Genomic DNA, 144,179 nt, shown 5'->3' on the forward strand with positions numbered 1-144,179 from the left:
TTGACCATGTCCATATAAAAGGGATAATTAATACCGTCACGGGGGAATGGACTGGGGCTGCCAACTTTCTCTGTCCATCCTGCTAAGTTATCCACCCAAGGGTTAACTAAATAATAATCTGTGGTGGAGTTACGGGCAACATACTCTTTACATGTCTCCCCTGGTAAAGGTGGAGGATAAATGACTGTTTTACTCTGACCCCCTCCCATAGTAAACAATACAATCTACACCAGCTTTCTACGCAATTTCCACAACAACTTACAACAACTGTCTATGCAATATCACAACAAAAATGCAGTTTAAAAAAAAACCTTCTATACAATTTCACAACAAAAAGACTTTCTATGCAATTTCACAACAAAAAAAAATGCAATTTACAAAAACTTTCTATGCATGCATTAGCTAACACCAGTTAATTAGTCATTGACAATATCACAATATTATCTGTATAATGAGAACATGAAATCTTTTGACGGGTACGCTTACCTTCGTACAAGATGTCAGAAAAATACAGCGTTTTAAACAGGAAGCAAGAAAAGAGTTTTGAGTAAAGATATCTGGCAGACGAAAACTTACCAGCCGTCTGAACCAAATATAAGAACTTATCTCACTACAACATACAAGAATATATATATAGACGATCAGATCGAGGTATAGTCTACGTTATGTATAGACCCCAGGTCTATATATTTTTTTTTTAAGTATCCCAGATACTAACGTCTTTGGAGAATTGCGCTTGGACTCCTGGTCCTTTCTCAGACGTATCTTTAAGTCCCAGACATTAAAGATTCTATGGTATCCCTGATACCTGTTTTATGTTTTTACATAAAACTTCGTAATATTAAGTCCCGGACTTAAATATTACCTTGTCACGTGTTCCCGGAACACTGACACGGATTCAGCTTCAGTGTATGACCGCAATCCTGTATGGCAAAGATAGACAATAAATTCTCTATTTTTACCATTCAGGGACGATCACTGAATCCCGGACATAGAGCTCCCAGCTGAAAGGATCCCTACCTCTCTTTGATTACCTCGATGTGATGGCCACTGACGTCAGTGAGAGCAATCCTTAACGTTACAGATAATACACGACACCATGTAGTTAAGAATCACTCTGCGTTTATTGTTCATAACAATGGTATATAAGGCATCATTGTCTAGGGAGGGATTGGAATGTCCAGGGAGGGGTAGGCAAAAGTAAATACTTTATTGGTTTAACTTTACTGCATAGGAGGGATAAAACAGGCTACATGGGGGGGATGTAGGCTACAGCCTAGTACTTCATCTAGGGGTGGTGATTTCACACAGTTCCCAACAAACTATGGGTGGAGCTATATTTATTTTATGCAATGCAAGCTAAATCCAAGGCAAAAGAAAAAGAAACAATATTTACACAATGCACAATGACAGAGGAGATTTAACCCTTCACTCACAACAATAATAACCCGATTTTTGTAACAATAACTATGTACAAGTATTGCAGACAATCCGCACTTGGGATGGGCGCCCAGCATCCACTACGGACTACGAGAAATAGAATTATCGGTAAGTAAATTCTTATTTTCTCTGACGTCCTAAGTGGATGCTGGGGACTCCGTTAGGACCATGGGGATTATACCAAAGCTCCCAAACGGGCGGGAGAGTGCGGATGACTCTGCAGCACCGAATGAGAGAACTCCAGGTCCTCCTCAGCCAGGGTATCAAATTTGTAGAATTTTGCAAACGTGTTTGCCCCTGACCAAGTAGCAGCTCGGCAAAGTTGTAAAGCCGAGACCCCTCGGGCAGCCGCCCAAGATGAGCCCACCTTCCTTGTGGAATGGGCATTTACAGATTTTGGCTGTGGCAGGCCTGCCACAGAATGTGCAAGCTGAATTGTACTACAAATCCAACGAGCAATCGTCTGCTTAGAAGCAGGAGCACCCAGCTTGTTGGGTGCATACAGGATAAACAGCGAGTCAGTTTTCCTGACTCCAGCCGTCCTGGAAATATATATTTTCAGGGCCCTGACAACGTCTAGCAACTTGGAGTCCTCCAAGTCCCTAGTAGCCGCAGGCACCACAATAGGTTGGTTCAGGTGAAACGCTGACACCACCTTAGGGAGAAACTGGGGACGAGTCCGCAGTTCTGCCCTGTCCGAATGGAAAATCAGATATGGGCTTTTGTGAGACAAAGCCGCCAATTCTGACACTCGCCTGGCCGAGGCCAGGGCCAACAGCATGGTCACTTTCCATGTGAGATATTTCAAATCCACAGATTTGAGCGGTTCAAACCAATGTGATTTGAGGAATCCCAGAACTACTTTGAGATCCCACGGTGCCACTGGAGGCACAAAAGGGGGTTGTATATGCAGTACTCCCTTGACGAATGTCTGGACTTCAGGAACTGAAGCCAATTCTTTCTGGAAGAAAATCGACAGGGCCGAAATTTGAACCTTAATGGACCCCAATTTGAGGCCCATAGACACTCCTGTTTGCAGGAAATGCAGGAATCGACCGAGTTGAAATTCCTCCGTGGGGGCCTTCCTGGCCTCACACCACGCAACATATTTTCGCCAAATGCGGTGATAATGTTGTGCGGTCACCTCCTTCCTGGCTTTGACCAGGGTAGGTATGACCTCTTCCGGAATGCCTTTTTCCCTTAGGATCCGGCGTTCAACCGCCATGCCGTCAAACGCAGCCGCGGTAAGTCTTGGAACAGACAGGGTCCTTGCTGAAGCAAGTCCCTTCTTAACGGCAGAGGCCATGGGTCCTCTGTGAGCATCTCTTGAAGTTCCGGGTACCAAGTCTTCCTTGGCCAATCCGGAGCCACGAGTATAGTTCTTACTCCTCTCCGTCTTATAATTCTCAGTACCTTGGGTATGAGAGGAAGAGGAGGGAACACATACACTGACTGGTACACCCACGGTGTTACCAGAGCGTCCACAGCTATTGCCTGAGGGTCCCTTGACCTGGCGCAATACCTGTCCAGTTTTTTGTTGAGGCGGGACGCCATCATGTCCACCTTTGGTTTTTCCCAATGGTTCACAATCATGTGGAAAACTTCCGTGTGAAGTCCCCACTCTCCCGGGTGGAGGTCGTGCCTGCTGAGGAAGTCTGCTTCCCAGTTGTCCACTCCCGGAATGAACACTGCTGACAGTGCTATCACATGATTTTCCGCCCAGCGAAGAATCCTTGCAGCTTCTGCCATTGCCCTCCTGCTTCTTGTGCCGCCCTGTCTGTTTACGTGGGCGACTGCCGTGATGTTGTCCGACTGGATCAGCACCGGCTGACCTTGAAGCAGAGGTCTTGCTAGGCATAGAGCATTGTAAATTGCCCTTAGCTCCAGTATATTTATGTGGAGAGAAGTCTCTAGACTTGACCACGTTCCCTGGAAATTTCTTCCCTGTGTGACTGCTCCCCAGCCTCTCAGGCTGGCATCCGTGGTCACCAGGATCCAATCCTGAATGCCGAATCTGCGGCCCTCTAGTAGATGAGCACTCTGCAGCCACCACAGAAGAGACACCCTTGTCCTCGGAGACAGGGTTATCCGCTGATGCATCTGAAGATGCGATCCGGACCATTTGTCCAGCAGATCCCACTGAAAAGTTCTTGCGTGAAATCTGCCGAATGGAATCGCTTCGTAAGAAGCCACCATTTTTCCCAGGACCCTTGTGCAATGATGCACTGACACTTTTCCTGGTTTTAGGAGGTTCCTGACTAGCTCGGATAACTCCCTGGCTTTCTCCTCCGGGAGAAACACCTTTTTCTGGACTGTGTCCAGAATCATCCCTAGGAACAGCAGATGTGTCGCCGGGATCAGCTGCGATTTTGGAATATTTTGAATCCACCCGTGCTGTTGTAGCAGTACCCGAGATAGTGCTACTCCGACCTCCAACTGTTCCCTGGACTTTGCCCTTATCAGGAGATCGTCCAAGTAAGGGATAATTAAGACGCCTTTTCTTCGAAGAAGAATCATCATTTCGGCCATTACCTTGGTAAAGACCCGGGGTGCCGTGGACAATCCAAACGGCAGCGTCTGAAACTGATAATGACAGTTCTGTACTACGAACCTGAGGTACCCTTGGTGAGAAGGGCAAATTTGGACATGAAGGTAAGCATCCTTGATGTCCAGGGACACCATATAGTCCCCTTCCTCCAGGTTCGCTATCACTGCTCTGAGTGACTCCATCTTGAATTTGAACCTTTGTATGTAAGTGTTCAAAGATTTCAGATTTAGAATAGGTCTCACCGAGCCGTCTGGCTTCGGTACCACAAATAGTGTGGAATAATACCCCTTTCCCTGTTGTAGGAGGGGTACTTTGATTATCACCTGCTGGGAATACAGCTTGTGAATTGCTTCCAAGCCTGCCTCCCTGTCGGAGGGAGACGTTGGTAAAGCAGACTTCAGGAACCTGCGAGGGGGAGACGTCTCGAATTCCAATCTGTACCCCTGGGATACTACCTGTAGGATCCAGGGGTCCACTTGCGAGTGAGCCCACTGCGCGCTGAAACTCTTGAGACGACCCCCCACCGCACCTGAGTCCGCTTGTAAGGCCCCAGCGTCATGCTGAGGACTTGGCAGAAGCGGTGGAGGGCTTCTGTTCCTGGGAAGAGGCTGTCTGCTGCAGTCTTTTTCCCTTTCCTCTACCCCGGGGCAGATATGACTGGCCTTTTGCCCGCTTGCCCTTATGGGGACGAAAGGACTGAGGCTGAAAAGACGGTGTCTTTTTCTGCTGAGAGGTGAGTTGGGGTAAAAAGGTGGATTTTCCAGCTGTTGCCGTGGCCACCAGGTCCGAAAGACCGACCCCAAATAACTCCTCCCCTTTATACGGCAATACTTCCATATGCCGTTTGGAATCCGCATCACCTGACCACTGTCGTGTCCATAAACATCTTCTGGCAGAAATGGACATCGCACTTACTCTTGATGCCAGGGTGCAAATATCCCTCTGTGCATCACGCATATATAGAAACGCATCTTTTAAACGCTCTATAGTCAATAAAATACTGTCCCTGTTCAGGGTATCAATATTTTCAGTCAGGGACTCCGACCACGCCACCCCAGCGCTGCACATCCAGGCTGAGGCAATCGCTGGTCGCAGTATAACACCAGTATGTGTGTATATACTTTTTAGGACATTTTCCAGCTTCCTATCAACTGGCTCCTTGAGGGCGGTCGTATCAGGAGACGGTAACGCCACTTGTTTTGATAAGCGTGTGAGTGCCTTATCCACCCTAGGGGGTGTTTCCCAACGCGCCCTAACTTCTGGCGGGAAAGGGTATAATGCCAATAATTTCTTAGATATAAGCAATTTTTTATCGGGGGAGACCCACGCATCATCACACACTTCATTTAATTCTTCTGATTCAGGAAAAACTACGGGTAGTTTTTTCACACCCCACATAATACCCTTTTTTGTGGTACTTGTAGTATCAGAAATATGCAAAGCCTCCTTCATTGCCGTGATCATGTAACGTGTGGCCCTACTGGAAAATACGTTTGTTTCTTCACCGTCGACACTGGAGTCAGTGTCCGTGTCTGTGTCTGTGTCGACCGACTGAGGTAATGGGCGCTTTAGAGCCCCTGACGGTGTTTGAGACGCCTGGACAGGCACTAACTAACTTGCCGGCTGTCTCATGTCGTCAACAGTTTTTTGTAAAGTGCTGACACTATCACGTAATTCCTTAAATAAGACCATCCAGTCAGGTGTCGACTCCCTAGGGGGTGACATCACTAATACAGGCAATTGCTCCGCCTCCACACCATTTTCCTCCTCATACATGTCGACACACGCGTACCGACACACGGCACACATACAGGGAATGCTCTGATAGAGGACAGGACCCCACTAGCCCTTTGGGGAGACAGAGGGAGAGTTTGCCAGCACACACCAGAGCGCTATATATGTATAGGGACAACCTTATAAATAAGTGTTTCTCCCTTATAGCTGCTATATATGTTTTTATATGCCAAATTAGTGCCCCCCCCTCTCTTTTTTACCCTGTTTCTGTAGTGCAGGACTGCAGGGGAGAGTCAGGGAGACGTCCTTCCAGCGGAGCTGTGAGGGAAAATGGCGCTTGTGTGCTGAGGAGATAGGCTCCGCCCCCTTCACGGCGGCCTTTCTCCCGCTTTTTATGAGGTAAAATGGCAGGGGTTAAATACATCCATATAGCCCAGGAGCTATATGTGATGTATTTTTTACCATAAATAGTGTTTTCATTGCGTCTCAGGGCGCCCCCCCCCAGCGCCCTGCACCCTCAGTGACCGGAGTGTGAAGTGTGCTGAGAGCAATGGCGCACAGCTGCAGTGCTGTGCGCTACCTTTCTTGAAGACAAGATGCCTTCTGCCGCCGATTTCTGGACCTCTTCACTCTTCTGGCTCTGTAAGGGGGCCGGCGGCGCGGCTCCGGGACCCATCCATGGCTGGGCCTGTGATCGTCCCTCTGGAGCTAATGTCCAGTAGCCAAGAAGCCCAATCCACTCTGTACGCAGGTGAGTTCGCTTCTTCTCCCCTTAGTCCCTCGATGCAGTGAGCCTGTTGCCAGCAGGACTCACTGAAAATAAAAAAACCTAAGTCTATACTTTTATTCTAAGCAGCTCAGGAGAGCTACCTAGATTGCACCCTTCTCGGCCGGGCACAAAAACCTAACTGAGGCTTGGAGGAGGGTCATGGGGGGAGGAGCCAGTGCACACCACCTAGTCCTAAAGCTTTTACTTTTGTGCCCTGTCTCCTGCGGAGCCGCTAATCCCCATGGTCCTGACGGAGTCCCCAGCATCCACTTAGGACGTCAGAGAAAGTTATAATAATAACAATAAGACCGAGTAGTCCCGTGGTCCGTAAATATAATTGGTATCAGACAATTTGACAGGTTCTAGTATGAAGGAAGAGGATTGGTGATTCTGCTGTCAGTGGGCCTAATTCAGACCTGATCACTAGCAGGCGATTTTTGCACTGCTGCGAACAGATAGTCACCGCCTACAGGGGGAGTGTATTTTAGCTGTGCAAGTGTGCGAATGCATGTGTAGCAGAGCTGTACAAACAGATCTTGTGCAGTCTCTGCGCATCTCATGATTTACTCAGCCGCTGCAATCACTTCAGCCTGTACGGGACCGGAATTGACGTCAGGAACCCTCCCTGCAAGCGCATGGACACGCTTACGGTTTTCCAAACACTCCCATAAAACGGTCAGTTGCCACCCACAAACTCCTTCTTCCTGTCAATCTCCTTGCGAACGCCCATGCGAATGGATCCTTCGCACAAATCCATTGCTGAGCGGCGATCCGCTTTGTACCCGTGCAACGCACCTGCGCATTGCAGTGCATACGCATGCACAGTTTAGACCTGATCGCCCGCTGTACGAAAAGGCAGCCTAGCGATCAGGTCTGTATTACCCCCGTGTTAGGCGCAGAGTAATCTGAGTCCCCAAAAATTTCTACAACACTTTGTATTCCCAGGAGGTCTCCAATCCCAGTACTAACCAAGCCCACCACTGCTTAGCTTCCAAGATCTGACGGTATTGAGCATTTACAGTGTGGTGTGGTAGTAGATTACAATCGTTAATTCCTCTGGGATCACTGATGAGAGTTCATCTAGCAGATCGTATTGGAATAAAGTGGAAAAGGACAAGAGAAGAAAAAAGGGAAGGAAATATGAGAATTGATGTCAGTGACAATGTTGCAAATACAGAGAAAATGCATGTTAGTGTGACCCTCAATTCCAGAGTTGATCTTATACATTAATCCTAGATTAAAGAAAGTTACAAAACAGGATTTCTAAACAAGTAATCACCACTATATTATGCCTTACCTATAGACTGTATTGATAGCAATATATTGTCACATGAAAAACGTGTCATTTTCGTATATATTTTACCTCGTAAGTAGTGCAAATAAAATTGAAGGTAAAAATACCTGGACAAGTACTACTCGCTTGCAGGTTTGCCTTAAAATAAGAACAACAAACACTGGAGAAAGTTCTCAGTATAACACTATTTTGTATAGGTTTGCCTATATAGATCCCGCTAGTGATAGTATGATTGACCGGGACCTGTGGAGCAAGAATGCCTTACATGACCCACGGCGGCTGCAGATGGCTGGAAAAGATGGAATGCCAGCGACTTTTGTTCTGCTGGAGATCCTCCGATTGTCCGGGACCTGTAAGGCCCCTTTCACACTAGCCAGCACGGCAAACGCCCAGACGGCTTTTTGCCGTGCTAGGATTGCAATGAATACATAAGCCCATCAGGTCCTTCCACACAGCATGGACACGGCCCTGTCGCCGTGTCCCAGCCAAATATATCTACTGAATAGGACAGCTGCCGGGCCGTGGCCGTGCAGTCCATGAAGGCAGTGGAGTGTGTGTCTGAATGGCCTCTTTCACACACACCAGAATTTTTTGACCTGCTGCTGCAGCAGCGCGTGCGCACAGCACTAAACACGGCTCATAGCCATAGTGTGAGAAAGGCACTGCCGGCAGGCAAAAAAACAACTTTTGTACGTCTTTTTGCCGTCCGGTCAAATCCGGCGTGTGTGAAACAGGCCTAAGGCACGGGGGGGGGGGGGGGGGGGAGGAGGAGGAGGGGGGGAAGACGTGTTTCACCCACTGTACGGGCTTGGTCACTTCCGGGTGTGCCGCAGTTTGTCACCCAGGTTTAAATTACCAGCTGGGTCTTAGATAGTCCAATCCCCTCGCAATGGACGGGGATTCATTAGTCCGTTTGTGTGTGGTAATTGCTAGGTAACCTAGTATTGCTACTAATGTTTGTCTGAAGGCCAACTATTAATGCAAACTTATTTTAGAAAAAGTAACAATTGTAGATAGAATAAGCATGTCTGTATTATAATACTGCAGACATGATGAGGTTGTAAAGGCTTGAAATGGGTTCAGTATGAGTTACCGATGGACAGGATGGCAGCGCTCAGTATACCGACAGCGGCATCCCGTTCCATCATAATCCCAACAGCCCCCCATTTACACCCATAACCCTCACCTTTGCCTACCCTAACCCTCCCCGTGGTGCCTAACCCTAACCCTCCCTTCCCCACTGCCTGCACCTAACCCTCCCTGTTTGGTGCCTAACCCTAACCTCCCTTACTGTGTGCCTAACCCTAACCCTCCCTCCCCGGTTCCTAACCCTAACGTTCCCACGTCTGCACCCTAAACCTAACTCCCCTTCTGCTGCTTAAACATAACGTTCCATCCCACCGCGGCAGGACACCAGTGCGTCCCACTGTCAGGACAATCGGGGTGCCGTCTGTCGGTATTTTGACGCCGGCATCCAGTTTGGCGTTGGATTTCGACGCTGGGATTGTGTCCTCCCTCGGCTTCCCCTTGAAACAGATTAGATATTTTACCATATGCTGCACTCAATTATGAGAGTGGGCTGATTAACAGTAATATGGAAAAGGGGATAAAATAAAGGGTGCTAATAGTATTGTCTGCAACCGCCGGGGGTCACATAAGGCATTGCATTGTTGCTCCACAGGTCACGGTCAATCATACTATCACTAGCGGGACCTATATAGGCAAACCTATACAAAATAGTGTTATTCTGAGTACTTTCTCTGGTGTTTGTACTTATTTTCAGGCTAACCTGCATGTGAGTACAGTATACTGAGCACTTGTCCTTGTATTTTTACCCTTAACATTATTTGCACTACCTATGAGGTAAAACCTGTCTGAAACATTAAGGTATAAATACATAATGTGTATATTATAGATAAGTGGTCGCCAACCCGTCGCTCGCGAGCGGCGGGTAGCTCGGCACCGCTTCTTAGGAAGCTCGCGGCGGCGGTGAGTGCATATTAATATGGTGCCAGCCGCCAGCCAACCAGAGCTCACGCGCCGGCTCCTGATTGGTTTGCAGTCCGCACCATATTTCAAGTGGCCTTGCGGCGTGGTCGGAGATGTCAGCACCGCTGGTACTTCAGACCGAGGAGACACGCTGTAACTGCTAGTGGGCTCTCCTCTCCTCATCTCATTCCCTCAAACACAGCGACGGATGCGTGCGGGGACAACAATTGTGAGCACTGCTGTTGTATCTGGCACTGCTGGGGGGCATCACGTCCAAGCCTTAAACGAGAGCTTATTGCACTTTTGTTCTTGTCATAGACAGGCTTAATAAAAGTGGGAACTTATTGGTCTCCCTGATATGCAGAAAATATGAAGGCCCAAATGTAAGAGCCTGCAATTTGTGGGCACTGGCAGTGTCGGACTGGAGCATGAAGGGCCCACCGGAGGTATGCAGTGTTAGGGGCCCATGATTAGAGGTGTGGCCAGCCTCCAAAGGGGGTGGGGCCAGCCACCACAGAGGTTTGGGTAACCATTACAGAGTACCTGGTCTGGACTCCTTGATAATTTATATAGTAATTAATGCTAGTGCATGCATGATAATGTGCCAGATTAATGACAGCAATGTACTGTAGGGAATACATCATAATCCTGTGCAGTATAAGGTAACATATGTATAATATATAATTCAAGTGCATAGTCTAGAACCTGATCCCTAGAGGAGGAGGGCCCCCCAGGCAGTGGGGCTTACCGGTGGTTTCCCCTGCACCCCTGTGGGCCAGTCCGAGCCTGGGCACTGGTGCAATTTTGGTGATACAGCTGCTAGATTTTATGCAGAAATTAGTTTTAAGGCAACATAAAAACATTTTTTCACAATTTTTCAGGTTTTATTTAATGAATAAAACATCTAGAAAATACAAATAGAAACATGAGTATACAAGAGAGACTGGATGATTCGATTCAAAGACATCTTATGCAGTAGTCACAATCTTCATAAGTAATTGAAGTTAATAGAATACATATAAAGAGCCATATAGTGGTTTCGATAAATCGCTCTAGTCAGATAGTGTTAGAAGAAGTAGGGGTATTGCATAAAATGTGTGGAGATCAATGTCCACAGTTTAACCCAAGCCTAATCAAAACAGACAATGATGTCAAGGAATCTCACATTTCACAAAATAAAGCAGTAAAGGTAAGTCAACACACAGCTAATGAATAATAAGCAGCAATAGTGCAGAAATTGTGCTAGCATATATAAATTGCAGGCTATTACATTCAGGATAAAGAGTCATAAAATACCAGCAAAATATGCAGACATGAATCACCATTTTGTAAAAATACATCTATGTGACTGCATTGTGCATGCTTGGCTGCATGAACACTTTTGGGAAGTGTAAAGAGTTTGTGTGTTGTTAGTGAGACTTATGATTATACGTCACATCAACCATTTCATTCAAGACCACTGCCTTAGTTAACTACAACTTTCCCTTTTGTTCCTCCTAAAATAGTTTTGGAGCCTCAGCGTTTCTTAATAAACCCATAAATGTGAAGAGATATTTTATGTAACCTGCTATTACGTTTTGATATTTTTAATTGCATTGGTAGAATATTGTACCTAGTTGATGGGGAAAGGTTAGATATACTGGTAAATGCCTAATGTCTGCAGTCATCGCGGGTGTGTAAAACTTTTGCTCTTAAATCACCCACTAACTAGGAACACTCCCTCCACCCCTCGAAGATTATTTATCCAGCAATACCCATTCCCATCTTTTCATGTGGCTACAATATGAAACATATTCCTGGCCCTAGACTGCAGGGAGCTAGGATCAATCTGATACAACAAGTTATAATAAACAGCAAAATTGTGTAACCCCACATTAAAAGTCATTTTTATACTGTAAGCCATACACATGCTCATATACTGTAAATGGCTGCAATAGCTCAAAACAGATGTAAAAATATATGTATTTCATGGTGGAGCTGAAATTTTGTAGCTTTGGGAATTACCTTTATCGGACCATTTCAATAACCTCACAGAAATATATTAACAACTACACCCCAAGTACTAATAGACATTCATAATGCATCTGAATTCATCAATCTTTCGTGTATCTGTTGTTATAACTCTTAGCACCCATGAAATATTGACTTTGACAGCCAGGAACTGGGATTCTTGGTAGTAACATTGATTCTGGAAATGATATGTTTTCTACTAACTTCCTGCGGAATATGTGATCACCACATATAGTAATAAGGGAAGGCTATTTCAATGCACAGGATGGCTAGTTTCTGGACACAGCTGAAGGAGTCATTTTCCTGAAGCCAGTGCTTTGTAAATGGTGATGCTAGGCCTTCTGCATTCACATCACTTCTCCATTCCTTGCAGTTCCTGCTTCGAATAGAGGTTCCCCTTTGGCTAGAACCATGCCAAAATGCTTTCTGGGGCCTGGAAGTAAGGATCAAAATGTGATTTTTTAATGTAGACTAATATGAAATTGAAATGGAGGAAGTACATAGGATGTTAGAAAACTATACTGTACATAAAAAACTACATTGTAACATAAATATACCATTAGACTAGTTTGCATGGAAAGGAGCTGCAGCACCAACTGATGGTAGTAGTACTATATTTTTTGCACTGTGTGCAGTCCCATACTGGGGGCAGGCAAGAATTTCTCATGGGACCATCCAAAGTTGTGGGACCCAGGACTGAAAAAATAGACACCCCCAACCACCCCAGAGGCATAATAGACTGATCCTGCCCCCGATGTAGGTAGGACCTGTGCTGCTGCCTCATGGAGGAAGGGGCATCCAGTGGGCACAGCCAGTGGGGTGGTACTGGCAAGAGGGGGAGGGCTGGAAGAGTGGGAGTGGGCCCACCTGTCTTAAGTGCCACAAGCTCCCCAAAATCTGGCCCTGCAGCGAAGTGCTGGAGGACAATCAGAACACACACCTCACTGTCACTAACATTGCACATTTTGCCTTGCATCACATAGAGGTTAGAAACAAAATGTGCAATGTTGCTCGATGAGGTGTACAGCCGCAGATTGCACAGAATAATGCAGAATAATGCAGAGAATTGAGTTGCTTCCTAAGAGGGGGGAACAATACATAAAGTAGCGGAAATTCCATTTGGGGAAAGTGCATGTGTCTGTTGTAAAGAAGAAGCATTATCAACAACCAATATTAAAGCACCTATTGGTAACTGGCATTTCTGTTGAGCTTCCAGTGGTGTGGCACCGTTGGCATTGGTAGAGAAAAGATAAAGGTGGATAAATTAATGAATCATTGTTGAAATGTGAACACACAACCATATCAGTTCAAAAGACATTTATATACTGTACCAAGCGCTATGAAATGGGCAAATAAAAAAACCTTTGTTATTTGTCAATCACTAAGCGCAACGCAGCAGCAGCTAGAAAAAGGAGTGTTTTCTAACTCCAGAAATATACAGCAGAAAATACCAATCTACCTGTGCTATAAAGGAACTATAAGAAAGTCTGTCCCGACTGACGAATCTTTAAAAAAATAAAATATGTAATATATTGCATAACAATAAAAACACACACACATTTAGCACATTTATCATTCAGAAGCCACTAGCATATAAAGTGGTTATCTTTTAAATATTGCAGCATATAAAATATATCTGTTATAAGATTAGAATCAGCATAATATACCAGAACTAGCTGGAATTATTGTATTATCCAGGGAAAATTTGTCCACCGTATGGTTAAGGATTAAACTATACCATGTATAATGCTCAATCATTACGAGGGGTATTGATCATTAGGTTGTTGATCAATAGGCTAACCCCATATGGTCAACATGGAAAAAGCCAGCATTGTCAAAAGGTCGACAGGGTCATTAGGTTGACATGTTAAAGGTAGACAATGGAAAAGGTCAACAGGTACAAAAGGTTGACACATCACTCAGCTCTGCTTCTGGGGTAAGGCTTTATTTATTACTGGTGACAAAATGCATAAGCCGGTTTAGCATACTAAAAAAGCTGCTAATACCGTTCACAGCAAAGTTCATCAAGCGGCTTGTCAGCTGTCGAGAACATGAATTGCTGACGCGTTTCGTCTATTCGACTTTCTTAAATCTATGATTAATACATTTTTTATCATCTATCATCGGATCGAACAGTCTTTCTTACAGTGTCTTGACTGGTGTTTTCTTAAACCATGACCATTTTTCTTAATTGAATCTCCTTCCCGTTCTGGTAAAGGCTTTTACTGCATGGGCACTCTTGTGATTATCTACCAACTTGGAATAGTTCTGTGGGCCTTATTCAGCAGCTGCAATGCAATAGCTTTTCCCTGGACCCTGGCACAGTGCACACATGCAGGGGTCACTCTGCACATGCAGGGGTCGGGGAGATGCGATCTCAGCAATGTGAACGCCTCTTGCTGATTGACAGACAGAGGCATTCATACAGCAGCCAGGCTGTGCAGGCGGGGGATAGCCCTAATTCAGCAATGTGATCGCAATTGAATTGCGATCGCATTGCTGGTGGCCATTTGCATGCTGGGTGGCCCTGCCCTGGGCAGCCCCCAGCATGCGATAACAAGCAGTTGCAGTTTTGCTAATTTAGCAAAACTGCAACTGATGCTGAATAGGGTCTTGTGTCTAGTATTTTCCTCTGGCATGCTGGGACACTTCTTCCCCATGTTTGCAGAATATGTCAGACAAAACAAAATGGTGTAGTTTGATCTGCGCTAAAATGTATATAGTGGCAACCTATGTGGTACAAATGAGCCTTCACCAAGACCCCAAACAAGAACCAAACACACAATGTAGTGACCACACCCGGCGCTACTAATTTCACCCAATAAGACAATAAAACAAATCTCCTTAATAGCTTACTTTTTCGATAGTAATGATTACAATTGTTGTCGTGTACTTATTTCACAGAAGATACATGTCTGAAAAATTAAGACACACAAAACATAGTGCAACCAATTTTGGTAATAGATAAAAGGAGTGTTTATTTGTTCAACTCACATAGATATGAGTAAATATAGCATGTCGTCCACCAGATGGCATTGGTCCTTAGTTCTCACAGGGACTTCAGTGCAATATGGGGAAACCTCCACTAGATGGCGTGGGACATCAAACTCCGCAGATATACTGGGGACTCAGAATGATAGATATATGGTGCAATACGGCTTAACCATAAAAAAGTTTTATTTTGACAAAAACACACTTACATAAAACGAATAATTAAAAGCATATATCACCCATCGGTGATCAATACCGGAGACCAGGGTCCAAACAGAGCCAGCTGAAACTGTGTCTTGGACGGGATTCCGGATCGTCAGAACCTTGTGCTTGAGCGCGCTTTCGGTCTCGAAGACCTTCCTCAGAAGCATAAGGTTCAACACACCAGGAGCCATTAAATACCCTCTTAATTGCCCACCCTCCTGTAGACAATCGTGATCCTGACGCGCATCGGCTTCCTATGCGGAAGTGCGTCACCGGAAGTGACGTTTGCGTTCCACCGGCGTCATCGTTCTTCCTGTTTGCGTTCCACATAGCGGCGTTTTTCAATTCCAGCACGGGTCCGCATAATAAGAGAGTGTTCAATGGTCCATATATACATCGATGAAGTCATAATCATTTTAGAAGAGACGTGGATCCCAAAAAACAAGATAAAATACAATCCATGTAAAAAACAATAAAAATACATACATTTAAAATTATGCAAGGATAAGACAGGGGTTCAGAGATCAGGATTCTAAAAACCATTTAAGTTCGAAGTCGGAGTTGAGGCCGTTAGGAATTAGGGAGCCAAGTTTGTAGATCCAGCGCATCTCAGCTTTGGCTAAGGGGACATCAATATCTTTATCCCGCCATGTTGGATTAATTAATTGGATACCCCAAAAGGATTTGATTCCGCCTACCTTGCCCCCATGTACATTTTTAAAATGGGAAGACAAAGCATGTGTCTCCAACCCTCTTTTTATGTTATACAAGTGTTCCCCTAACCTTGTTTTTAAACATCTTGTTGTTTTTCCTATATATAACAGGGAACATTGACAGTCTATGGCATATATGACGTTTTTGGAATTGCACGTAATAAATTCCTTTATGTCATATTTTATCCCCTTTACCGAAAATTCTTTCAATTTTTTTTTAATTCAATAATTTTTTATTGAAATTTTGTATTTTACAAAACAAAACCACACAAAAAAACAAACAGTTGAAAAAACAAACAAAACCCAACATGGATACTTTGAATGCAGGTATCAGAGGCATATTATAGAGTGCACAGCATTATATATAGAACAGGAAGTTACAGAATATACGGATAATCATAACAACATATCTCCCGGTACCATAATACATAGAGGCCCACTGTACCGATAGAACTGTCAGAGTAAATACACACTGCAGTAAAATATAAGCCACTAAAATACAAGACAGCTGTCAAAGCATCCAAATATAATAAAACAAAACCCTCAAACACAAACCACCCCAATAACCCCCCACCCTGTATAACCTAACCCAAATCTAGGAATACCTGGATCCCCAATTCCCACTTCCCCTAAACTAAAACCTAACTACCCATCTTCCCTTCCCAGTCCAGATAGGATAATATCAAACCAGCCAGTTCGTCCGCCCCCCCCTCCTCCCATATATAAAAAATAAACATCAATAAAAAGGTGAGGTGCAGGGGCAATATACTAATGGCCAAATACAGAGCTTCTCATTATAAAAATATATCAATATCACAAAATATGTGTCTAACTAGCCAACCCCTCCCCCACCGATGGATATTAAGGTTCAAGGACAGCAGACGGAGGGCAATATACCACCCCCCAAATCCCCCCACCCTGTAGAACCGAATCCCCAAACTATGGCCTACCTGGAGCCCCAAACATCCCATCCCAACTACACTATGAAAACTTGGGGGCAATCAATCCCATGAACCCCTCGGGCATGGCGTATAGAGCTCAGGATCGAAAGGGACAATTAATAGAATATTAATTACACAAGATACGGATATTATATCTGACTAAACAGAACTTATAAACAGAGAAAAAAACAAAAATAAAAAATACATACCAGCATTTAAGGAGGGTCATCCCATCCAAAGGCCCAGAAAACAGCCAAATGTCCCAAATCCCCCCACCCTGTAGAACCAACCCCCCAACTTATGGCCTACCTGGATCCCAAAATACCCCACCCACCTATTCTACTAAAACTTGGGGGCATTCAACCCCATGAACCCCTCGGGCATGGTGTATAGAGCCCAGGATAGATAGAAGGAAACAACCAACAAATGCTCAAAGCACACAATATACCGTTAGTATATACGGATAATCAGGATATCTAAACAGATTAAAACACAAATATTTAAGGAGGGTCATCCCACCCTAAAGCCCATAAAGCAGCCAGATAAATCTTAAGTCCCCCAGTCCCGGCAAGGTGTACAGAAATAAAATCCATAGATTTGAGAAGCTGTATAATAGAAGATCCCAAATAATCGCCCAGCGGATGAGAATATGGAGACATGCAACTGGTTCGGTCACTGGCAAACTGAAGACGTAGTGAACAAGAAACAAATCTGCAGAGAAGGATGGCTAAGTTATCCGGAAAAATCTTCCAGCAGAACTCCGAGGGAAGCAGCTGATCCACAGCAGAAATATTACAGTCCTCCAGGGTAGAACAAAATATACACAGGGCACTTTCGCCAACGGAGAAAGGAGAACAGATGGTATCAAAGCCTCCAGCAATATTAGCAAATGGACTTGAATAAAGCGTCTTCCAGGATTGAAAGGAAGCCAACTGTCCCACATCACGAGCATCAGAGCCTTGCGGAGTATTTTCAGGAGATTCAGCCTGCAACAATGGCAAGTCATTGCAGGAGAGAGACAATTCAGCATGCAGGTTTACCAGTTGGGCCACAAGCCTCTCACCGGATACAGCAATAGCTTGAAGAATTTGCTCCATAGTATACTCAAACTGGAAGTTCAAAGAAAGCTGGATATCACAGGATAAAGTCAGCAGGCACAATGTATAGAGGCAGCAAAGTATACCGCTGTAAGACAGAGCCCCCACTCCGCAACACACAGTCTCTCTGAAACATCAGCTATAAAGCAGAAGGAAGTGAACGGAGAGTGACGCAGGAGCCCACAGATGAAGGTCACCAGCACGTCAGCACAGGCTGGACTGCAAGACAGGCTTTCTCCACTCTGGTTATCCCTCAGGTGAAAATGCGGCAGCCGGAGTCAACAGTCACGATGAGCCTGCTACTCAGGGAGCCCGCGGGAGCCAGCATCACCCTCCACCGCTGCACCAGACAGAGACTGCAACGAGGAGCACCAGGAGCACAGCGCTGGAGCAAGGAGCCGCCACCGACGATATCCAAGATGGCGCCCGCGGTCCGGAGACGCTACAGAGGAGAACAAACAACTTCACCCAAACCAGCAGCCAAAAAGCACAGGCAGGTCGCGGGGCTTCTGGGACGTGGAGAGGTAAGTAGGAAAACCACCACTGCATCCAGGGACCGGGCAGGAGAAACAGGATAGTAAAACGGAGTTATGTGCCTGGGAGCTGAGAAATCAGGCTCCTACACCATGCCCGTCCAGGCCACGCCCCTCTTTCAATTTATTAATACCTTTTGTTGCCCTGCACATATTGCAGGTGGCACAACGGTGAAAACCCAGGGTACGAATACTGCTCCTTTTATTACTTTCAATAGAGCTGTGTACCAATTTATCTTTTAAGGATTTTGATTTCCTATAAATGAAGGCGGGTTTTATAGGTAAACAGGAGCCTATAACAGGATCTTTTTTGATCACATTCCAATGTCTTTCAAAGACCTTTTCAATTTCTTTGTGTTGGCAATTAAAATTACATATGAATGACCACTGATAGGTATCGTCTTTATTGGCTAACTTTGGTTTGCCAATCAGATCTTTCCGGTCAAAGATATTAACTTTTGTCTGTGCTTTCATAAGATGTTCTAGACTATAACCTTTTTGTAAAAAACGATTAGTCATATCAGTAGATATGGTATTGCACACTTCAGGGTCAGTGCAGTTTCGCTTTACTCGCATATATTGGCTATATGGTATGCTATCTAGCCAACTGTTGTGATGTTGACTATCAATACTGATATAGCTGTTAGAGTCAGTAGGCTTTCTGTATAACCTGGTCTGTATTGATTGATTTTTTTATATAAATACAGAGGTTCAGGAAAACTAACTCTACACTACTAAATTATTTGTAGTTAGATTGATATTAAATTCATTCATGTTTAATGAAGCACAGAAAGAATCAAGCTTTCGTTTTGGAATGGCAGTAGAGAGGAGCTTGATTCTTTCTGTGCTTCATTAAACATGAATGAATTTAATATCACTCTAACTACAAATATTAGTAGTGTAGAGAGTTAGTTTTCCTGGACCTCTGTATTTATATAAAAAAATCAATCAATACAGACCAGGTTATACAGAAAGCCTACTGACTCTAACAGCTATATCAGTATTGATAGTCAACATCACAACAGTTGGCTAGATAGCATACCATATAGCCAATATATGCGAGTAAAGCGAAACTGCACTGACCCTGAAGTGTGCAATACCATATCTACTGATATGACTAATCGTTTTTTACAAAAAGGATATAGTCTAGAACATCTTATGAAAGCACAGACAAAAGTTAATATCTTTGACCGGAAAGATCTGATTGGCAAACCAAAGTTAGCCAATAAAGACGATACCTATCAGTGGTCATTCATATGTAATTTTAATTGCCAACACAAAGAAATTGAAAAGGTCTTTGAAAGACATTGGAATGTGATCAAAAAAGATCCTGTTATAGGCTCCTGTTTACCTATAAAACCCGCCTTCATTTATAGGAAATCAAAATCCTTAAAAGATAAATTGGTACACAGCTCTATTGAAAGTAATAAAAGGAGCAGTATTCGTACCCTGGGTTTTCACCGTTGTGCCACCTGCAATATGTGCAGGGCAACAAAAGGTATTAATAAATTGAAAGAATTTTCGGTAAAGGGGATAAAATATGACATAAAGGAATTTATTACGTGCAATTCCAAAAACGTCATATATGCCATAGAATGTCAATGTTCCCTGTTATATATAGGAAAAACAACAAGATGTTTAAAAACGAGGTTAGGGGAACACTTGTATAACATAAAAAGAGGGTTGGAGACACATGCTTTGTCTTCCCATTTTAAAAATGTACATGGGGGCAAGGTAGGCGGAATCAAATCCTTTTGGGGTATCCAATTAATTAATCCAACATGGCGGGATAAAGATATTGATGTCCCCTTAGCCAAAGCTGAGATGCGCTGGATCTACAAACTTGGCTCCCTAATTCCTAACGGCCTCAACTCCGACTTCGAACTTAAATGGTTTTTAGAATCCTGATCTCTGAACCCCTGTCTTATCCTTGCATAATTTTAAATGTATGTATTTTTATTGTTTTTTACATGGATTGTATTTTATCTTGTTTTTTGGGATCCACGTCTCTTCTAAAATGATTATGACTTCATCAATGTATATATGGACCATTGAACACTCTCTTATTATGCGGACCCGTGCTGGAATTGAAAAACGCCGCTATGTGGAACGCAAACAGGAAGAACGATGACGCCGGTGGAACGCAAACGTCACTTCCGGTGACGCACTTCCGCATAGGAAGCCGATGCGCGTCAGGATAACGATTGTCTACAGGAGGGTGGGCAATTAAGAGGGTATTTAATGGCTCCTGGTGTGTTGAACCTTATGCTTCTGAGGAAGGTCTTCGAGACCGAAAGCGCGCTCAAGCACAAGGTTCTGACGATCCGGAATCCCGTCCAAGACACAGTTTCAGCTGGCTCTGTTTGGACCCTGGTCTCCGGTATTGATCACCGATGGGTGATATATGCTTTTAATTATTCGTTTTATGTAAGTGTGTTTTTGTCAAAATAAAACTTTTTTATGGTTAAGCCGTATTGCACCATATATCTATCATTCTGAGTCCCCAGTATATCTGCGGAGTTTGATGTCCCACGCCATCTAGTGGAGGTTTCCCCATATTGCACTGAAGTCCCTGTGAGAACTAAGGACCAATGCCATCTGGTGGACGACATGCTATATTTACTCATATCTATGTGAGTTGAACAAATAAACACTCCTTTTATCTATTACCAAAATTGGTTGCACTATGTTTTGTGTGTCTTAATTTTTCAGACATGTATCTTCTGTGAAATAAGTACACGACAACAATTGTAATCATTACTATCGAAAAAGTAAGCTATTAAGGAGATTTGTTTTATTGTCTTATTGGGTGAAATTAGTAGCGCCGGGTGTGGTCACTACATTGTGTGTTTGCAGAATATGTGGTGAATGTTGCTTCCACCAAGGATGCTTTGGAGAACACCATAAGAGGAACAGAGATGCCACCAGCACTGACAGCTTCTAAATTGCGCTAGTATGGAAGCAGATCTTAGAAACAGCCATCTGCTTAGCTGTGCTGGATTCAGTAGGATTTTCCGACAGCCGGGATTCTGGTGGTCGAAATACCGACGCCAGAATCCCGACAGTCAAAATCCTGACATCGAGCACAGCGTGTCCCCTCATGGGCTCGCTTTGCTCGCCCTGTGCTTCAGGCTCGGTGGCGAGCTTATAGTCCCCCTCAGGTGGTAGCGTAGACCAACACCCTAGTGGGAATACTGGGCGGTGGGCGGTATTTCGACCGCCGGAATTTTGACTGTTGTCGGGAATCTGGCGTTGGTATTTCGACCGCCGGGATCCCGACTGTCGGAAAATTAACTGCATCCCGCCATACCATATAATTCCTTGGTGCCTTCACAAATGTTTAACACATTTATATTTCTGACAAGATAATTGGGAAGGTAGAGCACAAAGTTGAAGTGCCTTTCTAACTTATGTCTGCAATTATGAAACTATTAACCATTTTACTATTTGCTTTATACACTCTCTAGTAGAGTCTATCGCTTACTTCTGCTCTCTGAGTTTGTGGTGCTGCCTGGACATATGTAGCTCTCTTTCTTCGCTAAGGTACCAGCTCTGTTTTATTTGGCCAATGTCAATAGTTTAAACAAGTGACGTCATGATTATAAGGCACCAGCAGTGGCCAAGTGTAGACAGAGGAATGCATACACCTTACACTCTGAAGAAGCATATGTAACAACTGGTAAAAAAACCGTGAGATGGGTGTGGCCAGTAGTATGGCAACATATTGGCCTGAAATTACCAAATCAGAGTCTAGTGAAGATAAAAGAGAAAGTGGTATGATGAATCATTCTGGACTCACCAGAGAGGGTCTTTGAGAATATTCCTTCCATTGAAAGAGTAAATTGAGACGCTAGATCTGTGAAGTGAGAGTTTATTATCCAAGAGGGAATTCCAGTTCCTAACAAGCAATTCGCCCTGGAGAAAAAAAAGTACAGTGTTTAATTTATGTTAGTTTAACTGCAACTCTCTTTTGACATTAACAACAAGTTCTTACTTTTATGTTCACTATAGGGAGCCCTCTATCAGTCTTCTTCACTATGGAGGACAGTGATTGGCTGGAGGAGGAGAGCAGGGCTCTGAATGTCCCATAGAGGAACATTTCCTGGGCCTGGCGATGACATTGTAGGTCAGCTCCTCGGATACCGTTCATATCACCAGAGAGAGGAACATTTAGAGCTATCAGACGGAGCTGGGAAAGTAAAGTCATTAAATAAAAAGAGTGAATGAACAAAACAATTTCTACAAAAATCCAGTTTACCAACTCATTAGGTATCAATGATATCCATGTTTCAAGCCACATGGTATCGTCTACTGAATGTTGATGACTCATGGCTAGTTTTGTAACAGGTTCCAATTACAGAACCGCCAGAATTTTAGTGAGATTGGTGCTAAATTTACCAGCCTTCTAACTGATTACTGCTTTAAATTTAGCGACAATCTACTGAAATCCTGTCGGTTACGTAAAACTGAAACATATTACATAACACCCATGGACTTTAAAAAGTACTTTTAAAAAATGGCTGTTTACACTATAGCTTCAAAAAGCCTTTCTATAGCATAAACATGTTTCAGATCTGTATAATTTATACTAAATAACATGTGTTTTATAACATATGGAACATTTGCCGCAGTTGTAACATATGCTGCCAAAGCAGCACACTGATTTATAATACTGCAACACACATGTAAAAACACACAAGAGAACAAGTTCAATTATTCAAACATAATGTCTGATTCAGATCCCATGGGATCTGTGGCACATAATGCAAAGTACCAACGTGCGGTACTTTGCGCTTGCTCTGGACCCGTACTGCGCATATGTAGCACAGGTCCTGAGTCGTTGGATGCACTACAGCTGCAGATTATCAGTGATTGACAGTCTGTTGCTATTTGGGTGAGGGGACGCCGATGGCTTCTGTTTCCCAAAACAGACGAGTGTGACCTCCGTTTTGGGGGAGTGACGAGGCCAGGATCTCCCGGAATACAGAGATTTCCTGGCTTCTTTGTAGGAGCTGTGGTGGCTGGCTTGCGGCTGGCCGAAGGTGTCTCAGGTGATCCGATGCTGCATCCTAGGAGACAGTACGAATCATTAATGCAATCAGGAGGCGTCTACTTATATCAGACACCACCTGCTGCATTACCATTTCCAAGTAAGCAGTAGCAATGCACTTTCCAACCACATCTGCATTAAGGACCCTATTCAGTAAGAGTAGCAGATTCTGCTAAAAAGCCGAATCTGATCCTGTTTCCAGCACAGGGCAAGGCCGCTCAGCATTCTGACCGTCTTGCCCATCAGCTATGACCACAATTTAATTGCGGTTGCAGCAAGTGTAGATGACCCCTTGTGAAGGCAGGCGCACTGCCGCCATATATTCCATTGAAGCAGCTGCGTGTGACATCAGGCAGCCGCCCTGAAAACAGCACCGATCCACCCCTGCTTTTAGCGCTCTGCCCCTGCTACGCCACGTCGCTGCCCCGCAAATGCCTCTGCCTGTCAATAAGGCAGAGGCGTTCACAGCCAATGTGATGTGATCACATTGGCTGGGCCACGCACGCACAGGACGGCACCTGCGCGTGCGCACTATCACTGGATAAGGTAGATTGCTGTTGCATCGCGATTGTGATGGACCTGAATGAAGCCTAAGCTCACAGTTAGAAGCAGGGTCGGACTGGCCCACAGGGGAACAGGGGAAATCACCGGTGGGCCCTACTGCCTGTGGGCCCTCCTCTTCCTCCTCTAGGGATCAAGTTCCAGACTATCCTAGTGCACTGGATTTATGCATTATACATATGTTACATTATTATACTTCACAATAATTTGGTTTATTATATATTTACCAAGGGGCACAGAACATGTAATGGTTAGCCAAACCTTTATGGTGGCTGGCCACGCTCCTACTGGAACCTGGCTACACCTTTAAGCATGGGCCCCTACAGCAGCATCCCCCCGGTGGGCTCTTCATGTCCCACTCCGACAATGGTTAGAAGTTATGGACAGCAGAGATGCACTATAGCAGCAGAGTTAACTTACTGAGGGAATTCTTGGGCTGATACTGGGCAGCACAGACATATTGTCACCAAGGTCTTCATAGTCTCCATCCTGAAAGCAGAACAAAGTGACAGAGAATGGCACGCAATCAGGTACACCGCCACATATGTGAATGAATATACGTAGAACAAAATTATTTTAGCATACCTCCCAACATGACCCTCTCCAGGAGGGACACAATGCTCTGCTTCTGGACTTTTCTCTTTCTCTATGATTGCTGGCACCTGTGTTGAACAGGTTAATGGATAAGAAAGGTGTTTCAGCACAGGTGATGGCAATCACAAATTAAGAGGGAAGTCCAGGAGCAGAGCATTCTGTCCCTCCTGGAGAGGGTCATGTTGGGAGGTATGTTTTACAGATGGTCTGTGTATGTCTTATATACAGTTGTCAATCTAATATTTTTAAAATTATAATTTTTCATCTCCTAATGACTTAGAACTATAAGTTATGATTGCCCATGGTTTGTGACCCTCTCAGGCTTTTTGAGTAAGAGAGCCTCTGCTATTGTGTTCTCTGGAAGTCCTGGGAATTATCTGTATATTTATGCTATTTGTGAAATCCTGTCATAGTGGGTCTTACTGGCATATACTGTAAATATGTACATGTGAGCATATCTTTCAACTCACTGTTAATTCCTCTGGCACGGAGGGATCATCAGCTGAGAAAATGGGGTCAGACTGCTCCAGCTAGAAGATAAGTTCAGTTATTTGAATGTGATGATGCATGGGGTTTGGAAACATTAACAGGGGTTCAAAGATATTTTAGAAAATACAAAACATTACAGACAACAATGGCCCTCATTCCGAGTTGTTCGCTCGCAAGCTGCTTTTAGCAGCTTTGCACACGCTAAGCCGCCGCCTACTGGGAGTGAATCTTAGCTTCTTAAAATTGCGAACGAAAGATTCTCAAAATTGCGATTAAACACCTCTTAGCAGTTTGAGTAGCTCCAGACTTACTCGGCATCTGCGATCAGTTCAGTGCTTGTCGTTCCTGGTTTGACGTCACAAACACACCCAGCGTTCGCCCAGACACTCCTCCGTTTCTCCAGCCACTCCCGCGTTTTTCCCAGAAACCGCAGCGTTTTTTCGCACACACCCATAAAACGGCCTGTTTCCGCCCAGAAACACCCACTTCCTGTCAATCACATTACGATCGCCAGAACGAAGAAAAAACCGTGAGTAAAATACCTAACTGCATAGCAAATTTACTTGGCGCAGCCGCAGTGCGAACATTGCGCATGCGCACTAAGCGGAAAATCGCTGCGATGCGAAGAAATTTACCGAGCGAACAACTCGGAATGACCACCAATATTCTAAGCAGAAGAAGTGAAAGAGAGTGTGCAGAAGTTTTTCTACAGTATATTACCGACTAAATGGAACTTACCACAATTTTACTCCACCCAACATTGGTCCTGAAGAATGCACTACTCGGCTCCTTCACATATACAAAGCTGCCCTCTGCAACCTCTTCCCATGTCTGAAACATCTCGTCTTTGGTTTCAAACACCCAACTTTGCACCTGTAACACCACGGCAAACAATTTCAAGACTGATGTCACTGTGGACATTTATTAAAGTTTTGCAGCATCTGTGTTGTATCACCCAAATGCATCTGAGTCTTAGAAGTAAAGGCATAAATTATTTACTAGTTCACTCAGAGCTAGATTAAGAAATGGATGGATACAGACTTTTGTTTAGACTGAGGTTTAAACTTATTAAGAACAAAACAGCATATGAGTGTATTGTTCTTACAGAATTGTTTATGCTTTCATGGGCAGTACGGATGGTGTAATGGTTAGCATTACTGCCTCACAGCACCGAGGTCATGGGTTTAATTCTCACCATGGTCCTAACTGTGTGGAGTTTGGGGGTAATTCTGAGTTGATCGCAGCAGGATCTTTGTTAGCAGTTGGGCAAAACCATGTGCACTGCAGGGGAGGCAGATATAACATGTGCAGAGAGAGTTAGATTTGGGTGTGGTGTGTTCAATCTGCAATCTAAATTGCAGTGTAAAATAAAGCAGCCAGTATTTACCCTGCACAGAAACAAAATAACCCACCCAAATCTAACTCTCTCTGCACATGTTATATCTGCCTCCCCTGCAGTGCACATGGTTTTGCCCAACTGCTAACAAAAATCCTGCTGCGATCAACTCAGAATTACCCCCTTTGTACAGTACCAGTCAAAAGTTTGGACACATCTTCTCATTCAATTGAATAAGAAAGTGTGTCCAAACTTTTTACTGGTACTGTATATTCTCCCCGTACTTGTGTGGGTTTCCTCCGGGTACTCCAATTTCCTCCCACAATCCAAAAATATACAGGTAGGTTAATTGGAACCCAACAAAATTAACCCTAACGTGTATGTGTGTGTGTACATGTGGTAGGGAAAATAGGGGGTCATTCCGAGTTGATCATAGCTGTGCTAAATTTAGCACAGCTACGATCTTCTTCCCTGACATGCGGGGGGACGCCGAGCACAGGGCTAGCCCGCCCCGCATGTCTGTCCGGCTCCCCCTCGCAGAAGTGCAAAGGCATCGAACAGCGGCGATGCCTTTGCACTTGAAGAGTAGCTCCCGGCCAGTGCAGCTTTAGCATGCTGGCTGGGAGCTACTCATCGCTCCCCGACCCGCAGCGGCTGCATGTGACGTCACGCAGCCGCTGCGGCCCGCCCTTCGTTCGGTCCGGCCAAACACCACCGTTCCGCCCCCTCCCGCCCAGCGATCGCCTCTGCCTGTCAATCAGGCAGAGGCAATCGCATCCCTGCTACGGCCTTCGGCTATCTGGCTTGCGCCGGCGCACTACAGCGCCAGTGCATGTGCAGCAGGGACCCGTTCGATCTGCTGCGTTAAAATGCAGCGAGCGAACAGGTCAGAATGACCCCCATAGATTGTAAGCTCCACTGGGGCAGGGACTGATGTGAATGGCCAAATAGTCTCTGTAAAGCGCTGCGGAAAATTTGTGCGCTATATAAATAAATAATAAATAAGTGATTAGGTACAGTATTGTCATTGTATTAATATGTGCCCAGGACATAGTCGTGCGCAGCTCATTTTATTAGGGGGCTCACTGCCGAAGGGGCGTGTCAAGCGCCGTCTTTTGGACGTTTCTAGCACCACCTTTTGGGTGTGTCTAACACTGCCCAGGGACATGTCTAGCACTTGTTTACATTCTCTCAATAAAATCACATGGCTTAATCTAATTTCTCAGTAGTTCCTAATAATACAGTAGATATAATACACCCCAGAGAAATAAAATGAAACATAATGGAGCGACCACCGACTGGTACCAAGTATGAGCCGAAATTCAAATTACGACACACATTATGAACCAAATTCACATTTCGCCACACAGTATAAGCCGAACTTCACATTACACCACATAGTATAAGCCGAACTTCACATTACGCCACACAGTATGAGCCAAATTCACATTACGCCACACAGTATGAGCCAAAATTCACATTACCCCACACAGTATGAGCCGAAATTCACATTACCCCATACAGTATGAGCCGAAATTCACATTACGCCACACAGTATGAGCCAAAATTCCCATTACCCCACACAGTATGAGCCGAAATTCACATAACCCCATACAGTATGAGCCGAAATTCACATTACGTCACACAGTATGAGCCGAAATTCACATTACCCCACACAGTATGAGCCAAAATTCACATTACCCCACACAGTATGAGCCAAATTCACATTATGCCACACTGTATGAGCCAAATTTACATTACGCCACACAGTATGAGCCAAATTCACATTATGCCACACTGTATGAGCCAAATTTACATTACGCCACACAGTATGAGCCAAATTCACATTATGCCACACTGTATGAGCCAAATTTACATTACGCCGCACAGTATGAGCCAAATTCACATTATGCCACACTGTATGAGCCAAATTTACATTACGCCGCACAGTATGAGCCAAATTCACATTATGCCACACTGTATGAGCCAAATTTACATTATGCCACACAGTATGAGCCAAATTCACATTATGCCACACTGTATGAGCCAAATTTACATTACGCCACACAGTATGAGACAAATTTACATTACGCCACACAGTATGAGCCAAATTTACATTACGCCACACAGTATGAGCCATATTCACATTATGCTACACTGTATGAGCCGAAATTAACATTACACCACACAGCTGACATTTTTTGGTAACTTCACGTATATACTGTATACACGCAGAGTCGCAGACAGTATATTCCCCATTGCTGGCTCCCTCTCTTTCCCCTGCAGGAGAAGGGCAGGCTCCTCAGCTGCAGCACTGCAGTTTACTTATTCACTGACTGAGTGGTGAGATACTTACTGTCTCAGCCTCTGCTGAACTGTCACTGTCTGCTGAATTCATCCTCTGAGTCCTCCTGAGAGGAACGCTATGGTGGTGGCGTGGTGGCACACAAGGAGAGAGAGAGAGTGGGTGGGAGAGAGAGAGTGCGGGCAGGAGAGAGAGCATGGGTGGCCGGGAGGGAGGACACACGGCGTGACACCATCACGTCACATCGTGAGGCGGAGCCGGGAGGATGTATGCACCCAGTGCGGCCACTGGCCAGTAAAGTTGATAGTACACTCATACATATGGCATATCAGTCCATCCTGATCGGGCGGTGGGCACAGCTGGGGGGGGTCACAGGAATGAGCCGGAGCGCTCAGTGATCACTGTGTTGCATGCGTGACGTGTGTGGGGTGCCTACCATCAGGGGGTGCCTATGGTCCAGGATGCTTCTGGTCCCAGGCTTTATATGTTCGTCATCAGGAGACTGGCAACAGGAGTGCCCACTCTAGCACCTATTGCCGGAGTTGCTGGTGCAATAATATGCAAATGTTAGTTTCAGCCTCCTTCTTGTGCACTAGCATTTGCCTCAATGTGCAAGCCCTGAGATGCCCACTTTTTGCACCCATGCACACTGAACCACCCCTGGAGGTTCTGGACAATCCACCAGCGGTGCACCATCCCATGCTCCGTCGACACTTGCACCTGTCTGTAGCAGGTGTAGTGTCTCCATCTGAACATGGCTATATGGAAGTGACCATATGTCTGAGGTAGCAGTCTGCTAGCACCTGTCAGCAGTGAATCCAAATTATGCTAATCAAGTGAATAACTAGTGCTACAAAAGTCAGCACCTGATTCATTCACCACAAATGTATTTGGCTTTGACAGACATGAAAGCATCTCTGTGCCATTCTGCATAAGTTTGCAATATTGAGAGCAAGTCCGTGCATGCACAACCCCTTTCTTCAGTCGCAGTGCCAGATTGGCCCAAAACTGCCTAACCGCACTTGTGTGTGAACTGTTTTTTAGTATGCATTGAACCAATTTGTGTAGGACCCACTTGCATCAACCGCTCCATAGTCTCAATATTAGAAAGAAATCATCCTTCCAATGCTTCAATCATTTGCCTGTTATACCCAATCCAAACAAACCAATCTGTCCTGATCACTTAATATGTTGCACATACTGTATGTTGCACATTTAAGTGAGACACTACACCTTTCCCTGTAGACCATACCCCTTTTGGATGGTTATGGCTGGCCCATAAAAATCAGAACAGTTGGCAACTGCAAATACATGCTTGCTACTATTTTGCCTATATACTGAAGATTAACTCTTAAGACAACAGTTCTCTCTCTCTATGTTTTCATATCAAATGTATTGTGGCAGTGAGTATGACATTACCTTCGAATAATGATTCCTTTCATCTGGACCAGAGTCTGGAGGAGAAAAAAGCTCAGGAGTAATATGGCAAATAAATACTGAAGTTCAAATCATTTTAAGAAAATGAATTAGAGAGCAACTGAAGAGCATTAAAATAGGAAAATGAACATCTGTAAAAGAAAGCTATTTTTTATTTAACATTTACTTATCAGAATAAGCCATACTTGCCTACCTGACCCTCTCCATGAGGGAGAAAATGCTCTGTTCCTGGACTTTCCTGGTAATGTATGATTGCCATTACCTGTGGTGAGCTAGTTAATTGATAAGAAAGGTGTTTCACCACAGGTGATGGCAATCATACATTACCAGGAAAGTCCAGGAACAGAGCATTTTCTCCCTCATGGAGAGGGTCAGGTAGGCAAGTATGGAATAAGCCCTTGCTCTTTAAGAGAGAAAACATACATTAACATATTGCAACAGGTGAATAATGTGTTTGTAGTAAGTAGGACATACCTGTGTCTTTGTGTTCTTCTTTAGGGGCCTGCTGAAAGGAAACAGTGTGTGAGGGCTTATGTTGCTGCCTACTATGCAGGTTTAGTATGAAGTACAGTCGTAGGGGGGCTATTTTTAGAGGATTGCTGCATTTTTAAGGGACATTTACCAAAGGGGTACTGCAGCAGATACTAATGTAGTTCCCATAGGATGTCTATGAGTACTGCAAAAATGCAGTGTTTGCCATGCTCCCAGAACCTTATCTTGCCCCTGTAGCTAATGCCATCTTTGCATTAGCTTAGCTCATGGGCTAGATTTGCACGTTTGTTTCCGGAGAGAGATCCTTCAGGTAACTCTATGATAACAACTGAAAGGGTACGCACAGCCCAGTGGTTGCACAAAGATCACTTTACTTATTAGCCTTTAGCCTGGCAACAAACGTATTTCTTATTGCCAGCAGTAAGAAATTAAAGTTATTAGTGTAAACTTCAGAACTTTTTTAATTGCCCCCCTAGAGTTATTAGGTGTGTAAGTCTTATCCAGATATCAGAGCTCTAACTTATCAATGTATTTATTAACTGTTACTTATATAGCGCAGCAAGTTCCGTTGCACTTTACAATTGGAAACAACCGTGATACAACAAAACTGGGTAATAAAAAACAGTCATAGAGATAGGAAGGCCCTGCTCACAAGCCTACAATCTATAGGGATCTATTTTAAACCGAACATCATGAAAACCCTCTCCCAATCCTAACAGTATGTACTTGTAAATCCTTGCGTGTGCTCCTAGACAGGGAGGTCTGAATTTATTATTACCCAGATAAGTGTTTCAGTCATACAAGTCCATGTCAGCAGTTCCACCTTACCGTCTGCTTGCAGTGTGGCCGAGAGGGGACAGGGAACACTCTCTGCAGAGAGACACAGACCCCAAGTAAGCATCACTCCCTATTTTAACCCCTTCTTTTCCTTAATGATCTGTAATGCACAACAGAACAATGCTTTACAGTCCCCAAAACAGAAAAGTAAAATGTATTATTATGTATGACAAAACAAAACTTACATTGACATACACTACTCCTGGGGGGCCAGGAGGACCAGGTGGCCCAGGCAGCCCAGGACTTCCAGGAAGACCCTGTGAAAAAAGTACATTTTAAAGTGAGAAATATAGGAATGCAGAGATGGAAAGTTTAAATACAAGAATGCAGCGATAAGCAGTGTCCATACAGGGAAGCAGAGCTAGGCAAAGCTTATACAAGGGTTCCGACTTGCGGTAGTAGAAACCAACCATTCAGAATGCAGAAATTTATGAAATAGTCTCATAACTCCTCTTTTACCTATACTCCATAGCACTTCTAGTGATTTGCATTGGTACCAATGTTAATTTGGCAATGTTTGTTCCGATGGTGATTTGCCACCATTTGGTATGCGAAGTCAAGTTTGACATGCGACTTACATGAAAATTGGCCCTTAGTAAATTCTCAATTAGAAAAATTGCGGCATTATCACAAAAAATAGCAAAATTGTGCCAAAACAATTGTTCGTGAATTTCCCCCCAGGGCTTAAGGTTCCTCAAAACCCTTCCCACACACATCTCTGAATCTAGGGTTACACTCAGGTCGAGTTATGGCTAGAGATGAGCGGATTCGGTTTTACTCAGTTCTCAAAACGGCATCTTATTGGCTCACGGATGTCACGTGTTTTGGATAGCCAATAAGATGCCGTTTTGAGAACCGAGTAAAACCGAATCCGCTCATCTCTAGTTATGGCCTCAATTTAATGTAATTTGCGCAGTTGCAGATGGTCCTCTTGGGAACATCAGCTGATTATCTGCACAAAAAAACAGCTATTCTATCTTCCTATCTCTGTACAGTCTCTACCTGCAATTGAACCCAAGTAGTTTCTCATTCTGTACAATACCACATTTTCAGTTCATCACCCTGCTAGTAGTTGTCCCAATTTTCTTTTCTTATCTGTGGTGTTGACCTGCTATTTCTCACTGTGCTTTCATTACAATTCCTCCATTGTTCCTCTACTAATTCACCACTGGGCTTAGATACATCTTTTTCTGTTAACCAACGTCCTAACAACAAGACCTCCCCCAACTCAACACCGACTCATCATTGTATACAAGGAGAAATGCAACAAATCTGTTGACATTATTTAAATATACACAAGCACCCGGGTCACAGAGTTAACTCACAGAATAGACCAGAGATCCATACACTTGAGATCTGCCATTCTAGAACAAGGGAAAATAACATCTGTTATGATACATTATTGTGTTTTATATTTAATATTTTTTTAAATAAATGGCAGCAATGAAGAATATTAGTAAACTTCTTAAAACCAAGATTAGATACATGACACTTCCTAACATTGAATGCCAGTAAAATGATCCAGCCAGATATGTTATGTGCAACTCTCCTGCTGGTAGCTTGAACACAAATGACAGAAGTTTAGGCATACTGTGGGCTATGTGCAGTGCCGTAACTAGGCAATTTAGCGCTGTGTGCAAGAAACGACAGTGGCGCCCCCCCATGTAAGACAGGGGCAGTGTGCACCGTAGGCGCGCAAAAAATTTAGAGGGGCGTGGCTTCATGGGGAAGGGGCGTGGCCACAAAATAATAGCAATTCATACTACGGTGCACAGTAGTCTACATTATTCAAATTACGCTGCACAGTAGCGCCACTACACCAGGTAGAGCCGGTTTTATACATTACAGCAGACAGCGGCCCCCTTTTGACACATTACAGCAGACAGTCCCCCTTTTTACACATTACAGCAGACAGCGTCCCCGTTTATACACATTACGGCAGACGGTGTCCCCCTTTATACACATTGCGGCAGCCAGGCCCCCTTTTTACACATTACGGGAGCCAGTCCCCCTTTTTACACATTGCGGCAGCCAGGCCCCCTTTTTACACATTACGGCAGCCAGTCCCCCTTTTTACACATTACGGCAGCCAGTCCCCCTTTTTACACATTGCGGCAGCCAGTCCCCCTTTTTACACATTGCAGCAGCCAGTCCCCCTTTTTACACATTGCGGCAGACAGTCCCCCTTTTTACACAATGCGGCAGCCAGTCCCCCTTTTTACACATTGCGGCAGCCAGTCCCCCTTTTTACACAATGCGGCAGCCAGGACCCCTTTTTACACAATGCGGCAGCCAGGACCCCTTTTTACACATTGCGGCAGCCAGTCCCCCTTTTTACACAATGCGGCAGCCAGGACCCCTTTTTACACAATGCAGACGGTGTCCCCCTAAAAGAGAGAGAGAGAGAGAGATACTTACCTGACAGGCTCCTCGTGCTGGCAGCTCCCTCGGTGCAGGCAGTGAGATGAGAAGGAAGAGGAGGGAGGGGGAGCAGGGAGCCGCAGCAGCGCTATTTAATTGGTAGTAAGCGCCGCTGCAGCATCCCCCTCTTCTTCTGTATTGGCTGCCTGGCGCTGCTGTGGATGCTGGGATGAAGGAACCGCATCCCAGCATCCATAGCAGCGCCGGGCAGCCAATACAGAAGGAGAGGGGGATGCTGCAGCGGCGCTTACTACCAATCAAATAGCGCTGCTGCGGCTCCCTGCTCCCCCTCCCTCCTCCTCCTTCTCTCCGCTGCTCGGCGCTTCTGTCTTCCCCTCCACAGCGCGGCGGCGGCGCACACAGCAGAGGCGGCATGTAATGAGTCAATTTGACTCATTACATGCCGCTGGCCGTTGCGCCCTCAGGGCAACTGCGCTGTGTGCCAAGTCCCCTTGGCACACACGTAGTTACGGCCCTGGCTATATGCAATTGCGGTCGAATTGCCGCAAATGTCGAATTTTCGACAAAAAAAACTGATTCGACAATGCAATACAGTACTTTTCGACAAAAAAACGCCGTTTCAGATTCAACTTTTTGCAATTCGACATTTGTCAAATTCGACATGTCTGCAATGGTAAAAATGCGGCTTTTCGACAAAAGTATATTCAATTCGACAACAGTGCTTTTCGACAGTCATTTCGTCAATTTCAGTCCGCCTCATTTTGCTGGCGTGATCTAATAAAAAAAATGTAAAAACATTTTTTGTTGTGTGTTTTTTTATTTCTAATAGCATATCTATTTATATTAGAAGGGATTATCTACTTGGTTTGTCTATTTAGGAGCCAGAAGTATTATTTAATATATTTTTGAAAATATATATATTTTTTTTTACTGACTAAAATAATATGGAGAGATCAGAGCATGTTTTTCAGTGGAAAGACGTGGGAATAGGTTAAAAATCCTGAAAAAAATTGTGTGGGGTCCCCCCTCCTAAGCATAACCAGCCTCGGCTCTTTGAGCCGGTCCTGTTGTAAAAATACGGGGGGGGAAATGACAGGGGATCCCCCGTATTTTAACAACCAGCACCGGGCTCTGCGTCCGGTCCTGGTGCCAAAAATACGGGTGACAAAACACGTAGGGGTCCCCCGTATTTTTCACACCAGCACCGGGCACCACTAGCTACAGAGATAATGCCACAGCCGGGGTACACTTTTATACTGGTCCCTGCGGCCGTGGCATTAAATCCCCAACTAGTCACCCCTGGCCGGGGTACCCTGGAGGAGTGGGGACCCCTTAAATCAAGGGGTCCCCCCCTCCAGCCACCCAAGGGCCAGGGGTGAAGCCCGAGGCTGTCCCCCCCATCCAAGGGTGGCGGATGGGAGGCTGATAGCCAAGTGTAAAAAAAAAGAATATTGTTTTATGTAGCAGAACTACAAGTCCCAGCAAGTCTCCCCTGTAGGAGAACCACAAGTACCAGCATGCGGGGGGAAACGGGCCCGCTGGTACCTGTAGTTCTACTACAAAAAAAATACCCAAATAAAAACTGCTCAGACGCGCACAGCCAATCAGGAGAGTGCCACGACGTGGCGCTCCCTGATTGGCTGAAGGGACCCTCTTTGACAGCAATCATGGCGGGTCCCGGCAGTCGGGGAAAGGGGTCCCATGTGTAAACATGGGACCCCTTTCAGTGCGTGGATCGGGTTTTGCGTTTTATTATTTTGCCAAGTATGTGGATTACAAACTAAGAAGTGGACCGATCTACACTGGATTGTTTGTGAGTATAATTTTATTTACAGGTAACCCGTGGATTCTACTGGTGAAGAGGACCGACTCTTCGTGTCAACATAGGTAAGTCATGCTTGCCTACCTGACCCTCTCCATGAGGGAGAAAATGCTCTGTTCCTGGACTTTCCTGGTAATGTATGATTGCCATCACATGTGGTGAGCTAGTTAATTGATAAGAAAGGTGTTTCACCACAGGTGATGGCAATCATATATTACCAGAAAAGTCCAGGAACAGAGCATTTTCTCCCTCATGGAGAGGGTCAGGTAGGCAAGTATGAGGTAAGTATGTGTGTGTCGGTGTGCATGTATGTAATAAAGTTATACTATCACGGTGTGTGTGTACTGTTTTTATTTGGGTATTTGTTTTGCAGTAGAACTACAGGTACCAGCGGGCTCGTTTCCCCCCACATGCTGGTACTTGTGGTTCTCCAAGTACCAGCTTGCGGGGAAGGCTGGCTGGGACTTGTAGTTCTGCTACAAAAAAACAATATATTTTTTTTGACACTTGGCTATCAGCCTCCCATCCGCCGCCCTTGGATGTGGGTGACAGCCTCGGGCTTCATCCCTGGCCCTTGGGTGGCTGGAGGGGGGATCCCCCTTGATTTAAGGGGTCCCCACTCCTCCAGGGTACCCCGGCCAGGGGTCACTAGTTGGGGATTTAATGCCACGGCCGCAGGGACCAGTATAAAAGTGTCCCCCGGCTGTGGCATTATCTTTGTAGCTAGTGGAGCCCGGTGCTGGTGTGAAAAATACGGGGGACCCCTACGTGTTTTGTCCCCTGTATTTTTTGCACCAGGACCGGACGCAGAGCCCGCAGCTGGTTGTTAAAATACGGGGGATCCCCTGTCATTTCCTCCCCGTATTTTTACAACCAGGACCGGCTCAAAGAGCCCGAGGCTCGTTATGCTTAGGAGGGGGGACACCACGCAATTTTTTTCAGGGTTTTTTAAACACTTTTGTGCCGTCCATGAAGTCGAATCCAGGACGCACACTATCGTCAATTGGTCCATTTTTCGACAGCGGGACTGTCGAATCCATTTTTTATTAAATATGTCGAATTCGGGTCCCGGCGGGAGGGTGTCTGACTGTCGAATTGTGTTGAATTAATAAACGGTCGAATTCCAGCCAGAATTCGATCGCAATTGCATATACCCCTGTATGTGCAGAAGAGCTGCTCTGTGTGTGGCTTGGAACTCCTCAAAAGAATATACAGGTTGAGTATCCCATATCCAAATATTCCGAAATACGGAATATTCCGAAATACGGAATATTCCGAAATACGGACTTTTTTGAGTGAGAGTGAGATAGTGAAACCTTTGTTTTTTGATGGCTCAATGTACACAAACTTTGTTTAATACACAAAGTTATTAAAAATATTGTATTAAATGTCCTTCAGGCTGTGTGTATAAGGTGTATATGAAACATAAATGAATTGTGTGAATGTAGACACACTTTGTTTAATGCACAAAGTTATAAAAAATATTGGCTAAAATGACCTTCAGGCTGTGTGTATAAGGTGTATATGTAACATAAATGCATTCTGTGCTTAGATTTAGGTCCCATCACCATGATATCTCATTATGGTATGCAATTATTCCAAAATACGGAAAAATCCCATATCCAAAATACCTCTGGTCCCAAGCATTTTGGATAAGGGAGACTCAACCTGTATATCTGTGTGTAATCTTTACTGGCATAAATATATTTTTCCTATATTGGGTTATTTGCATTTAAGCATATAGGGTTAACTATTTGTACTGTTTAAACATACTGAATCTATGTATAAACTGCTAGAAGTAGATTATAAGCATTGTCCCACCTTCAGGATACCTATAATAGTATTTATCTGAATAATATAAGTTTAACACAGAATTCTTTTAGGACAGAAAATGTATTGTATTTCTTGGTAAAGTTGAAACCACCTTTGTGGTTAATGAATTAAATTAGTTACTACAGGTTGAGTATCCCATATCCAAATATTCCGAAATACGGAATATTCCGAAATACGGAATTTTTGGAGTGAGAGTGAGATAGTGAAACCTTTGTTTTCTGATGACTCAATGTACACAAATGTTGTTTAATACACAAAGTTATTAAACATTTTGTATTAAATGACCTTCAGGCTGTGTATATAAGGTGTATATGAAACATAATGAATTGTGTTAATGTACACACACTTTGTTTAATGCACAAAGGGGGTCATTCCGAGTTGTTCGCTCGTTGCGGATTTTCGCTATAGTGCGATTAGTCGCTTACTGCGCATGCGCAAGGTTCGCAGAGCGCATGCGCTTAGTTATTTTACACAAAAGTTAGGTATTTTACTCACGGCATAACAAGGATTTTTCATCGTTCTGGTGATCGCAGTGTGATTGACAGGAAGTGGGTGTTTCTGGGCGGAAACTGGCCGTTTTATGGGAGTGTGCGAAAAAACGTTGGCGTTTCTGGGAAAAACGCGGGAGTGTCTGGAGAAACGGGGGAGTGTCTGGCCGAACGCTGGTTGTGTTTGTGACGTCAAACCAGGAACGAAACTGACTGAATTGATCGCAATGTAGGAGTAAGTCTCGAGCTACTCAGAAACTGCTAAGAAATTTCTATTCGCAATTCTGCTAATCTTTCGTTCGCAATTCTGCTAAGCTAAGATACACTCCCAGAGGGCGGCGGCTTAGCGTGTGCAATGCTGCTAAAAGCAGCTAGCGAGTGAACAACTCGGAATGAGGGCCAAAGTTCTTAAAAATATTGGCTAAAATGACCTTCAGGCTGTGTGTATAAGGTGTATATGAAACATAAATGCATTCTGTACTTAGACATGGGTCCCATCGCCATGATATCTCATTATGGTATTCAATTATTCCAAAATACGGAAAAATCCCATATCCAAAATACTTCTGGTCCCAAGCATTTTGGATAAGGGATACTCAACCTGTAGTATATTTGACTTGATATTGGGCCTGATTCATGTTTGTAAGTAAAGCAAAAAAAAGCAAACAACTGGGTAAAACAATGTTGCACTGGAGCTGTAACGTACAGAGAGATTTAGATTTGGGTGGGGTGTGTTCAAACTGAAATCTATATTGCAGTATAGAATAAAGCAGTACAGTATTGGGGGCTACATGCTAAAGCAGCCAGTATGTAATCTGCACAGAACAAATATGAGGGGTTATTCAGGTTTGTTAGCTAACCAAAAAAGTAAGCAGTTGGGCAAAACCATGTTGCAGTGCAGGTGGAGCATAGGTAACGTGCACAGAGATTTAGATTTGGCATGCCTTGAAAAAGACACCATTTACTGTTGAAACGCGTTGGCAAGGAGGTAACTTTTGACAGAGGGACCTAGTGGAGGACCACCTTTCGGAGTAACAGCTGGTTCTGGGGATGCCTGGCTTTTCCAGTTAAGATCTTGCTGTACATGTCTACTTGTTTGTGTAGACCATTCTGAACTGTATCTGTTTGATGTATTTTGTGGTGTGTAAATAAATGGTATTATACTATGAAAAGTTTTCAGTTTTCTCCACATATACAATTTTAATGAGGACAAGAACACACAATAGAAGTTCCAAGGAATGACATCGGGGTGTGCCTGCTTCCTGTATAAAAATTTTCAGTCTACCTAACTAGTAGACCGGAATTTGTGGTATGAGGCTCATTTTGTCTTATCAGTTGTTATCTTTATTTTAACTAAAAATTTAAACATACTACACTGTATGTTTTTTGTTTTCTATTTTACATATGAGCGCCCAGGGACCCTTCTGGTGATTTGTGAATAGTCTGAATTTGCTCAAGTGTAAGGTGACACTTTTTTTCCATTTTGGTCCTAGGGCGCACTTTATTTTATCTATTTTCTACACACATATATTGTTTCTGTACAGGGTAAATACTGGCTGCTTTATTTTTACACTGCAATTTAGATTTCAGTTTAAGCACACACCACCCAGCGATGCTCCCCTGCCAGCGCATGCTGGCTGCAATGGAAGTCGGTGTGGCGCCAACTTCTGTCAGGGGTATCCGCGTGATGTGACATCACGCGGCCACCCCTGGCTACCCAGTGTTCGCCTCTGCCAGTCAGCATTCGTATCAATGTGATGTGAATACATTGCCCACACATGTATAGATCGGACACTGCGCGTGCGCACTCGATAATAGAATGGCAGTATGCCCCATACTGAATAAGGCCCAGCTCACACGAATTTAAATCTCTCTGCACATGTTACATGTGCCACACCTGTAGTGCAGCATAGTTTTTCCCAGTTGCTTGCTTTATTTGCTTTACTTAAACATGAATCAGGCCCATTGTACTGGTAGCGTGTCCTTTCACAGACCTATATAGATTATCTGTTTTCTATATTCTCAGCTGGATATAGCATTAGTTTAGTTGGTCATTTAAAAACTTAGATCACAGTATACATTAGATAAAGAATTCAACAGTTTTAACAGTAGTGTAATAAAAATAAACAGAATTTAGCAAATGTCTATTTAAATGACACTTACCTGTTGGTACATTGGTGGGAGGTTTGTTTCAGAGTCAAAACTTGATCCTGGAGAACCGGGAGGTCCAGGAGCACCTGGTGGACCTTGGGGCCCTACAGGACCTGGGGGTCCAGCAACTTGTGTTACATTTTTCTCATTACAGCCACCACAACCCTTCAATAATAATAATAAAAAAGAAAAAAAAAAGGCACATTTCTAATTAGAGATACTTTCAAACTAGCTAACAATTTTTAAATGGAAAATTACAACACAATAGGCCCTATAACCAATTCATCAAACCATAGTCCTATTAGGTGAGACATGCATGGTCTCTGACATGCCACACACCCTCTGGATACCAAATATCAGGTCTACCCTATGAAAATATTAACATAAAATACTCCTATAGAACATTACTAATTTTTAGCAATATTTGACTGAATAAATAAATATTTTATGCAAACAATCATCTATACAGCAGGATTGTTCAATAATGGGCATACGGTATAAAATGAAAATCAACTGTTACATATTACTTTTCCTACAATGCTTCCAGCAGGTGGTCAGGTCTTGATGATGTACTTTGCATCATTAAGTGGAAAGGGTACTGATGAGATCAAATTTGTCAAGCCTGAGGACTGGGTATGGCTGGGTAAGGTGTGAGGCAAGCTTGGAGGGAGAATGGAGGAAGCTGGATGGTCTGATCCAGCACTTGCTCATGGAGAAGTGATGACTGGAAGGAGGAGCTAGAATCACAGGGTGATAAAATGTTCACAGTAACGTAGGCGTTCAAGTGGTAGCTAACCAGAAGGTGTGGTCAGGAGTAATGGAATTAGAAAAAACTTTATTGTACTGGAACAGAGTTCACGAGAAGTGATAATAGTAGCAGCGAATAAATGAAGCTGATGAGATGACTTGTCTGGAGTATAAGGCCACTGGTACCAACTTGGCAACCAGACTGGAGTCAGAGACAGATGAACTGTCTTGGCAAGTGGACTGGAGTCAGAAACAACTGGAACCAGATAGGTGACCGAACTGGAACCAAATTGGCAACCGGACTGGAACCAGATTGGTGACCAAACAGGTGACTGGAACAGAACCTAAGTGGCGACCAGATTGGAACTGGAGGTAGCTGGATAGGAGCCTATTAGGTGGCAAGACTAGAACTGGATACAGACTTACTGGAACTGGATAGATACAGAGTGAGTACCAAGGAGCACAGTACAGAGGAGAAGCACCTTTGTACTTGAGATGAGTGGTTCAGGTTTTTGCCTGAGGCAATCTGAGCCGCAGCTCGGATCTCCCTGTCTGCCCCGGATCCCTATTCGAGGTAAAACTTCGAGATCCCGATGTCGAATCTCGCAGTTTTACCTAGGGTACCAATTTCAAAAGTCCCATTGAAATTAATGTCTGTCGCGGCTCTCAGCCAATCAGCGCTTCCCCATAGACTTCAACTGGGCAGACGCACGCGAGATGGCGGCCCCGATCGCACTGAGGACATCACCGGCACTCCAGCACTGAGAATATCTCTGGCACTCCCACACTGCAGACACCGCCGGCACCCCTGCACTGAAGACACCACTTGCTTCCCCGCACTGCCGACACTGCCGGCTCCCTCACAGCGAGGACACTACCAGCACACCCGCATTGAGGATACCGCCAGCACGCTCACACCACCGTAACCCCCACAATGCTGACACCCCCACACTGAGGACACCGCTGCCACCCCCACAGTGAGGAAACTGCCACCACCCCCGCTGAGGACATTGCCAACAGCCCCGAAGTGAGGACACCACCAGCACACCCCACACTACTGACATCGGAGGCACACCTTGCACTACTGACACTGCTGGCACCCTCGTCACAGTAAGTGCTCTATTGGTGTATCCGACCTGCACTGTATCCCGCACTGTATCCGACCCATACTGTATCTGACTCACACTATATCCCATACTATATCCAACCCACATTGTGTCTGACCTGCACTGTATTCTGCACTGTATCTGACCCGCACTGTATCCAGCACTATATCCAACCCACACTGTATTTAACACACACTGTATCCAACCCACCCTGTATCAGACCCACACTGTAACCTGCAGTGTATCCAACCCACACTGAATCTGACCCATACTGAATCTGACCCACTATATCCAACCCACACTGTATCCAACCCACACTGTATCCCGGACTGTATCCAACCTGCACTTCATCCTGCACTGTAGTCAATCCACACTGTATACGACCCGCAGGTACGGAATGCTGTTTTTAAAGTTGGGGAGATTTTGGTGGACTGCTCAACTAAAAGCTGATTGATTGGAGCTTTACATAGAAACAGAGTGCCAGTCATCAGTGGCCCAGGGACCTCAGGAGGAGATACAGATTGGTCACTGAGAATAGGAATGTGCTGGGGGCATGTACACTTGTGTAGGGGGGCATCCACGTCTGCTGTTGCTATTTTACCCATGGTTTCTGTGTTTTTTTTTCTCTGACGTCCTAGTGGATGCTGGGAACTCCGTAAGGACCATGGGGAATAGCGGGCTCCGAAGGAGACTGGGCACATCTAAGAAAGAATTAGGACTACCTGGTGTGCACTGGCTCCTCCCTCTATGCCCCTCCTCCAGACCTCAGTTAGAATTCTGTGCCCGGCCGAGCTGGTTGCACACTAGGGGCTCTCCTTAGCTTCTAGAAAAAGAAAGTATTTATTAGGTTTTTTATTTTCAGTGAGATCTGCTGGCAACAGACTCACTGCTTCGTGGGACAGAGGGGAGAGAAGCGAACCTACCTGCTTGCAGCTAGCTTGGGCTTCTTAGGCTACTGGACACCATTAGCTCCAGAGGGATCGAACACAGGCCCAGCCTCGGTCGTCCGGTCCCAGAGCCGCGCCGCCGTCCCCCTCGCAGAGCCAGAAGAACGAAGAGAAGTGGAAAAATCGGCGGCTGAAGACTCCTGTCTTCATTAAGGTAGCGCACAGCACTGCAGCTGTGCGCCATTGCTCCCTCTGCACACCACACACTCCGGTCACTGATGGGTGCAGGGCGCTGGGGGGGGGCGCCCTGGGCAGCAATTAGAGTACCTTACCATGGCTAAAAGCACATAATACAGTGTTTAACACTGTATATGTGCATAATCCCCCGCCATACAACACATATAAAAGCGGGAGAAGTCCGCCGAGAAAGGGGCGGGGCTATCTACCTCAGCACACCGGTGCCATTTTCTTCACAGCTCCGCTGGAAGACAGCTCCCCAGGCTCTCCCCTGCAGTTTCCAGGCCTCAAGGGTTAAAAAGAGAGGGGGGGCACAAAATTTAGGCGCAAAACTGTGTAAAAAAGCTGCTATAGGGAGAAATCACTCAGTACAAAAGTGTTACTCCCTGTGATATATAGCGCTCTGGTGTGTGCTGGCATACTCTCTCTCTGTCTCCCCAAAGGACTTTGTGGGGTCCTGTCCTCAGTCAGAGCATTCCCTGTGTGTGTGCGTGTGTCGATACGGCTGTGTCGACATGATTGATGAGGAAGATTATATGGTGGCGGAGCAGGTGCCGATAAGTGTGATGTCACCCCCTGCGGGGTCGACACCAGAGTGGGTGGATATGTGGAAGGTATTAACCGACAGTGTCAACTCCTTTACATAAAAGGCTAGGTGACGTACAGCAGTGGGACAGCCGGCTTCTCAGCCCGTGCCTGCCCAGGCGTCTCAAAGGCCATCAGTGGCTCAAAAACGCCCGCAACCTCAGATGGCAGACACAGATGTCGACACGGAGTCTGACTCCAGTGTAGACGACGATGAGACAAATGTAAAATCCACAAGGGCCATCCGTTGTATGATTACGGCAATGAAAAATGTGTTGCACATTTCTGACATTAACCCAGTTACCACAAAAAAGGGTATTATATTTGGGGAGAAAAAGCATCCAGTGGTTTTTCCCCCATCAGATGAATTGAATAAAGTCTGTGAAGAAGCGTGGGGTTTCCCCGATAAGAAAATAGTGATTTCTAAAAAGTTACTGATGGCGTACCCTTTCCCGCCAAAGGACAGGTTACGTTGGGAGACGTCCCCTAGGGTGGATAAGGCGCTCACACGCTTGTCAAAAAAAAAAGGTGGCACTGGCGTCTCAGGATACGGCCGCCTTAAAGGAGCCTGCTGATAGAAGCAGGAGGCTATCCTGAAGTCTGTATATACACACTCAGGTATTATACTGAGACCTGCAATTGCTTCAGTGTGTAGTGCTGCAGCAGCTTGGTCCGATGCCCTGTCAGATAATATTGAGACTAGACAGGGATACTATTTTGCTAACCATAGAGCATTTTAAAGATGTGGTCTTATATATGAGAGATGCACAGAGGGATATTTGCCGGCTGGCATCTAAAATTAATGCAATGTCCATTTCTGCCAGGAGAGTATTATGGACTCGGCAGTGGACAGGTGATGCTGATTCTAAAAGGCACATGGAGGTTTTGCCTTATAAGAGTGAGGAATTGTTTGGGGATGGTCTCTCGGACCTAGTATCCACAGCAACAGCTGGGAAGTCGACATTTTTACCTCAGGTTTCCTCACAGCCTAAGAAAGCACCGTATTATCAGGTACAGTCCTTTCGGCCTCAGAAAAGCAAGCGGGTCAAAGGCGCTTCCTTTCTGCCCAGAGGCAAGGGAAGAGGGAAATAGCTGCACCAGACAGCCAGTTCCCTGGAACCAAAATACTCCCCCCGCTTCCTCTAAGTCCACCGCATGACGCTGGGGCTCCACAGGCGGAGCCAGGTGCGGTGGGGGCGCGTCTCCGGAACTTCAGCGACCAGTGGGTTCGCTCACAGGTAGATCCCTGGGTTCTACAAGTGGTATCTCAGGGATACAAGCTGGAGTTAGAGGCCACTCCCCCTCGCTGTTACCTCAAATCTGCCTTGCCGGCTGCTCCCAAAGAAAGGGAGGTAGTACTGGACGCTATTCACAAGCTGTACTTCCAGCAGGTGATAATCAAGGTACCCCCCCTTCAACTGGGGCGGGGTTACTATTCCACAATGTTGTGGTACCGAAACCAGATGGTTCGGTGAGACCCATCCTAAATTTAAAATTCTTGAACACTTATATAAGGAAGTTCAAGTTCAAGATGGAATCGCTCAGGGCGGTTATTACAAGCTTGGAATAGGGTGTCCCCATGTACCCACCTCACCAGGAGTACCTCAGGTTTGTGGTACAGGACTGTCATTACCAATGCCAGACGTTGCCGTTTGGTCTGTCCACGGCACCGAGGGTATTTACCAAGGTAATGGCCAAAATGATGATACTCCTTAGAAAGAAGGGAGTTATAATTATCCCGTACTTGGACGATCTCCTGATAAAGGCGAGGTCCAAGGAGCAGTTGCTAGTCTGCGTAGCACTATCTCAGGAAGTGCTGCATCAGCACGGCTGGATCCTGAATATCCCAAAGTCACAGCTGATTCCCGCGACGCGTCTGCTGTTCCTGGGTATGGTTCTGGACACAGAACAGAAGAAGGTTTTTCTCCAGGAGGAGAAGGCCCAGGAATTATCATCTCTGGTCAGGGACCTCCTGCAACCAAAACAGGTGTCGGTGCATCACTGCACGCGAATCCTGGGAAAGATGGTAGCTCTTACGAAGCGTTTCCCTTTGGCAGGTTCCATGCGAGGATCTTCCAGTGGGATCTATTGGACAAGTGGTCCGAATCGCATCTTCAGATGCATCGGTGGATCACCCTGTCACCAAGGGCCAGGGTGTCTCTGCTGTGGTGGCTGCAGAGTGCTCATCTTCGTGAAGGCCGCAGATTCGGCATACAGGACTGGGTCCTGATGACCACGAATGCAAGCCTCCGAGGGTGGGGGGCAGTCACTCAGGGAAGAAAACGTCCAAGGATAAAAACTTCCTTGCATATAAATATTCTGGAACTACGGGTCATTTACAATGCCCTGAGTCAAACAGAATCCCTGCTTCAAAAACAACCAGTGCTGATTCAGTCAGACAACATCACGGCTGTCGCCCATGTAAATTGACAGGGCGGCACAAGAAGCAGGATAGCAATGGCAGAAGCCACAGGGATTCTTCGATGGGCGGAGAATCACGTGATAGCACTGTCAGCAGTGTGCATTCCGGGAGTGGAAAACTGGGAAGCAGACTTCCTCAGCAGACACGACCTCCACCCGGGAGAGTGGGGACTTCATCCAGAAGTTTTCAAGCTGATTGTACACCGGTGGGAACGACCACAGGTAGACATGATGGCGTCCCGCCTCAATAAAAAGCTAAAAAGATATTGCGCCAGGTCAAGGGACCCTCAGGCGATAGCTGTGGACGCTCTAGTGACACCGTGGGTGTACCAGTCGGTTTATGTGTTCCCTCCTCTTCCTCTCATACCCAAGGTACTGAGGATAATAAGAAGGAGAAGAGTAAGAACTATAATCATTGTTCTGGATTGGCCAAGAAGAGCTTGGTACCCAGAACTTCAAGAAATGACCTCAGAGGACCCATGGCCTCTGCCGCTCAGACAGGACCTGCTGCAGCAGGGGCCCTGTCTGTTCCAAGACTTACCGCGACTGCGTTTGACGGCATGGCGGTTGAACACCGGATCCTGAAGGAAAAGGGCATTCCGGAGGAAGTTATCCCTACGCTGATTAAAGCTAGGAAGGATGTGACCGCAAAACATTATCACCGCATATGGCGGAAATATGTTGCGTGGTGTGAGGCCAGGAAGGCCCCAACGGAGGAATTTCAGCTGGGTCGATTTCTGCACTTCCTACAGTCAGGGGTGACTGTGGGCCTCAAATTGGGTTCCATTAAGGTCCAGATTTCGGCTCTGTCAATTTTCTTCCAAAAAGAACTGGCTTAACTGCCTGAATTTCAGACTTTTGTTAAGGGAGTGCTGCATATTCATCCCCCTTTTGTGCCTCCAGTGGCACCTTGGGATCTCAACGTAGTGTTGGATTTCCCAAAGTCGCATTGGTTTGAGCCACTTAAAACCGTGGAGCTAAAATATCTCACGTGGAAAGTGGTCATGCTGTTGGCCTTGGCTTCGGCCAGGCGTGTGTCAGAATTGGCGGCTTTGTCATGTAAAAGCCCTTATCTGATTTTTCATATGGATAGGGCGGAATTGAGGACTCGTTCCCAATTCCTTCCTAAGGTGGTATCAGCTTTTAATTTGAACCAACCTATTGTGGTGCCTGAGGCTACTTGTGACTTGGAGGATTCCAAGTTGCTGGACGTAGTCAGGGCCCTGAAAATCTATGTTTCCAGGACAGCTAGAGTCAGGGAAACTGCCTCGCTATTGATCCTGTATGCACCCAACAACCTGGGTGCTCCTGCTTCAAAGCAGACTATTGCTCGCTGGATCTGTAGCACGATTCAGCTTGCACATTCTGCGGCTGGACTGCCGCATCCTAAATCAGTGAGAGCCCATTCCACGAGGAAGGTGGGCTCTTCTTGGGCGGCTGCCCGAGGGGTCTCGGCTTTACAACTTTGCCGAGCTGCTACTTGGTCGGGTTCAAACACATTTGCAAAATTCTACAAGTTTGATACCCTGGCTGAGGAGGACCTGGAGTTCGCTCATTCGGTGCTGCAGAGTCATCCGCACTCTCCCGCCCGTTTGGGAGCTTTGGTATAATCCCCATGGTCCTTACGGAGTTCCCAGCATCCACTAGGACGTCAGAGAAAATAAGAATTTACTCACCGGTAATTCTATTTCTCGTAGTCCGTAGTGGATGCTGGGCGCGCATCCCAAGTGAGGATTGTCTGCAATACTTGTATATAGTTATTGCTTAACTAAAGGGTTATTGTTTGGAGCCATCTGTTGAGAGGCTCAGTTGTTATTCATACTGTTAACTGGGTATAGTATCACGAGTTGTACGGTGTGATTGGTGTGGCTGGTATGAGTCTTACCCGGGATTCCAAATCCTTTCCTTATTGTGTCAGCTCTTCCGGGCACAGTTTCCTAACTGAGGTCTGGAGGAGGGGCATAGAGGGAGGAGCCAGTGCACACCAGGTAGTCCTAATTCTTTCTTAGATGTGCCCAGTCTCCTTCGGAGCCCGCTATTCCCCATGGTCCTTACGGAGTTCTCAGCATCCATTACGGACTACGAGAAATAGAATTACCGGTGAGTAAATTCTTATTTTTTTTTGCTGCTTGTAAACTGCAATGATATTCCACACTCAATTCTTAGTAAATTGCTGTGTTGGATTGTTCTCTATTGAAACTACTTGTGAGTTGGTTTGATTGGTTATTGTTAGTACAGTACATTACTAATTTGTTGAACATTTTTAAACAGAAACAATTGCCATGTGTTTGTTCTGCTGCTCTGTTGCTTAGTTTAGCCAGCCTTTGGCCTATGTTGGTGAACAATATTGTGAGCTGTGAGGTGGTCAAAAGTGACTTAAATGACTTGAAATTAATGTTATTGAGGTTATTAATAAGTGAGGGCAGTTTTGGCAAAACCAAAGCTCCATGACAAATTAGAAACAAAACCAGGAAAAATGGTCTGGCACACATCTCTACTTTGCACTGGTGGCTTGTGACTTGTGAGTGCTCAGGAAGTTCCCTTTATAGGGGCCGCTGGACTTCCATTAGATGCTGCAGTCAGCTGACTGGGAGCAGCGCATGCAGCGGCTGAGAGCAGTCAGGTGACTGCACCCAACATAACTGTGCCCTTGCAAGGAATCTGGAGGTAACTCCAGCGTGGAGATGTAGTGACATTAAGTGAGACGTGATGTGCAAAGACAGCAGCTGAGTCAGACACCAAAGAGGTTAGAATCCATATTTAGAACTCCAGAGCGTTACAAAATCCCAGTCACATCAGTACATACTCAGCTGTCTACAGGGTTGATAATATGATTCAAGTCAAGTCACTGCTACCTTATGTGTATAGGGCTTGCATAGTTGACTTGTATATTGTATTACATGTTTCTATTCACGATACGATACAATACGATTTATTGTCATCATCAAACAAATTTGACAACTAAACTTTAATTCACAAACCTCTCCTGCATCTCCTTTCTCTCCCTGAAAATAAAACATAAAAGACATTTTGATCAGTCAGAGACAGGTAAGTAGACAGTTAATCATTAAGGCTCATCTATGAACAGTAAAGTCTGCAGGCCTGCAGTGCTTCTTTGTATGTGCATTTCCTTATGTTCCGAGTGTTTATCATTGAGCATGCCCACTTCCAGGGGCGGCTTGTGATGGAAAACCTGGAAAATTTATGGAAGCAGTCCTAATGGGGATGCGGACTGATGAGGCAGTAGGCTCTGTTGAGGGGGGAGCGGGATCCCTCCTCATATGGCCTGATTACACGCAAGTATAACATACTGTGTAGCCATGTCAGCATCACTGGATGGCAGAGCTGCTGTACTGTAGAGATAGAATAACTGTCATGTGGGGGGTGGGGTCACATGGCAATGCACAAAACAAGCCCTACAGACACATCAGCCTATCACGAATCTTCCTGGTGAGTCCTTTAGCCAATCCACCCCTGCCCACTTCTGTATCTGCAAGTTGCTTCTGCAAAATTTGCAGGGTAAAAAAAAAGGAAAACTGTCACATGAAATGTCACATGAAAGTTCCATCTACTACACAGTGGCATAACTACAGAGAATGCAAGTTTTATGGGGCCCGGAGGTGAGCCGTGGCTTCTTCTGAGCTGGCACACCTGCACTAAATCCTGCCCTGGTCATAGAATGGTTAGAAGAGGCATGGGAGGCTAAAGCAGCAATATTTTGCTATGGGGCTTAGGGCACACTGAGGCTGATGTATTAACCTGGAGAAGACATAAGGAAGGGATAAACCAGTGATAGGTGCAAGGTGATAAAGGAACCAGCCAATCAGATCTTAACTGTTAATTTACATATTGGAGCTGATTGGCTGGTGCCTTTATCACCTTGCACATATCACTGGTTTATCACTTCCTTATGCCTTCTCCAGGTTAATACATCTGCCCCACTGTTCTGTCCCTGCTCCTACACTATAGGAGAACCCTTTTACTCATTTAAACATGTTTGATATACCAACGAGTATGTAGTAATCATGTAAGCAAGGGTAATTGCCACTGCCGTTTTTTTTACCTGTAATTATTGTGTTAAAAATATTTTTACTGGGGAATGTTTAGAGTCATGGCACCATCTAAAGACTACAATTATTCAGCTACATTGCTGTCTCCATGGAAAATGCATGTCAGGAAATCACACCATTGTATTCTTGTCTTTAAGAGCTACATGTTGAAGGGTTTTGTTTCCTCGAGGACTTAGCCTACCCTTGGGAATGTAGTTGTTTCACGGCCACACAGCGGCTACCATGGCCAATATAATACCCTTCTTATATATTACCATCACTATATTGCTTTCACAGTGGGAATGTGCACTGATCACCTGATTATGTCAAACCTACTTACCTTGAGTTCCAGTGAATCACAGGTCACTACCACTATGTGTCTATACTAAAGATTCTGAGGTAAAGGTTCACAGGACACATTGTCATTACAAGCTGACTACTGCTGCACTTGATCCAGTGACTCTAATGTTCCTCTTACCATGGTCATAACTATAGTGGGTGCAAGGGGTGCCATTGCAATTTCACAAATTTGCCTGCCAATTTCCCAAACGTGCCTGCTAAACAATTGGATCTGATCTGATGCCCAGCCAGAATTGTGTGACATTACATTTTCAGTAAGAGGAGTGTGCAGTGGCTGTTACAATGGTAAGGGGGCACTGCAATGTGTCATAATTTAAACTGGAGTCCAGTGTAATGTGGCACAATATGAACCGGGCACTCTGTAATTTGTCATAATCTGATCTTCTCATTGTAATGTGGAGGGCATTATAACGTTACTTAATAAGAACTGGGGCACTGTAATGTGGCACAAGCACTATTGTGTGGCATAATATGAACTTGGAGGACTGTAATATGGCATCATTTGAACTGGAGGGCACTCTAATGTGGCACCACCGTATGAACATGAGGCACTGTAATGTGGCTTATTATGAACTGGGGACACTGTATGTCATAATGTGAATTGGGAATACTGTGTTGCATAATGTGTACTGACAGCCCTACAATGTGACATCATTTAAACTAGGGAACTAGAATGGTTCATAAAATATACTAGCAAAACTATGGGCATAACATTAACTATGGCACTACTATGGCTCAGACAATGAACTAGGGAACTACTATGGGGCCTAAAATTAATAACTACTGCAGAGAGGTGTGTCTCAAGAATCATTGGGACAGGGGCCCCTTCAATGTGTTGCTATGGGGCCCACAACATTCTGATTATGCCCCTGCCTCTTACCATCGCTGTAACTATGATAATCTTTATAAATTGCCCTGGCCTGCTGTGACCGGAGAGACTAACCCGCCACACGTGTAATGGTGGCCGCGGCACTGAAGGGGTTAATCCTCAGCTGCCAGGCACCATTTGGACAATAGGCGCTTGGCGTCACTGTTAAACGTACTTACGGCGCTGGGTGCGGACTGTTTAAAAGTATGTTTAATGATGTGTTTTAACATGTCATATGTAGTGCTCTGTGCACAATTGTAGGATTACATGTTTAACTGTATTTATATTCAAGAAATGGTCACCTGTATTTTAAAGGGGAAAATGCACTTACATCAGTCTCTCTGGAAATAGGAAGTTAATGCTAATGGCCCTGTCCTAGCAGAGAGGTGTGAATGACAATGGCCCTCATTCCGAGTTGTTCGCTCGCAAGCTGCTTTTAGCAGCATTGCACAAGCTAAGCCGCCGCCTACTGGGAGTGAATCTTAGCTTAGCAAAATTGCGAACAAAAGATTCTCTAAATTGCGAATAGAAATTTCTTTGCAGTTTCTGAGTAGCTCGATACTTACTCTGCCACTGCGATCAGTTCAGTCAGTTTCGTTCCTGGTTTGACGTCACAAACACACCCAGCGTTCGGCCAGACACTCCCCCGTTTCTCCAGCCACTCCCGCGTTTCCCCCAGAAACGGCAGCGTTTTTTCACACACATCCATAAAACGGCCAGTTTCCGCCCAGAAACACCCACTTCCTGTCAATCACACTACGATCACCAGAACGAAGAAAAAACCTCGTAGTGCCGTGAGTAAAATACCAAACTTCTTAGCAAATTTACTTGGCGCAGTCGCAGTGCGAACATTGCGCATGTGAAATTAGCGGAAAATCGCTGCGATGCGAAGAAAATTACAGAGCGAACAACTCTGAATGAGGGCCAATACCTTTTGATGTGTAAGTTCCTTAGAGAAAGATGTTCCTCATGGGGGATCTCCTTATCCCATATATAAAGTCTATGGGCTTGGAACCTGTTTCATCCTGTAGCTGATTTAATTGATATATGAACCCTGAATGGCAGATGCAGGAAGGAAGACTGTTTGTTGTGTTGCAGCCTTTCCTGTTGTAATCCCAAACACTGGGTTTGCATGGAGATGTGAATGAGACAGAAACATTTGTATTTTGAAGCTATGTGATAAATTTATCAATGGCGAAGTGTAAACTCCCAGGTGGTAGGAATTGGAGTTTAAATTATACAAAACTCTGTGTGCCAGGAAAGAGGAAATTGTTTTATTTATTTATTTGTATTTTGTAAGATTTCCTGATTGGATGGAAATTACTTAGTGGGGACATGACCCCCTGTGGTACTGTGTGGAAAATGTACATAAAAAGGAGGCCTGCGTGCCTCCAGAGTGTATTTTTACCATCTTCATTCTGCTGGAACATCTTGCTGTATTGCTGTTGCCCCTAGCAATAGGGAAGAGTCTTTTTTAAGACTATTATTGGGCAAATAAACATCATCTGCCTCAAGAAGATTGCTTCATCTTGTGACCTACAGGGTTATGCCAAACATAGCCCCGTCCTCCGGCTGTCCAGGGAAGCACCTAACGTCTCCAAGTTCCGCCTTCCACCAGCTACCGGTAGCGGCCTAGTCAGGTGACTAGTGGGGATTCGTCAACACCACACAGGTGTGGTAACGCAGTGTGTCGGCACATACAGAGCAGAACCATGGTTCCAAACGCCACGGCAGGTTAGGAGTTTGGTGGTGGCAGCATAAACCCGCCCACAGCGCAGTGGGTGGAGTCAGTAACAGGCGGTTACTGACGGTAAGCGGGAATCCCCTATGTGGTCAGGTCCCGTGTGACCTAACCTTCCATTCTGTGCACAGGGGACGGGACGCGAAAGCGGTGAGTGCTTTCGTACGGAACCGTCCTGTCACACCTGCTATTACAGGATTTTAACTATAAGGGGCATATTTGTTAAACTTTTTTTGTTGCATAAAATACTCCAAAAACTGCTGATATACACATTTTCACCTAAATATCTAAAGATGGCACCACAGCAGATATTGGAGATATAGTAGATATGTCATGCAAAGCTCTTACTGATGTCTTTTGCTATTGTAAAAGATGTCTCCTCCGGGAGGCAGTCAATTTAACGGCTGTCGGGGTCCCGGCTGTCAGTATACCGATGCCTGAATCCCGACACCTGGTGAAATACTGGCGGTCAGAATTTCGACCGCTGGCTGGAATCCCTACTTAGGTAGTGGATCACGCCACCAGCTGAGGGGGAATATAACCCTGTGCTGGCCTAAGGTCGCCACCGGGACCAAATCATGGTGAGCGCAGTGAGCCCGCGAGTGGACATGCTGCTCTTGTCACTGGTAACCTGGTTGTCGGGATCCCGACGTCGGTCTCCTGACTGCCGGGATCCCGACAGCCGGGATATCATACTGATCCCTCTCCTCCTGTGTTGCTGGAACAGATCATTACCGCTTAGTCTGTCCTGACACTGATATCAAACTAAATACATCAACATTTCTTTTCTGATGTGCTGCAAAAAGCAGTGATATTGCAAAAGCAAATTCATCTCTTTTTCTATAAATAGAACCCTAAATCTGAATCAGAGCTCAGTTCGTTTATTAAGACCCATTTGCTATTGGATTTTTCTTATATTTTACCACAAGAGGGAGCCCCTGCATTATATTATGGTTGACAAGTACATGCTTCCAATCACAGCTTCTTTCTCTCTTATCTGGACATCCGAGAAAGTATGTAACTACTTTTACTCCGATGAGAGAGCATAAGATGCAACAATTCACCTTTTTATTGGCTTTCACAAAGGTTGGCAGTCTTTTGGGGAGATTCAATTGTTTTCACCACCGGCAGGCAGTATATGTCACCCAACTGAGCTATTCAATTGTTTCTCCGTTCAGGTACCAGCGCTGCAATTTCAGCTCGCTATTGCCTGAGATGGTGAGCTTAAATGAGTGAAAAGTGGCCCATTTGGGTGCCCAAACTGGACTTTTCTCGTCATGCCCATTACTATGGTCATATTTAGCTGCTTTACGCGGCTTAACCCAACATATCTGGGTGCAATAAAAATGTACAATTGAATATCGCGTCACTTTAGACAAGAGATTGTGTGAGATATAACAATTGAATTCTGTCCTTTTTGTTCACTGATTGCCCCTGATCATTCCTTAAACATGTCTCATTGTCATTGCAAACCCTCTGCTGGGGACATAGACTCCTTTTTCTCTGCTAAAAATGGTAAAATTTCTATGTTACCGAATTAGTAACCTGATACTGATTTAGGAAGCTAATACCTCCATCCTTCACAGATCTTTTAGAAAGTATCTTTTCTAGACTCGGTTCAGTCGAATGTGTTTCTGCAAAAAATGACCTTAACATTTTGCTTTTTTGAATTAAATACATAAACCAAAAATTGGAGACTTCCTCTCTAGGTGCCAGGCCATGAGTTTGAATAGCAAGGAAATGACATTTGCAAACTCAAGAAGTTATGGACTTAGGTCCTCATTCAGTAACTCTTTAAAATGCATGTTGGGGGCAGGACATAGCAGGGCAAGGCAGCCCAGCATGCTACCCACCACCCACGAACTGTGACAGCACTGTAACTAGGGAAGCCTTCTGCTGGTACAACCTAGCTGCGATGGCAGGAGTCACGCCGCCATCTTTTTGTTCAGAGCAGCTGTGTGTGGCGTCACGCAGTCGCCCTGAAAACTATCCCGCTTGCCCGCGCTGCCCCCACAATCAGGCAGAGTTGTTTTCAGTTAATGCAACCCAACTGCATTAACTGCACATGCACAGGACGGGACCTGTGCGTGCTCGCTGCGCTCCGATCTAACAAATTGCGGTCGCATCGCATTTGTGATGCAACCTGAATGAGGTTCTTAGAATGCTCTGAATTCAGAAATTATTTGACCTGTCATGAGTTCAGGTTGGGAATCTAGAGAAAAGATGAAGACGCAACAACCTATACATCTGGGATAGTTCTGAAACTCTTGAAATATCTGATAACTTTGCTTACTTAAAAGGGTTATCCTACAACTTTTAATTAACACCTCCAAAGTGCAACTACCCCTAGATCAAGCTCACAGAGCTCTCACTGCTAAACCTTCAGCAAACCATTCCCCTTGTCACATTGTTCCGCATCTTCCACATTGAATGTCAAAATCTTATTGAAAAGGTCCAGCTATTCCCACCATTCTATTAATTGAGAAACATCCTATTGGAGACCAAAGCACTACACAACTGTAAAGTCAAATACAGCTGGGCATTCCCTTGTCACCGATATTGTCTCATAATGGAAAAACATATTCAATCAAAACCCCTGATCATGTTATTGATATCCTCACAATATTGGTATTCTTCTCCACGGAAACACTGAGATTCTCTCCTACCTCTTCTCCAGTGTCTCCTAGAGAGAGGGGAACCCTGTCTCTAGAGTGGACCTGTGCTTGAATTTCATCATAGTGCCTCTGGACCTGTCATCCCTCTTAATGCTTTCACTTCCTATTGTTTTGGTATACAGTTTGGATGTGAGATCTATGGGGGTCATTCCGAGTTGATAGCTCGCTAGCTATTTTTTGCAGCGCTGCGATCAGATAGTTGCCGCCTATGGGGGAGTGTATTGTCGCTTTGCAAGTGTGCGAACGCTTGTGCAGCCGAGCGGTACAAAAAAGTTTTGTGCAGTTTCTGAGTAGGTCTGAACCTGCTCAGCTGCTGTGATCACTTCAGCCTGTCCGGTCCTGGAATTAACGTCAGACACCAGCCCTGCAAACGCTTGGACACGCCTGCGTTTTTCCAACCACTCCCAGAAAACGGTCAGTTGACACCCATAAACGCCTTCTTCCTGTCAATCTTCTTGCGATCAGCTGTGCGAAAGGATTCTTTGGTAAATCCATCGCCCAGCACCGATCCGCTCTTTGTACCTGTGCGACGCACATGCGCAATGCGGTGCATATGCATGTGCAGTTTTTGCCGAGTTTTGACCTGATCGCAGCGCTGCAAAAAATAGCTAGCGTGCGATTAGGCCGGAATGACCCCCTATATTCCTTTGCTCCTTTGTACCATCTCCTGTTCATGGTTCTCCTGATACTCCTTCTCCAGGATACTCATACAACATCTTCAGAGGTTCTCCAGGATACTCATATAACGTCTTCAGAGTTTCAGATCTGCTTTGTTTTCTGCCAATAAGTTATCTTTTTTTAATGTCAATGATCTAAAGGTATCATTGTCCTTGCATGTATTTCTGATGTCCCTGCTTTCTTTATGAGAACAGTCTACAAATGAAACCTTATTTAAACGTTTAAACATAATTTATACAAACCTGCATGTATTTATTCATGGGTGACTTATTGTTACTGTTTATATTGTTAAGGGTTTTTAGCCTCTCACTAGAGTAAACAAACACTTCCTTTTCTCATAAGTAGGTATCGAGTCCTAACCCTCTTCCTTGCATACAACCCCTGTTATTTCCACACTCTCAGAAATATTATTTTTCATATTACTTGCAGTAATTTGTTATCTTGAACCCTTCCAAACCCTACCCATTGACTTTGCTCATGCCCTTCCCTCTGGAGCTCCTTGTGGCCTCAGTCGTTATTTGAGCTATTTTGGCCTTTACCATACTTTTCCCAATTCAATAATTATTCCGTGATGTTTTTTTCTTCTTTATACCATCCTTTTATTGCCCTGTCCTTTCCAGTCCTCACAACACTTCTACAGTTTTATCCGCCCAGTATTTGAGTGTCGTTCCAGCCACAGCAGTCCACTATAGGGATAACCCTCAATGTTAACTGGTTAAATTAATCTAAATGTGGGATTTAGTTTCTCAACCTGCTGGATATGACAGAGGCACTACTTGCTAGATGTTTAAAGGTGCAGTTAAAATACAAGAATAAAACAAAAAGAATCACTGCACGATTCAAGAAAAAAAATCATACAAAATCTATAGATTTTTATTTGCTTAGAAGAGTCATTAATCGCAAGGAGGCTTCAATTAAATCTAAGCAATTGTAAGATCTTTTACATGATATCGACAGTAAACACATAAAAATCATTAGTTTCATCAGAAAGTGATATAAAATGTATATATTATAAGTATTACATACTCCACAAAGCTGTAGATCTATAATATCCCTGCTTATCAGTTTCTAGATACTCGATTACATACTGTACATATAGTGGTCTGAAAAAGTTTTTGCCTCCTTCCTGTTTCTTCTGTTTGCATATTTGTCACACTTAATTGAATTTAAGACAAAGGGGGCGATTTATCACAATACGTATCTGCCGATACAGATTGGATGTGATAAAATCAGCAAAATATTGGTCTACAGGGACCAGATCCATTCCATGTGACAGACACAGACCTTTTTAATCCTAGGCCTCAGATTTAACAATTCATAATAAAACAAATAGACTATGCTGTGGTTCTTACCTTTGATCCTGGAGGCCCAGGAATTTGTGTATATGGTAAAGGAGACATATCACCCTGGATAGACAGTGAAAAGAAAGAGGGTTGGTTTTATTGTTATCTTTTTATTCTTAATTGTGAAACACAGTATATAGCTCCAAGTTCTCTATGAACACAGAAATAATACAGTAGTCATGCTCAAACTCCATATTCCATTTTCCTCAAACCATGGCCTGTTCGGAAAACTTGAGATTTGAGGTTACAAATGACTGGTATAAAGTGTATGATGTCTGAAGGTGCCCACATGATGTCTTAAAGGTGCCCACACACTAGAACGATTCTAGGGTTGATGAGCACGATTTTGACACATCGGATTAATCTAGCTTTAGAAAAAGTGCAAATCGTGTACCTTTCATTAACGATAACGATCCAATGCGCAGTCCCACGGGTCGTTTGATGTATCTTTAGATCTTACCTACTGCAGGGAAGATCTGAAACTATCGTTAGTGACAGCATGGTGGCCACTATTTAGATCTTAAGATCTACCTTAAGATTTATCTTATGTGTATGCACAAAATTGTTTGTCCAGGACTGTTCAAGGGAAATCGTTGCAGGACTTGCATCTTTTGCAAGTCGTTCAAGTGTGTGGGCAGTGGGCACCTTAACAGTTTGAGGCTAAATATCAATCTAACTGGGATTGTGGTTGGGCTGATCAGGTGCCTGACATGGGTGTATCCGGGTGACACAAAAGCGCATCTTCAATTGGGTGCTGGACTTTGGGCGCATAAAAATGTGTGGACCTCGCAACAAATTTTTAATTACTGCTGGTATGCGTAGCAGCCAGTTTGGGAGAGCGAGGAGGATCCGCTGCCAGTGCTGCTGAAACTATCCTGCATGGGAGGTTTGCTGACATAGCTGGACCTTCTGACACTGCTTACCTGAACAATCACCCCTCACATATGCACATACTACACCAGCAGCACCCCACATACACAGACACCAGCACCTCTTCTGTGGAACAGGAAAAACCTTGTGGCTTTGAGAAAAGCACTGTGCCATGGGATTTTACAAATATTGCCAAAAATTAAATATGCCCCAAACTGTTCTTAGTTTCAGTTTTGTATGGTCATAGACTTATCGAAAGTTTCTATTACGACTAAGTGACATCCCTCACTCTTTCAATAATATATATACAAGTATATTACTCTGTATTTATTCAATATTCACAGAACAGGTGCTCACTTTACAACATGTGACTCCAGCATGCCCTGGTGGCCCTGTTGGGCCTTGATCCCCCTTTTCACCGGGTAATCCTCTAACCCCAGGCAGTCCAAGCTCCCCACTGTCTCCTTTGTCTCCCTGTTGGGTTAAAAAAAAAAATCACTACATTTATTCAATACCTTCACTGTATTAAAATATTCATTCCACTTAAACATAATGGGGCTTATTTATATGTGAACTCAGTTGCTCACTGACTGTAGCTTAAAAGAGATGCATGCAAAAAAGTGTACTTCTATGCGCAGAATTCAATTGTTTCTCCACTGGAAGCCACTAAGCGTCTGCATTTCAGCTTGCACCCTCCGGGGATGGCGAGCTGAAATGTGTGAAAAGTGACCCTTTGGGTACCCAATCGGCAGTTTTCGCAATCGTGCCCAGTACTTTGGCCGGGTTTAGCTATTTACGCAGCTAGACCCGATCTCTACGGGTGCAATCAATGCAAAAACTACATACAATTGAATATTGCCCGCCCCCCCCCCTCCCCCCCACATCTCCCGTCACTTTAGATGGGAGATCGAGAGCGATAATTGAATACCGCGCTAAGGGCCTAATTCAAGGTTGAACGCAAATGTATTAGTAAAAGCAAATTTACAAACATTTGCAAAGTAAACGCAAATCTGCACACAAAAAAACACGCCCACAGTGCAAACTGACAAAAACAAACAACTAAATACACAAAAGAGGAGTCACCCTGAATGATTCACTTACCAACATAAGCTAAACAAAGGAATAAACCTAAAATTCCTTTGTTTAGCTTATGTTGGTAAGTGCATCATTCAGGGTGACTTCTCTTTTGTGTATTTTTTTGTTTTGTTAGTTTGTTGTTAGTCTGTGGGCATGTTTTGTTTTTGTGAAGATGTGCGTTTACTTTGCAAATGTTCTTTTGCTAATATATTTGCGTTCAACCTGCAATTAAGCCCTATATATCAAGAGCTAAAAAAAACAGTAGTATTTGTGTCAGGTGTCCATGGGGGTGATTCCGAGTTGTTCGCTCGCTAGCTGCTTTTAGCAGCATTGCACACGCTAAGCCGCCGCCCTCTGGGAGTGTATCTTAGCTTAGCAGAATTGCGAACGAAAGATTAGCAGAATTGCGAATAGAAATTTCTTAGCAGTTTCTGAGTAGCTCGAGACTTACTCCTACACTGCGATCAGTTCAGTCAGTTTCGTTCCTGGTTTGACGTCACAAACACACCCAGGGTTCGCCCAGACACTCCCGCATTTTTCCCAGAAACACCAGCGTTTTTCCGCACACTCCCATAAAACGTCCAGTTTCCGCCCAGAAACACCCACTTCCTGTCAATCACACTCCGATCACCAGAACGATGAAAAAGCTTTGTTATGCCGTGAGTAAAATACCTAACTTTTGTGTAAAATAACTAAGCGCATGCGCTCTGTGAACTTTGCGCATGCGTAGTAAGCGACTAATCGCAGTATAGCGAAAATCGGCAACGAGCGAACAACTCGGAATGACCCCCGATGTGTGCATACTTACACCCCACAATAGTGAAGACATGTGGTTTGAGCATTAGTAATAAATGTTGAAGTTGCGTTACCCTATTGTGCACAATGCTGCAATGGGTGTGGTCTTACTGCAAGGGGCGTGGCATTGCAGGTAAAGACTACCTTACACACCAGTTTTTCACCCTGCACCCCAAGGCACTGGCCACCACAGGAAAACAAAATCCAGATTCATGTCCCTTACATTATTTGTAATTTTTCCTCTTCATAGTAATGACCCTGTCACATTATGCACCATACCGCAATGCCCCTTACACATTATGCCACAAATTGTAATGTCTTACACATTATGCCACACACCAAAATGCAACTTACACATTTACACCGTAATGCCCCTTATAACATTAAGTGCCCCTTACACCTTATTATACCCCACACAATAAATCCCCTTACACCATATTATACCACACACAGTAATGTAGCTTGCACCGTATTATGCCCCATACAGTAAGTCCACTTACAACATGTTATGACCCACAGTTATGCCCCTTGTACCACATTATGCACCACACACTAATGCCCCTTCGACTATATTATGCCACACAGTTATGCCCCTGACACCATATTATGCACCACAGTTATGCCCATGTCACCATATTATGCCCCACACAGTAATGCCTCTTACAAATTATGCCACACTACCTGCTCGTTGTCAGGGGTTTTAATAAAAAGCGCTTCATGCCACCTCTAGCTGCAGCATCTTGGGTCAGCGGTGCAGGCACTTCTGGGGCCGCCTGTCTGTTTTCTCTGAGCCTCTAATAAATGCCCCTCCCAAAGTGGTTGCTGCCTCCTCTAGCATCCTTCACAACTGTCTCCTCTGAGGCAGGGGCCATTTTGGGAGGGACATTTTCAACAGTATTCCATGCAGATAGCAAGACCGGTTAGATTGCAGGGAGTGGAGGTTAGGCACCACCGGGGGTAATGGGGCGTTAGGTTTAGACACTAATGGGGGAGGGTTAGGGTTAGGATGCGGGAAAGTGGGGTTAGGTTTAGGCACCCCCGAGGGGAGATTAGGGTCAGGCACTAAGGGGGAGGTTAGGATTAGGCTACAGAAAGGGAGGGTTATTGGTAGGGGAGAGGGGGGAACAGTCTTACCTCCCCCTGTCGGGATTTACACAACCGGGATGCCGGTGTCTGTATTCTGACTGCCAGCATCCCTTTAGCCGGGATATCATACTGAATCCACACACACCCACTGTATTAATACACGCACCGTATAATGCAGCACACTCCCCCTGTAATGAAGCACACACCCCCTGTAATGAGGAACACAGCTCATGTAATGAAGTACACACCCACTGTATTGAAACACACACACACCTGCTATAATGCATCACACACCCCCTGTAGTGAAGCACACACCTACTGTAATGCATCACACACATCCTGAAATGCAGCAACCCCCCCACTGTGTAATGCAGCTCACACACCATGTAATGCAGCCGCAGGACACACATCCTGTACTGCAGTACCACCCTGTGAAGCAACTCCTCCCCCTCCCCATAATGAAGCACACACCCCTGTAATAGAGCATTCATCCTGCAATGAAGCCCCCCATAATGCAGCATGCCTGATGTAATGCAGCACACACGCACACACACACACACACACACACACACACACACACACACACACACACACACACACACACACACACACACACACCCTGTAATGTAGCACATACCCCCTGTAATGCAGCACATACCCCCTGTAATGCAGCACCCCCCTTTAATGCAGCACACACCCCTATAATGCAGCACACATCCCCTATAATGCAGCACACAACCCCTATAATGAAGCACACGGCCACTGTATTGATACACACACCCTATAATGCATCACATACCCCCTGTAACGCATCACACGCACCCTGAAATGCAGCAAACTTCCATCCCGTAATGCAGCACACACCCTGTAATGCAGGACACACCCCCTGTAATGCAGCAGCCCTAGTAATGCAGCACCCCTCTGTAATGCAGCACACACTCCCTGTAATGCAGCATGCTCACCTTGTAATGCAGGACACACCCTATGTAATGTAGCACACACCCTGTAATGCAGCACACACTCCGTGTAATGCAGCATGCTCACCCTGTAATACAGGACACACCCCCTGTAATAAAGCACACACCCCTGTAATGTAGCACAGAGCCTGTAATGAAGCACACCCACCCTGTAATGCAGCACACCCCTGTAATGCACCCAGAGCCGGACTGGCCATCTGGCACTTGGGCAGGTGGACCAGTTCGATCCCTCAGAGAGCCGTGAAGCCCGCATGCAGCGCAGCCTCCGGTTCTCCAGTTGAGCCGCCCCCACCGTTCTCCATGGAAATTGGGGCGTGCCGCACGTCAATGCCCCCGGACTTGCGGCGCGCCCCCACCCTCAGCATGTGTTGCCATGGTAATGGGGGCGTTCCACGAGTCCACACCCCCATGACTCGGGGTACGCCCCGTATTACGTGACGGCCCTCCCACCACCTTGACGTGCGCTCCTCCCCCCCCCCCCCCCCCATGATGAGCGCGCATGCCCACGAGTGCCCGGGCCAAAATGGAGGCCCAGTCCGTCACTGAATGCACCCCTGCAGTACAGGCAGTGACACAGGAATATCAGGTTTCATGAGATACCAACGGAGCTTCCAAATCAGAGTAGAGATAGTAGGGGGAGAAAGCTGTAAGTGACTCAGCAATGCCAGTTTTCCTCTTCTTTGCTTTCGTGTCTGGGTCCTGTGTAACCTGATATCTAATGAGAGCATTTGGATATAGAGAGAGAGAGAGAGAGTCCTGTCCCAGTGTGTAAGTAGTACAGAGGCTACTGTATTGCATTTTTGCAAGATAGATTATTAATTTATTTTTCTGTGTGTTTTAAGGTTGTCTTTGTTTCACTACAGGAAAACTATACAATAGTTGTTTCTCAATTAGGTGGAGCTGTAAACAGTACCCAGGCATTATTAAACTATTAGTTTAAATCTAATACACACCATTGGTTTAAATTTAATATACACAATCCATACCTCCAAACATGACCCATTCCAGGAGGAAAAATATGCTCTGTACCTGGACTTCCCTCTTAATTTATGATTGCAATAATCTATGTTGAAATATGTTTCTTAATATGTAAATAGTTCAACACAGTTAATGCCAATCATATTATTATTATTATTACATTTTATTTATAAGGCGCCACATGTGTTTCGCAGCGCCGTACAAAGGACAGTACAGGGAGACAAAACATAGCATTACAGTAAATAAATAACAGAAATAGAGTACAGGTAACAGAGCACCACACGTTCTCAAGACATAATACAGCTAAGGTGTAAGTATTGATGGAGTGATCATCGTACTACTAGAGGCTGGTGGCCATAGATGGAGTTAAGCCTTTACTAGCAGGATAAAGATGGTAATTGAGTAGGGGAGAGCTGCGAGTGAAATGTGTCGAGATGAGGGCTTAGATAACAAGAGGAAAGAGGGCCCTGCTCTGAAGAGCTAACAATCTAGTGGGGAGGGGCGACAGACAGATGACAAGAGGTGCAGGCAAGTGGGAGGTAGCCAGATGGCAGTATGCAAGCAAAGCTGAGGTGTTCACGGCATGAGGCAGGGGGGTGGAGAGAAGACCAGGGAGATAACAGTTTTGTCCCTCCTGGAATGGGTAGTTTTGGCATGTATGCAGTCTAATGTGCAGCCCATTTCCCCTTGGCCCCCCTGTCTTAAGTGCCTCGGGCCACACTAAGGCTTTATCTGGCCTCGGTGGTCATTTTCTTGTAGCACAAATCCTTCTTATTCTTAGTACTTCCTCCATGTGGGCATTGAGTGATGACATCATCACTATGTTGCACTCACCTGGCCTGGCTACGTGAAGATAGCTAGACTCTTCAGGAAGTCTGGGAGATCACCACCATTTCAGGGAGTCTCCCAATCTTAGTGTCGGTAACAAGTGCTCTTATTTATGTCTGCTGACAATGCCTAGCTGTCTGAGCATAACTGCGGATAGAGAATATTTTGAACAAGCACAAGTACAGTGGTCACCGAACAAATATAATGTCTACAACCCAGTGCAATGATTTATTATATTAATTTTAGATTAGGTTTATAGTAGACACTCTACTTTCATGAAAACAGAAATAAACAAAAATAAAAAAAAGTAACTAGTACCAGACCCATGAAACCATAGTGGGAAATCTACAATCACTATTTGCTGTAAGGACTCAAAGTTGCTTACTTATTTCCCACTACTATCCAGATGCACCAACACAGCATGTTTGGCAGTCTTAGGAGATTTTTTTTTATTATTAGAGTTACTAAACTTAAGTGTAGTGATGGTTATTAGGAGTAGTGGAAGAGTTGCCCATGGGAGCCAATCAGCATTGAGGTAACATTTATCAAGTGCATTCTATACAATGAAGTAGCAGCTGATTGGTTGGCAATTTATCCACTGACTCACTTCTCCACTCTTTTCACTGCTTCATAAATCTATCTGTTTGATCCCCTAATTTACAATAAAGATTGTGCCGACTATTTCACCTATTATCTGGATATAAGACCAAGTTATTTGATGACTTTCCTGAGATAAAAATTCTGTACAATGCTGCTTGATAGATAAATAAATAAAACAATTCTGTATTTAGTTGTATTTGTTACTGTAATACAGTCTTGAAATCTGCTCTAAGGGGCTAATACCGACCTGATAGCTGCTGTGCGTTTACGCACAGCGGGTGTACAGGTCTGAACTGCGCATGCATCGGCGCTGTAGTGCACCTGCGCATGCCAAAGATGCGATCGGCATCTCAGCCCAACGATCGCCTCTGCCTGACTGGGCCATCGTTTGGGGGGCGCAGTCCGGGCAACACAGGCGTGCCCAGACCGTGAGGGGGGCAGCCTGCGGCTGCGTGACGTTATACACAGCCACTGCGACCCGGAAAGCGACGGGTAGCTCCCTGCCAGCACGCAGGAGCTACGCTGGTAGGGAGATACTCGTCAGGTACAAAAGCATCACCCGCCGTATAATGATTTTGTACCTGTGCGGCGGAAGGGGGGGGGGCAGGGCCAGACATGTGGGGCGGACTAGCCCTGTGCTGGGCATAACCCTGCATGTCTGTGAAAGTGATCGTAGATGTGCTAAATTTACCCTCTAAGTACATACTTTTTTCACCAAACAAACCAGGCACATGCATGTATACTATGTTGATATTCAGTATAATCATTACATTTGTCTGTATTACCTTTGATCCAGGAATTCCTGGAAGTCCAGATGACCCTGGTTCACCCTGAGGTCCCGGCAAGCCTTGCTGTCCATCTATTCCTGGTATACCTGGTGTTCCTGCCATGCCAGGGATACCTTCTGGTCCTGGTAAACCATCAAAACCTTGTGGACCTTGAGGCCCTTCTGGTCCCCTTAGTCCTTCTGGCCCTTGTGGGCCTTCAAAACCTTGACCTGGAAATCCTCTTGGACCTGGGATTCCCTCAGGTCCTTGCTCTCCTCTTGAACCTGAAGATCCTGTATACCCCGGTTGCCCTGGAAGTCCTGGATGACCAGGTGGGCCTTGCGGGCCCTCAGGCCCTTGTGTTCCTGGAAGGCCCTGGAGACCCGGAAGTCCACGTTGTCCCTCAGGCCCTGGAGGACCTGTGAGTTTTGGATCCTGTGAAAGTACAACTTAAACATTACAATGTAACTGATACATACATATTTAAATCTGACAGTGCTGCCCTTATATGTTCTTAAAAGGATTTCCCCCCTATCATCTATAGCAGGCATAAATAAGAACAAGATGGCACTGGGAGTATATATTGCATTTTAAAATGCTAATAATTTATTATAAATTTCAGTCTCTTCTATGGGAATTAGAATCGCAGTATTTGACTGTAATAAGTAGATAACATATTTTCACAATGAAAATAGTAAGTAAAGCCAATAAAAATAATACATTAAAATAACATACAGTAAAATAAGATAAACATATAAAGTGCACAAAAGATACTTAATGCGGCATAAATTCAGCTGATGTCAGATTCTTTTTTTTCTATATAGATAGATAGATAGATACAGTGGCGTAACTACTGCCCCCGCAGTCCTCGCGGTGGCTTGGGGGCGAGGGGCTGCGGGGGGCGCCACTGACTGTGCACAGATTGACATGCGGACGAGCGTCCGCATGTCAATCTGTGGTCTCCTCTCCCTCCTTCCCTCCGCTGCTGCCTCCTGTGTTGGAGGGACACGGAGCGCAGATCACGCGCCCCCCCTGTGTCCCTCCTGGCTCTCCCCCGGCCGGTAATGAAGGAAGTGCCGTTCGTGAGCTCTGATTGGCTCACGAACCGGCACTTCCTTTATTAGACGGGCCGGGGGAGAGCCAGGAGGGACACTGGAGAGGCGCGCTATGCGCTCCGTGTCCCTCCAACACAAGGGAGGGGGGGAGGGGGGGAAGCAGGCACTGGGGGGGCATATACCTGGCACTGGGGGGGCATATACCTGGCACTGGGGGGGCATATACCTGGCACTGGGGGCATATACCTGGCACTGGGGGGGGGGATATCTGGCACTGGGGGCATATACCTGGCACTGGGGGGAATATCTGGCACTGGGGGGGAAGCAGGCACTGTGGGGGAATATCTGGCACTGGGGGCATATACCTGGCACTGTGGGGGAAGATCTAGCACTGGGGGCATATACCTGGCACTGTGGGGGAAGATCTGGCACTGGGGGCATATACCTGGCACTGTGGGGGAAGATCTGGCACTGGGGGCATATACCTGGGACTGTGGGGGAATATCTGGCACTGGGGGCATATACCTGGCACTGTGGGGGAATATTTGGCACTGGGGGGAGCAGGCACTGAGGGGGCATATGTGGCACTGTGGGGGAATATCTGGCACTGGGGGCATATACCTGGCACTGTGGGGGAATATCTGGCACTGGGTGCATATACCTGGCACTGTGGGGGAATATCTGGCACTGGGGGCATATGTGGCACTGGGAGCACAGCCCTAGCAACAAGCACTACCCCCTAGCAACGAGCATGACACCCAGTGCATGAAACCCCTGGCAACGAGCATGACACCCTGAGCATGAAAACCCCTGGCACCGTGCATGGAACCAAGAGCATGAAACCCCTGGCAACGAGCAGGTAATTTAAAAGTAATTGGAAGCCTTACTGTAGAACTTAATGTGTAATGGGCATTACGGTGTGTGGTATACTATATCACGGGCATTGTGTGGTATGTGGTATAATGTCTCAGGGTCACTGCAGTGTTTGGCATAATGTATCACGGACATTGCGGTGTGTGTCATAATGTGTCAGGCATTACGGTGTGTTGTATACTATATCACGGGCATTGTGGTATGTGGTATAATGTCTCAGGATCATTGTGGTGTGTGTCATACTGTGTCACAGACATTGTATGTGCTATAATGTATCAGGGGCATTGCAGTGTGTAGCATAATGTGTAACGGGCATTGCGATTCCTGTCATAATGTGTCACAGGCATTACGGTGTGTGGCATAATGTGTCGGGGGCATTACAGTGTGTGCATATTGTGTCATGTGCATTATTGTGTGTGGAATAATGTCTAAGGGCCATTGCAGTATGTGGCATAATGTATACTGGGCATTACTATAAGGAGGAAAAATTACAAATAATGTAAGGGGCATGAATCAGGATTATTTTTCTTTCCTGTGGTGGCTAACGTCTGGGCGTGCAGGTTGCAAAACTGGGGTATAAGGTAGTCTTTTCCTGCAATACCACGCCCCTTTACGCGAAGCCTCGCCCATTTCAACGAAGCCACACACCCTTTTTGGCGGCGCGCGACTGCGGCGCGCATATTTGTCCCTTCCCTAGTGCCAACTATGGGGGGTATGGGGAAGGGGGGGGGGGGGGGGCGCCGAAGGATTTTTTGGCTTGGGGGAGAAAAATTTCTAGTTACGCCACTGGATAGATAGATCGATCGATCATATTGACCACTTGAAGTATAGCAGATAAAAAGCCACTTTTTAAATTATTAATTGAATACTTTCGTTGCTTGTATCCAGGGCCATAACTAGGGATGTTAGGGGTGTGCCAGCGGTGCAGCCACACAGAGAGCAGGGCTCTGTGGTCGGCACCATTGCTGCTCTACAGCCCTTGCTTGTAGCTAGTAGGGTGCCTGGAATGGCACCCCACAGCGACACTCCCTGCGGCAGTGCCCCCTGAAGCCAGGGCCATCTTAACAGCAGTGTAGGCCCCTGGGCACAGCAATGCACTGGGCTCCCCACCCATCCTCCAGCGGTAGGTGTGGGGGGTGCTATCATCGGGCGGTAGGGGGTGTTCTATCTTCTGCTCAGCATGTAGGACCTGGAGCAGTTATTTCTGCTAATTACTCCTTTACTGCACAAATGGTGGAAGATGGGGTGGGAGAGAGAACACTAAACAGTAGAAGGGGGCATTGGGCTGAATGAAGGGACCCTGGTGCATGACTTCCAGGGTGGTGGTGGTGGTGGGGGGATGGGGGGTGTAATCCGCAGGGGAGGGGTGGATAGTGAAGTGGGCCTAATATTCATCATTTTCCGGTGGGAGGGCAGCTTGCTTGACTGCAGATATCTCCAGTTCCTGGAAAAAAAATTCTTGACATTGAATGTGATAAAAAAAACTAGCGAGTCCCACCCTTCAGGAGATACTGGGGACTTGGGGATCAGAGTTCAGGATCCAGAGCAATCCACCGGTGAAAATATAAAACTGCAAACCAGATGTGTGGAGCTGGAGCAGGGACCAGCTGCTTGAAGGCTGATATCTCCGGTTCTGGGCATAGTAGAGTCAAGCTGCCAGTGTCCACTGAAAGGGTAGGGGTCCCATATTATGGTGAGTCCCCTCAGAAAAGCTATAAGTCAGACAGAACCCAAGAGATCTGGCTGGGAAGAGCAATTAACAGTCTTGGACGGAGACCACTGCTTCGAAGTCAGATATCACTGGTTCCCTAGGGCCGATTTTCAAAAATCCGGTACCCCTGGAAAGAGGGGACCCTCAGCTACCAGCCTAGGGCCCTTAGACTCCTGGGGCCCTTGGGCAAGAGCCCATTGAGCCCATACAAAAAGATGACCCTGCCGGAAGCTTCCAAAGGACATTCCACGCACTCACGATGCTGTGCAGCTGCTTGGAGTGTCCTCAGGTGCTGGACTTCCCCAGCACAGATGCCCCTCCCCTGTGCAACATCATGATGCCTCAAACTTAGTGGGTGGGGCTGGCTCAGGGCGCTCCGGAGCCCTAATACATCACTGCTTGTATTTGTAAGATATTGTAAAGTTCTCCATAGTACAAGTTTGCAATCATCTGTTGATGTACAGTATATTATGACAAAAGGATCATGGAGCCACAGCTGGGTAGGTGGTCCTATGGTTGTTCTCAAACACAGAGGGAGTTGAGACATACTCACTGACTGACAACCAGTGAGTAATGTGTTTGGCAGGTCTGGTTCAGGGCTCCTGATGCTAAACAAGTCGGCCAGGTGATAGGCTGGAGTTGGTGGTTAGCATCAGGGTGCCGGGACTAGGAAGATCCTCTGATCTCATGTATGTTGGCTGTGGCCTGGAGTTGTGTACCTGCTGCCGTGACTGCTTCATATTGTACTACAACTGTAACCTGCTCTGATATACGACCTGACACTTGCTGTGCAGTGGCCTGCTAAGCTTCAGTTAATAAACAACCCACTGTTTTACTGTACTGCTGACATGGGGGCTAATTCAGACCTGATCGCTGCTGTGAATGTTGGCACAGCAGCAATCAGGTCTGAAGTGCGCATGTGCAAGCACCGCAGTGCAGGAGGGGGCGGGCCGGCGGCGTTTGGTGTTGTTTAGGGGGCGCAGTCCGGACAAGGGTCCGCGGTCCAGACAAGGGTCCGCGGTCCAGACGTCACACGCAGCCATTGCAACCCGGGCAGCAACGAGAAGCTCTCTGCCAGCACTCAGGAGCTGCGCTGGCTGGGAGCTACTCCAACAGTACAAAAGCATCGCCACTGTGCCCCCCGCCCCCGCATCTACGATCAGCTTCCCCTCGCATGTCAGGGAAGCTGATCGTAGATGTGCCAAATTTAGCACATCTACGATCAGGTCTGAATCACCCCCATGGTTCTTTCCTAGTTGTCACTATATATATATATATATATATATATATATATATACATCCAACAGGAATTTTTGCTGAAAAGATGCGGGAGCATGTGCAGCGCCCGTCCTACGCACGTGCCCACATTTTATGCACGGGGTCCACAGAAAATGCGCCTCTGCCTATCGGGGCGTGGTCACAGCAGCTGCGTGTCACATGCAGCCGTCGCGACAGGTAAGATGGCATCTGGACTCAAACCCAAAATCATTAGGAAATACTGGTCAGTACTTTCACCCAGAGAAACCACAAATCATCTAGTATATGAAAGTGGACAACCTAGAAGGAAACTAGTCCCAAGTGCTCTGAAACCAGGAATCAAAGATCCTAGCGCAAAGGGAAAATATGCAAGACCACAGGAGCAGGAACAGTGGAAACCACACTGTGACCTGTATGTTCATCTTACTTTATGTAATTTCATTTTACCTTATTATTTTATTATTTTACCTATAGTCTGAGACTGAGATTTTATTTTTTACACAGTACATATACATGAAATCAGTGGCGTAACTACTGAGGGTGCAGGAGGTGCTTCCAGGGCTCACCTTGCACCCAGACATGGACTGCCTCCAAGGTCCGCTGATACTTCCCCCCTCTCTCTTTCCCCGACACTGACAGTGGCGGGCTGTCCTCAGAAGTATAGCACATAATGAAGCAGTATATGGCAGGAATAAAATGAAGTCCAAGTTCAGCGGCTGTGCAGGATTCCGGCAGAACTCAGACAATTTTTTAAAGTGACAATCATTTACAAGACATGGTTTAGCCTTGTAATGATTGCCCCTTTAAAAAACCATCCGAGTTCAGCCGACATCCCATACAGCCGCTGAACTTGGACTTCATTACATCCCTTCTGATGTCTGGTATCTCACGTGCAGCTGCAGCTACAGAATGTTCCCAATAAATAGCTATCTGTAAATTATTATAAATAGTGGGACGGATGTAATGACGCCCAAGTTCAGACATCATGCGGGATGCCGTCCTAACTCTGACTTTTTTTTAAAGGGGCAATCATTTACAAGGCATGGTTTTGCCTTGTAAGTGATTTTCCCTTTAAAAAAACGTCTATGTTTGGCCGGCATCCCACACGGCCGCCGAACTTGGGCATCATTACATCCGGCCCATAGAATTCATATTTCCAATGTAACTTTATCGGGTGTGGATCATTAGATCGACAGTGTCTAGGTCGACAATGTTTAAGTCGACCACTATAGGTCGACAGTCACTAGGTCGACAGGGTTGGAAGGTCGACAGGGTTTCTAGGTCGGCATGTGCTAGGTCGTCAGGTCAAAAGGTCGACATGAGGGTTTTTTTTTTGTTTTTTTCGTGTCGTTTTCTGCGTACAGTGACCGCGAAGCCGAATTAGTGCACCGTGTCCCCTCGCATGGCTCGCTTCGCACGCCATGCTTCGGGCATGGTGCCTTGCTCCGCTACCGCTTCGCTCGGCACAGATTACCGTTCCAATCATAGTCCACGTGGATCATTAAATATGAAAAAGTAAAAAAAAAAAATGTGAAAAACTCATGTCGACCTTTTGACCTGTCGACCTAGCACATGTCGACCTAGAAACCCTGTCGACCTTCCAACCCTGTCGACCTAGTGGCTGCTGACCTATAGTGGTCGACCTAAACATTGTCGACCTAGACAGTGTCGACCTTCAGACTGGATCCCAACTTTATCTAGTGTAAGGAAGCAAGTGCTAGATTTTATGGTCTGAGATAGGTTCACAGCACAGCAATATGTCCGTTTTCTGTGTCACAGTGGTGTCAGTCACAGTCCAGGATAATTAGGAGACTTAGGGGGACATGTACTAAACAGTGATAAAAGTGGAGAAGTGAGCCAGTGGCAACCAATCAGCATTGACGTAACATTTAGAATTTGCATACTATAAAAATATACAGAGCAGTTGATTGGTTGCCATGGGCAACTTCTCCACTGGCTCACTTCTCCACTTTTATCACTGCTTAGTACATGTCCCCCTTAGGTGTATATTTACTAAACTGTGGGTTTTTACAAGTTGAGATATTGCCCATAGCAACCAATTTAGATTCTACTTATCATTTATCTAGCACCAGGGCCGGCTCCAGGCATGTTCGACTGGAGCGGCCGCGCGGGGCGCCACTCTTTTAGGGCGCCGCACGCTGCGGCCGCCATATTCCTGCCTGGAGCCAGCCTTCAAACTGTGTGTGTGTGCGCGCAGCGCGCTGTGCGGCGCCGGCGTCTGACGTTAGACACCGGCGCCGCGCAGCGCAGACGGAATCGTTCATCCGTCCAGCCGCCCGCCCGCCTGCCTGCCTGCCTGGGCCCACAGCAGTACTCCCCCTCCCGGCTCCCAGCACCGCAGTCCGCAGTGACAATGCCATGTAAGTTAAAATCTGCACTGTGGGGGCATTATATATCTGGCACTGTGGGGGCATTATGTTTATTCATGTGGGGGCATATCTGCACTGTGGGGGCATTATATATCTGGCACTGTGGGGGCATATCTGCACTGTGGGGGCATTATATATCTGGCACTGTGGGGGCATATCTGCACTGTGGGGGCATTATATATCTGGCACTGTGGGGGCATAGCTGCACTGTGGGGGCATTGATTCTTGCACTGTGGGGGCATATCTGCACTGTGGGGGCATTATATATCTGGCACTGTGGGGGCATATCTGCACTGTGGGGGCATTATATATCTGGCACTGTGGGGGCATAGCTGCACTGTGGGGGCATTGTTTCTTGCACTGTGGGGGCATATCTGCACTGTGGGGGCATTATATATCTGGCACTGTGGGGGCATATCTGCACTGTGGGGGCATTATATATCTGGCACTGTGGGGGCATATCTGCACTGTGGGGGCATTATATATCTGGCACTGTGGGGGCATAGCTGCACTGTGGGGGCATTATGTTTCTTGCACTGTGGGGGCATATCTGCACTGTGGGGGCATTATGTATCTGGCACTGTGGGGGCATATCTGCACTGTGGGGGCATTATATATCTGGCACTGTGGGGGCATAGCTGCACTGTGGGGGCATTATGTTTCTGGCACTGTGGGGGCATATCTGCACTGTGGGGGCATTATGTATCTGGCACTGTGGGGGCATATCTGCACTGTGGGGGCATTATATATCTGGCACTGTGGGGGCATATCTGCACTGTGGGGGCATTATATATCTGGCACTGTGGGGGCATAGCTGCACTGTGGGGGCATTATGTTTCTGGCACTGTGGGGGCATATCTGCACTGTGGGGGCATTATGTATATGGCACTGTGGGGGCATATCTGGCACTGGGGGCATTAATGTATCTGACACTGTGGGGGGCAATAATGCATCTGGCACTGTGTGGGCACTTATGCATCTGGCAATATGTGGGCATTTATGTATCTGGCACTGGGGGGATTTATGTATCTGGCCCTGTGGTGGCATATCTGGCACTGTGCGGGCATTTTTATATATGGCACAGTGGGGACATATCTGGCACTGTGTGGGCATTTTTATATCTGGCACTGTGTGGGCACTTATGTATCTGGCACTGCGGGGGCATCATGTATCTGGCACTGTGGGGGGCATATCTGCACTGTGGAGGCACTTATGTATCTGGCACTTTGGGGGCATTTATGTATCTGAACTGTGGGTGCATATCTGGCACTGTGTGGCCATTTATGTAGCTGGCACTGCTGGGGGGCATGTCACGTGTAGCTGGCACTGCTGGGGGGCATGTCATGTAGTGTTCCCGCTAGGCGTCTGTGGCTAGGCAATGTGTCTCAGTGCTGTGCCTGGCGCAAAGTGTATAGGAGGTTCTACCTGGTGCAGTGTGTATTAGCTGCACTACTGTGTGGTGTAATGCAAATTGCCACTATTATGTGGCCACGTACCTTCCCCACGAAGTAACTCCCATTAATTTTTGCTGCGCGCCTTCGGCGCGCACTGTCCATGCTTTGACATATAGGTGTGGGAACAACAAGCAGTATGTACATCGTTTTGCCCTCCTAACTTAAAAATGTGCCCTCCCTGTGATCAGCACCATGCCCTAAAAAGTGAACACTATCCTGTGTAGCTGGCACTACTGGGGGGCATGTCATGTGTAGCTGGCACTGCTGCGGGGCATGTCATGTGTAGCTGGCACTGCTGCGGGGCATGTCATGTGTAGCTGGCACTGCTGGGAGGCATGTCATGTCTATCTGGCACTGCTGGGAGGCATGTCATGTCTATCTGGCACTGCACATTATGTGTATCTGGCACTATACTGGAGACATTGTGTGTAAGGAACACTACTGTGGCTATGTGTAAGGCTGCTAATTGTGTGAAAATATTTTTACAGTTTGATGATATGAAGTTACGAGTCCACGCCCACTTTTCCAGAGGCCACACCCACTTTTCCGGGAGCGCGCGCGCCTTCGGCGCGCGCATGGGGGGGGGGGGGGGGGGCGCTTTTACATTTTCTCGCTCAGGGTGCTAGTAGGCCTGGAGCCGGCCCTGTCTAGCACCTTATAGAAGGTAATAGCTAGAATCTGATTGGTTGCTATGGGCAACATCTCCACTTCTAAAAACCCGCACTTTAGTATATATACCCCTTACTGTGGGATGTGTTGTGCAGAAAGAATTGCTCCTTTCATTTATTCCTAAGTGGAAAACAACGGATACACTTCCCAAAAGTTTGCTGTTTTTATCTCATTTATAATACCCATTCAATTACACCTACATTTGTTACCTTTTCTTCCTCCAAAGTATTAAAGTTCTCTGTAGCTCCGGAGTGACCTGGGATTCCAGATGGACCTGGAGGGCCTTGCAGGCCAGGTATACCAGGAAATCCAACTGCTCCTCTCTCCCCAATACGTCCTGGGCTGCCTGGAAGTCCTGGTAGCCCTGGTTCTCCTCTGTCACCCTTTTACAATACACCAAGCTAAAATTAATACAATAATATTGGGCCAAAATGCCAATAGAGGAGGTAGGAGATACATTTTAAGAGGGCCAAGTAAAAAGAGATTATTTCAGTGATAAGTTAATATTTCTTAATTTGAAATATGGATAAGAGATATATCAGTGCTTCAAAACTATATTACTGTAAAAAATACATATCTCATTATACATTTTGGGCAGGATGTATTATGCTACACCTACCAACCCTTAGAGCATGCATAGCGGCGTATATTAACACCGTATGCATGAATGATTGCAAATACCTACGCAAGGGATTGCTTTTCCGATAAAAGCTATCCCTTGCATTGTGAGGACCTACAGGTTTATGACCCGAGAGTCTGAATGCACATGGGCGGCTGTTGGCCAATGTATACGCAAGCAGTGGAGGACATGTAGAGGGATATTTTGGATCATTGTCCGGGGTTTGTGCGTAAAGAAGCACATAGGCTTCTAAATCAACACCATCTATAGGTGGTGTTGCCTATTGTGCACAAGCTCTGGAAAGTTTGCTTTCCGGAGCTTGATACATATGGATATTGTGGAAAACCTCAGGCAGTATTCGGAGGTTTGACCGCATTTTAGTGTTAGTACATCTCGCCCTTTAAATTAGTAGAATAGTAGTAGTGTGGATCGCTAACATAACATGATATATGCCTGCATCACTGACCTTAGGTCCTGGGGGGCCCTGTACTGCAGGACAGACACAGTTAGAGAGATTTTTCTGAAAACAGAAGTACATTTGTTGCAGTTAATGGTTTACTAGACCTTACTCAAACAATGGTTTCACAGTGAAAATGTTTCGCTATATTACTTTGTCTGGACTTGTATAAGACTCATTAATATCCAACAGCCCCTCAGTCAGTTCAAGAATTGTTGGTTCTTCAGGTTTACTGGACGTCAGTGATCCTAGAGATAGACAGCGAGACAGAAAAAAACTAAAGGACAAAGTAATAAATAAAAAAAAAAAAAGCATTAATGATTAGGAGTGGAAACAGAGAATATAAAACAAATATACAGTATGACCAGAAGTAAGGATAGAGGTATAACATTAGTATGTTACTTGGGATATTGAATCAATAATGGGAAAATGAAGGAGTGATACAAATTCAGAAAGAATTTGGGACTTGAGCAAAGTTGAATACAAGTTGGATATATACAGTATATATACGTATTTGCAAGGATGCAGATTTGCACACATGAAAACTTTTTTAGAGATTGGAAAAAATATACTTTTTTTATTTACACACTAGCATTTGCCCGTGGCTGTGCTCGTGTGGATATCTGTTATTGCTCAGGATTAATAATTTTACAAAGACAGTAGTGCCATCTATTATAGTGACATATATTTTATATTGTACACATTGATCACAAAATGTCTTTATAAACAATATTTCCAGTTTTTCCTTCAGGGATTAACACAAAGATGCCTGGGGCTACTAATTCGTTAGCAAGACACGTAAAGCTGCCCATGGGAGACAGGGTCATCTTAACAGCAGTGTAGGTCCATGGACAAAGCAATGCACTGGGGCTTCTACCCATCCTCCAGTGGTGGGGGGTGTTATTAGCAGCAGCTTTGATGTGCCGTGGGTAGTAGGGCGTGTTCTATCTTCCGCTCAGCATGTAGGACCTGAAGCAGTAATTTCTGTTAATTACTCCTTTACTGCACAGATTGTGGGAGATGGGGCTGTAAAGAGAACACTAAACTGCAGAAGGGAGCATTGGGCTGAATGAAGGGGCCCCGGTACATGGCTTCCAGGGCGGTAGGGGGTGTTTAATATGCAGGGGAGGGGTAAATAGTGGAGTGGGCTTTATATTCATAAATTTCCGGTGGGATGGCAGCTTGCTTGACTGCATAGACTGGATAGATTTCTTAGCTTTCAATGGAATAAAAAAACTAGAACGTGCCACCTTTCAGAAGGCTGATATCTCCGGTTATGGGCATAGTAGAGACAAGTTGCCAGTGTCCACCGAAAGGGGAGAGTCCCAACTTTTGGAGTATACCCTCATAACATTTCTAAGTCAGACAGAACCTGAGATATCAGGCTGGGAAGAGCAATTAACAGGCTCGGATGGGGACCACTGCTTTGAAGTCAGATATCTCCGGTTCCCTAGGGCCGAGTTTCAAAAATCTGGTACCCCTGGAAAAAGAGGACTCTCAGCTGTCAGTCTAAGGTCCTTATACTCCTGGGGCCCTTGGGTAACTGCCCATTTAACTCATACGAAAAGACAGCCCTGATGGGATAAGTAGTTGGTCCTAAGCTCTACGCCTGCAGCCCTGAGCATTTGTCCTTGTGACTTGTTGATCATCACAGTGAAGCAGACGCATACAGGGAACTGCAGATGCTTGAATTGAAAAGGCAATTGTTAGGGATAAGAGGTGTATGTGGTATAAACACAGTCTCATCTGTGCCACTTCCTGTTAAAATCTCTGCTTCAATCAGGTACCTCTGCAGAGCAGTCACTTTAAGTCACATTCCGTTGCATAACTTGGGCAGAGTCAAGTGCCGCAGAAGCATGGTCGGAACATGAACTTTCTGCGTGCCGAGTGTCAAATTTCTTTTTTTTTACTTTATTGCTCCTTTCCCTGATGCCACATTGAGATCCTACATACCTCAGTTTCTTTCTAAGTCACTAAGCTATACAATAGTGAAAATCCAATCCAAATTCAACCATTAGTTTTTGCGTTATGCCAGAACGAACAGACAAAAATTCAGTTTTTTTTATTTATGTCTCCATAGTTCATAAACACTCCCTAGAAGTGTATTTATCTCAAAAAATTGCTATGTACAGACACAACCCTTTCAGTTTTATTATATGCATAGTTTAAAGAAAGTGCCTAAGATCATCATCATCACCAGCACATGTCTTTACACCTAGGCTCGAGTCACTTCCAAACAGGTACTGTATATAGCGAGAATGGCTGCATCTCCAGTGGTGTACCACACTTACAATGCACCCCCATAGTGTACATAAATGGAGCTTGTGCACTTTTTATACTCATAGGGGATCACGACTTACACTACAGGTTGGATCTCCCATTTCTGAAATGCTTGGGACAAGAAATACTTTGGATTAAGGATTCTTCATATTTTAGAATATTTGATACTGTATCTTGGGGACAGGAGCCAAGTCTAGACACAGAATGCATTTATGTCTCATATGCTGTATACCAAATACCTTATACACATAGGGGGGTATTCAATTACGTGCCGTTTTTTGACCAGTCGAAAAAACAGAACTAATTTAACACAGGGTATTCAATCCATTTTTATCGTTTCACTTTTTGTTGTTGTGGTCGAATCAGCATGGGTGGAGATTGCGCCAAAAAACTGCAAAAATGCCTGCAATTTCGCAAAACACGTGTACCAGTGGCGAATTCGCCGATACACGTGGTTTTCGCCAGTACCGGATTTTTCGACCAGTCAAAAAAACGGCACAGGCATTGATTAGGTCGAATGTAAATTCAACCTAAAAACGGGCGAAACGTGCCGTTTTTTCAACTGATCGAAAAAACGGCACTAATTGAATGGCCCCCATAGCCTGAAGGTTTTTTTGATACAATATTTTAAATAATTTTCTGCATGAAACAAAGTCTGTGTACACTGAGCAATCACAAAGCAAAGGTGTCACAATCTCATTCGGATTTTGAATATGGGAGACTTAACTGCTATAACAAAGCAGAATTCTTGCCTTACTCTAAAGCAGGCCCATATTGACTAGCTTAGAACAAATCGGTCAATGACAATTAATGACTGTCTGCACATTTACACAATTAGTATATAAATTTATCTACAAAATAAAAAAATAAGATTTTTTGATCATTCTTGTAGGCATTTACATTAAGCAGAATACTTTGACTATTGCTCTCACCAATGTCCCCTCTTTCTCCTTTACTGTGAATGGTGAAAACTTCTTCCTTCACTTGAATACGGAAAGTATTTGAAGCTGGAGAGGATGGCGGCATCAATAAAACTGAATCTTCTATAATAGCCTATATGTAACAAGAAGCAATATATCAATATATAATTATCAGATATCTATTAATGTTTTTTTCACAAATGCATACTTATTTGTGCTATATCTGTTATTGCTATCATCTATGCTATTGCTCATGACTAAAGATGCATACACACTGGTCGTTTTTGGCCAGTGTGTATGCAGAGCAATAATGTGAAACTCATTGGCTGGAAAGCCGCACAGTGCATACACACTGAGCCATTTTTACCTGGCCCAGCGTTTTCACGGGGGTGAATCACTTTCCACAGTTGGAGACTGTGGAAAGTGGTTCACTCGTCCGGCAAAACAGGGCGACGGACAACGATGATGCGCTCACCACTCATCGCCCGGCCATACACACTAGGAGATTTTGAGCTCAAAGTAGCTCAAAACGCCAAAAGTGAGCCACTCTAAACTCAAAATTGCTTAGTGAGTATGCACCTAGAGCAGTGGTTCCCAAACTCTGTCCCAAGTACTCCCAACAGTTCATATTTTCTGGGTCACATAGCAGGTGCTGGTGCACAGGTGTATTTATTACTCACTGAAACATTTGAAAAAAAGATCCATAGGTAGAGCTAATTATTTATTTCACATGTGATTCTGTGAGGAGATCTGGAAAACATGAACTGTTGGGTTTCCTTGGCTTAGTGGATGATATCCAAAATATTATTTTTTCACATTGGTATCACAGTGGTTAGTATTTTCACTTCACAGTGCATGGGCTAGATTCTGCTACACCTGTGTTTGCCTCCTGAATTAATCTTTGTAAGTGTTTCATAATATGTACAGTAGGCACCATGGGCCTGATTCATGTTTGCAAGTAAAGCTAGAAAGCAAGCAACTGGGCAAAACCATTTTGCACTCCAGGTGGGGCAGATGTAACATATGCAGAGATTTAGATTTGGGTGCTATGTGTTCAAACTGAAATCTAAATTGCAGTGTACAAATAAAGCTGTCTAACATTTGTGGGCTACATGCAAAAGCAATCAGTATTTACACTGCTCATAAAATAAATAACTGTATTTGCTCCCCTTGCATGGCAACATGGTTTGTTCCAGACACAAAGTTACTTGTGTTTTTTTGCTCTACGTACAAACTTGTTTGGGTGTGGATTATTAGATCTGCAGTCTATAGGTCTACCACTAATGGTAGACATGCATTAGGTCGACAGGGTCAAAAGTTTGACATAGAATAGGTAGACAGTAGGAAAGGTCGACAGGGTCAAAAGGTCGACACAAAAAAGGTGGGGTTCTTTTTTGTGTGTTTTGTCACTTTTCTGCCACAAACAAGCCCCATTAGTGTACCACATTACCTCGCATGACAGGCAGGTTACTATTCCCAATCATAGTCCACGTGAATGGTAAAGTATGAAAAAGTTGAAAAAAAAATGGAAGAAAAAACAAATGAAAAAACTTTTGTCTACCATATGTGTGTTGACCATAGCCATGTCGACCTTTTAACCATGTCGACCTTTTGAACTGTCTACATTTTACATGTCGATCTTTTCACACTGTCAACCTTTTGACCCTGTCTACCACTTGCATGTCTTCCATTAGTGGTAGACCTACTGACTGTAGACCTTTTTAGTGTAGATCTAATTGTTTTGTATTCATAGTTTCCATGTGTTACTATAACTGTACAAACAAGGAATGTATCACTATAAGTGTGCAAAGGAGTGTGTTACTATACTTGTGCAAAGGAGTGGGTTAATGGCTTATCGGAAGACTTTGCTCCTTTTTTATTTCTGATAATCTCATTTCTGAGATTACTGTGACAGCATAAATTTCTCATGAGGGCTGGGTTTAGTCACCTGATAAGAGAATTCATAGACGCTCAAAAGAATTGCTTCTTGTGTATAGGGTCATTAAACCATATCTATGAGAGAACAGCATAATATCTAGCTCGTACCGTAATATGTAAGGGCAGCAGGGTTACTAGCCAATGTGTTCTAGTAAGGAATGTTTATGGCTTACGTATGTGTGGTGTTGGACATTTATGCACTACGATCCCCATCATCCCAGCTTGATCTGTTTACCGAAATTGGTGATGATACATCAAGTGATGGCATTCCTGGGCAGACTGGGAGGGGGCCTAAATTATTTACAAGATGCTACACTCTACTTATTTACATACGTGACTGACTCCCTGCTATTATAAACAACATGTTTAACATTTGACTACAGAAGCTTTGCTACAAAAGAAACCCCTAATTTTGCATAGTAAATTACAGAGAATGTTATACTTAAAATCCAGGATTAAAATATATATATTTATATATATATATTTTCATCCTTTATTAACTTTTAAAGTTTACACGCATTTTGTCTCACAGAAAAACTGCCTGTCTGCAGTTATTTGAACTATTGCATGACTGTCAGTTCACACTGAGGGCGAGATGTAGTAATCCTTGGAGAGTGATAAAGTGGAGAGTGATAAACTACCAACCAAAATGTTCCTAATTGTAATTTTTCAAACACAGCCTGCAACATGACAGTTAGGAGCTGATTGGCTGGTACTCTCTCTCTCTCTCTCTCTCTCTCTCTCTCTCTCTCTCTCTCCAAGGCTCAGCACATATCCCCCTGAATGTGCATTGTTAGATTCATAGCCAACAGTATGGGATAGGCAACTGGGATGTGTCTCATCTAGTAATACATTTTTTATAGTTTAGTTTATAAAAATCCTTTTGGAGTTAACTTTCATAATACAACACATTTCCTTATAACTGGGTGTCATAAGGAAAGATCTGCATTAAATTATATAAGAATTAGATGTTTCAATAAAACAGCTTATTATATTTAGTGATCAGCAAAACAAGAAACTCTGCTATGGGCTCCAGTGACAGCAATATATTTTGGTCAGTAGGCTTCAAATTGGGCTTTTTTTTTTAAATATAAATTTACAACATTACCTTCCTCTCAGTTTGGACATCAATATGGGGTGTAGTAGTGGTAGACGTTAGATGATGAGTGGTCTCTTTCTTATTTGTGGGATGTACAGTCTCCTCATTGGCTTCTGGATGTTGTTGTTCTTTTCTTTCTTCTTCCACACCTAGGAGCTCTTTTATGTCATTTGTTGTCCCTGTACTGCTTGTGTGACCTTTTGTAGGTTGGGTAGTCTGCCTTTTGTTTGTTGACATTTCTGTGAGTCGAGTTGTCTTTAAAGGTGTAGTTGGCTTCTCAGAAGGAATCTCAGTCTCTGCAATGTCTTTAAAAAGTTCTCTAGGATGAGTGGTCCCAAGCAGTGGTGGACTAGTAAGTTTAATGCTTCTGTCATCCAATTCCTCCTCAGCGAAGTCTGCATCTGGGCAAATGTAGCAGTGGCATGACGGTTATCGGGAAGATAAAAGGAGAATCAATAATAAACTTTGTAGTATTATTTAAATGAACAAAACAATAACAGTGTAAAAAAAAACCCGTAACCTGTAACTGAGATAAAGACAACTATAGACACTTTTATTTATCAAGGAGGTGTAAAGACAGACGTAGAAATATACTGTATGAAGGGACAATAGTTACAGGATAACAAAAGCGGTGTTTAGGATGTGACTGATCAAAACAAAGACTGGTGACTAATATGGCTCAGTATGACTGTGGCTGTGGCTAGCTACTGAGACAAATATTATAAGGGGCACAGTGCATGTTTTGCAGGTCTCACAGAATCACAAGTGAAATAATAAACTCCACCAGTGGACCATTTAACATGTGTCAGTGAGTAATTAATAGTGATGTGCACCGGAAATTTTTCGGGTTTTGTGTTTTGGTTTTGGGTTCGGTTCCGCGGCCGTGTTTTGGATTCGGACGCGTTTTGGCAAAACCTCACCGAAAATTTTTTTGTCGGATTCGGGTGTGTTTTGGATTCGGGTGTTTTTTTCAAAAAACCCTAAAAAACAGCTTAAATCATAGAATTTGGGGGTCATTTTGATCCCATAGTATTATTAACCTCAATAACCATAATTTCCACTCATTTCCAGTCTATTCTGTACACCTCACACCTCACAATATTATTTTTAGTCCTAAAATTTGCACCGAGGTCGCTGGATGGCTAAGCTAAGCGACACAAGTGGCCGACACAAACACCTGGCCCATCTAGGAGTGGGACTGCAGTGTCAGGCAGGATGGCCCTTCAAAAAAATTGTCCCCTAACAGCACATGATGCAAAGAAAAAAAGAGGCGCACCAAGGTCGCTGTGTGACTAAGCTAAGCGACACAAGTGGCCAACACAAACACCTGGCCCATCTAGGAGTGGCACTGCAGTGTCAGGCAGGATGGCACTTCAAAAAAATAGTCCCCAAACAGCACATGATGCAAAGAAAAAAAGAGGCGCACCAAGGTCGCTGTGTGACTAAGCTAAGCGACACAAGTGGCCGACACAAACACCTGGCCCATCTAGGAGTGGCACTGCAGTGTCAGGCAGGATGGCACTTCAAAAAAATAGTCCCCAAACAGCACATGATGCAAAGAAAAATGAAAGAAAAAAGAGGTGCAAGATGGAATTGTCCTTGGGCCCTCCCACCCACCCTATAAACAGGACATGCACACTTTAACGAACCCATCATTTCAGTGACAGGGTCTGCCACACGACTGTGACTGAAATGACTGGTTGGTTTGGGCCCCCACCAAAAAAGAAGCAATCAATCTCTCCTTGCACAAACTGGCTCTACAGAGGCAAGATGTCCACCTCATCATCATCCTCCGAATCCTCACCCCTTTCACTGTGTACATCCCCCTCCTCACAGATTATTAATTCGTCCCCACTGGAATCCACCATCTCAGGTACCCGTGTACTTTCTGGAGGCAATTGCTGCTGGTGAATGTCTTCACGGAGGAATTGATTATAATTCATTTTAATGAACATCATCTTCTCCACATTTTCTGGAAGTAACCTCGTACGCCGATTGCTGACAAGGTGAGCGGCTGCACTAAACACTCTTTCGGAGTACACACTGGAGGGAGGGCAACTTAGGTAGAATAAAGCCAGTTTTTGCAAGGGCCTCCAAATTGTCTCTTTTTCCTGCCAGTATACGTACGGACTGTCTGACGTGCCTACTTGGATGCGGTCACTCATGTAATCCTTCACCATTCTTTCAATGGTGACAGAATCATATGCAGTGACAGTAGACGACATGTCAGTAATCGTTGGCAGGTCCTTCAGTCCGGACCAGATGTCAGCACTCGCTCCAGACTGCCCTGCATCACCGCCAGCGGGTGGGCTCGGAATTCTTAGCCTTTTCCTCGCACCCCCAGTTGCGGGAGAATGTGAAGGAGGAGATGGTGACGGGTCACGTTCCGCTTGACTTGACAATTTTCTCACCAGCAGGTCTTTGAACCTCTGCAGACTTGTGTCTGCCAGAAAGAGAGATACAACGTAGGTTTTAAATCTAGGATCGAGCACGGTGGCCAAAATGTAGTGCTCTGATTTCAACAGATTGACCACCCGTGAATCCTGGTTAAGCGAATTAAGGGCTCCATCCACAAGTCCCACATGCCTAGCGGAATCGCTCTGTTTTAGCTCCTCCTTCAATGTCTCCAGCTTCTTCTGCAAAAGCCTGATGAGGGGAATGACCTGACTCATGCTGACAGTGTCTGAACTGACTTCACGTGTGACAAGTTCAAAGGGTTGCAGAACCTTGCACAACGTTGAAATCATTCTCCACTGCGCTTGAGTCAGGTGCATTCCACCTCCTTTGCCTATATCGTGGCCAGATGTATAGGCTTGAATGGCCTTATGCTGCTCCTCCATCCTCTGAAGCATATAGAGGGTTGAATTCCACCTCATTACCACCTCTTGCTTCAGATGATGGCAGGGCAGGTTCAGGAATGTTTGGTGGTGCTCCAGTCTTCTGTACGCGGTGCCTGAATGCCGAAAGTGGCCCGCAATTCTTCCGGCCACCGACAGCATCTCTTGCACGCCCCTGTCGTTTTTTAAATAATTCTGCACCACCAAATTCAAGGTATGTGCAAAACATGGGACGTGCTGGAATTTGCTCAGATGTAATGCACGCACAATATTGCTGGCGTTGTCCAATGTCACAAATCCCCAGGAGAGTCCAATTGGGGTAAGCCATTCTGCGATGATCTTCCTCAGTTGCCGTAAGAGGTTTTCAGCTGTGTGCCTATTCTGGAAAGAGGTGATACAAAGCGTAGCCTGCCTAGGAACGAGTTGGCGTTTGCGAGATGCTGCTACTGGTGCCGCCGCTGCTGTTCTTGCAGCGGGAGGCAATACATCTACCCAGTGGGCTGTCACAGTCATATAGTCCTGAGTCTGCCCTGCTCCACTTGTCCACATGTCCGTGGTTAAGTGGACATTGGGTACAACTGCATTTTTTAGGACACTGGTGACTCTTTTCTGAAGTCTGTGTACATTTTCGGTATCGCCTGCCTAGAGAAATGAAACCTAGATGGTATTTGGTACCGGGGACACAGTACCTCAATCAAGTCAGTAGTTGCCTCTGAATTAACGGTGGATAACGGAAACACGTTTCTCACCGCCAAGGCCTGAGTTATCCGCTTTGCAGAAGGATGACTGCTGTGATATTTCATCTTCCTCGCAAAGGACTGTTGGACAGTCAATTGCTTACTGGAAGTAGTACAAGTGGTCTTCCGACTTCCCCTCTGGGATGACGATCGACTCCCAGCAGCAACAACAGCAGCGCCAGCAGCAGTAGGCGTTACACTCAAGGATGCATCTGAGGAATCCCAGGCAGGAGAGGACTCGTCAGACTTGCCAGTGACATGGCCTGCAGGATTATTGGCTTTCCTGGGTAAGGAGGAAATTGACACTGAGGGAGTTGGTGGTGTGGTTTGCAGGAGCTTGGTTACAAGAGGAAGGGATTTAGTGGTTAGTGGACTGCTTCCGCTGTCACCCAAAGTTTTTGAACTTGTCACTGACTTATGATGAATGCGCTGCAGGTGACGTATAAGGGAGGATGTTCCGAGGTGGTTAACGTCCTTACCCCTACTTATTACAGCTTGACAAAGGCAAAACACGGCTTGACACCTGTTGTCCGCATTTGTGTTGAAATAATTCCACACCGAAGAGCTGATTTTTTTTTGTATTTTGACCAGGCATGTCAATGGCCATATTCGTCCCACGGATAACAACAGGTGTCTCCCTGGGTGCCTGACTTAAACAAACCACCTCACCATCAGAATCCTCCTTGTCAATTTCCTCCCCAGCACCAGCAACACCCATATCCTCATCCTGGTGTACTTCAACAGTGACATCTTCAATTTGACTATCAGGAACTGGACTGCGGGTGCTCCTTCCAGCACTTGCAGGGGGCATGCAAATGGTGGAAGGCGCAAGCTCTTCCCGTCCAGTGTTGGGAAGGTCAGGCATCGCAACCGACACAATTGGACTCTCCTTGGGGATTTGTGATTTCGAAGAATGCACAGTTCTTTGCTGTGCTTTTGCCAGCTTAAGTCTTTTCTTTTTTTCTAGCGAGAGGATGAGTGCTTCCATCCTCATGTGAAGCTGAACCACTAGCCATGAACATAGGCCAGGGCCTCAGCCGTTCCTTCCCACTCCGTGTCGTAAATGGCATATAGGCAAGTTTACGCTTCTCCTCAGACGCTTTTAATTTTGATTTTTGGGTCATTTTACTGAACTTTTGTGTTTTGGATTTTACATGCTCTCTACTATGACATTGGGCATCGGCCTTGGCAGACGACGTTGATGGCATTTCATCGTCTCGGCCATGACTAGTGGCAGCAGCTTCAGCACGAGGTGGAAGTGGATCTTGATCTTTTCCTATTTTAACCTCCACATTTTTGTTCTCCATATTTTAATGGGTGGAATTATATGCCAGTATCAATAGCAATGGCCTACTACTATATATACTGCGCACAACTAAAATGCACCACAGGTATAGAATGTAGATGGATAGTATACTTAATGGATGACGAGTGACGACACAGAGGTAGGTACAGCAGTGGCCTACCGTACTGCTATATATAGTATACTGGTGAACACTGTCAGCAAACTGCAAAACTAAAATGCACCACAGGTATAGAATGTAGATGGATAGTATACTTAATGGATGACGAGTGACGACACAGAGGTAGGTACAGCAGTGGCCTACCGTACTGCTATATATAGTATACTGGTGGACACTGTCAGCAAACTGCAAAACTAAAATGCACCACAGGTATAGAATGTAGATGGATAGTATACTTAATGGATGACGAGTGACGACACAGAGGTAGGTACAGCAGTGGCCTACCGTACTGCTATATATAGTATACTGGTGGACACTGTCAGCAAACTGCAAAACTAAAATGCACCACAGGTATAGAATGTAGATGGATAGTATACTTAATGGATGACGAGTGACGACACAGAGGTAGGTACAGCAGTGGCCTACCGTACTGCTATATATAGTATACTGGTGGACACTGTCAGCAAACTGCAAAACTAAAATGCACCACAGGTATAGAATGTAGATGGATAGTATACTTAATGGATGACGAGTGACGACACAGAGGTAGGTACAGCAGTGGCCTACCGTACTGCTATATATAGTATACTGGTGGACACTGTCAGCAAACTGCAAAACTAAAATGCACCACAGGTATAGAATGTAGATGGATAGTATACTTAATGGATGACGAGTGACGACACAGAGGTAGGTACAGCAGTGGCCTACCGTACTGCTATATATAGTATACTGGTGGACACTGTCAGCAAACTGCAAAACTAAAATGCACCACAGGTATAGAATGTAGATGGATAGTATACTTAATGGATGACGAGTGACGACACAGAGGCAGGTACAGCAGTGGCCTACCGTACTGCTATATATAGTATACTGGTGGACACTGTCAGCAAACTGCAAAACTAAAATGCACCACAGGTATAGAATGTAGATGGATAGTATACTTAATGGATGACGAGTGACGACACAGAGGTAGGTACAGCAGTGGCCTACCGTACTGCTATATATAGTATACTGGTGGACACTGTCAGCAAACTGCAAAACTAAAATGCACCACAGGTATAGAATGTAGATGGATAGTATACTTAATGGATGACGAGTGACGACACAGAGGTAGGTACAGCAGTGCACTCTGCACTGTACTCCTCCTATATAATATTAATTTTACTTGTGGTCCCCAGTCCCCACAATAAAACAGCACACTGAGCACAGATATGGAGTGTTTTTCAGGCAGACAACGTATACTGGTGGTTACTGTCAGCAAAACTCTGCACTGTACTCCTGCTATAGCTGCTCCCCAGTCCCCACAATTAAGCAGTGTGAGCACTCAGCACAGATATATTATGCAGCACACTGAGCACAGATATGGTATGGAGCGTTTTTTTCAGGCAGAGAACGGATAAAAACTGGTGGTCACTTATCAGCAAAACTCTGCACTGTACTCCTAACAGCTGCTCCCCAATCCTCCCCACAATTAAGCAATAAACAACCAATCAACTTCTACAATAAACGGAGAGGACGCCAGCCACGTCCTCTCCCTATCATCTCCAATGCATGAGTGAAAATGGCGGCGACGCGCGGCTGCTTATATAGAATCCGAATCTCGCGAGACTCCGACAGCAGGATGATGACGTTCGGGCGCTCTCGGGTTAGCCGAGCAAGGCGGGAAGGTTCTAACCTGCCTCGGACCCGTGTAAAAAAGGTGAAACCGAAACCGAACCCGCTCATCACTAGTGGAGATTGCGCCAACAAACTGCAAAAATGCCTTCAATTTCCCAAAACACGTGTACCAGTGGCGAATTTGCCGATACACGTGGTTTTCGCCAGTACCGGATTTTTCGACCAGTCAAAAAAACGGCACAGGCATTGATTAGGTCGAATGTAAATTCAACCTAAAAATGGGCGAAAAGTGCAGTTTTTTCAACTGGTCGAAAAAACGGCACTAATTGAATGGCCCCCATAGCCTGAAGGTTTTTTTGATACAATATTTTAAATAATTTTCTGCATGAAACAAAGTCTGTGTACACTGAGCAATCACAAAGCAAAGATGTCACAATCTCATTCGGATATTTAATATGGGAGACTCAACTGCTATAACAAAGCAGAATTCTTGCCTTACTCTAAAGCAGGCCCATATTGACTAGCTTAGAACAAATCGGTCAATGACAATTAATGACTGTCTGCACATTTGCACAATTAGTATATAAATTTATCTACAACATAAGAAAATAAGATTTTTTGATCATTCTTGTAGGCATTTACATTAAGCAGAATACTTTGACTATTGCTCTCACCAATGTCCCCTCTTTCTCCTTTACTGTGAATGGTGAAAACTTCTTCCTTCACTTGAATACGGAAAGTATTTGAAGCTGGAGAGGATGGCGGCATCAATAAAACTGAATCTTCTATAATAGCCTATATGTAACAAGAAGCAATATATCAATATATAATTATCAGATATCTATTAATGTTTTTTTCACAAATGCATACTTATTTGTGCTATATCTGTTATTGCTATCATCTATGCTCATGACTAAAGATGCATACACACTGGTCGTTTTTGGCCAGTATGTATGCAGAGCAATAATGTGAAACTCATTGGCCGGAAAGCCGCACAGTGCATACACACTGAGCCATTTTTACCTGGCCCAGCGTATTCACGGGGGTGAATCACTTTCCACGATGATGCGCTCACCACTCATCGCCCAGCCATACACACTAGGAGATTTTGAGCTCAAAGTAGCTCAAAACGCCAAAAGTGAGCCACTCTAAACTCAAAATTGCTTAGTGAGTATGCACCTAGAGCAGTGGTTCCCAAACTCTGTCCCAAGTACTCCCAACAGTTCATATTTTCTGGGTCACATAGCAGGTGCTGGTGCACAGGTGTATTTATTACTCACTGAAACATTTGAAAAAAAGATCCATAGGTAGAGCTAATTATTTATTTCACATGTGATTCTGTGAGGAGATCTGGAAAACATGAACTGTTGGGTTTCCTTGGCTTAGTGGATGATATCCAAAATATTATTTTTTCACATTGGTATCACAGTGGTTAGTATTTTCACTTCACAGTGCATGGGCTAGATTCTGCTACATCTGTGTTTGCCTCCTGAATTAATCTTTGTAAGTGTTTCATAATATGTACAGTAGGCACCATGGGCCTGATTCATGTTTGCAAGTAAAGTTAGAAAGCAAGCAACTGCGCAAAACCATTTTGCACTCCAGGTGGGGCAGATGTAACATATGCAGAGATTTAGATTTGGGTGGTATGTGTCCAAACTGAAATCTAAATTGCAGTGTACAAATAAAGCTGTCTAACATTTGTGGGCTACATGCAAAAGCAATCAGTATTTACACTGCTCATAAAATAAATAACTGTATTTGCTCCCCTTGCATGGCAACATGGTTTGTTCCAGACACAAAGTTACTTGTGTTTTTTTGCTCTACGTACAAACTTGTTTGGGTGTGGGTTATTAGATCTGCAGTCTATAGGTCTACCACTAATGGTAGACATGCATTAGGTCGACAGGGTCAAAAGTTTTACATAGAATAGGTAGACAGTAGGAAAGGTCGACAGGGTCAAAAGGTCGACACAAAAAAGGTGGGGTTTTTTTGTGTGTGTTTTGTCATTTTTCTGCCACAAACAAGCCCCATTAGTGTTACACATCACCGCGCATCACAGGCAGGTTACTATTCCCAATCATAGTCCACGTGAATGGTAAAGTATGAAAAAGTTGGAAGAAAAAACAAATGAAAAAACTTTTGTCTACCATATGTGTGTTGACCATTGCCATGTCGACCTTTTGACCATGTCGACCTTTTGAACTGTCTACATTTTACATGTCGATCTTTTCACCCTGTCAACCTTTTGACCCTGTCTACCACTTGCATGTCTTCCATTAGTGGTAGACCTACTGACTGTAGACCTTTTTAGTGTAGATCTAATTGTTTTGTATTCATAGTTTCCATGTGTTACTATAACTGTACAAACAAGGAATGTATCACTATAAGTGTGCAAAGGAGTGTGTTACTATACTTGTGCAAAGGAGTGGGTTGATGGCTTATCGGAAGACTTTGCTCCTTTTTTATTTCTGATAATCTCATTTCTGAGATTTCTGTGACAGCATAAATTTCTCATGAGGGCTGGGTTTAGTCACCTGATAAGAGAATTCATAGACGCTTAAAAGAATTGCTTCTTGTGTATAGGGTCATTAAACCATATCTATGAGAGAACAGCATAATATCTAGCTCGTACCGTAATATGTAAGGGCAGCAGGGTTACTAGCCAATGTGTTCTAGTAAGGAATGTTTATGGCTTACGTATGTGTGGTGTTGGACATTTATGCACAACGATCCCCATCATCCCAGCTTGATCTGTTTACCGAAATTGGTGATGATACATCAAGTGATGGCATTCCTGGGCAGACTGGGAGGGGTCCTAAATGATTTACAAGATGCTACACTCTACTTATACGTGACTGACTCCCTGCTATTATAAACAACATGATTAACATTTGACTACAGAAGCTTTGCTACAAAAGAAACCCCTAATTCTGCATAGTAAATTACAGAGAATGTTATACTTAAAATCCAGGATTAAAAATAAGATTTTACTTACCGGTAAATCTATTTCTCATAGTCCGTAGTGGATGCTGGGGACTCCGTAAGGACCATGGGGATAGACGGGCTCCGCAGGAGACATGGGCACTTTAAGAAAGAATTTAGATTCTGGTGTGCTCTGGCTCCTCCCTCTATGTCCCTCCTCCAGACCTCAGTTAGAGAAACTGTGCCCAGAAGAGCTGACAGTACAAGGAAAGGATTTTGGAAATCCAGGGCAAGACTCATACCAGCCACACCAATCACACCGTATAACTTGTGATAAACTTACCCAGTCAACAGTATGAACAACAACAGAGCATCAGTTCAACCCTGATGCAACAATAACATAGCCCTTATTGCGGCAATAACTATATACAAGTATTGCAGAAAAAGTCCGCACTTGGGACGGGCGCCCAGCATCCACTACGGACTACGAGAAATAGATTTACCGGTAAGTAAAATCTTATTTTCTCTAACGTCCTAGTGGATGCTGGGGACTCCGTAAGTACCATGGGGATTATACCAAAGCACCCAAACGGGCGGGAGAGTGCGGATGACTCTGCAGCACCGATTGAGCAAACAATAGTCCTCCTCAGCCAGGGTATCAAACTTGTAGAACTTTGCAAAAGTGTTTGAACCTGACCAAGTAGCAGCTCGGCATAGTTGTAATGCCGAGACCCCTCGGGCAGCCGCCCAAGAAGAGCCCACCTTCCTAGTGGAATGGGCTTTAACTGATTTTGGCAGCGGCAATCCAGCCGCAGAATGAGCCTGCTGAATCGTGTTACAGATCCAGCGAGCAATAGTTTGCTTTGAAGCAGGAGCACCCAGCTTGTTGGATGCATACAGGATAAACAGTGACTCCGTTTTCCTGACTCTAGCCGTTCTGGCTACATAAACCTTCAAAGCCCTGACCACATCCAGTAACTCGGAATCCTCCAAGTCACGAGTAGCCACAGGCACCACAATAGGTTGGTTCATATGAAAAGATGACACCACTTTTGACAGAACTTGTGGACGGGTCCGCAATTCTGCTCTATCCATATGGAAAACCAGTTAGGGGCTATTATGTGACAAAGCCGCTAATTCTGACACACGCCTAGCCGAAGCCAAGGCTAATAGCACGACCACTTTCCACGTGAGATATTTTAACTCCACCGCTTTAAGTGGTTCAAACCAGTGTGATTTCAGGAAACTTAACATCACGTTAAGATCCCAAGGTGCCACTGGAGGCACAAAAGGAGGCTGAATATGCAGCACTCCCCTTTACCAACGTCTGAACTTCTGGTAGAGAAGCCAACTCTTTTTGAAAGAAAATGGATAGGGCTGAAATCTGGACCTTAATGGAACCCAATTTTAGGCCCAAATTCACTCCTGACTGTAGGAAGTGAAGGAAACGGCCCAGCTGGAATTCCTCTGTAGGAGCATTCCTGGCCTCACACCAAGAAACATATTTTCGCCATATACGGTGATAATGTTTAGCTGTCACGTCCTTCCTAGCCTTTATCCGTGTAGGAATGACCTCGTCCAGAATGCCCTTTTCTGCTAGGATCCGGTGTTCAACCGCCATGCCGTCAAACGCAGCCGCGGTAAGTCTTGGAACAGACAGGGCCCCTGTTGCAACAGGTCCTGTCTTAGAGGAAGAGGCCACGGGTTCTTTGTGGCCAATCTGGAACAATGAGGATTGTTCTCACTCCTCTTTTTCTTATTATCCTCAGCACCTTGGGTATGCGAGGAAGAGGAGGAAATACATAGACCACGGTGTCACCAGTGCATCCACAGCTATTGCCTGAGGGTCTCATGACCTGGCGCAATACCTCTGTAGCCTTTTGTTGAGGCGGGATGCCATCATGTCCACCTGTGGCAGTTCCCACCGACTTGCAATCTGCGTGAAGACTTCTTGATGAAGTCCCCACTCTCCCGGGTGGAGGTCGTGCCTGCTGAGGAAGTCTGCTTCCCAGTTGTCCACTTCCGGGATGAACACTGCTGACAGTGCGCTTACGTGATTCTCCGCCCAGCGAAGAATTCTGGTGGCTTCTGACTGAATCAGAACCGGTTGGTCGCGAAGCAGGGTCTCCGCTTGACGTAGGGCGTTGTATACGGCCCTTAGTTCCAGGATGTTGATGTGAAGGCAAGTCTCCTGACTTGCCCACAGACCTTGGAACTTTTTTCCCTGTGTGACTGCTCCCCACCCTCAGAGGCTTGCATCCGTGGTCACCAGGATCCAGTCCTGAATGCCGAATCTGCGGCCCTGGAGAAGGTGAGCACTCTGCAGCCACCACAGGAGAGACACCCTGGCCCTGGGGGATAGGGTGATTAACCGATGCATCTCAAGATGTGATCCGGACCACTTGTCCAGTAAGTCCCATTGAAAGGTCCTCGCATGGAACCTGCCGAAGGGAATGGCCTCGTATGATGCCACCATCCTTCCCAGGACTCGAGTGCAGTGATGCACTGACACCTGTTTTGGTTTTAACAGGTTCTTGACCAGTGTCATGAGCTCCTGAGCTCTCTCTATCGGGAGATAAACCCTTTTCTGGTCTGTGTCTAGAAATATGCCTAGGAAAGGCAGATGAGCCGTAGGAACCAACTGCGACTTTGGAATATTTAGAATCCAGCCGTGTTGCCGTTACACTACCAGAGAAAGTGATACGCTGTTCAGCAACTGCTCTCTTGATCTCGCTTTTATGAGGAGATCGTCCCAGTACGGGATAATTGTGACACCTTGCTTCCGCAGGAGCACCATCATTTCCGCCATTACCTTGGTGAAGATTCTCGGGGCCGTGGAGAGACCAAACGGCAACGTCTGAAATTGGTAATGACAATCCTGTACCGCAAATCTGAGGTACGCCTGATGAGGTGGATAAATGGGGATATGAAGGTATGCCTCCTTTATGTCCAGAGACACCATAAAATCTCCCCCTTTCAGGCTTGCGATGACCGCTCTTAGCGATTCCATCTTGAACTTGAACCCTTTCAGGTATATGTTCAGGGATTTTAAATTCAATATGGGTCTGACCGAACCGTCCGGTTTCGGGACTACAACATGGTCGAATAATAACCCCCTCCTTGTTGAAGGAGGGGAACCTTGACCACCACCTGTTGAAGATACAATTTGTGAATTGCAGTTAACACTATTTCCCTCTCGTGGGGGGAAGCCGGCAGGGCCGTCGGTGAGGGGGCATCTCCTCAAAGTCCAGCTAGTATCCCTGAGACACACTATCTATTGCCCAGGGATCCAACAGGGAGTGAACCCACTTGTGGCTGAAATTACGAAGACGAGCCCCCACCGGGCCTAGCTCTGCCTGTGGAGCCCCAGCGACATGCGGTGGATTTTGTAGAGGCCAGGGAGGACTTCTGTTCCTGGGAACTAGCTATGTTGTGCAGCTTCTTTCCTCTGCCCCAGCCTCTGGCAAGAAAGGACGTACCTCGGACTTTCTTGTTTCTTTGTGATCGAAATGCTGCATTTGATAATGTTGTGCTTTCCTAGGCTGTGCAGGAATATAAGGCAAAAGATCAGAATTACCAGCCATAGCTGTGGAGACCAGGTCCGAGATCCCTTCTCCACAAAATCCTCAGCCTTCCATATGCCTCTTAAGTCGGCATCACCTGTCCATTGCATATCTACAGGACACGTCAAGCAGAAATCGACATAGCGTTGACTCTAGAACCCAGTAGACTAATGCCTCTTTGGGCATGTTTTATATATGTATATCTTAAGACAGCATCTTTAATATATATATCTATATATATACATATATATATATATATACATACTAGGGTCTCAATCTCTGCTGATAAGGTACCTGTCCACGCTGCTACAGTGCTATAAACCCATGCCGACACAATCGCCGGTCTGAGTAGTGTACCAGAATGTGTACGCTATCCGTTGGATCCCTGAGGATAGCTGTTAAGTCAGGGCTACCTTTTGGGCAAACGTGACACCCTAGGGGAAGATTCCCATCGTATCCTGGCCCTAGTAGGGGAAGGATATTCCCTGAGAATTCTTTGTGGGAAACTGCAGTCACTTGTCTGGAGATTCCCGCTCTTTTTCATCATGAGAGGAGGGAAATTTACCTCAGCTTTCTTCCCCTTAAACATGTGTACCCTTGTGTCAGGGACAGATGAGTCATCAGTGATATGCAAATCATCTTTTATTACAATAATCATATATTGAATACTTTCCTGCCATTTTGGCTGTAACTTTGCATTATCGTAGTCGACACTGGAGTCAGACTCCGTGTCGATATCAGTATCTATTATTTTGGATAGTGAGCATTGAGAGACTCTGAAGGTCTCTGCGACATAGGGACAGACATGGGTAGATTCCCTGTCTGTTCTCTAATCTTTTGTGCAATAAATTCACCTTATCACTTAATTACACATATCCAAACAGGTGTCGGCGTTGTCGACGGAGACACCCCTCACACACATATTTGCTCCATCTCCTCCTTAGGGGAGCCTTTTACCTCAGACATGTCGACACACACGTACCGACACACCCAGAGCCGGATTAAGGCTATGGGGGGCCCGGGGCACTTCAGAAAATGGGGCCCCTAATAAAGAGGCAGGCAGATGAATTATATATATATACATACATATATATATATATAATACACACACATATACAGTGGTCGAAGTGGGAATTTTGAAGTGAGGGTATGGAAATTTTTTTGGGATATAGTGTCCTCTCCAGGGTGTACTGTTACGCACATCAAAGGAGTGCGCTCTGAAAAAGGGGCGTGTCCTTAAGAGGCACTGGATGAGAGGGAGGACACATGGAGGAGTAAGGACTGAGGGGGAAGGGGGCATTGGCAGAGATGGGGGATACAGGATGGGAGGAGGATATATTGGGGATAGGGACACCTGGTGGGAGAGGGACATATTGTGGGGGATTGGGACACTGGGTGGGAGAGGAACATATTGGGCATAGGGACACTGGGTGGGAGAGGAAAATATTGGGGATAGGGACACTGGGTGGGAGAGGAACATATTGGGGATAGGGACACTGGGTGGGAGAGGGTTGCAGGGTGAGAGAGGGGCACCAGGTGAGAGGGGGGATGCAGAGTGTGAATAGGACATATTGGGGAGAGGGAAAGAGGAAGAGAATGGGAGAGGGGCACCAGGTGAGAGGGGGTTGTGCAGGGTGAGAGAGGACACAGGGTGAGAGGGGGTGTGCAGGGTGGGAGAGGACACAGGGTGAGAGGGGGGTGTGCAGGGTGGGAGAGGACGCAGGGTGATAGAGGGGTGGGAGAGGACACAGCGTGAGAGGGGGGTGTGCAGGGTGGGAGAGGACGCAGTGGGAGAGAGGGGGTGTGTAGGGTGAGAGAGGATGCAGGGGGAGAGAGGGGGTGTGCAGGGTGAGAGAGGACACAGGGTGAGGGGGGGGTGTGCTGGGTGGGAGAGGACACAGGGTGAGGGGGGTGTGCAGGGTGGGAGAGGACGCAGGGTGATAGAGGGGTGGGAGAGGACGCAGGGTGAGAGGGGGGGATGCAGGGTGGGAGAGGACACAGGGGGAGAGATGGGGTATGCTGGGTGAAAGAGGACACAGTGTGAGAGGGGGGTGTGCAGGGTGGGAGAGGACGCAGGGTGATAGAGGGGTGGGAGAGGACACAGCGTGAGAGGGGTGTGTGCAGGGTGGGAGAGGATGCAGGGTGATAGAGGGGTGTGCAGGGTGGGAGAGGATGCAGGGTGAGAGGGTGGTGTGCAAGGTGAGAGGGGGGTGTGCAGGGTGGGAGAGGATGCAGGGTGAGAGGGGGTTGTGCAGGGTGGGAGATGACGCATGGTGAGAGGTGGGTGTGCAGGGTGGGAGATGACGCAGGGTGAGAAGGGGGTGTGCAGGGTGGGAGATGACGCAGGGTGAGAGGGGGGGTGCAGGGTGGGAGAGGATGCAGGGTGATAGCGAGGTGTGCAGGGTGATAGTGGGGTGTGCAGGGTGGGAGAGGAACATATATTATGTTTTTGATTTAATATTAAAGCCTACCAGTAAGTTCACTGAGTGGCTCCAGTGGCGGCAGGAACCGGGTGCACCGTGCACCCCATGTAAGAGCCCTGCGGTGGCAGGAAAAAAACAAGAAGCACCACGGGAGGCCGGCAGCAGTAGATACGAGTGCCGGGCGCATCGCACGTTTGCGCCCGGCGGAGCTACAGCAGGGACAGGAGCAGCATCTATAAGCGCAGCAGGCTGGCCACTTCCTCCGCCTCCTGCTGCACTCAGCTGTCCTGTCCTGACTTCTATGCGGCGCCGGCGGCTACGAGTATGCCTGCCAGTGCTGAGGGGATCCTGGAGCGCTGCAGATCGGACCTGTGGCGGATGGCAGGGGGCCCTTTTAGAAAGGGGGGCCCAGGGTACTTACCCCCAGGAACCCCCCCTTAATCCGGCTCTGGACACACCACACACTCAGGGAATGCTCATCTGAAGACAATTCCCCCACAAGGCCCTTTGGAGAGACAGAGAGAGAGTATGCCAGCACACTCCCCAGCGCTATTAACCCAGGAATAACACAGTAACTTAATGTTAACCCAGTAGCTGCTGTTTATAATGATTTTTGCGCCTAATTATGTGCCCCCCTCTCTTTTTACCCTCTTCTACCGTGTATCTGCAGGGGAGAGGCTGGGGAGCTTCCTCTCAGCGGTGCTGTGGAGAAAAAACATGGCGCTGGTGAGTGCTGAGGAAGAAGCCCCGCCCCCTCGACAGCGGGCTTCTGTCCCGCTTAAATATACATTTTCTTGGCGGGGGCTCATACATATATACAGTGCCCAACTGTATATATGCTAAACTTTTGCCAAAGAGGTTCCAATTGCTGCCCAGGGCGCCCCGTCCTGCGCCCTGCATCCTTACAGTGACCGGAGTATGTGAGGTGTGTGTAGGAGCAATGGCGCACAGCTGCAGTGCTGTGCGCTACCTCAGTGAAGACTGGAGTCTTCTGCCGCCGATTTCGAAGTCTTCTTGCTTCTTATGCTCACCCGGCTTCTATCTTCCGGCTCTGCGAGGGGGACGGCGGCGCGGCTCTGGGATCGGACGACGAGGGTGAGATCCTGTGTACGATCCCTCTGTAGCTAATGGTGTCCAGTAGCCTAAGAAGCAGGACCTATCTTCAGAGAGTAGGGCTGCTTCTCTCCCCTCTGTCCCACGATGCAGGGAGTCTGTTGCCAGCAGAGCTCCCTGAAAATAAAAAACCTAACAAAATACTTTCTTACAGCAAGCTCAGGAGAGCTCACTGAACAGCACCCAGCTCGTCCGGGCACAGATTCAAACTGAGGTCTGGAGGAGGGACATAGAGGGAGGAGCCAGAGCACACCAGAATCCAAATTCTTTCTTAAAGTGCCCATGTCTCCTGCGGAGCCCGTCTACCCCCATGGTCCTTACGGAGTCCCCAGCATCCACTAGGACGTTAGAGAAATATATATATTTATATATATATATATATATATTTTCATCCTTTATTAACTTTTAAAGTTTACACGCATTTTGTCTCACAGAAAAACTGCCTGTCTGCAGTTATTTGAACTATTGCATGACTGTCAGTTCACACTGAGGGCGAGTTGTAGTAATCCTTGGAGAGTGATAAAGTGGAGAGTGATAAACTACCAACCAAAATGTTCCTAATTGTAATTTTTCAAACACAGCCTGCAACATGACAGTTAGGAGCTGATTGTCTGGTACTATCTCTCTCTCTCTCTCTCTCTCTCTCTCTCTCTCTCTCTCTCTCTCTCTCTCTCTCTCCAAGGCTCAGCACATATCCCCCTGAATGTGCATTGTTAGATTCATAGCCAACAGTATGGTATAGGCAACTGGGATGTGTCTCATCTAGTAATACATTTTTTATAGTTTAGTTTATAAAAATCCTTTTGGAGTTAACTTTCATAATACACCACATTTCCTTATAACTGGGTGTCATAAGGAAAGATCTGCATTAAATTATATAAGAATTAGATGTTTCAATAAAACAGCTTATTATATTTAGTGATCAGCAAAACAAGAAACTCTGCTATGGCCTCCAGTGACAGCAATATATTTTGGTCAGTAGGTTTCAAATTGGGCTTTTTTTTTTAAATATAAATTTACAACATTACCTTCCTCTCAGTTTGGACATCAATATGGGGTGTAGTAGTGGTAGATGTTAGATGATGAGTGGTCTCTTTCTTATTTGTGGGATGTACAGTCTCCTCATTGGCTTCTGGATGTTGTTGTTCTTTTCTTTCTTCTTCCACACCTAGGAGCTCTTTTATGTCATTTGTTGTCCCTGTACTGCTTGTGTGACCTTTTGTAGGTTGGGTAGTCTGCCTTTTGTTTGTTGACATTTCTGTGAGTCGAGTTGTCTTTAAAGGTGTAGTTGGCTTCTCAGAAGGAATCTCAGTCTCTGCAATGTCTTTAAAAAGTTCTCTAGGATGAGTGGTCCCAAGCAGTGGTGGACTAGTAAGTTTAATGCTTCTGTCATCCAATTCCTCCTCAGCGAAGTCTGCATCTGGGCAAATGTAGCAGTGGCATGACGGTTATCGGGAAGATAAAAGGAGAATCAATAATAAACTTTGTAGTATTATTTAAAAGAACAAAACAATAACAGTGTAAAAAAAACCCCGTAACCTGTAACTGAGATAAAGACAACTATAGACACTTTTATTTATCAAGGAGGTGTAAAGACAGACGTAAAAATATACTGTATGAAGGGACAATAGTTACAGGATAACAAAAGCGGTGTTTAGGATGTGACTGATCAAAACAAAGACTGGTGACTAATATGGCTCAGTATGACTGTGGCTGTGGCTAGCTATTGAGACAAATATTATAAGGGGCACAGTGCATGTTTTGCAGGTCTCCTCACAGAATCACAAGTGAAATAATAAACTCCACCAGTGGACCATTTAACATGTGTCAGTGAGTAATTAATACACCTGTGCACCTGCTGGGTTACCTGCAAAACATGCACTGTGTGGGGTCCTGAGGACCGAGTTTGAGAACTTGTGTCCCAGAGAATATTTATTTGTTGAATAAACCCACTTAAATGAATACTGTAGGTTTATAACGAAGCATTCTTTAAGCCTTTATCTATTTAAAATACCACTTCAAGTTCTAATTTGAATGTGTTATTCTTCACAGTTCAAGATAATTTGAGTCCTATTTAAAAAACAAATTTACTATCTTATGATAAAGCAAGATTCTGTATAGCTAATGCCAGGGTCCCATGCATCTGCATGCAACACATAAACATATAGCATAAACTGCCGTAATAATCATAAATTACAGCGGCATTTGCACTAACCGGTGCTAGGTATAGAAGATCCATCAGAAACAGGCGTCTCTTCCCCATACACACAACTCAGAATCGTAAAGGGGCCCATTTACCAATGATTGCACATTCAATGTTATCTGGGTGTGATATTAGCACCCAGGATAGCATTGCAATATGTGATCACATTACCTGGATGTACTAGTAAGCACAGGCAGTGACAGAGGCTCCAAAAGGAGCCTGTCCCTGCAATGTGCTCTGTGAGCCTGACAGCACTTGCACAGCGACCACTTCCGGGCCAGGCCAGGTTCGCGTTGTGTAGCCCATAGGCTTCAATGGGCTACTACCATTCAAGCCATTGGTAAATGGGGCAGCGTTGCATCCCTCATAGAAACCTATAGGTACAGGAGATATCTGCTGCGGTCTCTCCTACATAAATTGGGGGGACACTTAATATTTGCAGCTAACCCACAGAAACACCTGCAAATATTGTTTGATAAATGGGCCCCATAATGCTTTAGATAAACATCCACGACAGTCCCATGACACTCCTGCAACACCCCCACAATCAGGGCAGTTTCCATTGTTCCCCTCCAGTTCCTACCCTGAAATGCCTAGTTTCATGGATAAACAGCACCTGACAAGTTTGGTCTGATTCAGATTAGGACGGACATCTGCACAAATATGCAAATCTCACCATTTGCAAACCATCCACAGAGATTTGTCCGACTTAGAATCATCCCCCAGGAGGGGTACCCCATGAATCTTTAAGAGTTACCTCAACTTGTACTACAGATTATAGAAGGGCTACAACTGGTAGCTATAGAGGATTCTAGGAAAGCTGACGCCCAGAAATTGTTTGTAGAGGCCTAGTCACACTATTACACACTACTAACCACCCAAGAATATGACTTGGTAGGTTCCATTGTCCTGGCTACACCTAGAATCTCTTCCTCATTTGCACCACCAACTAATCTTTTTTAAGCAGTGTGTATATGAAGACTTGCATACATTGTTTACATATATGATGGTATTTGTAGACATTGTCTGTGTTTTGACTGAAGCAATCATTAATCTGTAGAACTTTACATTCCCATTCTGTACCTGTTTCCTTAGCAGTGCTATGTGCAGCTGTGGTTGTCTCTTTTTCTTTGTTCCCACCAAATATTAGCCATTGTGCTTCTCCTAATGGCATCAAACCTTCCAGTATGAGGAACAGCAGCAAAAAAGTCCTATAGCCAGTTCCTGCCATTGCAGGCGAAGTGAGGGTGAGTCTCAGCTGCTCCAGACAGCTCTGCCTTGTACCCTAGAACAGATTCTCCACTAGGTATATACAACACGACTGTGTCAATAACCTTTGGCACCTGGTACTCTTATCTTTTCAAGACTGCAACTAGCATACGCCCTAAGCTCACCCTTCATCAGCCCAGGACATAGAAAGGAATCAGTGCCCTTCCCTCAAGAATTAGAAACACACACTGATATACTGTATTGTCTGTAGCTCATCCCTGTACTGGAAATCCAGAGACTGAAAAAAAACAAACCATTATTTTGTCAGGTTGCCTTTATGTGACAAGCATAATTAATTAATGATACGTCCTGGCGATAAAAGGAAATCTTCAGTCCCCAGTGATTTTCAAGTCATTATTCCCTTCTAATGAGATCTTGACAATTCCTGAGACACTCACTCAAATGAGCTCACTGTTACTGCGTTCAGAGTTCAGATCGCAATGCTGGGTTCCACCTGGGAATTGGAAATGGGTCCTTACAATTGGATCCTACACACCACTATTCCGACCTGGCAATATGCTGGGTCGGGTTGCCATCCGGGGGCGGGGACAGAGCTGGCATCGGGGGCAGGGGTGGGGGTGGTGATGCAAGATGAGATCATCTCCGCGCCGCCTCACCCTAAGCAGTGAATGGGTACCGAGTTGCATCGACCCGGGTAACCTGTTCACATTGTGCCTGACCCGGTAATTACCCGGGAATAATCCTTCTTATAACCCGAGTTGAATTACCGGGTCAGGCAACCTGAGAAATTCATCCATGGCCACTTTCACACCGCACAGCAACCCGTGTCGACCCGGTAGTATACCGGGTTATTTGTGCGGTGTGAAAAGGGTATGTTTTTCGTGTTTTTTTCAGGCCACATGACCTGGGGAATTTTCATACTGGGAGGGACTAAGCAAGAATAATTGTTTTAATTAATAAAGTAGTAGGTCTAAAGCTGGGTACACACGATAACATTTTGGCTATGTTAAAATATCTTACACTATTTCCCTTGAAATTTCCTGAGCTCCTGAACAAATGAAATAGTACATACACACGGTAAGATTTAGCATAATATTTAGCACAATAGATTTAGCATAAGATATGGCTTCTCACTTTACTGTGGTGACGCAAATCGGATACAATATCGTATGTTAACGTACACATGAAAATTGAGCTGTATGCTCATACGACATAGAACAACGGATACGACCCATGGGAGTGAGAACCGCACTATGGGCCTAATTCAGACTGGATCGCTGCAGCGGCAGTGATCGCAGTCTGAAGCCCTTTGGGGAGTGAACTTGCGCAGTGGCTGCACTGCGTATGTGCACCCTGGGAGGCCCAGTGAGATGCTAGAAGCATCTCAGGGCTGTGATCGCCTCGCCTGATTGACAGGCAGAGGCGGTTACGGGGCGGGAGGGGGCATGCCAAAGGTGTTAGAACGGCATTGGTGGGGCACGGTGCGGACAATGCTTGGCATGACCGGACCATTGTGGGTGCGGGCCACGGTGGCTGCCTGATGTCACATGCAGCCACTGCGACCCATGATGCTAGGCTGCGCAGGCAGGGAGCTACTCGGTAGGTGCAAAAGCATCGCCGCCCATGAAGCACTGCGACCCATGATGCTAGGCTGCGCAGGCAGGGAGCTGCTCGGCGGGTGCAAAAGCATCGCCGCCATGCGATACTTTTGCACTCGTGCGGGGTTCCCCCCACATGTCAGAGAAGCTGATCATAGATGTGCTAAATTTAGCACATCTACGATCAGATCTGATTCACCCCCTATATTGCATACAATATAGTGCACACACTCGGTGCGATATAGTGCACTATATCACACTCTAGCCAAATAGTGTGTGTGATATAGTGCAAAAAATTGCACCGTGTGTACCCAGCTAAAGTAGCAGTAGCTTAGATTTTGATATGAAGGTTTTACTGTTGCACCCTGCAAATTTTTCAGAACATCTACAAACCTGTGAATCTACAGTGCAGGTTTCCAATTACCAATACATGGACATGCACTCACTGTCACCAGGAGCAGTGCCGGCCCTATAATGATGCAAACTACGCAGCCGAGTAAGGCGCCGGACATAGAGGGCGCTCTAGCCGCGACAGAGCCGGCAGTCTGTATAACTACTACAGCACTCACTGATCAGTGTGCCTCTCTCCCTATCTCTCCCCCTGTGTGCCTCTCTCCCTATATCTCACCCCTGTGTTGCAGTTATGTGACCGGCGGTCAGGAGACCGACAGTCACAATACCGGCCCCTAAATCACTCCTGCTCATAATACCAATGGTCGGCATGCCAACCAGCAGGGATTATTCTCATTTGTGGGTGTCCACGACACCCATGGAGTGGGAAAGGAACCTGTGGCAAGTGCAGTGAGCCACCGAGCCAGCAAGTGGCTTGTTGCGCTCGCCTCCCCCAGCCGGCATTCTGTTGCCGAGATACCGGCATTGGTATGCTGACTGGCGGTCATGCATACCCAACCCGCGTGCAGCACTGTGGCCATTTTCCCAGTGATTTCTCAACTGCGCATGTGGAAAATGCTGCACCATTTTCAGTGATTCAACAGCGCTGCTGCCTTCGGCGTGGGACTCAAGAGGGTTGAGTAGTCAAGAAATGGGTGCAGCATGTGTAGTGTGGGCCCTCCATGGGCCTGTGTGCACCGCACCCATTATCTATATGCCAGTGGCTCTATCTCTTAAACTGCATGATGTGGCAGCAGCTCTAGTAATCGCATTATGGGCCCAATTCAGACCTGATCGCAGCAGCAAAATCTTTCTCTAATGGGCAAAACCATGTGCACTGCAGGTGGGGCAGATATAACATGTACAGAGAGAGTTAGATTTGAGTGGGTTATAATAATAATAATAACAACAAAAAGGTGTATCTTGACAGACGGAAGGATGCTAAGAAAGTGATCAGACGTGCAAAGGCAGAAGCTGAGGAGAAAATGGCCCAGTCAGTAGATAAAGGGGGAAAAACTTTTTTTTAAGTATATAAGTGAAAGGAGAAAATCAAATGGAGGAATAATAAGACTTAAGACAGAGAGTGAGCATTTGGTGGACAGAGACAAGGCAATAGCAGATCACCTACATAATTATTTTTGCTCAGTATTTACTACAGAAGGAGAAGGGATGGGGCCACAGTTATGTTGCAAAGACATTCATAAAAATAAGGTAGATGAAAGTACATTTACAGAGGAGAAGGTCCTAACAGAACTTTTAAAACTAAAAGTGGATAAATCAATGGAGCCAGATGAGATATACCCAAGGATACTCAAAGAGCTAAAATATGTGCTGGTTACACCTTTAACAGAATTATTTAACCAGTCACTAAATACAGGTGCCATTCCAGAGGACTGGAAAAGAGCAAATGTAGTTCCACTGTACAAAAGTGGAAGCAAGGAAGAAGCAAGTAACTACAGACCAGTAAGCCTTACATCAGTAGTAGGGAAAGTAATGGAAAAACTATTAAAAGAAAGAGTTGTGGAATATCTTAAATCAAACAACTTACAGGATCCAAAACAGCATGGATTTACTGGTGGGAGCTCATGCCAAACAAATCTTATTGACTTTTTTGAATCAGGCCCTATATACCATTGCTATTGGCGTCATAATTTGAGCCACTTACCAATAGAAGGGGGGTTCCAGGCAACTGAATATTTACAATTAGCCGTTTCAAACAGATAATGTTTGTGGACTTTATTCACAATATGCTGAATACATGGCACAGAAGCTGATTGCCATAACTGCGCTATAGCAGCCTTAGTAGAAATCAGTATGTGTCCTAAGAGATAGGCGTTGCCACTAAGAAGCCTATGTGAAGGATAATGAAACAACGCCACTACAGGGTCAGCAGGAATTGTCACCAATAACACATCTTTTATAAGAGAAAACACCTCAGACCAGAGCGGACGGAGCACAGGGCATTCCCAAACAATATGATATAGACTCCCTATACAGCCACAGTTCCTCCAGCAATACCGGGAAGTGGAAGGCCATATACTATGTTGCCGCTCCGGTGTGAAGTACGCCCTCTGACACAGTTTATAAAATATCTCAGAGTGACTCAAACATTTTGACATCTTAAAACATTTATAAGAGATAAAGTCCCATTCATCCTCACTAAGGGTTCTAGAGAAATACGTTTCCCATTTAACCTGAGCTGGTAATTTCCCAGTTTTGAAATTAGTCACTATGAAGTGATACCATTTTGTTATACCTCCTTGATGTTGTGAAGAGGTCAACCTAGAAAATAATAGTTTAGGGAAGGGAGGGAGAACAAGAACATGCGCCCCCCACCCCCCCTTCCCGAAGGTAAGTAGTCAACCAGTGACGCAATTGAAGATACTTCTAAAAATCTTGTTTGGGAATACCAAATTGCGTTTGGAGGTGGGAAAAGGACGCAAGTCGTCCCTCAGGAAAAATATCTCGTAAGCGCGAGAGGCCTGCTAGATGCCACGAATCGACCTTCAAATCAGGAATGAGCCCTGCTATCATTGAAAGCGTAAGGTCTGGTGCGGGCAAAGATAAGTCATCATGTACAGAGACAATTCAGTGCCACATGTAAGCGTCACTGGTAGCACAAAGGAATGTTCTATCATTACCCAAGGCTTTGGTGCTGTGGAGGCAAACCAATCTCGAACCTGGTTGAGTATACAGGCTGCATGATAACCGTCTAGATCAGGGTAGGCAACACCACCAACAAATTTAGGCAAAACGAGAGTCCACCTGGCTATGCGAGGCCTAGCACCTTTCCAAACATAATGAGACAGGATCTTATTAAATTTATCACCTATAGCTTTGGGGAGAGGTCTGGGGATAACATGGAAAAGATACATGAGTTTTGAAAGGAGGATCATCTTGGCAGCTGCTATACGCCCTGACCAAGATATCTCATGAGTTAGCCAATCTTTAACTAACTTCTCAAAACCGCATATCAACACATTATAATTATTACAATCAAATAAATCGGTATCCCAAGATAAATGAACCCCCAAATATTTAATAGATCTATACTGCCATGCATACCTATATTGATCTTTAAGCAACCTAACCACCGCTTCCGAAATGTTTAAGGGGAGAGCCTCAGTCTTAGACGTATTCAATTTATAATAAGAAATGTGGGAATACCTATCTAACACCTGGTGAAGGGACGGGAGGGATGTTTCGGAATGCAGCAAACATAAGAGGATATCATCCACAAATAAATTTATTTTGTGGGATAGTCCCCCAATCTCAGGTCCTCTGATACCTTCCGTAGATCTAATCTTTTCAGCCAGAGGCTCAATGGCCAGAGCCAGGGCCGTTTCTAGACAATTTGGCTCCCAGTGCGAGATTTCAAAATGCCCCCCCCCCATATAGCTATAAAAAGAAAAAGCATGCGCGCGCCTAAGGCGCGCGCGCTCCCGACAAGGGTGTGTGGCCTGATTAAAATGGGTGTGGTCTATCATCATGCCCACCACAGGGGAAATAAAAATAAAAATAAAAAAAGTCCCCATTTTACACATTACAGCAGGCAAGTGTCCCCATTTTACACAGCGCGGCAGGCAGGTGTCCCCATTTTACACAGCGCGGCAGGCAGGTGTCCCCATTTTACAAAGTGCGGCAGGCAGGTATCCCCATTTGATTTTACACAGTGCGGCACGCAGGTATCCCCCTTTTACACAGTACGGTAGGCAGATATCCCCATTTTACACAGTACGCAGGCAGGTGCCCCCATTTTACAAAGTGCGGCAGGCAGGTATCCCCATTTTACACAGTACGGCAGGCAGATATCCCCATTTTACACAGCGCGGCAGGCACGTGCCCCCATTTTACACAGCACGGCAGGCAGGTGTCCCCATTTTACAAAGTGCGGCAGGCAGATATCCCCATTTTACACAGTGCGGCAGGCAGGTATCCCCATTTTACACAGTGCGGCAGGCAGATATCCCCATTTTACACAGTACGCAGGCAGGTGCCCCCATTTTACACAGTGCGGCAGGCAGGTATCCCCATTTTACACAGTACGGCAGGCAGGTGCCCCCATTTTACAAAGTGCGGCAGGCAGGTATCCCCATTTTACACAGAGCGGCAGGCAGGTATCCCCATTTTACACAGCGCGGCAGGCACGTGCCCCCATTTTACACAGTACGGCAGGCAGGTGTCCCCATTTTACACAGTGCGGCAGGCAGATATCTCCATTTTACACAGTGCGGCAGGCAGGTATCACCATTTTACCAGTACGGCAGGCAGATATCCCCATTTTACACAGTACGCAGACAGGTGCCCCCATTTTACACAGTGCGGCAGGCAGATATCCCCATTTTACACAGTACGCAGGCAGGTGCCCCCATTTTAAACAGTGCGGCAGGCAGGTGTCCCCATTTTACACAGTGCGGCAGGCAGGTATCCCCATTTTACACAGTGCGGCAGGCAGGTATCCCCATTTTACACACTGCGGCAGGCAGGTATCCCCATTTTACACAGTGCGGCAGGCAGGTATCCCCATTTTACACAGTGCGGCAGGCAGGTATCCCCATTTTACACTGTGCGGCAGGCAGGTGTCAAGTGGGGGGGGGGAGGAAGGGGGAGAGAGAGAAAGACAGAGATAATACTTACATCTTCCCGCTCTTCGGGTCCCGCCGCCTCACGTCCCTCGCGCCGGCCGCCTCCTCCTTCCAGGCTAATCTCCTCTCCTCCCTCTCCCCGAGCGCTCCTGCTCAGGGGGCGGGGCTTCGCGGAATTACGCATTTGCGTCGTGACGTCACGACGCAAACGCGTCATTCCGCGAAACTCCGCCCCCCGAGCAGGAGCGCTCGGGAAGAGGGAGGAGAGGAGATTACGGACACACAAAGTGCCGCGGCGGGCGCCCCGTGCGGTTGCACGGCTCGCCCGCCGCTAGAAACGGCACTGGCCAGAGCAAAAATAAGGGAAGACAATGGGCATCCCTGCCTAGTACCATTGGAAATGTCAAACTCCGAGGACAGACAGCCGTTCACAAATACCTTCGCGGAAGGAGCGGAATATAAGACCAAAATAGAGATTAAAATCCGTCCAGAAAAGCCAAATCTTGTCAAAACAGTCTGCAGATCGCCCCAATGCAATCTATCGAACGCCTTCTCGGCATCCAAAGATCCAAAGACAAAACTAATAGGGGTTCCTTTTTAGAGTCACAATATTCCATGATGTTGAACACCCTGCGAGTATTATCCGGAGCCTGCCTGCCTGGAACAAACCCCACCTGGTCAGCTGCAATTAGTGAAGGAAGAAGGGGACCAAGGGGATTAGCAATTAGTTTAACAGTTTAATATCCGTATTTAGCAGGGTTATCGGCCGATAATTTTGCACTGAAGATGGGACCTTACCCGGCTTTGGAACTGTTATGATTTGTGCTTCTAGCATTTCTTTAAAAAGTCTCCCGTAAGCAGATGCTTCAGTGAAGACTGCCAATAGAATCAGGGCCAACTCACTTTTATAGCACTTATAAAATTTGCTGGATAACCAGCTGGGCCCGGGGCTTTGTCAGCTGGCATAGCATCAATAGCAGCTTCAACCTCAGACAGAGACCAGGGAGCGCAAAGAGAATAGCAAGTCTCCGAGTCCAGCCAGGCAGGTTCAAATCAGTCAGAAAAGCCTCAACATCAGAATCTGATGGTTGGGGAGTGCTAGAGTCTATACGTAAATTATAAAGCTGGGAATAGTATTCCGCGAAGGCATTTGCAATATCATACAGGTCCGAAACTTTAGCACTGATGGAATTATACACATGGTGAACTCGTGTTTTCGCACGACGGCCTCTCAACTTCCTAGCAAGAAGACGGACAGCTTTATTGCCAAAAACGTAAAATCGCTGATTCAGGCGAAACAAGTTGCGCTGAAATTCCTGTAGAGAGAAATAATTAACCTTCTCTCATGCCTGTAGTAGCTTATAAAGCGATTTATCAGATGGATCGGCTTTGTGCACAGCTTCCAACCTAGTAATCTCCCTTTCCACCGCTGCAAAACTAAGTCTATAAGCTTTCTTAAGTCTGGCTGCAGTTTGTATGGCCGACCCACGCACCACTGCCTTAAGGTAGCACCAGTGGATAAAAGTGTCTGTGTCCTCAGGGCGATTAGTTTGTAGGTACAGGGATATGGAGTTTTGAATGGCCTGTTGGGCCTCTGGCTGAGACAGAAGTGTCACAACTGAGGGTTGGCGCTGATGGCAGGAAGCCTCAGTTGTAGGGGCTGCGGTATAATCAAACCTGGGTGGTAGAATGAGACTCTTAGACATGCAGTACCCCAGTCCGAAGGCGTGACCACGACAAAAGGAGTGAGTTTAAAAGTTTTATTAAAGCACTGTTCAGGTGGTATAACAGCAGCAACGTCAGCAATGGAAAAATAATATGCAATACACAGTTCCTGTAAATGCAGCAGAGATGCGGATGCCTCAGGGTACGGTAATAATAGGTATTAGTCTATGCTGACTAGGAGATGGAATGTTCTTAACCGGTACCCGAACGCTGAGTGGTAGAATAGATACAGAAACTGACCAGCAGATGGTCCTCTGGAAGCTGGTGGTATTGACTGAAGAATGAGTTAGTTGCTGATTCGGCTGGACGGAACTGGACCAGATGGTGAGATGAACGGAGTGCTTGATGAACCAGTGTAGCTGGAGAATTAGCTAAGAGCACTGGTGATGCTAGGGATCGTTGGAAGTAAGAAGGTCGATGGCGGAGCACCGATGGTGACTGGAGATTGATGGCGGAACACTGATGGTGACTGGAGATCGATGGCGGAACACCGATGGTGACTGGAGATCGATGGTGAATGGAGATCGATGGCGGAATACCGATGGTGACTGGAGATCGATGGCAGAATACCGATGGTGACTGGAGATCGGACACCGCTGGAAGCTGGATGCTTGAAGCCGGTGTTAGACACTGCCAGTCGCAGGGAGCAATGTTAGAACACTGCAGAGTCAGGCTGCACCGCTGGATGTTAAACTAGTGCGGGTCTCTAGTGGAGTTGAAGACAGGAGCTGGAATACCTGAAGACAGTAAACAACCACAAAGCAGGGAGACCTGTATCACTGGGATTGACAACTGAAGCACTGACATCTTTCCAGCCCAGGAACAGGATATTTATACCTGTTGGGAAGCAGGGATTGACTGGCAGATTAAGCAGAGTCTATAGTGCAGCTGCTGGATAATTAGGCTGAGACCAGAGTGCAGCTGATAGGCTGAAAGGTAACATGTGACCAGGAAAACATGGCTGTGCCCATGTTAGCTTTTGGAGGGAAAGATTGTTTGAAACTTGAATGTGAGCTTTAACCATGAAGCTGCCAGAATCACAATGGAGAGACCTGAGGCAATGGGAAGCAGCGTGCTGCACGCAGACAGCGCAGATGGAATCCAGGCTTGGAACACTGGAACAGTCTCAGGAGGCATTTGGAAGGTAAATATTGTTGAGAAATAACCCGGATCGTGACAAGAAGAAAGTTACCAAGTGACCGTGGGCCTGGGGCAACTCTACGTGTCGCCAAGTCCCAATGGACAAATATGGGGGAATGGTCAGACCATGTCATGGGCATAATGTCAATCCGACGTAAAGATGACAGAGTCCACCTATCCGTCAGTACTAGATCAATTCTCGAATAGGAGCGATGGGCACGAGAATAGTATGTATAATCCCGAACAGTCGGGTGTTTAGCCCGCCAGGCATCATAAAGGTCATATTCTCCCAACAAGTTACGGAATCCAGAGGCAGATTCCAGGGGCGCGGCGGATTTCAAAGCAGTCGAATGGAAGCTATCTACCTGAGGTTCCAAAACCATATTAAAATCACAGAGAATCATAACAGCTCACTTAGCATGTTTCTGGAGAACTGCACAAAATTTCCTACAGAAAGGGAGTGCCTAGAGTTAGGGCCGTAATAGGAGACTATGGAACCATCTGTATCATCAAGTCGCCCAACCAAAATCCCATCGGGGTCTGCATATTGAGAGGCTAAAACAAAATGGCAATATTGTGAAACAAGTATGGCAACTCTTCCCACTGGCCATATAGCAGTGAGTGTATCTACTATCAAAGAATTGGGGGTGGTCTGATATGTGGAAGTGCATTTCTTGAACCGCTACGATATGCGCTTTCATCTTATGAAAGGAGGACATTGCTAATTTCCGCTTTTGTGGTGAATTTAAACCTTTGGCATTAATTGAGACAACATTAACCATAATAAAGAATAAGCAGTGCAACCAGAGTTAAGCAATGACTGACACATGCACTGTAATGACTCATGATTGATGTAGACAGGGAGAAGGGAAGACAAGACACATGACGGAGAACACACAGAAAAAAACAATAAACAAACAGACTCCAGGGGGGAGTCATAGCAAGGCACCAAAAAACGCCTCACTCAATAAGTACTGGGGGGGGCACTCATCCAAAAAAATGTAGTAGCAAACTCAATTCCAAAACTGTTAAGGGTTAAACAATTATCAAACTGTGCAAAATCAAGGCAGATACGAACCTAAGAGGCCTCGGTAGTACTGACCAAAGGTACATATAGGGTATGGTTAGCTTCTCATTAACATGCAAAGAGGCAAAGAATAATAAATAGAAAAGAAAACCACATCAGTACAATATCAAGGAAATATGGTCATGACCGGTGAAGAGCCAAAAAGAACAAGTAGAAGGAAGGTCAGTACAAGCAAGAAGCCTCAGTCATCGAAGGAGTATATGAACTCTTCCCAACCATCGCCCTTTCCTGCTGAAGGCGGCAGTCTAGGGAAGAAGCACCCGAATCAGAAGTTCCAACTGGCAAGCAGCTTCATGCCATCTTCCACTGAAGCGACGGACGCAGTAGATCCCTCCCGGGAGATCAGGAGCCTAGTCGGGAAGCCCCAGCGGTAGGCTATGCCTTCCTTCCGAAGAGTGGCCATAACAGGTTGAAATAAGCGTCTTTTAGTCAGAGTAGCCCGAGAGAAGTCTCCAAAAGTTGCAGGTGACCCAATACATCCCCAGAGTGAGATGACGGTCTGGCAGCTTTAAGTAAGGCCTCTTTAATATGAAAGAAATGCACTCTCATTAAGACGTCCAGAGCATTTCTGACTTTCGGCAATCTGTGGATGCGATCTATTAGGAGATCTGATGTGGAAGCCGATGGCAACAGCTTTTAAAACAGTTCCAGCACCACATCATGCAGACTACTGTTAGAGACAGTTTCAGGAACGCCCCGTAACTTGAGAATGTTCCTGCGCGACCTATCCTCCAAATCCGCCAGTTTATCCCGTAGGGAGGCCACCTCACCCTCCAAGGTTTCGTGATAAATAATCAGATCATTATGGGAACCCACTACTTCCCTCATTTTAGATTCTAAATGATCAGTGTGCTCGCCAAGGTCCACTATAGATTGTTGACAAACTTGGAGCGTAGCACGAAAATCTGCAGCGACTTCGTTCGTGAACTGAGCCAGAAGTCGTTTCATGGTACCTACGGTCAGGGCGTTACTGTCACCCATTTGTAACGGGACATCGGCGCTGTGAGTAGGAGATGATGCAGACACAGCAACAAGAGGAGGGGGAGGTTTTGTGCCAATGCTTGATTTAATAGTCGCCTGAGTGGTCGCGTGGTGAGGTGATGGTTTGAAGAAAGCCGCCTGTGACACTGACTTGGAGACTTTATGTTTCTTCGGAGGCATGATGATGCCTCAGGCGAGATCAAGGAAAAGGCAGAAGGCGCAGTTGGAAGACTCTCTCCAGGCAACTCTATTACAGCATGTCAGAGTATGGACGAGTGCAGGGGGGTAAAGGGTGATCCATCAGTATGGATAGCTACACCAGGGAAAGGGGAGACCACCACAAAACAGTCCAATATACCCAATGGCAGTCATGTATATCCCACACAGCAAAAAGCCAACTGTAATCCTGCAAACAGCACTAAAGTGTAAGGAAAAAGAGGGGCTAGGCTATACATCAAACAAGAAAGGGTCATGTGCAGGTGAATGGTCAGAAGCACTCACCCTGACCAATGCAGTTCAGGAGACACTATAAAATCACTGGCTCCAAAACTCCAAAGGAAGCAATATGCTGCAGGGATGCACACACTTCAGCAGCTAAACGGGTCTCCCTGAGGCAGCACAGCAGACAAGGAGCTCCACGTCCAGAAGCCAGAGTCCCTCCAGGAGCATCCAGTGGCTCCATGCACCCAGGTACAGGGAAGGCACAGGTGCATACACAGAAGGTACCAATCAGGGTGAAATAGAAGTATATTGGGGTACAAAGCAGGAGCTGCAAGGCTCTGCTTCTTCACTCCTCAGCAACCAGGCCATGCCTCCTTATGATTTTATTTCCTATTTATTTAAAATTTCTTATATAGCACAGCAAATTCGGATGCGCATTACAATTAGAGACAACAGTTATAAAATTAAACAATGCCTGGATCTTCTAATCAGGGCCGCCTCTTCGTTTGTGCTCAATTAGCAGTTGCTCAGAAGTGTATAGCTGAGGGTTCAGTTTTTCCAGGGGTACCAGATTTCTGAAACCAGAGATGTCCGACTTCATATCAGCCTAGTCCCTGCTCCAGCTCCACACGTCTAGTATGCAGTTTTATATTTTCGTCAATGGATTGCTCTCACTGGCGTGCGCAGCACATTTTATTAGGGGGTGCACTGTCGGAGGGGTGTGTCTAGCACCGCCTTTTGGGCGTGTCTAGCACCATCTATTGATGATCAACGCATATAAAATAGAGATGAGCGGATTCGGTTTTACTCGGTTTTACTCGGTTCTCAAAACCGAATCTTATTGGCTATCCAAAACACGTGACATCCGTGAGCCAATAAGATGTCGTTTTGAGAACCGAGTAAAACCGAGTAAAACCGAATCCGCTCATCTCTAATTATAAAATATCCACCCTTGTACCAATCCTAATAAAGCAGATACATTGTCAGATGTTGTGGTGTGCACCAAACAAACACCCCTGATGGCACTCACTGCAATTACACTGCTCCTACTCAGCCTGGTCTGGCTCCCCCTCTCTTTCCCCTGCAAGCTGCAGCAGCTTACTTACAAGTCGGTAACTGAACTGACACTGACAGTCGCAGACTAGTTACTGCTGCTGATGGAAAAACAAGTGACGTGTCAATGCTGCTGCAGACTGCCTGCCAGTATTGAACTTGTCTTCCTAAGAGGAACGCTGGCTGCATGCTGCTCCTCATCAGTGGCTGGCGTTGGCATAGCATGGAAGGAGAGAGGTGGGCATGTGGCAGGTGTGACAGGTGGGCGTGCGAGCATCACACTGTTTTTGTACGTGGAGGTGGAGCTGGGAATTTGAAAGCCGGTGGCAGTGGCACCCTTGATTAACCCAGGCGTCCGGTCAGTAATGCAGTCCTGACAGGGTGCAGCGCAGAGGGGACAGTAATCTGCCTGCTCGGTGATTGCTGCATCAGGCATGTGAGATCGGGGTGCCAGACATTAGGGGGTGCCTGTGCGCACCAGGCACCCCCCCTGCGCACACCTATGATTGCTCTGGCTTCTGAAGTCTGATCCCCAAGTACCCAGTACCTCCTGAAAGGTGGGACTCTCTAGTTTTGAAAGCTAATAAATCTATTTCCTGGAACTGGAGCTATCTGCTGTCAAGCAAGCTGCCCTCCTACTGGAAAATGATGAATATTAAGCCCACTCCACTATTTACCGCTCCCCTGCATATTAAACACCCCCTACCACCATGGAAGTCATGTACCGGAGCCCCTTCATTCAGCCCTATGCCCCCATCTACAGTTTAGTGTTCTCCCTCCAGCCCCATCTCCCACCATCAGTGCAGTAAAAAAACATTTAAAATACAGAGGTCAAAATACCGACATGTAAAATTTCGACAGGTCAAAATGCCGACATGAGTTTTTCATGATTTTTTTCATTCAAACTGACTTGTTCATACTTTACCATCCCAGTGGACCTGGAGGGGGAATATAATAGTGTGCCGGGATACAGTCAATTTACCGACAATCAAAATCGCGACGGTCGAAATCTCGACAGCAATTGACCGACGGTCAAAATCCCGCCATGGACAAAATACCGACATTTAAAATACTGACATGTAAAATGTCGACAGGTCAAAGTACCGACATGAGTTTGTCATGTTTTTTTCATTGAAACCGACTTGTTCATACTTTACCATCCCAGTGGACCTGGAGGGGTAACATAATAGTATGCCGAGCGCAGCGAGGCACCGCGCCCGAAGCATGGCGAGCGCAGCGAGCCATCCGAGGGGACGTGGTACACTGTCGACATACACACCATAAAAAACAATGAAAACATCAAGTCGGCATTTTGACCTGTCGACATTTTACGTGTCGGTATTTTGACCTTGTCGGTATTTTAAATGTCAGTATTTTGTCCATGTCGGGATTTTGACCGTCGGTCAATTGCTGTCGGTATTTCGACCGTCGGGATTTTGATTGTAGGTATTTCATACCGATCCCGGCTCTGCTACTGTGCAAGAGCCAGAGGCGTGGCTGAGCTATGAATCACAGCTCAGCCTCTGAAAGAGACGGGATATCCCATTCCCATCTCATACACAGAGTGTAAGAGCTGGGGGCTGCTGGCTGACTGCCTAGCAGGAAATCTGGTTTTATACCATCGATGGTAAAAGCATTTGATATCGATGATTTTGAATTAACGATGGTTGATGGTCATCTCTAGTCACGATATCTGTGCCACGTGCTTTATGTTATTTATCAAAAATCTGCTGATTTGTCATTACAGCGGCCAAGGGGGAAAAATCAGGTTTACCCACACACTACCTGATTACTACACCTGGAGAAATGGTCAGATTATTGAGAATGCACACACACTGGTCCATAGATTCTGCCACAGTGCAACAATATATATATATATATATATATATATATATGTATATAAATAGCTGTCCTGGCAAGCGGCGGCACTCAGAGTCTGTTCTACGTAGATTAAGGTGCAAAAGTGCTTTAATACATTTCGGGGCCACAACGCCCCTTCTTCAAGGTGATACAAACAATAACTGTAAAACAACATACCTTTAAAGCTTTAGAAGACCCGCGAACGGGACGAGCTGGCTGGTTCCTGTGTGAAGACCCGCCCCCAGCTCAGCTCACCAATAATGTGATGCACTTCCGCCCCTTGGACCTAGCAACTGCGACTTCCTGGAGACCTGGGAGCAGTAAGGTAGCCCTGGCAACCCGTGTAATCCAGACGCCGAAAACCCGACGTTGGGAACAGTAAGGCAGCCATGGCAACCCGTGTAAACCAGACGCCAGGAGCCTAACGCTTGCATTTTACAAGGGGCTGAAATAAAACAAAGTATGACATACAATAACTTCTCAAATACTAACAGTGTGGTGATAAAAGTGTACATAAATAGACCAATGTTATTTAGAAATGGTCAATAGTAACTAAAAATAGCAACCATCGGAACAACATGTCTAATTACATGATCCATAATAGCCATATGGTATTTCATCTATGAGCAATCAATTCCAGTATCTATCACCTAATCATAGTTATTCCCAACAATTGATATTAAATGATTCCTTCTAAAAAATATATACTAAAGGCAACGTATACATGAACTGAACACCCCCTAAATGGTGTTCCACTGAATCTTATCATTGAGCCCTGCTGGTTTGATGGTGTTCAAGACATGTATCCATCTTGCCTCCATCCTCAAAAGCTGGCCTCCCCTGTCCCCTCCTCTTAAAGACTTGGGGACATGGTCAATGATTTGAAATCTTAGATCGTGCAAAGAGTGCCCTAGCTCTGCATAGTGTCTGGCCACAGGTTGGTCCGACACCTTGCCACCCAAGGCACTCTTGACAGCAGATCTATGTAAGGCGAGTCTCTCCCTGGCCGTGCGAATGGTTTTACCCACATATTGCAGCTTGCACGGGCAGGTAATTACATAAATGATATGGGACGTGGTACACGAATGAAAATGGTGAATTCTATACGTTCTACCTGTATTACTGGAAATAAATGAAGGCCCGGTTTGTAGATACGTACATGTTTTACAGCCCAGGCACCGATAACAGCCTGGGGCTTTGGACAGGAAGTTAGTGGTTACAGCTGAACTCATTCCTGTCACATCTGCATGTACTACATGGTCCCTGATATTCTTCCCTTGTGTAAAACACGTGAGCGGGCGCTTGTTCTTAAACGTAGGTAAGCTCTTATCGGAAGATACTTTGGGCCACAAGGCCCTCAGAGCTCTTGGAACTACTGGACTATAGACGTTGTAGTTGGTGACAAATGGGACAATTTGTCAATCCTTTCCTTAGGTTTCAACATATCTGCTCTAGGCATAGACAAAACATCTTGTTTGTATCGCAGCAATTCTGAACGCTTATATCCTCGTGCTACAAACCGGTCTACCACTGTATTGAGGACCCCATCCAGTTTCTCGCTGTCACTGGTGATTCTAGCTGCCCTTATAAGTTGGGAACGGGGAAGACCCATTTTCAGGGCCCTAGGGTGGTGACTATTACGACGCAGTAGAGTGATTTTTTTTGGTGGGTTTATAATAAACCTCTGTGCTGATCTTATTATTACTCAAGCACACCTTGACATCTAGATAGTTGATACATCTAAAATCACTTGATGCCGTAATCTTAATAGGAGATTGTCGACTATTGATGCTAGTTACCAGTGCAGCATTTTCTGTTTGACGGAAAGTTTTTCCGCCAAATTAGCGGGTGTGCGATGGGAAGCAACGTCTCCCCATCGTTCGCCAACATTTTCATGTTTAGGGAGGAACAGGAGATGTTTTTTAATTCCACAGATGTCAGTCAATATATCTTACACTATTCTAGATATATTGATGACATCTTTATTCTCTGGACAGGGGGCCAGGAGAGGTTTGATGCACTGGTAACTAGCATCAATAGTCGACAATCTCCTATTAAGATTACGGCATCAAGTGATTTTAGATGTATCAACTATCTAGATGTCAAGGTGTGCTTGAGTAATAATAAGATCAGCACAGAGGTTTATTATAAACCCACCGAAAAAAACACTCTACTGCGTCGTAATAGTCACCCCCCTAGGGCCCTGAAAATGGGTCTTCCCCGTTCCCAACTTATAAGGGCAGCTAGAATCACCAGTGACAGCGAGAAACTGGACGGGGTCCTCACTACAGTGGTAGACCGGTTTGTAGCACGAGAGTATAAGCGTTCAGAATTGCTGCGATACAAACGAGATGTTTTGTCTATGCCTAGAGCAGATATGTTGAAACCTAAGGAAAGGATTGACAAACAAATTGTCCTATTTGTCACCAACTACAACGTCTCCAGTCCAGTAGTTCCAAGAGCTCTTGTGATAGCCGGGCAGAGGCAGGTCCATCAGTGATTTTAAAAAGCATTGTCACGTCAGGCCGTTTCATCACATAAGCAAGCAGTTTATTCACAGTTCAGACAGGGTTATCACGACAATAACATTTGATTTCTTGTTCTCCTCTTTTCAGCGTAATATTCATATGGGTTACATCAGGTTATATCTCCTTTTATTTGCTTCACTGGCAATAACAGCATTTACAGTGATGTGGCAGCATTACAGTACAGTACATACCAGCGCAGTCTCTGGGAATCAGTAGTGCGGCTTCCGCAAACTGAGATTCATTTCAGTGTGCTCTCCCCCATTCGCTAGGGGCTCTATCTAAACAGGATCTCTCATGGACACGTTACTGGGGGCCTTCCGCCACACGTGGTTTCCTACCACTCACCCAGCTCGTCCTCTCCCGCAGACTCACATCTCCCGTCCTGCTTCTTGGGTACCCCTGCTAGGTTGGGGATCCCCTCTGGTTCTTCCACTGATTGCTCATGCTGTTGCTGCTCTCACACTGCAAATCTGGATATCTCTTGCTCTTCCTAGCAGCACCTACATGCTGTTCCATAATGCGAGGGACTGTGGAGTACCATGCTTGTTCCACAGTCCCCAGACTGCATTTCTCCTGGACACTTAGCCTGTGCCCTCCATCCTCAGTCCTCAGCTCACACTGAAATCTAGCCTCTGCTTTGTTCCTTCTACTAAAAACCCCTACACTTCCTGTCCTAACTCCTTACATGTCACAGGGTCTGCAAGTAACTGGTTTTGGGGCCATAAACCCCCCCACTCACTGATGAGAATCAAAAGGCTTTTGGAACTTTCCAAAATCTGTTGTCTCCTAACATTCCAGTATGCCACACTCTGAGGGTCTTGTGGCCCATAGTATCTTCCGATAAGAGCTTACCTACGTTTAAGAACAAGCGCCCGCTCACGTGTTTTACACGAGGGAAGAATATCAGGGACCATGTAGTACATGCGGATGTGACAGGAATGGGTTCAGCTGTAACCACTAACTTCCTGTCCAAAGCCCCAGGCTGTTATCGGTGCCTGGGCTGTAAAACATGTACGTATCTACAAACCGGGCCTTCATTTATTTCCAGTAATACAGGTAGAACGTATAGAATTCACCATGTTCTTTCGTGTACCATGTCCCATATCATTTATGTAATTACCCGCCCGTGCAAGCTGCAATATGTGGGTAAAACCATTTGCACGGCCAGGGAGAGACTCGCCTTACATACTGTAGATCTGCTGTCAAGAGTGCCTTGGGTAGCAAGGTGTCGGATCAACCTGTGGCCAGACACTATGCAGAGCTAGGGCACTCTTTGCACGATCTAAGATTTCAAATCATTTACCATGTCCCCAAATCTTTAAGAGGAGAGGACAGGGGAAGCCAGCTTTTGAGGATGGAGGCAAGATGGATACATGTCTTGAACACCATCAATCCAGCAGGGCTCAATGATAAGATTCAGTGGAACACCATTTAGGGGGTGTTCAGTTCATGTATACGTTGCCTTTAGTATATATTTTTTAGAAGGAATCGTTTAATATCAATTGTTGGGAATAACTATGATTAGGTGATAGATACTGGAATTGATTGCTCATAGATGAAATACCATATGGCTATTATGGATCATGTAATTAGACATGTTGTTCCGATGGTTGCTATTTTTAGTTACTATTGACCATTTCTAAATAACATTGGTCTATTTATGTACACTTTTATCACCACACTGTTAGTATTTGAGAAGTTATTGTATGTTATACTTTGTTTTATTTCAGCCCCTTGTAACATGCAAGCATTAGGCTCCTGGCATCTGGTTTGCACGGGTTGCCATGGCTGCCTTACTGTTCCCAACGCCGGGTTTCTGGGGGCGGGTCTTCACACAGGAATCGGCCAGCTCGTCCCATTCTCGGGTCTTCTAAAGCTTTAAAGGTATGTTGTTTTACAGTTATTGTTTGTATCACCTTGAAGAAGGGGCGTTGTGGCCCCGAAACGTCGTACACCGTGATGTATTAAAGCACATTTGCACCTTAATCTACGGAGAACAGACTCTGAGTGCCGCAAGGACAGCTATTTGTATGTATTTTTTCCCGAAGGGCACCGGAGCAACTATCAGCGACAGTGAGTGCCAATTCAGTGTATTGTGTGTGTATGTATATATATATATACATATATATATATATACACATATATATATATATATATATATATATACACATACATATATATATATATATATACACATATATATATATATATATATATATATACATACATACATATTTATTTAACATACCTCCCAACGTGACCCTCTCCAGGAGGGACAAAATGCTCTGCTTCCGGACTTTTCTCTTAATGTATGATTGCCAGCACCTGTGTTGAACAGGTTAATGGATAAGAAAGGTGTTTCAGCACAGGTGATGGCAATCATACAGTGAGAGGGAAGTCCAGGAGCAGAGCATCCTGTCCCTCCTGGAGAGGGTCACATTGGGAGGTATGATATAGATATATATATATATATATATATATATATTTTTTTTATTTTTTTATTTTTTTTGGGGGGGGGGGGCAGACATGCACTTATGGATACATATATTTTTATACACAAGTAAATACTGAAGATAATTTGATCACACTGATACTTTAGGCCTGTTTAAAAAAAGCTAATTATTTACTCAAGAACAGTAGTTTCAATTGTATAAGTGTATTTTATTTTATTTTAGAATAGGACCTAGGACCATATCCTAGCTTTCAAACTAAATTATTATTAAGTTAAGATTATAGTATTATACATAGTATACATAATGTAATATTTACACAATATGATCCTCTATTACCATTGTGAGGTCATGAATTCAGAATGTTGAAAAATTATAAACTGTGCTTTACACACATTGTCACACTCCAACCCCCCCCCCCACACACACACACACACACACACACACACACACACACACACACACACACACACACACACACACACACACACACACACACACACACACACACTCTGACGTTTTATGCACAGTCAATAATGTCCATTGCGGTTTGAAATAGTCACTATAAATGTCATTTTCTGTTGTAAAGAGAGAACCCAGCAGAGGGCCACAGGCAGCTTTGTTGAGACCCTCTTCAGAAACAGTCCACCATGATGCAAACGTAAAGCCACTGTTTCTACCCTGGAGCTTGAAAAAGAATCAACACTTGCCAGCATGGCTGGTTTACCCCATATGCACGTAGTTACAAGTTTGAATACTTGGAGGATGGGAGAACATTAATAGTATGTTTTTTTCTTTTGAAACTGCTTCACCAAACCTGTGAGGACCTCCAGACCCTCCACAAGTCCATCCCCAGTGGCTGCACAGCACCCTTGGACATGCCACTGGTGTCCAATTATCTTTGTCAGCCCCAACTCATCTGCCAACTCTGCGGGGCTCCTGGCACCTGGAAGATCTTGCTTATTAGCCATCACCAAGAAGGGAACTCCTCTCATTTCATCATGTTCCAAGATAGTACTGAGCTCTGACCTGGCCTCCAGAAATCTCTCTGGGTCAGCACTGTCCACCACAAACACAAGCCCATCTGTATTCATGAAGTAATGACTCCACAGTGCCCGGATCTTGTCCTGGCCACCCACGTCCCACACAGTGAACATGACATTACGGGTGGGTTCCACAGTCTCTACATTGAATCCAATGGTGGGTATTGTACAGACTGTCTCATTCAGCTTAATCTTGTAAAGTACTGTGGTTTTTCCAGCAGCATCAAGACCCAGCATCAGGATTCGAGCCTTGGTACTAGAGAAGTTCGTCAGAGTTTCATAGAGGCTGCTCAGTAGACCACCCATGGCTGCAGTAGATATTCTTGTTCTGGTTCCTTTCTGTAAAAATCAGTTTGTTCTCTGTTGCTGTTTATGTGCTTGTAAATCTTCATTGCTATATATACCGTATTCTTTCACTAGCCAAACCCATGTTACTTAGTAACAAGGGAAGCCTGAAAAAAAAGATCCTCTCTGCATTGTCACTCTGTGCTGTGTTGGAAGATTTCTACACAACCTGTTCTGACAGCAACACTAGTGAGAGAAGCACAGGAAGTGACCTCATCAATTGGATACTTTCAGTTTCAGAGGCAGCTTATATAGAAACATAAATATTAAGGCATAAATCATGAAATATATCAGCACAAATAAGCGGTTTTATGCCAATGTAATATTTACCTGTAGAAAGGGACAACTCAGCAATCATTTTTAGTAGTAAAACATTCTACTCCTGCAGTTACACAAAAATAAATATCTTATATTAGTATAGAGCAGATCTATGAAGGATAGAATTTCATTCTTTGCTCACTGCAAAACAAATTTCTCTAATAGCCAGTCAGGAAAGTGCTCATGGACATAATGGTATTGAGGATATTTATCAAAGGGCGAGATGCTGTTTGTGAGCCTTTTACCATTAGCTTTGCTGGTCTGTGCAATGGCATCGCTTGCACACCCCTAGTTACGACCCTGTTTTCACCAGTCAGAGCAAAGCAGTTCTATATTGGTTGCATTCATGGCCGTTCGCACCGCACCGCCCCCCCGTTTGGCCGTCTCCCCCGTCCCCCGTTTGGCTGCCCTGGAAACTGAGTTTTGCCTCTGCCTGATTGACAGGCAGAGGCGATTGCATTTTCTGTGCCCCCCCCCCCCGCAGAAAATGTGGGCGCATGCACAGGACGAGCGCTGTGCATGCGCCCGCATCTTTTTCTCATTTGTTGCAGTTGGAACGCACACTGAAAAGGATTTACACTGGACAGAGGTCAACAGGTACAAAAGATCTACAGGTTCAAATGTTTTTCTTATTTGCTTTTTTACACCTTTTTCATACTTTACCATCCATGTGGACTATGATTAGGAATCGTAACCTTGCTCGCAGAATGGCAAGCAAAGTGAAAATGGTGTCGTACTTTTTGTGTCGACCATTTTCTGTGTCAATCTTTCCATATGTCGACCTTTTGCACCTGTCTACCTTTTCCCATGTCGACCTTTTGTCGGTGTTGACCTACTGCATGTTGACTGTGTGTCAGTGTCGACCTAATGCATGTTGACCATATGGGGTTGACCTAATGACTTTTGACCTACACAATGTAGATCTTCTATAACAGCGGTGGCCAACCTGTGGCTCTTGAGCTACATGCAGCTCTTTCTTTCTTCAAATGTGGCTTCTAACACACAAAGTCACATAACCACTGCTCTCCAGAAAAACATGCAGCAGCACTACTGGGACTTAGAACTGAGGGAGCCAGATACTAGAGATGAGACACCCACCAGAAAACAGAGGACACATAATGGGCTGCTGCAATGGCATGAATTGGGGGAAGCTGAAGTGACACATGAGGGTGCTGGCTGAAGTGACAGGAGGGTGCTGGTTGGAGTGACATGAGGGTGCTGGTTGGAGTGACATGAGGGTGCTGGTTGGAGTGATATGAGGGTGCTGGTTGGAGTGACACATTGGGGGAGCTGAAGTGTATTATGTGAATCTGGATTTTTCAATATATTTTATGTGGATCTGGCTTTTACAATTATTTTATGTGGAAGTGGCTTTTTCAATGTATTTTATGTTGGATCTGGCTTTTTCAATGTATTTTATACTAGGGGCGTGGCCTAGAAGGCACAAGGCCACACCCCATTTTTGCATGTGCGCCTTCGGCTCGATGTCGGCTCTTTGAAGTACCTAACACATTTTTTTGGCTCTTTGTCTTTGACTGGTTGGGCACCCCTGTTCTATACCATTTCTGCACATATGATATCTGCACCACATGAAGTGCACATGGTTTTGCCCATTAGAGAAAATTTTTGCTGCTGCAATCAGGCCTGAATTAGGCCCTATATACCATTGCTATTGTCATAATTTGAGCCAATTACCAATAGAAGGGGGGTTCTAGGCAACTGGAATGCCCCCTGCGTTTGACTATGCACTGGCTGAGGTTAACTAGGAGGGCACCGGAGCACATGTAAGTATTTTATGGGAGTGCTGCTGTATTGTACTGACTTAGATATAGATATGTAGACTTCATCTTATTTCTCCTACACTCTTTATTAGGGATGAGCTGGTTCGGTTCTCTGACTTTACCATTCGAACCCGGAATCCGAGCCAGGCTCGGGTTTCCCCGCCTGACTCGGAAACCAGAACGAGGCGACTCGGAAACCAGAACGAGGCAAAACGTAATCATCCCGCTGTCGGATTCTCGCGGGGTTTGGATTCCATATAAGGAGCCGCGCGTCCCCGCCATTTTCAGTCCAGCATTGGAGAGTATAGAGAGAGGACATGTCCAGTCAAAGAGGTTGTGTCCTCTTGCTGCCATATGTCCATTGCTGCTGTGTTGTGCTGCATCAGTTCTGTGGTTGTGTATTGTGCTGCATCAGTCCACTGGTAGTGTCCTGTGCATCAGCCATCAGTCATTCCAGTGACCAGGCAGTCACAGTGTTTGTGTCCTCTTGCTGCCATATGTCCATTACATTGCTGCTGTGTTGTGCCGCATCATTTCAGTGGTGGTGTATTGTACTGCATCAGTCCAGTGGTAGTGTCCTGTGCATCAGCCATCAGTCATTCTAGTGACCAGGCAGTCACAGTGGTATACGCTGCTGCTATATGTCCACTGCTACAGAATAATAACAACAACAACAACAACAACAACAACAACAACAAGTCCCTTACAGTGTTGCTGTGTTGTCCTGCATTAGACCAGTGGTAGTGTCCTGTGCATCAGCCATCAGTCATTCCAGTGACCAGGCAGTCACAGTGTTATACCATACTTACCTACATTTTATTTCTCCTCTCCGGGAGAAGCCCGGAGAGGAGACGCTGCAGTGTCTTCGGGGGGCGGGGCCGGACTGTGACATCACTAAGCCCCGCCCCCACATCAGAAATGTCGCGATTCGCGGGTCCGCGGGAAGGGGGCTGGGCTAAAATGACGCAATTTGCATCATTTTAACCCCTTCTCTACCCGACGGACCCGCGGGAGGTTATCTCTCCATCCTGCTCGCATCACTAGGGTGCGAGCAGGATGCGGGAGACCTGCCCACTCTTCCGGGGGTGCGGGGGGCTACCCCAAAAAACGGGAGCCTCCCGCAGCTTCCGGGAGAGTAGGTAAGTATGTGTTAAACGCTGATGCTATATGTCCACTGCTACAGTATAATAATAATAATAATAATAACAACAAGTCCCTTAGAGTGATGAAAATGAAAAAAATGAACAGTCCAAGGCGCAAATATAAAGGGCCTATGCAGCTGTATACACACAAAAGGGACCACCAAATCCCTGAAGATACAAACAAACAAATGGAGTATAGTCAGTGCTCAGTCCTGTTTCAACATAAATGTCCAAATAAAACCTTTTAAGGACATATACTTTACAGTCAATGCACCACTTGTGAAGAATTAGTCAACTTCTGTTCATAACGCCATGAGGTTCCTTCAGCAGGGAATATACCTCAAAAGAAACCAAATGAAAATTGCATAGTGTAGTATGTCTTATACTGAAAGGATCTCACCAACGTGAATGAAAAAAGGCCGGTGTTATGAAAGGTCTGCGTACCGAGCTCACACTATAAAGCAGTGAATGACTCCCATAAAGGTATCTTTAGCCACCACTCGCCAGGTATGTGGATAGGTAAACCGTAAACACACCTTCACAAAATGATCCCTCTTATGGGACGTACTGTACTCACATATCACATAGCAGTTGTACTCTCATAGCGGTTTCTTTGCTACGTCCTCCCAACAGTGTGCCGTTCATTGGAAGTAGAGATTTAACACTAACTCTCTGCAATAGGTGCACACAAAAAAGAACCAAAAGAGGAACTTAAAATGCTTTAAAATTTATTACAGAAAAAATATAAATCAAAACAACCATGGGATTGAGACATATGATGGAAAAAAATGGGTATACCTGAATGGCAAAACACGGCCGTTGGTATGCCTCACAGGGAATGCCCAAACGTCTGATCCCGGATATTAAAAGAAGTAGTCAGCAGTGCTCCTAGACCATCATGTTTCGATTTATTGTTAAGTCTTTTTCAAGGTTTTATATTTTTTCTGTAACACCGGCCCTTTTTCATTCACGGTGGTGTGATCCTTTCAGTATAAGACATACTACACTATGCAATTTTCATTTGGTTTCTTTTGAGGTATATCCCCTACTGAAGGAACCTCATGGCGTCATGAACAGAAGTTGACTAATTTTTCACAAGTGGTGCATCGACTGTAAAGTATACGTCCTTAAAAGGTCTTATTTGGACATTTATGTTGAAACAGGACTGAGCGCTGACTATACTCCATTTTGTTTTTTCCTAAGTCCCTTAGAGTGTTGCTGTGTTGTCCTGCATCAGACCAGTGGTAGTGTCCTGTGCATCAGCCATCAGTCATTCCAGTGACCAGGCAGTCTCAGTGTTATACGCTGCTGCTATATGTCCACTGCTACAGTATAATAATAATAATAACAACAACAACAAGTCCCTTACAGTGTTGCTGTGTTGTCCTGCATCAGACCAGTGGTAGTGTCCTGTGCATCAGTCATCAGTCATTCCACTGACCAGGCAGGCACAGTGTTATATGCTGCTGCTATATGTCCACTGCTACAGTATAATAATAATAATAATAATAATAATAATAATAATAACAACAACAACAACAACACCAACAAGTCCCTTACAGTGTTGCTGTGTTGTCCTGCATCAGACCAGTGGTAGTGTCCTGTGCATCAGCCATCAGTCATTCCAGTGACCTGGCAGTCACAGTGTTATATGCTGCTGCTATATGTCCACTGCTACAGAATAATAATAATAATAATAATAATAATAATAATAATAATAACAACAACAACAAGTCCCTTACAGTGTTGCTGTGTTGTCCTGCATCAGACCAGTGGTAGTGTCCTGTGCATCAGCCATCAGTCATTCCTGTGCCGCATATTGTGTTATATAACTCCAGAAAAATAATGGAGAACAAAAATTTGGAGGATAAAATAGGGAAAGATCTAGAACCACTTTCTCCTAGTGCTGAGGCTGCTGACATTAGCCATGACATAGACGATGAAATGCCATCAACGTCGTCTGCCAAGGCCGATGCCCAATGTGATAGTAGAGGGCATGTAAAATCCAAAAAGCCAAAGTTTAGTAAAAAGACCCAAAAAAGAAATTTAAATCATCTGAGGAGAAACGTAAACTTGCCAATATGCCATTTACGACGCGGAGTGGCAAGGAACGGCTGAGGCCCTGGCCTATGTTCATGACTAGTGGTTCAGCTTCACATGACAATGGAAGCCCTCATCCTCCCGCTAGAAAAATTAAAAGAGTTAAGCTGGAAAAAGCACAGAAAAGAACTGTGCATTCTGAGATGGTATCACAAATCCCCAAGTGTGTTGGCGGTTGCGATGCCTGACCTTTCCAACACTGGACGGGAAGAGGTGGCTCCTTCCACCATTTGTATGCCCCCTGCTGGAAGGAACACCCACAGTCCAGTTCCTTATATTGAAATTGAAGATGTCACTGTTGAAGTACACCAGGATGAGGATATGGGTGCTGCTGGCGCTGAAGAGGAAGTTGACGATGAGGATTCTGATGGGGATGTGGTTTGTTTAAGTCAGGCACCGGGGGAGACACCTGTTGTCCGTGGGATGAAGAAGCCCATTGTGATGCCTGGGCAAACTACCAAAAAAGCCACCTCTTCGGTGTGGAATTATTTCTCCACAAATCCGGACAACAGGTGTCAAGCCGTGTGTTGCCTCTGTCAATCTGTAATAAGTAGTGGTAAGGATGTTAACTACCTAGGAACATCCTCCCTTATACGTCACCTGCAGCGCATTCATCAGAAGTCACTGTCAAGTTGTGAAACTTTGGGTAAGAGCGTAAGCAGTCCATTGACACCTAAATCTCTTCTTCCTCTTGTACCCAAGCTCCTGCAAGCCAAACCACCAACTCCCTCAACGTCAACTTCTTCCTCAGTCAGGAACGTCAGTAGTCCTACAGGCCATGTCACTGTCAAGACTGAGGAGTCCTCTCCTAACCGGGATTCCTCCGGAGGATCCTTGAGTGGTACGCCTGCTGTTGCTGACGCTGCTGTTGTTGCTGCTGGGAGTTGATCGTCATCCCAGAGGGGAAGTTGGAATAACCACTTGTACTACTTCAACTAAGCAATTGACTGTCCAACAGTCCTTTGTGAGGAAGATGAAATATGACAGCAGTCATCCTGTTCCAATGCGGATAACTGAGGCCATGACACTTATGTTGGTGTTAGACGTGCGTTCGGTATCCGCCATTAGTGCAGTGGGATTTAGACAATTGATGGAGGTATTGTGTTTGTGTCCCCGGTATCAAATCCCATCTAGGTTACACTTCACTAGGCAGGCGATACCGAGAATGTACAAAGACGTCAGAAAAAGAGTCACCAGTGTCCTACAAAATGCGGTTGTATCCCGTGTCCACTTAACCACGGACATGTGGACAAGTGGAACAGGGCAGACTAAGGACTATATGACTGTGACAGCCCACTGGGTAGATGTATAGCCTCCCGCAGCAACAACAGCAGTGGCAACAGCAGCATCTCGCAAACGCCAACTCGTTCCTGGGCAGGCTAAGCTATGTATCACAGCTTTCCGTAAGAGGCACACAGCTGACAACCTCTTACAGAAACTGAGGGACATCATAGCAGAATGGCTTACCCCAATTAAGGTCCATACACACTTGCCGATAACATGAGCTACGTCGCTCATTTTCCCCCTCCCTGAGCGACGTTGCTCATTTTATTGGCAAGTGTGTATGCCGCCAGCGACGACCGATGCGCGGCCCTGCGGGTCGGCAATGACCATCACTGTCGGTAGGGCATGCATGCAGGATCTGGACTGTCGTCCATGACCTGCATGCACGGCTGGCGTAGGCGTGACGTCACTGAGCGATATGAGCGATATCGCTCAGTGTGTACAGTCGGCCGCCGACCGGCCGGCCCGGGAGGGGGAAACATTAGACAACGTCGCCAGTGCCGTAACTAGACATTTTAGCGCTGTGTGCAAGAAATAGCAACGCCCCCCCCCCCCCCCATATTTAAAACAGGGCCAGCGCCAAAACTATAGGGGCACGGCTTCTAGGGGAAGAGGTGTGACCACAAAATAATACCCGTTCATATTACGCTGCACAGTAGTCTCCAGTACTCAAATTACACCGCACAGTAGCACCACTTACACATTTTACACATTACTCCAGGTAGAGAAATATAAAATAACATTCTTGTTTCAAACATCACTCACCACCCCAAGCCCTGTGACTGACGGCAGGTGGGGAAAAGGTCACCGGAGGTCTGACTCCGGACTCACCGGGCTGCTGCTGCTGCACTGTGAGCTGGAATGCCTCCTCCTCAAACCCCAACAGTATGTCATCATGTCTCTCCCTAGAGCTGCAGGGGAGCGGAGCATCAGATCCAGGAGAAAGGTGGCGCTGTTATACAGAGGGAGCAAGAAGGAATGAGAGAGTGTTATACAGAGGGAGAGACGAGGAAGAGAGTGTTATACGGAGGGAGTGTGGAGGAAGGAGAGAGTGTTATACAGAAGGAGCGTGGAGGAAGGAAAGGGTGTTATACAGAGGGAGAGAGGAGGAAGAAGAGGTGTTATACAGAGAAGGAGACGAGAAAGGAGAGAGTGTTATACGAAGGGAGCGTGGAGGAAGGAGAGAGTGTTATACAGAGAGAGAGAGGAGGAAGAAGAGGGTGTTATAAAGAGGGAGAGAAGACGAAGGAGAGAGACTGAGTGTTGTACAGAGGGAGAGACGAGGAAGAGAGTGTTATACGGAGGGAGCGCGGAGGAAGGAGAGAGTGTTATACGGAGGGAGCGCGGAGAGGGTGTTATACAGAGGGAGAGAGGAGGAAGGAGAGTGTTATACAGAGGGAGAGAAGAGGAAGGAGAGTGTGTTATACAGAGGTAGAGAGAAGGAAGGACAGGGTGTTATACAGATGGAACGAGGAGGAAGGAGAGGGTGTTATACAGGGGGAGAGATAAGGTAGGGGAGAGTGTTATACAGGGGGAGAGATACGATAGGGGAGAGTGTTATACAGGAGGATAGATAAGGTAGGGGAGAGTTACACAGGGGGAGAGATAAGGTAGGGGGGAGAATTACACAGGGGGAGAGATAAGGTGGGGGGAGGGTTACACATGGGGAGAGATAATGTAGTGGGAGAGTTACACACGGGGAGAGATAAGGTAGGGGAAGTGTTACACAGGGGGAGGGATAAGGTAGGGGGAGAGTTACACAGGGGGAGAGATAAGGTAGGGGGGAGAGTTACACAGGGGGAGAGATAACGTAGGGGGAGAATTACACAGGGGGAGAGTTACACAGGGGGAGAGATAAGGTGGGGGGAGGGTTAAACACAGGGAGAGATAAGGTAGGGGAAGTGTTACACATGGGGAGAGATAAGGTAGTGGGGAGAGTTACACAGGGAGAGATAAGGTAGAGGGAGAGTTACATAGGGGGTGAGATAAGATAGGGGGGAGAGTTACACAGGGGGAGAGATAAGGTGGGGGGAGAGTTACACAGGGGGAGAGATAAGGTAGGGGGGATAGTTACACAGGGGGAGAGATAAGGTGGGGGGGGGGGGGGGGTTACACAGGGGGAGAGATAAGGTAGAGGGGAGAGTGTTACACAGGGGGAGAGATAAGGTAGTGGGGAGAGTTACACAGGGAGAGATAAGGTAGAGGGAGAGTTACACAGGGGGAGAGATATGATAGGGGGGATAGTTACACAGGGGGAGAGATAAGGTAGGGGGAGAGTTACACAGGGTGAGAGATAAGGTAGGGGGGGAGTTACACAGGGGGAGAGATAAGGTAGAGGGGAGAGTGTTACACAGGGGGAGAGATAAGAAAGATAAGAGAGAGGAAAGAGTGTTAATCAGAGGTAGAGATGAAGGAGAGAGCTGGAAGAGAGTGACAGACTTACACACTTCCTGTCACCTCTGCTCCTCCAGACTGTGGCCTTCTGTCTGTAACGTCTGCCTGAGCTTGGCTCCGCCCCCTGACAGCCAGAGAGCTCAGCTCCCAGCAGTGATGGCTGTATCTCTGTCTCCTCTCCTGCAGTGCTGCGCTGTGGGGCCGGCAATAGTAAGAGCGCGGGGGCAGCATCACATACCGGTGCCCACTCTGAGTGATGAAACAGGAAATAAACTAGAGCTTCCTGCAGCAAGGGCTGCTGGGAGCTGTAGTTTATTTCCTGTTTCTTCACTCGTGCGAAGCTGCTGTGCGGTGGGCGCCTTCTGGGTCCTGGTAGATTCATTCTTATTGAGCGGCCGTGCGGGTGGTGATGCCAGATGGTGCGCCTACAGTGCATATGCGCTGTGGGCAAGGCACCATCTGCACACACCTAGTTACGGCCCTGGACGTCGCTCACAGAGCGACATTGTCTAATGTGTATGGGCCTTGTCAAAGTCGAAAAATATTGTAATGCATATACCCTGTACTAACCCCATGCACATGCCCGCTGCGCGTGCACTCAGTCCGCCGTGCGTGCACATATCCGCAATTTGCGTAGGATCGCTCCTGCGACCATGCACGTGGTATGGGTATTTACGGCGGAGTTTGTGAGCGCATAGAGGGTTATTAGAACATTACATATTTTACCCAAATAGTGTACATTTTAGATATAACTCCCTTGCACCACATCAGCGAGTATCAATAGTTTAAACAGTTCCAGGACTAAGGGATTCGCCTTTGCATGATAGGAAGGGTCAGATAAAGGTTGGAAGGTGATGTCTAGTATCCAGCTGTAGGGTATTTTAAGGGTAACATTCCGGTGTTGGTTAGAGAAAGATCGCATGTTCCAGCGTATAGTTATGTGCAGAAGTAGAATATAGATATTAACTGTATTTACTGTATATTATGTATGCGGCGGGAATCCAGAGGATACCACCCACAAGAGCAGTTGGGGAAAGACATCGCCCACCTTTTCAAATCAACCTATGACCTTACCTATAATGAAAAGACACATCTCTGTGTCCAATGGACAATGAGATTACAGTGACCATTGTATTGTGTATGTAAGTTGTGTATAAAAAGACCGTTGTTGCCTGGCCGGTCAGAAGACTCTGAACGCTTTCTAGCTGACAAGCGGAGGACCAGCCAGGTTGCGCTTGCGAACATTCTCACGTATGTACATTCTCTGTAGCCATTACTCTGTTTTAGATTTATCTTGTTAGCCTGTAGTGTATGATTTGTACTGTTTTAGCTTTTAAAATAATCCACGGTGGCCTTAGAACCCTGTGGTTTCAACTACAAATCGGTGTTGTGTCCTCACTTTCCTGCAAGGGTTTAAAAGCATATTTAACTGTATAAGGTTTATAAGCATTGATAAGGTGTACGCACTGCGGGTACTTTATACCGTAAGCGCTACTTAAGGTTTAAGGTATAACATCGTTGCAGTACTTTGCTGCTAAGGGTTTAAAGTGTAATCATATCATTGCATTGTATCACTAACAAGGTTTAAAGGTTATCAATTGTGTGTGCGTGCGCTGTGTATACTCTGTACACTCAGCGCGGCGTGTGTACGCCAAGTACGTACCACGTACGGGACTCTGTACGCAAATAGCGTACAAAGTGCGTAGCACGTGTATTCAGTCTAGTGGCCATAGCGGCTCCACGGTAAAAGAGTATCTAGAGGTATAGCTTTATGGTTTAAGATAATATCGACATTTTCAATTGGGGGCTCGTCCGGGAGTTCCTCATACCCGCAGCCTAGCAGGTTTACGCAGACTTTATCTATCAGCAATGGGCGGAAAGGTATCCCCCGTAAGCCTTCTCTTGGTTGGTGGATACACTAGTGCTGATTAGATAAGCGTCTGCCCTGCATGGTTTGTAGGGATGCTGGAGGGATCCGTAAGGTAAGAACGCAAAGCTATTTTTAAATCTGTGAAATTTCTGTTTTGGCGCCAAATGCGCACACAACACACACATACACCTGTATTTTGTACTTTGCATATCTGCCCGCATTATTGCCATAAGTAGCGATTATTAGATTCATTTTGACCTGTACTGAGAAAATTTATTGCTATTTAGTTAAAATATAGAGTTAATATTTAAGGAAGTAAGTGTAAGACGCACACGCAGCCTGGCCTAGTTGTAAAGGTTTATACAGAAGAAACTGTGTGTTGTGTTAAGTGAGCGATTATAGTTAAATATCGCTTACATTTATAGAAGTGTGGGATTTGTAGTACTGCGGACGTACGGGCTTTGTACACGTGTCTCGGACAAAGTACGGGACTGCGTACGCAACGTAAAGGCATACACACGTGGCATGTTTACGCAATGTGCGTAAAAGTACGACCGCTAAGTACAAATCACACAATAGCATTGTTTTAGTTTAGGCGCGAGACGGTAGCCACGCGATAATAGCACAAATTGATCAGTTTCCAATAATTTAGTTTAAAAACCTTTTTTACTGTATTACCTCTGGAACTAAGGCTGTTTTATCTGAATGAAAGTTAATTTTCTGTACAGAAAAAACAAAGTGTATATGAGTGAACGAGCGTGAGTGTGCAAACAATAAAGGTTTTGTGGACCCAGGGAATTCGGGATCCCGTAGGAGACCACACCAGGTGAGTGGACACTTGGTGGCGTGAGAGTGACTTGCTCACGTTAACATTGATTAAAGTACAAAGGAGCAAAGTAGTAGAGATCGCAGACCAAAGGTCAGCGAAGGTATAGAGTACCGCAGACCAAAGGTCAGCAAGGTTTTTGTTTAGAGAGCGCAGCCCAGGTGGTTGGCGTAGAACCAATATAGGCCCGTTCAGATACGCTCCGGCTGAGGTTTCGCAGCCTGAAAAACAACTCCATTGGTCGTACGGCGGATAAGTAACAGTTACCTATACGCTGGGCGATTGGACCGCGTGTTTGTGGGTGCAATACTTAGCTCAATGTGATACCCTTTTACGAGCTTTGCGTAAAATCGCGGGATCATAAGCGCTAGGTGTAGCATACGCAACGTGATTTGTGTAACTTTTTTTTATTTTAAGGGAGTTTCTCTGGTCACTCAGGAAATCTCCAACGACCAATATTTACTGGGAAGGGTAAGTCACTCCCGTATATTTCCAGTGAATAGAGGTTACATAGGGGCCCTAGGTTGGGTACGTACCAGCGCTGACGACAGTGTTTAGGTGTATTGGCCAACGTGGGCGTGAGTGGGTGAAAGCACTCGGAGGACTTTCACCGTTGCCTTATTTTGAGTATTTTGTTTTTTTGTAGGAATTAGCTGAGAAGGCAATACCTGCAAAAGAGGGAGGCCAGTTGCTCAAGTAAGGGACGATCAACCAGGGTTCAGGTTGATATTCCATGGCCCAAGGGGTCGGCGAGGTACATAATGTGTGAGAAATATGGATCACACGCAGAGGTTTTATGCAATGAATGGGAACGTATGACTGCGGAAGATAGGGAATCATTCCCTAGGGTAGGCAGTTTTAATCCAGAGGTGTTGCAGAATTTAAGGATTAGGATATGTCTGTTAAAATCCCGAAGACAAAGGATCAGCCACGCAAACTGTTTACATTTATGGCAACAAGAGGGTGATATGCAGAGGGAACTAGCTCACGCAGCCGGTTACAACCCTAGCAGGAAACTGATAGCAACTGCACCACCACCACCGTATATTACAGGGGAGAAAGTGGCTACAGACAATGGCATACTAATATATGATAAGAGTGAACTTGATAAATGTATTAATGCTAACCCGTGCAAGTTGTATCACATCTTAAACTTCCCTCAGGACTGCGACCAAGAAGATGAGCCCAGCACGATATCGGCACTCTCCCTAGCAGCCACCATACAAGACACACAAGTGGGCATGGCCCAACCAGTAAGAACAGTAGCAAAGGCCCCTAGCGGAGGGACAGGTGAGGTCGTGTCCACAGGTAAGTACGGTACAGTACATTATGCAGAGACAATTGCACCTCACATTGTAGAAGCAACTCAGAATGATGTAATTGAACTAAATCCTGCCAGGGTGATCGCAGTCCCCAATGGGAAGACTGACGCTCAGGGAATCACTCCCGTCAGGAACATTGCTATGCATTGTCCTTGGTCCCGGACAGAATTGAGAACAATTATGTCTGAATTTCCCAATCCCAGAAAGGATCTAGCCGCATGTCAGAGGTTTATTAGAGAATTAGGCAACGCCACTGAACCCACAAACAAAGATTGGCGGACAGTGCTACGGGCATGTTTACCCTCCAATATTGACCCTGTGAAATTCATTGCTGATTGTAAATTAGACATAGAAGTACCTCTCACTGATGAATACACTCAGGAGAATGTACGACAAATCAACCTACAATTAGGAGTATATTTCCCTACTGTTGTCAAGTGGAATAAAATATTTTCCATAAGACAAAAAGAAGGTGAAACTGCATCTGAATATTTCCATCGAGCACTGCAGGAAATGGCTAGATACACTGGGGTCGAGGACATTAAGGAAAATGTACATCATAGAGGTAGCTGTATCAGTATTAATGGACGGCTTGAAAGAAACGTTGAGAACAAGGGTACAAACCACTCAACCTAACTGGAGAGGTATTTCGGTGGCTGCATTAAGAGAGTCCGCTATCGAGCACGATCGGAACATCATTAAGCACAGGGAATCACAGGGGGATAAGCTGATGACCGTAAGTATCAAAGCCCTGACAACGAAGCCACATCAGCCAAAACCCCAGACCCCTGATGGTAAGTCGTATGTAATAAAATTTTATAATTGCCAGAGGGAAGGACATTACGCACGGAACTGTAATTATAAAAGCAACGTATATCGACCCCCTAGACCAGAATATGACTCACAGCATAACACACGTAATTGGGATCAGGGATCACATAGGAGGAATTATGAGCCACACGCAGGGGAAACAAGAAGGTACCCACCTAGGAGGGACTGGCAGACCTCTGGAAATTCTCAGCTACCCCCCTCACATATTGTAGCTGCCAGCGCGCTGCGGGAGGGTCACAACATATAATAGGGGTTTGGCCACACCTGTAGTCTGCAGCCTGTGAAGTTGATTGCTAGCCTTGGAAGTGAACCTGAGGTCACAGTTGATGTAGCTAGTAGATCACTACCTTTCCTTGTAGATACAGGGGCGGCCAGGTCAGTGTTAAATTCAACGGTAGGTATGAAAACCACGGGTAAAACAATTTCAGCAATGGGGGTAACAGGAATAGTGCAACAGTACCCTTTAAGTAGACCAGCGGAGATTACGATAGGGCCTTTGCAGACCAAGCACTCCTTTTTGCTAGCTGCATCGGCTCCGACTAATCTACTTGGGAGAGATTTATTGTGTAAGATGAGGTGTGTCATATATTGTACTCCTGAGGGTGTCTTCTTGGATATACCCGAGAATCACGTTCAGGAAGTGCAGGATATGTTAGACACCCCACAAAGGTTGATGTCACACTCTACTGTTATAGACAGATGTCCATCCAAAGTAGAGGAAATGATCTCTCAGATACCGGAATCCCTCTGGACCAAAGATGGACAAGACACTGGATTGATGGCAAATGTAGCTCCTGTAGTAGTGCAAGTAAAAGATGGTAGGATAGCTCCAAAAATCCCACCGTATCCTCTGAAGCCAGAGGTGGAATTAGGAGTGTACCCAGTCATAGAACGCTTGCTACAACAGGGCATCCTAGTTAGGACGTCCAGCACTGCCAATAGTCCCATCTTCCCTGTGAAAAAGAGTGGGGGGAGGGGTTACAGGCTAGTGCAGGATCTAAGGGGGATAAACAAGATAGTTGAGAGCCAATTCCCCGTAGTGCCAAATACAGCTGTCATCCTCATGCAAATTCCCCCTACTGCGAAATTTTTCACTGTCATTGACCTCTGTTCTGCTTTCTTTTCGGTCCCTCTGCACCCTAACAGCCAATATTTGTTTGCATTTACATACAGGGGAGAACAGTATACCTGGACTCGCCTACCCCAAGGTTTCATTGACAGCCCAAGTATTTTCTCCCAGGCTTTGCATGACTGTTTACAATCCTTTCAACCTGAGAGCGGATCAGTATTAATACAGTATGTAGATGACTTACTGCTGTGTTCAGATTCACTCGAGTCGTCCTTGAAAGACACGAAACAGCTTCTGTTTCACCTTTCTAATACGGGACACAAGGTTTCAAAGGATAAGTTACAGTTGTGCCAGACCACGGTAAAATATTTGGGACATTGCTTGACACAAGGACTTAGACATCTCACCGCTGATAGAATACAGGCGATTCGCGACATGACTCTGCCACAAACCCAGCAGCAGATCCGCACTTTCCTTGGAATGTGTGGGTACTGCCGAAACTGGATCCCAGGGTTCTCCATACTGGCTTTACCTTTGCAGGAAATGGTCTCCTCGAACAAACCAGATCGAATCTCTCACACAGATGAGTCCGAACTGGCATTTGAGAGACTTAAACAATGCCTATCACAGGCACCTGCATTAGGCATGCCAGATTATGGGAAACCCTTTGAGTTGTACGGTACGGAAAGTGCTGGGTGTGCGGCAGGTGTCCTAACCCAGAGACATGGTGATGCCAGCAGGCCGGTAGCTTACTACAGTGCACAGTTGGACACCGTAGCACGGTCTCTCCCCACATGCTTGCGAAGTGTTGCAGCAATAGCTTTGCTAGTGAGTAAAAGCGAAGACGTAGTGTTAGGACACAACCTGACCATCCATACACCTCATGCAGTGTCAGCCTTACTGAACTCTGCCCAAACCAGACATGTCTCATCAGCACGGTTTACACGGTGGGAATTAACACTAATGGCCGCTGTAAACATCACCATAAAGAGATGCAGCGCACTAAATCCTGCAACTTATCTCCCAGGTGTGCCTGGACAGGCACAAAGGGTGGAGGATGAGAAAGATGGTGAAGGAGGATTTAGTATAGACACTGACACACATGATTGTATGGAATATCTGAACCAAACTTTCACTGCAAGACCCGACATTAGTGACAACCCACTGGAAGGCGTAGATTTTACTTTTTACACTGACGGTAGTTGCCACAGACAGACGGACTCGGGAGACTTGTGTACTGGATACGCAGTCGTAGATGACAGAGGTATCATAGAAGCTGAGCCCCTGGGCCCACCGCACTCAGCACAAGTTGCTGAGCTGGTCGCCTTAACCAGAGCGTGTGAATTGGCTAAGGGTAAGTCAGCCAATATATATACAGATTCTAGGTATGCCTTTGGAGTAGTGCATGATTTCGGGGCCCTATGGCGCCTCAGAAATTTCATGACGGCAGCTGGGACACCTGTAGCGCATGCATCCCATATAAAAAGGCTTCTAACAGCGATACAGGAACCTGACAGAGTGGCTGTTATCAAGTGCAAAGCCCACACTTACAGACAAGACCCAGTGTCACTTGGTAACAGCCGGGCAGACGAAGCTGCTAAATCAGCAGCCAGCACCCCCATACAGACAGATATCACACAACTGATGGTATTCAACACCGTCAACACACAAAAATTAAGTGAAATGCAAAATTTGTGTTCTCCACAGGAAAAGGCAGTCTGAAGGTCAAAAGGATATGGCCAGGAGTCCTCAGGACTCTGGACAGATGGACAAGGTAAGCCAGTAGCCCCCAGAGCATATCTTCCAAGCTTAGCTGAGGCGGCACACGGTCTGACTCATCTGGGCAAAGAGGGTATGTGCAAGCTGGTGAGAGCCTACTGGTGTGCGCCAGGATTCTCTTCTCATGCGGGTAAGAGAGCAATGACATGTCTTATCTGCTTGAGGAAGAATATTGGAAAGTCAATACCAACAGAACCATCCCATATCCCGCCAACAGACGGCCCTTTTCAGATAATACAAATTGATTTCATACAGTTACCACCCTACAGAAATTAAAAATATGTGTTAGTTTGTATTGATGTGTTTTCAAATTGTGTAGAAGCGTTTACCCGCTGCCACAAATACTGCTACGTTTACTGCAAAGAAAATTGTGCAGAAATTTGGGTGCAGATATGGTATCCCTAGGATAATTGAAAGCGATAGTGGTACCCATTTTACAGGTGAAGTCTTTCAGGTTATGTGCAAACTAATGGGAATTAATAGTAAGCTGCATACTCCGTACCGCCCACAGGCGAGTGCGAAGGTGGAAAGAGAAAACAGCACTATTAAGAACAAGTTGAGCAAAGTGATGGCTGAAATTGGATTGTTATGGCCAGAAGCTTTGCCACTTGTATTGTACAGCATCAGAACCACTACCAGGTCCCCCCTTAACCTATCACCCTTTGAGATTCTTTTTGGTCGACAACCCCATGTAATGATTGACCACCAGGATGATTTGAAATGCAATAATGAGGTGACTGTAAAATATTTGGTTAAGATGAGCAAGCAGTAGAGGAATCAAAACAGAAATCTAAAACTGGTGATTCCTGACCTACCAAACAGTAATTGTCATGACATTGAACCTGGGGATTATGTAATGATTCGAAATTTTCTACGCTCAGGTTGCCTCAATGACAGGTGGGAAGGACCGTACCAAGTCTTACTAACCAGCACGACAGTATTAAAGGTTGCCGAAAGAGAGACTTGGGTCCACTCGTCCCACTGTAAGAAGGTTGCTGACCCAGAGAGAACCCGTGACAAAGAACAGAGTGTAGAGGAAATCGTATCACTGGAGTGCCTGTTCCGGGAAGGTTGAGAGGCAGGACTGTTGTCACGGCACCTGAGCGCGGAGAACTACAAGACCAGAGGCGGTTGTCGCACCAAATTTCTTTTCCTTTTTATTATTTTCTCCATCTCCCATTACCCTCCCCCCCCCTTTCTTGCTCTCTTTTCTCTCCCCTTAACAAGATGGACTTACCCCAAGAGACTGCATTCCGGGTTTTCCTGTTGACCCTGTTGTTGACCAGAGCAGTCTGTTTCGGTGAGAGTACCAGAGAGGTCGAGAAAGGATCTGGAACGGGTTCTGATGGCAAGGATGAATTTGTAGAATTCCAAGAGCAACACATCCACCGAGCAAAGGCGAGTATCAGAAAACGATCTGGTAGTCAAGAAACTATGAGGCACTGTGAAGGGTTATTGGCTGAGAAAAATTGTATTTGTAGAAACTGTGAAAACATAGTTGAGGACGGGTGCATCCAGAGATGTCAGTCCAGCCTTAATATCAACATGGACCGTCATCCATTGAGTGATTATCACTCATTAGTGGGTAAGGTTTTAAACCAAACAGAATGCTGGGTGTGCTCACAAGTACCTCAAGGTCAGAGCAAGTCAGGACTAGTGCCGTATCCCTTAACAATAGATGAGGTACTTGAATTACGGGGTGGGAGACCGGTGGACAAGAAATGTAATATTTCTAGGCCCCCCAGTTTGAAGCTCCACCAGTACCATGTAGATAGATCCTTAGTATGTTTCAACATTTCCAATTCCCGAAAGCCGGGAAATTGGGAAGTGACATGGAATAACCAAACCATGGCATTTTCACACAGAGCCGACAGAATACCCGTAGACTCTGAACTTATACGCCAAATAGCCGACGGTGGAAGGTATTTTCGGTATAGGTATACTCTAGGAAGTAGGACCATGCGGGTTGGAGAAGTTTCACCAGGGTACTGTGCGCATATCATACAGCCTGATACGTGTACTGAACAGATGAGAGAGTTAGGGATAGGATTTTTCACTTGGAAGGTTTGCAATATGGTAATGTCATATTCTGTCCCATATGTTCTCCCCGATGATGCTTATTTCATATGTGGGAGGAAGGCTTATAAGTGGCTTGCCCCAAACTCAGAAGGATTGTGTTACATTGGAAGAGTGTTGCCAGAAGTAATGACCATAACCCATGATTAGATGAAAGACGTTCACCGCAATGCTCAAGCTCCTTACACTCATACTCACTATGAACACATCGTTAAGAGACACCTTATAGATAGGGCAGAGCACGCAGCCTCTGATTTGATTCACAAATCCACCGGGATTCAATTCCTACTCGCGTTAGACATCACCCGTACCGCCAGAGGAATTATAAATTATAGGTATATCCACGCGCTAGCGAACCTAATAGATAATATCACCGAGATGTATGATGACACCTTCAGGTATACAGGGAGGGAGTTGCAAGCTTACAAAACGGAACTGATCCAGCACAGGATGGTCCTCAATTATATCACAGCGGTGACAGGCGGGTACTGTGTCACTTTGGCAACTCAGTATGGTGTGAAGTGCTGCACGTACATTACAAATAGCACTGATGACCCAACCGAGGTCATAGATCAAAAGATGGACGATATCTTGCAGTTGAAGTGGGAGTTCCGGAGGAGACACAACCTTACCCTTACTGCTGTGAGTAATGAACTGACCGGCTGGGTCTCATGGTTGAACCCACGAAATTGGTTCTCAGGTTTAGGAAAATGGGCTTAAAATGTTATCGTGAGTGTAGGAAAGTTTCTCCTTTGTATCCTGGGAGTTGTCATAATGATTGGTTTGATATTTAGGTGTGTTCGAATTTTAACGCGGCGCAAGCGCGGTACCAAAGTGATGAGTTTAAGGAGCGGGGGCATTGTTACAGCAACTGGTTTAATTTATGACCCATCAATAGAGACAATGTTGTGATAAGACGTGATTCCACGGTCCGTTTCTTTCACCCGTTTCTCCTTTGTTTTCCCTAAGCAAAAACACACCCATCCGGAGAAGACTTCAATCAACACCCAAGAATGATTACGCAAATGTTATGTGAATGTATTTTTGATATGTTTCTTATCTTCATCTCTACAACCTTCAGGTAGTGACACACATAGTCGACAGGTGATATCCACATATTAGCATTCACATGTGTTCCCCCTCCATGTATCATCAACTAAATGTGCACCCCATTTGTTGAAACAAAAAGCCGAAAAGAGCTCGGTAGTGTTTGTTGGCCCACTTACAGACCCCTAATACGGGATGAGAAGGATTTAATGTATACTTCGCAATACCTCAAAGCTTATCTAGAACATATACGGCACGATGATACATGCCCCTCAGACACGGATTTCATACATACATGCTTTTACTATCCCACTAGGTCATACATTTCCCGCCTACACCTCTCCTCCTACCATCCACTCATCTATGGATAATGTATTGTATATTTTTATCCAATCATCTGTAGATATTGTATTGTATATTTTTCTGTTTAATGTTTAGATAGTGGCAGTTATTGTTGACTGCCAAAGGGTGTACTGTCAAAGTCGAAAAATATTGTAATGCATATACCCTGTACTAACCCCATGCACATGCCCGCTGCGCGTGCACTCAGTCCGCCGTGCGTGCA

General features: G+C 45.5%; 3 protein-coding genes and 1 pseudogene across 3 annotated transcripts; all 4 read right to left on the bottom strand.

Moving 5' to 3' along the window:
* Positions 1-7,411: 7,411 nt before the first annotated feature.
* On the bottom strand, positions 7,412-7,530 carry LOC134897277 (5S ribosomal RNA; annotated as a pseudogene).
* Positions 7,531-10,683: 3,153 nt separating this feature from the next.
* LOC135057780 (collagen alpha-1(XV) chain-like) lies at positions 10,684-66,129 on the bottom strand. Its single transcript, XM_063963533.1, has 16 exons — positions 65,734-66,129; positions 58,965-59,081; positions 57,747-57,800; positions 49,005-49,028; positions 40,053-40,205; positions 32,690-32,728; positions 31,550-31,621; positions 31,356-31,397; positions 30,510-30,537; positions 30,018-30,052; positions 25,696-25,830; positions 24,939-24,998; positions 24,295-24,363; positions 22,258-22,452; positions 22,063-22,178; positions 10,684-12,217 (listed from the first exon to the last, which is right to left on the bottom strand). The coding sequence occupies exons 1-16, from the start codon at positions 65,836-65,838 to the stop codon at positions 12,007-12,009; spliced, it is 1,455 nt and encodes a 484-aa protein (XP_063819603.1). The 5' UTR covers positions 65,839-66,129; the 3' UTR covers positions 10,684-12,006.
* LOC135057262 (collagen alpha-1(XXVII) chain-like) lies at positions 65,907-102,549 on the bottom strand. The gene is made up of 9 exons (XM_063963154.1): positions 102,402-102,549; positions 100,144-100,535; positions 89,766-89,886; positions 82,447-82,838; positions 79,413-79,533; positions 76,354-76,448; positions 76,210-76,263; positions 75,334-75,507; positions 65,907-66,164 (listed from the first exon to the last, which is right to left on the bottom strand). Exons 1-9 carry the CDS (start codon positions 102,547-102,549, stop codon positions 65,907-65,909), a joined length of 1,755 nt encoding a protein of 584 aa, XP_063819224.1.
* A 20,262-nt stretch (positions 102,550-122,811) lies between these two features.
* On the bottom strand, positions 122,812-123,949 carry LOC135057781 (ADP-ribosylation factor-like). Its single transcript, XM_063963534.1, has one exon. The coding sequence runs from the start codon at positions 123,734-123,736 to the stop codon at positions 123,164-123,166; it is 573 nt and encodes a 190-aa protein (XP_063819604.1). The 5' UTR covers positions 123,737-123,949; the 3' UTR covers positions 122,812-123,163.
* Between the last annotated feature and the right edge of the window lie 20,230 nt (positions 123,950-144,179).

The sequence above is a fragment of the Pseudophryne corroboree genome, chromosome 3, assembly GCF_028390025.1.
Source record: "Pseudophryne corroboree isolate aPseCor3 chromosome 3, aPseCor3.hap2, whole genome shotgun sequence".
Lineage (NCBI taxonomy): Eukaryota > Metazoa > Chordata > Amphibia > Anura > Myobatrachidae > Pseudophryne > Pseudophryne corroboree.

Coding starts and splice junctions, on each gene's coding strand:
- LOC135057780 (XM_063963533.1), bottom strand. CDS start 65,838: ATGGCAGGAACACCAGGTATACCAGGAATAGATGGACAGCAAGGCTTG. Junction 59,082..65,733: donor CAGGAATTCCTGGATCAAAG/GTAATACAGACA, acceptor TTAACCCAACAG/GGAGACAAAGGAGACAGTGG. Junction 22,179..22,257: donor TCCCTATAGTGAACATAAAA/GTAAGAACTTGT, acceptor TTTTTTCTCCAG/GGCGAATTGCTTGTTAGGAA.
- LOC135057262 (XM_063963154.1), bottom strand. CDS start 102,549: ATGGCAGGAACTGGCTATAGGACTTTTTTGCTGCTGTTCCTCATACTG. Junction 100,536..102,401: donor TAGCACTGCTAAGGAAACAG/GTACAGAATGGG, acceptor ACATTTGCCCAG/ATGCAGACTTCGCTGAGGAG. Junction 66,165..75,333: donor ATACTTTGGAGGAAGAAAAG/GTAACAAATGTA, acceptor GTAATGTTTAAG/TTGTACTTTCACAGGATCCA.
- LOC135057781 (XM_063963534.1), bottom strand. CDS start 123,736: ATGGGTGGTCTACTGAGCAGCCTCTATGAAACTCTGACGAACTTCTCT.